At 42.2% G+C, this 102,581-nt stretch overlaps 1 pseudogene; it reads left to right on the forward strand.

The window, feature by feature from the left end:
* Positions 1-8,188: 8,188 nt before the first annotated feature.
* Positions 8,189-88,400, forward strand: LOC147435420 (CBL-interacting serine/threonine-protein kinase 3-like; annotated as a pseudogene).
* The last annotated feature ends 14,181 nt before the right edge of the window (positions 88,401-102,581 follow it).

The following is a 102,581-nucleotide window of genomic DNA, read 5'->3' on the forward strand; positions in this document are numbered from 1 at the left end:
ATGGTTTTCATGTCCCAATGTTGATATGTCTAAATATGTTCTTACCTTTTAGATTGTATTAATTTTTTTTTTCCGCATTCTTGTCATTTGTGTGGGTATGGTTGTGTCATTTGAAGATTCAACAAGGGACTTTGTCGAAAGAGAAGCCTTCACCTCACTTGCTGATCTGAAATGTCTCTCAGGGGCAGGAGGTCAGACAATATTCTCCTTGATGGTGATAAGGAACATTGTCGAAAGAGAAGCCTTCACCTCACTTGCTGATCTGAAATGTCTCTCAGGGGCAGGAGGTTAGACAATATTCATCTTGATGGTGATACACCATTCACATAAATCTTGTAGTATCATTTTCCCATACTTTTGAGAACCTTCTCATGTCTTGTATTCTTGCCACATCCTTTTCCATGCCTACAGTGGCATAGATGCCAGACATTAATATATAAGCAGTTGCACAACCGCCTCCCAACCGCCTTTATCGAGCACTCAATCGAAGCAACGTTCTCCTAATGCCACATTGTTATATGTATTACAAGAGGCATCTGATAATATCCAAAAAAATGGTATAATTTTCATTAGCTCCTCTGTCTACTTTAAAAGTCCTACTTTACTAAGGAAATCCACCATAGAATTATAGTGGCGTAAGATAGGTTCTACGTTATGGTCCTACCGTATGGACGTGAAATGTCATCATGCCTCCTCAACCTCGCCTACATGACTACATACATATAGATCAAAACACTATATTTGACATACATATAGATCAAAACACCATCAAGCATGGTATCTTGTTCCTATAGCCCCTGGCTAGCAATCTTATCGTGAATTAAGAAATCATACATGTAAAGGTCTTGCGTAAGGCCACAAGCCTTCGAGGTGGATAATAGGTGATTGCAATTAGAGAGAGGCGTTCCCTTCACATATGGTAAAATTAGCTCAGAGCTAGGCTTGCCACAACCATGCTGAGTAGATATTGTAATCAGTCTGGTCTAAAAAGCATAACCCATTGCCTTTAACCCCTCATCACACCCCGCTTGTCTATAGATGACTTGTGTTTTGAATATTGCTTATTCTCTAGATTTTACTAACTAAAAATCGCGAAAACAAATTGTGTTTGAAGATCTCGTATAAAGCCACAAGCTTTCAAGGTGGAAGCGTACGTGATTGAAATTAGAGACAAGCCTTTTCTTCACATCTAGTAAAAACAACCCAAAGATTTCTTGCCACAAGCATATATCTTGGAATCAATCCTGTTAGAAAAGAAAAAACCATTTCTTTTAACTTTTCATCATGCTCTGCTTGTCTATGCTTGACTTGTGTTCCAAATTTTGCTTGTTGCCTAGATTTTGTTAGTCAAAAACTAAGAAAATGAATTGTGTTTGAAGATCTCATATAAGGCCACAAGCCTTCGAGGTGTTAATTTTTTTTTGAGAAAAGAGAGAGAGAGAGAGAGAGAGAGAGAGAGAGAGAGATTTTTCATTAAAGCATGTTAGATTTTTTTACCTGAAAGCGTGTTTGGGATACCGATCGTCGTGGTTCAGAGGTGCACCTCATAAAAATCGGATATTGATCGTAGTGTTTCAGAGGGGTACCTCGTAGAACACCACAAGGAGGGTTAGAGTTTTGTCAAGCTCAATGTTTACAATCATATAAGATGTCAATGTTATTAATTGTTTGTTGTTCCATTTTTATGTTTCAAAGAAAAGAAAACATGCAAGTCTCCTTGCATGGGGGAGTTTGCACAGTCCTCCCCAATTTTTATAATACGAAAGAACGTGCCATTCCCACGACAGCGTGCAATTTTTAGTGCGTTCCATTAACTGCGTTCTCAGTGTCAAGAGTAAAAAATTGATACTGCTTACTCACCGCACGATTGAATGTCTATCATCGATGCACTTCCTTACATCAACAATGTTGGACATCTTTTGCACTTAACCTGCTACAAGAGATGACATCTCCATGGAGGATATCCTTCAAGAAGTTTTTGTGTTATTGTGAGGACACCAGATTTGGTATACATATTGATCAAACCACCGCCAAGCATGACATAGTACTCCCAACAACCCTTGACTAGCAATCACATCGTGAATTCTAATACCCATGTGAAAGTCTTCCATAAGGCCACAAGCCTTCAAGGTGCAAGCATAGGTGAATGTATTTGGGGAAGGAGGTTCCGTAAAAACAATCAAGAGATTTCTTGCGACATGCATATTAGCACCCAATACGTTGTAGGTGATGACATTCCAGAGAGAATGCCAATCAAGAACTTTTCATCTTTTTATGCTTTCGTGACAGTACCACACATATCAACCAAGCATGGCCAAGCATGACATCCTTCACGAACGGTGCCGTACCAGGTATCTTCTCATTGATTTTGTCGTAACTTCTCATTGATTTTGTCACCCATGTCAATGGCTTGCATAAGGACATTGGCCTTCAAGATGCAAGCATAGATAATGCATTTCGAGAAAAGCCTTCCGTTTGCATCTGCTTCCTGAGCTACCCTAGCACAATAAAGTTGGGCATATCCAGCAGTCAATGCGTTTGAGGTGATGACATTCCGCAGGGAAAGCCCATTTTTTCTTTCATGAGAGAACCACATTTGACATACAAGTAGACCAAAGCACAGCAAAGTACAATATTTTTTCACCACCAATCTGCTATCAACAATCTCAATGTGAGAAACCCTCTCTTTGCATTTGTTTAAAGCAACCTAGGGCCATAAGAGCACTCCAAGAGACTTTGTATGGCGAGTATCCCCCACTTCGCCTCTCGTAAAAGAAGTCAACCAAAGCGCCACCAAGCATGTCATTTTGCATATGGAAATATGCCTTCCCTTTGCATCCAATGTGCATCTTTTCCACAATCGTGTTGGGCATATCACACAAGAGCACCACATTTGGAATACATATCAACGAAGGCGTTGCCAGGCACAACGGTTTTTTGCAGCAACCCATGACCAACAACATCAGAGTGAAATTTTAAGCCCATATCGGCATCTTGCGTACACACACATGGCTTCAAGATGCACGCATATGTGATTGCTTCTGGAGAGAGGCCCTCGCTTCGGATCCATTGAAAACAACCAAGAAATTTCTGGCCCAGCTTCTGATGCGCTTCTCCCGCAATCAATGCATTGGGGCATTAAGCTCCTCAAGCTCGTTTTGTGCTTTCTGAAGTGCACCACATTCACGTATCGACCAAGGCATTCCCAAGCACGACAAGTTTTGTAAACAACGCTTGCTGAAGTGTCCCGCATTTGTCATACATATTGACCAAGGCAATGCCAAGCACGCCATCTCTTTTTGAGAGCAATTTGCATAGAGTGACATGCCTGCAAGATGCACACATAGGTGACAGCGTTTGGACAAAGGCCTTTGCTTTGCACATGCTGAAAACAGTCCAGAGCTTGCTGGCCCGGCCGTTGTTGGGCATATCCTACAATCAGTGCGTTCCAAAAGACGATATCCCGCGTAGGAGCACCACATCTGGCATACATATCGACTAAGGCATTGCCAAGCATGGCAGTTTTTTGCAACGGCCTCTTACTAACAATATCAAAGTGAACTTTTAAGCCCAAACCACCGTCTTGTGTGCTTTCAAGATGCACGCTTATGTGGTTGCATCTGGAGGGAGGCCTTCTCTTTGCACCTGCTGAAAACAGTCCAGAGCTTGCTGGCTTGGCCGTTGTTGGGCATATCCCTCAATCAATGCATTCCAAGAGACGACATTCCGGACAGGTACCTTCTCAAGTAGTTTTTGTGCTTTCTCAAGCCGTATCTGAAGTGCCCCATAGTTGGCATATATTCCCGCAATCAATGCACTGCAGGAGACGGCATTCGGGAGAAGAAGCTCTGCAAGCACGTTATGTGCTTTCTGAAGTGCACTACATTCAGTATACGTATGAACCAACACATTGCCAAGCACTACAACTTTTTGAAAAAGCCCTAGCTGAAGTGTCCCACATTTTACGTACGTATCAACGAAGGCGGTGCCAAGCACGCCATCTCTTTCACAGAGCGTCTTGGATCGAGCCACATGCCTGCAAGATGCATACGTAGGTGATAGCATATGGAGAAAGGCCCTCACTTCGCACCTGTTCAAAACAATGCATAGCTTCCTGGCCCGGCTATTGTCGGGCATATCCTACGATTAGTGCATTCCAAAAGACGACATCCTACACAGGAGCACCACATTTGGCGTACATATCAACCAAGGCATTGGCAGGCCCAGCAGGTTTCTGCCACTAACAATATCAAAGCGAAATTTTAAGCCCATATCGGCATCTTGCGTACACACACATGGCTTCAAGATGCATGCATATGTGATCGATTCTAGAGAGAGGCCCTCGCTTCGGATCCATTCAAAACAGCCAAGAGATTTTTGGCCGAGCTCCAGATGCGCTTATCCCGCAATCAATGCACTGGGGCGATAAGCTCCTCAAGTTCATTTTGTGCTTTCTGAAGTGCACCACACTCACGTATCGACCAAGGAATTCCCAAGGACGACAAGTTTTATAAACAACCCTTGATGAAGTGTCCCACATTTGTCATACATATTGACCAAGGTAGTGCCAAGCACGACATCTGTTTTCGAGAGCAATTTGCATAGAGTGACATGCCTGCAAGATGCACGTAGGTGACAACGTATGGACAAAGGCCTTCGCTTTGTACATGCTGAAAATAGTCCAGAGCTTGCTGGCCCGGCCGTTGTTGGGCATATCCTACAATCAGTGCGCTCGAAAAGACGATATCCCGCACAGGAGCACGACATCTAGCATACATATCGACCAAGGCATTGCCAAGCATGGCAGTTTTTTGCAACGACCTCTTACTAACAATATCAGAGTGAACTTTTAAGCCCAAACCACCGTCTTGTGTGCTTTCAAGATGCACGCTTATGTGGTTGCATATGGAGGGAGGCCTTCTCTTTGCACCTGCTGAAAACAGTGCAGAGCTTGCTGGCTCGGCCGTTGTTGGGCATATCCCTCAATCAATGCATTCCAAGAGACGACATTCCGGACATCTGTAGTTTTCGTGCTTTCTCAAGCCATATCTGAAGTGCCCCATAGTTGGCGTATATTCCCACACTACAAGTTTTTGAAAAAGCCCTAGCTGAAGTGTCCCACATTTTGCGTACGTATCAACGAAGGCGGTGCCAAGCACGCCATCTCTTTTACAAACCATCTTGGATCGAGCCACATGCCTGCAAGATGCATACGTAGGTGATAGCATCTGGAGAAAGGCCCTCGCTTCGCACGTGTTCAAAACAATGCATACCTTCCTGGCCCGACTGTTGTCGGGCATATCCTGCGACTACTGCATTCCAAAAGACGACATCCCGCAGAGGAGCACCACATTTGGCGTACATATCAACCAAGGCATTGGCAGGCCCAGCAGGTTTCTGCCACTAACACTATCAAAGAGAAATTTTAAGCCCATATCGGCATCTTGCGTACACACACATGGCTTCAAGATGCATGCATATGTGATTGCTTCTAGAGAGAGGCCCTTGCTTCGGATCCATTGAAAATAGTAAAGAGATTCTTGGCCCAGCTCCAGATGCGCTTAACCCGCAATCAATGCACTGGCGGGATAAGCTCCTCAAGTTCATTTTGTGCTTTCTGAAGTGCACCACACTCACGTATCGACCAAGGCATTCCCAAGCACGACAAGTTTTATAAACAACCCTTGATGAAGTGTCCCACATTTATCATACATATTGACCAAGGCAGTGCCAAGCACGTCATCTCTTTTCGAGAGCAATTTGCATAGAGTGACATGCATGCAAGATGCACACGTAGGTGATAGCCTGTGTCCCGGACGAAGGCCTTCGCTTTGCACATGCTGAAAACAGTCCAGAGCTTGCTGTCCTCGGCCATTGTTGGGCAGTGAATGCGTTCCAAAAGATGATATCCTGCACAGGAGCACCACATCTGGCATACATATCGACCAAGGCATTGCGAAGCATGGCAATTTTTTGCAACGGCCTCTTACTGACAATATTAGAGTGAACTGCTTGCCCATCAGTTGCTACTACTGCATCGCTCTTTGTGTGGAAAAAAGAATTAGCTACCTCTTCTGCTCTTTGAGAAACCTGAGACAAAGCTCCGAGCTGCTTCTGGAACCTGAGAGCTGCTTGTGGAGAAGATTGAATTGCTGCTGAGAGCAACGCGGAATGCTTTTCTTATTTTATTCACTTGGTAGCTTTTGACAGCGTAGTTAAAAAAAAAAAAAAGAAGAAGTCACGTGGGTTAACAAGAGGCCAGGGATAAGAAAATGCCTCCTACGCTAACGAAATAAAGATGACAAAAAAGTTGTGAGCTACATCTGGAAAAGAGACCTGTAGTCATCGCAATATTGTAAATAGATATGGAGGGAGAGAGAGAGAGAGAGAGAGAGAGAGAGAGAGAGAGAGAGAGAGAGAGAAAAGAAGAAGAAGAAGAAGAAGAAGAGAGTTTTAACGTCGTAGGAAACTATCCCAAGAGACCTTAAAGATATAGCCGACGAGGAGAGTTGAACTCAAGACCTATTATTCAAGAGGGAAATGGCATAACCAATCTACCTTATACCATTTTCCCACTTTTATTAGCACACACACACTCGAGAAGAAGAAGGAAGAGAGAGAGAGAGAGAGAGAGAGAGAGAGAGAGATTTGTACCAAGGAAACACGATACATGCTGATATTCGTGATAGTGGGTTACTTGAAAATAACTCATACTTGTCATGCCCAATAGGGGCAAGGCTAGGAAGCTCTGGACTGTTTTTAGCAGATGCAAAGAGAGGGCATCTCTTTGAGGAGCTTCTTGTCTAGAATGTTGTCTCTTGGATATGCCCAAGAGATGCAGGGACAGAAAGCGTGGGCTATTTGAGAGAGAGATTTGTAGGATACATGTTGATATTCGCGATAGTGGGTTAATTGAAAATAACAGTATGTATGTCAAATGTGGCGTACTTGTGTGAGCGCAACAAGTCCTTGACAAGATTCATGCCCAAAATGTTCTCTTGGAGTGCATCAATTTTGGGATATGCTCCATAGCAGGAAGCTCTAGGTTGTTTGAGAGAGAGATTTGTACCAAGGTAGCAGGATACATGCTGATATTCGTGATAGTCGATTAATTGAAAATAACAGTATGTATGGTGTACTTGTTCGAGCGCAACAAGTCCTTGACGAGCTTCGTGTCCGAAGTGTTGTTTCTTGGAGTGCATTGATTTTGGGATATGCCCAGTAGGGGTAGTGGTAGGGCTAGGAATCTCTGTGCTGTTTACAACAGATGCAAAGAGAGGGAATCTCTCCGAATGCGATCACTTACACATGCATCTTGAAGGCATCTGGCATCATGCAAGAGGGAAAAGAGTTCTCGATGATATTGTTTTCTTTTTTTTCTAGAGAGTACAAGAACTTTGAAACACATGCACACACCCTATGTACAACAACTGCACAGGTAGGGAGAGAGGCATCCCATCACACACATACACACACCCGCAAATGGGAATAGTCCCTAAGGACTTAGAACATGTCTTCAGGTTACCAAGGGGTTATTGAACCCAAGACCTTAGGCACATAGGCTATGACTCTACCAACTGAGCTAGCACCGGTTGACTCTCGATTATATTGTTAGCCACGAACTATTGACAAAAAAACGTCCTATTTGGCACTACCTTGGTCGACATGTATGCCAAATGTGATGTACTTCATAAAGCACAAAAAGTGCTTGAGGAGATTTTTATCCGGAATGTCGTCTCTTGGAATGCAGTGATCATAGGATATGCCCAACAGAGGCAAGGCCAAGCAGCTCTCGGCTGTTTTCAGCAGATGCGCATGCCCCAACCTCTCTCTCTCTCTCTCTCTCTCTCTCTCTCTCTCTCTCTCTCTCTCTCCAATACACACGCACATACATGCATATACTCAAGCTTCCAAGAGACCCCATATATACTTGGCATCGATTAAAGATACCATGAATTGAATGATCTTCCCATGGGTGTTTACTACAGAATGTTTGGGAACAGAGTGACAATAGACATGGTGACCTAACTGCACTCTATGCGCCAGGATTTCAGCAAAGTTGTGCTTCGACTAATCAATCCCTAAAACGTAACTTTAGTTAGTTTGAGGCAGGCAGGGCAGGGACAAAGGGACGGGAAGGGTAGACATCGACGATTGGTGTGGCCGTGATGCATATGCTCCTATGAGCATGTTGAACAGAGTTGGGAACTACATGCTAGGACGTACCTTGGGTGAAGGCACTTTTGCTAAAGTGAAGTATGCTAAACATCATCTAGAGATTGGAGAAGCCCTTGCCATTAAGATGAGCTTCATTAGCTAATGAGCATCATCGACAAGGAGAGAATCCGGAAGTGCAAAATGGTACTGCTCTTTGCATACTCTAGAGATAGAATTTCCTTCTCCTTTTATTCCTCAATCTCATCAGTCCTACTCTCTTCTGCACCAGATTAAGAGGAAAATTTCCACCATGAAGCTCATCAAGCATCCCAACGTGGTGCATCTCAAGGAGGTAATCTCCCTATGGCCTCCTTATTTGGTTAAGAGGCTTTGCCGAGGTAGAGGTAGGTTGTAGGCAAGAAAGCCTTCTAACTCATGATTTGCAAACTAAGTCATAAACTCATCCTTCTACGTCCTAGTTAGCAAGAAGAAGGTCTATACTGTGCTAGAATTTGTGGATGGGTGTGAACTCTTTGACAAGATTGTAGGTGTTATTACTATCTCATATTTCAGTTGGCATTAAGTAAGGGCTTCTCTTTTAGAAGCTTCTAGTATACATGCAGGTTGAGATTGGCAGAATGGTTAAGCTTTTAGGCAATGTAAGCCTTCAAAATTCAAATCTAGAGGGAAATTAATTGGTTTTAGAGAAAATATGTGTCCACAATTTTGGGAAAAAAAGCCAATATGAGAATCTATTGACATGCATCATCTCTCTCTCTCTCTCTCTCTCTCTCTCTCTCTCTCTCTCGTGGAAGTTCTCTTGTGTCGGTAAAGCCAGCCAGGAACTATGTCAAGGCTATTGAGGGGAGGGAGCAGCTAACTACAAAGGAGAAGATGATAATATTTTTGTTTATTGATTTTTTATACATTGACCAACAGTATGTGTGTATGCTTCAGTAGCTTCATTTAAAATGAGAAATGCGTAGGAGTGGAGGTAGAGGGAGAGGGTGAAAGTGAGTGCAAGTAAAACATTAGAGATAGAAGCGCAAGAGAGGAAGAGAAATAGTTTGACACATTCCAATCATACAATATGAACTTTTCAATCTCTCTCTCTCTCTCTCTCTCTCTCTCTCACTCACACACACACACACACACACACACACACACACACACACACACACACACATACACACACATTACACTTGGATCACACATGTCAAGAAAGATGAAGTGCTCGCCAAGATATGGTACTTGATCTCCTGAGGGGGGGTCACTATATGTCAAACCTATATATCATATGCATTCAAGGATCCGTATAAAGCCCCGTAGCTATAAATTTTTCATCACCATTAAAAGGGACCTTTTTTCTATTCAAGCACTAAAGAAAATTTTCAAGAGTATTTTTTCAACTTCTATACGTGCTACTATTGAATCCATGTGATATGTATTTTTTAATTGTGTGACCCCCCCAAGTACTTGATAGTACGCTTCACCAAAATCCTAAAAGCAAAGAGAAATAGCATTAATTGATTCAAGCAGGCATATGTCGTCTTCTGCATTCGAGGCTTGTTAAGGCGGTTACGCCACTAGCGGAAGCTAAATAGCGAGAACTCAACCAACAACAGAATTTGTCAGACGAGGACGGAGCTTGACCCGCAGGCGCATGGAAACAACTAGGTGGGTGTCAAATCACCTACTCGACCTTCTAATGACAATCACTACTAAGGAAATCAAATCTAAGTTCTAAAATACGCAAGTGACTGAAATCCGTACTACGAACGAATGCTATACGAAACAGGATTTAGAATCATTGAATCGATCTCAAACTCAAGGGGAAGTCTAGACACTAGGTAAGAACAACACCCTAAAGACTTGAACTGCAAAGTCAACCTATAACCACTCCGTGCGGCAAACGCGTATGAAGACAGGCCAAAAAATACAGGTGACCGAAACTTGACCCCGATGGTACTAATGTGTAGCTCTACTCGTTGTGGTTCTATAGATATGCTGCACGCTCTATTCCGACACACGAGTTGAAAGAAAACTCACACCGAAGCTCGTAGGAACTTACTACACGTAGAAGCCGATAGCGCGCACTCTTGGTATCTGTGCGTAGCTCTCACCGTTGCTAACACAATGGCGGTGACGCTTCTCCAATGGCGGCCCCATAGCTCGCGTAGCAAGAAGATAAGACTCTCTCTCTCTCTCAGACACAGTCACGGTGCTCAAAAACTCCCTTTGATTAATTATTGAATCTCTTTTAGGTTACAAAACTTTGGCTTATATACCTCAGCCTTGGAGGTGAGAACATCTCTAATTATTTACATCAACAGGTGAAATTACTTCGGGATTACCAGCTGGAAACTCAATTGAGTCCCGTTACTTAATGAATGGCTCAAATCAAAATTAATGTCGGAAAGACATTTATTACAATCAATGGTTACAAAATGATGGGTGTGAGCAAAAATGCGGGTGTGATCCTCTGCTGGCTCAACAAGGCTTGAAGGCCATCCAAAGGGATAATCTACAGCTCTTTGTTATTTGCTTCATCATCAATGTGGTGGGCGTTTTTATCTTCGTCATCTTTGTGACTTGGTTGGAGGAGTCCTTCACCAGGGTCTTCATGCCTAATTTTCTCATGAGCTATAGGGATTTTTTGTCTGCATCGTCATCAACATCAGTTGAACTATGCAGGAGATAGCCCTCTTCTTCTCCATTTAATGAGCACAAGAGGTAACCCACATCAACTCCCCATTTGTTTGTAGACGATAGGAATTGGCTTGTGTTTGACGGATACGCCGCGACGGACGTCAGCACAGTGAGAACTCACTAACAAGATTTGTCAGCTAAGGACGAAGCTCGACCCACAGGCGCGTGGAAGCAAGCATATGGTGTCAACCTACACTTGACCGACTCCTAACTAATTCCTACAGAGGTCTCTGCCCAATGTCTAAGTCACAGCCTTCAAGAGTGCATAAGAGAAAACTTCCTACAACGCTTTCTAGAGCCGAACACCCATCAAACAATCTCGGAACACCACAGAACTTGAAGGAGACCCTACCAACACCAATAGGTCGCTCTTCCTAAGGTCTATGAAGCAAAATCCCAACTTAAAACACCCGGTGCAAAATCACGTAGGATGTCTGGCCGAAATTTGCAGGTCTTCGTTTTCAAAATCTAAAGTGCCTAATGTGTAGCTCTACTCAATGCGAACGCGTGGATATGCTGCAATGAAAAATCAGACAACGTATGCTCATCGAATCACCAGATGAAGCTCGTAGATGGAGCTCACAAAACCAGACCGTACTCGCACAATGTAGGTATTGGCGCGTAGCTCTCGTCGAGGGCAACATGCCGCACTTCTCCGCACTCGATTCCGACCACCGGTACGCGCGTAGCCTCAAGATGAAGCTCTCACTCTCTCTCGTACATAGTACGCTCACTCACAGACTTCAAACTTTTTAAAATGACAAATTTTTTTTTCATTAAGGTCAAAAAGTGGTATAAATACCTTACAATTCTCAAACCCTAATGTTCCATCTTAACCATCTACTCAATCTAAATGTCAAAACTGGGATACAATCCGGAAACTTCTGTAAGCCCCAATATTTATAAGGTGAAATGTCGGGTTTTCTCAATAAATGAATAATTACAAAAAATGATAATCTGCCGAGCAGTCAATTTCCGTAGGGTGTGTCCAGCTTCTCACACTCCCCCCCTCCTTGCTCATGTCGTCCCCGACATGGCTGTTGATCTGCTTCTTCATCTTATGGTTTCTCGCATTTTGAGCAGCGACTCGTATCTTGCATGTTGAGCCAGTAGTGTTGGGCCGAATATGTCGGTGTTGATGGTGAAGAAGCCGGTGTAGAAAGCTTCTTCAAAGGCCCGGAGGTGATAGGATGGCAAAAACATGATCCTTTGATACAATGCATGTATCACCTCCTTGGAAGGATGACCAGACAGATCATATGCCCATCTGTAAGTATCTTGAAAGAAGAAGATACTGTCTGTCACATGGCCCGGTTTGAACGTCTCGAAGACTGCCAAAAGGGTTTTGCAAATCTTCCTCATCATAATGCAAGATAGGTCAGGCGAGCCAGTGAACAATTTGATGGCGTCCGTTAGGGTTTTCACCATGTATTGAACACTTATTCTCTCGCGTGCCTTCAAGCCTGGCAGCTTCGGATAGTTTAGCCAAGTAGCTTGGCTTCTTTGTAGTAGCTCCTGGGCCTTCCACGTCCGCATCCTTGGTAGAGGGAAAAAACTTATGTTATCTCTGATGACTTTGGGTGCCTCTACCAAATGGATTAGGTATTGTGGATACTTTGTCAGCCATGCCTTTCTCCACCTGGCTTTACTCCTTCAGGCTTGGAGATATCTGCTGTGTAGAGTGGCACTGTTGGCTCTTCTATGATTCTCTTGTTGATGGTGGTGGCTTCGTACTTTAGTAAAGGATATGGGAGAGAGGGTTGTAGCCATTCACGCCGAAGGTTGCTGGCATCTATCTTCTGAATGATCATGGATTTAAAAACCCTCTGCTCCCATTCCAAAGCTTCTTTGGCCGTTTCTCTGATTTTTGCTTCTATGGCCTTGCGCAGCTTCTCTTCCTCTTCTTGTGTCAGAGCTTGTGGCTCTTGAGAGGGTCCTACAAGGATTTCCTCTTGCATGGGTGTGTCCACAGGATCTGGCACATTCTCTAGGTCTATGCCTTCCATGGCTGCTGGCCCTGTGCTTGCCTGCTCTTCTGCCTGCTGGCCTCTCAGCTCTTCTATCTGCTTTTGGAATGTCTGTTTCTTTGCTTCAGCTTGTTCTCCCATATTCACGAGGAGGTCGTTCAAATCGGCGTTTATCTTCTCCGCCTCCTCGAGCTTTCTCTTGATATTTTCTAGCTCATCTTGCATTGCCTTCTGCTCTTCTTCCAAGCGGGTCTGCATGACTACTAATCCTTCTGCCATTATCAGTCTTTGCTTCTTCTCTAAATTCAACTCTTTCTAGAGCTCTTTCATTTGTTCTTCATAGATCTGGCTCTCTGAAGTGGTGTGAGTTGAGCTAGTAGCTCTGACTCTGGCAGGAGATGCCCGTAGCCGCTGGATGGTTTGATCTTTAACTTTAAGTTGGTCCTTGAGCTCAAGGACCTCATCTGGCTAGCCTCCTGCTCTATTTCTGCCTTCTCTTTGGCATTACGCATGGCCTCCACTTCCTTGGACTCCTCAGCAAGTTGTAGGGTTAGGTTATCCCTTTCCCTTTCTGCATCTGTCAATGTCTTGCTGAGTTGTCTATATTCCTCTTCGGCTCCTTGCAGTCTTTGAGCTGCTTCCTGATTTTCTCTTTCCATCTCCTGGGATCTTTGCAATGCCTTTGCGAGACTGGCTTGCAGCTCTACTTCTCTCTCTATCTGCCTTTGGCTTTGTTTTTGTAAAGTGTTGACTTCAAGCTTTATCTGCACTTCAGTGGATTTGAGAGTTGCCATTTCACTTTCTGAGGCCATTGATTGTGCCCTTAGCCCGGTCAGCTTGGTCATCACCACATCCCAATCATTGGTGGGTGGGTGCAAGTCCACTGTATCAGTGGCCATCTCCTTTAGCTCCACTAACCGTCGCAGGCTCTGCATTTGCTCTTTGGGCCCCATGCTTGCCAAGTCTAATGCGACTGTGGCAGCCTCTTCTTTTGAATATCTGGTAGCCAGTAGGTCTAGAAATGTGTTATACCTTGCTTCATTTGGCTCTGGCTGCTCACTTTTAGGCTTAGCTTCTTCTTTTGGTTCTTGCTCTTGGCTCTGTTCTTGCTTTGACTCTTCTTGATCTTCAGGTTTGTCTTGCTCCTCTTTTTGTTGAGTCTGTGGAGGGCTATGAGGAGGTGGTGAGGGCGGTGGGCTGGACTCAGGGCTGGACGGTGGAGTTGTCAGTTTTTTCTTGAAATCCCTGTCCGCCTTTGTTTTCCTCTCTCTCTCTTGGCCTTCCTGCTCCTCTAGTAGTTGCCGTCAGACTTGCTCTACTTCTGCTTTTGTAAATGGTACATGTTGGATATTTTCGACTGTGGCATCCAGAATCTCAAAATTCTTAATATAGTCGTCGAATCTGTCTCTGTGCACCCTTTGGGATGATCGCGACATTGCTTCTAGAGACGGCTTCATAACTCATTCAAATCTCCTTTGAGGGCTCTTTCTGCTCTAAAACTTTCCATCAGCTGCTCTAGCCATGTCGCCTTCTATGATTTCTTCTCTTTTACAGGCACTTGGACAGATTCCTTCTTTCCCTTCTTCAGCTCTGGCTGCTCTTCTTGCATAGTCTCTAGCCGGCGTTTCAAACGTGTTGCCACCCTTGGTGCTTTGTGTTGTTCCTCTTCCTTATCTTCCTTGAGCCTTAGCCAGTAGTTCTGTGATGGAGGGTCGGGCCATCTTCCCTTGGCGTGCAATGCCCCATAAATCACTTTCGTGATTAGCTCACACGTCACAATGTATGTGGGGTTCTTGTTGCCCATCTTCACCAGGTTGTCATGTATATAAGCTGCATAATTGATTACCTTCTGCTTGCTTTTCTGCATTCCCCAAGTGAAGGTTGTGGCAATTGCTCTAGGCGGCATTCTGTACTTTTGTGGCCACTTTGTACACATATGGAAGTACTGGTTGTACAACTGACTCATGATTGCCACTTTGGGGTTGGCAATGTCTTCAAAAGTGTAGTTGCCTTTCTTCTCTGTGTACACCTTTACTTCGTCTCTTCTTTTGGTTACACTATCCCCTTTGTTGGAGAGGTCTAGTGCAGCTGCCACTACTCTCTCTGTGATTACAATCTCCGTGTTTGGCTTGCCCTGTAGATCCGTAACTCGTGCCACTCCATCTTCCTTGATTGTCGGCACAAATTCCCATACTCTTCTTATGTCGATTCCTGCCGGCACAGCTTCAAAATAATATTGGAGATCAATCTTCTCCAGGTACTCTGCCATCTTGCTTCTGACAAACTCATTGAGCTCCCTTGGTAGCATGGGTAGCTCTATCCCATTTCCTTCGGTGTCTTTGAACACACCTTGGTAGATCTTTAGATCATTTGACTCTAGAAGGTCCTCTTGGATCCACGTGCTGGTTGGCTTTAGAGTTCCTTTTGGGATGACGAAGGGCTCTACTTCTTCCAAATAATCCTTTATGGTCATCCTCTTCTTCTTTGCCGGTGACTTTGCGGTTGTCATAGATCCTATTGCACTCAGTAGTCCGAAGTTAGCGTTTTTTCCATATCAGCTGAGAAACTGAGTTTTAACTATCCAAATGACTTGAAAATTGAAAATAAAACTTAAAAGGAACTTGGGCAACTGTGCATGTGCTCACAGTACAATTTTGGCAAAAATTTATCATCTAAACATCCTACGCGTAGGATGTCTTTTTCATCAGACTTTGGTGATACTTGACATGCTGGTGGTCCTTGGCCTGTACAACATGGCTATGTGCTTGGAATTGGATTTGGGCATCAAAAAGTGGATTTTTGGACAGATTCAAGCTTTAGGCTCACAAATTGGGTAGAAAGTCCACAATAGGTAGCAAATGATCTCCAAATGGGTTGAAAATTGATATATGGGATCCTTGCACCATGGTAATGGCTCCCATGATGTCATTCTTTGCACAAAAGGTCAAAAACATGCTGAAGACATCCTATGCGTAGGATGTCTATCTCATCAAAATGGATTGAGATTTGTTATGTGGGTAGTCCTTGGCATGTGGAACATGGCCATGCTCTTGGATTTTGATTTGGACAAGATTTGATGTTAGTAAGACCTTGTGTAGTGTTTTTGGGCTCAAAAAGTGTATCTTGGAGGTGTTGGGGGTAAAAAATGATTAGAATGGCTTCAAACTTGATATATGAGCTCTTGAAGATGATAAGAAAAGATCTGGAATGTAAAAATACCCTCTGTAGGCCAAAAATGTCAAATAGACATCCTATGCGTAGGATGTCTACTTCATCATTTTTTGCAAGTGACCACACAGATTGGTTGGCTATGTGCTCATGAACGTGTTGTGCAAGTTTCATGTGTTTTGGACTAGTTTTGGTAGGTCTATGGCCCATTATTGCCTCTATGCTATAACTTTGCGTTTTTTAATGCATATGAGGTCAATTTTGGTCCAAATGTGATGAAACTTGGTGGCTAACATGTAAAGGCTATTCAGAAAATGTGTGTGATGAGAGTTTTTGGGTTCTGTGCCCATAAATGGCCTTGAGACATCCTACGCGTAGGATGTCTCCTGATGATTTTTTAATGGAAACTGCTACTGGTGCCTGCCCTTAGTCCCCTTGAGCCCTTTTACGCCTAATTTCAACAAAAAAGTCAAATGGATAGAAAATAACTCCCTGTGTGGATTTCACAGCCTCCGAGTCGTTTTTTGACTTGTGGTGTGCTTTTGGGCGAAATTTCTTGATGTTGGTCTCCATAGCTTCCCGATCCCTTGGGGATCCTTGCCGTATGGTTTTTGTCGACTTTGGCTTCACCGGAGCTCCATTTGGCAATTTGTCGCTCTAAAAGCACCTGCGGTTGCGTTTACATGTCTTCGATGACTTGTGGTGGTCTACCACCATACGACTTGGTTGTTGATGGTCTAGGAAAGCCGCTCGTGAAGTTTGGTGGCAAATGGACATGCGGTTTGGTCGCGAGAGCTATTTGATACTTTGTGTGTGTGATGCCGTTTCTGAAATTTAGTGCCGCTTCGGGTCACCTTTTGGTCATGTGGGCTACATAGACTTGTCGAGCATGTTGAGATGCTCCTACCCATGAATTTTGGTAGCATTTGGGCGCCTTTCCGCCGATTTCCCATTTGGTGGCCTCTTGCAGGGTTCTAGGAATTAGGGTTTTTCCCGATGGTTTTCTAGTGCCTTTGGACATCCAAGACTGGTCTCCTATGCTAGGGTAAGCTGCCGATGAAGTCTCGTTGCTTTTGGGTTAGCCGTTAGGTGGCCACTTCTACTTGTAGGTTTCTACTGCTTGCTTTCTGTGTGAACCCTACGCTAGTTTTCGCGACAAAACGACAAACATGCGCGAAAAGCTCAAGGTGGTGAGCCTACCTCTCATGTCTGAAGCCCATCGGGTAGTCGTGCGCATCGTAGAAGCTGCTGGAAGTTCCGTTCGCTCTAGGTGGCAAGAGCTCTCTCTCAAAGGTCAATAGTGGAAATGAGCTAAAAATGAAGTGAAAAATTCTTATAATGGGGGTCCCCGAACCACTTTTCATGAAATTTGACATGTGCTCCCAACTTCTTGCGAGATGCAGTTTAGGCTCAAAAATTTCTTAATTTGGACTTCATTTGCCCTGTTTACCAAAAATTTGGCATTTTGATCAAAATCTGGCCAAAACACGCTTTTCGTTCCAGTCTCATAATTGCACCCCCATTGTACCATAGGTTGTCCTATAGTCATTGATCATCCCCATATTTTTCGTTTTTCATTTCGACCGTTTTCACCTGCTTTTTGTATTTTTGAAGTTTTTTTGCTGAAAATTAGCAAAATTAAAAGGAAAATAGCAAATCAAACCCAGAAAATTTCCATAAATCATAATAAATCAAAAACATCACCGCAAAACATTATATACACTCACATGCAATTTTTATGGCCGGATTTCTCCGTTTTACCAATATTTTGCTCGAAAAATGACTATTTTTACTTATATACACACACCTAGGGGCTTGATTTGGCGTTTGGTGTAGATTCATGCTGTATAGCCCTTTTGTGCTCTTTGTGCCATTGGGTCCGCATTTGAGAATGCCTCCCCCCCTCCTAGCCGGAGTCCTCCTGGACGACAAGGTATCGTCTCGGAGTATGTGCCGTACACGTGTTGAAAAATTTGTGCTAATGCTTGGCCGTGTAATGTGGCGCTATAGTATGCATACTCGGTCAATGCATGGAAAAATTAATGCTGTGCAAGAGAAGGGTATAAGCAAGATGCTTATTGGCTTTCGCCGTCGAGGTTACCTGTTTTCTTTGCAAGTAAAAGCTGTAACTCTATTGCTCTTTGTTTGATTGTCTTTCTTGCAAAAGTCGCTTGCTTTGCCGCTACTGTTGATATGGCCGTAGTTGTCTTTGTGGAGAGAATTGGCTTGGCCGGAATGGCCGTAGACCGTATCTCTTTTGCTTTCCATTGGTAGCTTGTTTTTGGCGGTTTTTGTAGGTTAGTTACTCCTGTGGTTGCCATTGTTTTGTTGCTGATTGGCATCCACATAAGTCGGTTTGCCGGTTGCATATGCAGTTGCTTGCCTTCCGATGTTGCTTGTACTGAAGGAAGTTCCTTTTGCTTCGGTTTTGGAATCCAAATGCGAGTCGTATTTGAGTTATTGCTGAGCATTTTCTTTGGGATCCATATCTGTTTTATTCCCTTGGTTTTTGGTTGAACTATCTGCTTCAGTTGAGTTCTTCTGTTGTATTGTTTGTTGTTTGCCATGTCATTTCTATCCTTCGGCACCAATATTTGTTTTTCTCTTGTTGGTAACTCTGATATTTTCACTGCGACCGGTGACTTTTCATACCTGTACTGAATATGGCTGGCAGTTCCCTGTTTGTTAGCCTTGGGTATCATTTTGTTCTTTAGTGGAACCCTTGCCTTTGGCTCTTTTTCCAGTGATTGCATTGCTATTAGCGGATTATTCCGGGGTTGCTGAGCAAAGGATATTACTCGTTGTTCTTGTGCATGCTGAATTTTGACTGCATTTGCATTCAAATCTATTTGCACATTGTACTCTTTTTTCCAAGGTTGTCCCAACAACATGGGGTGTTGTGTGCTTTCATCCTTGACTACATAAAATTTGTGTGGGTAAATATATTGATGTACTTGTACGTGCAATATAGTCTAGCCCAATGTTTTCAGTGAATGTGATGTACTACTCTCCAACACTTGTGGAGTAGGATGAAGTTGACCTGTGGACTTGAGCTATTTGTATAATCCGTAAGAGATTAAATTTGCTTGAGCTCTAGAATCAAGCAATGCCATCGATTCAACTTAATTACTACCCACTTTGATTGCAATTATTGGCTCCACTGTGTCTTTCTCAAAATTGGTTAGTTGAATGGCATTGAGTCACAATGGTGATCCACACTGTTGTTGTTGTCGTAGAAGTCTTCTTTTTGCAATGCGTTCTTTTGCTTCTGCTTGAGCTTCTTCTCGTACCCTCTGTTTCTCCTTCATTCGTTGTTTTCCTTGATGGATTTGTTGAAGCATATCGTGTGTTAGTCATAAATGATATTTCTTCAATCGACATCCACTAATCCAATTTAATATTTCTTCACCTGCTAATGTAGCACGCTTGACAGCTCCGCTTTGTGATAGGTCACTAATCACAAAGGGTCCCATTCCTCGCTTTTTAAGTTTCTTGGCATGTTGCTTTAAGGTATAAACAAGTACATAATCACCTGTTTTGAACTCTTTCGTGCACACATGCTTGTGAAAAAACTCCTTTGGCCTTCTCTTTTTAGCATAGATCGAAGCTACAGCTCTCAAGCGGAGTTCATCTAGCTTTTCAAGATCATCTATTCTTGAAGAGAGCTCATGTCCTGTCCATTCTAAGCGTTTCACTACTCGTAGAGTTGGAATTAAAAACTCTATGGGTAATATAGCATTTACGCCAAACACCATGTTGTATGGTGTCGTTCCTATCGATGTTTTGTAAGCTACCCTGTATGCCCATAGTGTTGAGTGTAGCTGCTGATCCCAATCTGTTCTTGACTCTGATACAATTTTAGTGAGAACCGTGCATAGTGTTTTATTTGTGGCCTCAGCTTTTCCATTTGCTTGTGGATGATATGGAGCATATTTTCTGTGTATGACCATGAACTCCTCTAGCAAATATTCAATGACTTCATTAAGAAAATGCGTTCCTCGATCACTGACTATTTCTATTGGTAACCCGTATCGTACAAAAACATTTTCATACAAAAATTGTGCAATGGTTCGTGCATCTGTTTTTTGTGTTGCCTTGGCTTTCGCCCATTTTGTGAGATAGTCCGTAGCCACAATGATATATTGGGTATGGGTGCGATATGCAGGGGGTGAAATAGGCTCCACAAAATCAGTGTCCCATTTTGAAAATGCCCTTGCCCCCATCATTGGCCGTAGTGGCATCTCATCTCTCTTTATCGGCACCTTGGTGCGCTGACATGCGTCACAACGCTTTACAAACTCTTCAGCATCTATATGCAATGTAGGCCACCATATTCCTGCGGTTAAGACAATTTTTGTCGTCTTATCACCTGAAAAATGGTCTCCACTTATACCTCCATGTGCGTGTTCTAGAATGAGCAGGTATTCACTTTCACTTGCACAGATTCTAAGTTGATTGTCTTTTCCTCGCTTATAGAGTTGGTTTCCAATTAACTGAAAGTCACGAGCCTCCAGCTCTATAGCCCTTTTCCGTGCTCTTGTTATGTGTTCAAAAAACGTCCTTGTGGTTAAGAAATCAATGATATATTGACTCCATGTAGGTGTAATGTTTACCTAAAACAATGTCGCATGGTTCACTAGTCGTTTGGCACTACATATAGTACAATTGGTAACATAAGCATGTGTATCGGTATACATAGTTGGCCAATAAACCCCTAACTGTTTCAGTCTCTGGTGTGTTTTCACTGTTGAACAATAAAATGCACAATCTTGGATATGCGTTTCTTCAAGATAACACTCAAATTCCTCCGGATTTATACATGATCGTAGAATCTGGTCCGGTCCTAGATGATACAGCTGTCCTGCAATCAATTGGAAGTTTTTTGTTTGTCGAATTGTTTGTTGTTTGGATCTGTCTTCCATGTTATCAAACCTACCTCCAAAGGAAAGAATGCTAACAATTTCGTGAGACCATTTGGGTATCATTTCAATGTTGAAAAGATAAGCATCTCGTATGTCATCATCTACTCCTTTAGGAGCTTCCCCGTTATGTAGCCTTGAAAGATGATCCGCCCGTAGATGAGTTTTACTCTTTTTTACCACCACTGTGCAACCAAAATCTAGCAATATAATAAACCAGCGTATAATTCTCCCTGTATTGCATGGTTTATTCACCAGATACAAAAGAGCTTGATGATCTGTGAAGAACACAAATTTGTTTGCGAGCAAATAATGCCGAAATTTCTTTACAGCATAAATCATTCCTAACCCCTCTCTTTCGGTGGTTGTGTAGTTCTTTTATGCACTATTTAACTGCTAGCTTGCATAAAAAACTGAAAAATCCATTGTTCCGTCTCTAGGTTGAGCGAGAATACTCCCGATTGCAAATGCAGAAGCATCAATGTGAACATGGAATATTTTTTCCCAATCCTGTGCGTTAAGTACAGGTGTTGATACAAGGTTTTCCTTCAATTTTTGGAATGAAGTTTCACACTCCTCAGTCCAATCGAAATTGACTAGCAAACGATACAGAGGTTGTGCAATGACTGCATACATATATATGAACATTCGATAATACCCGCAGTGTCTCCCATGAAGGATTGCACTTGTTTCGCATTAGTAGGCCTGGGTAGGTCTACTATGACTTTGATTTTGTGTAGGTCTGTGGTTATGCCATTTCTTGAGACAATGTGTCCTAAGATGCGGCCTTGCCTAACCATAAAAATGCACTTTTCCGGGTTAAGACAGATTCGATATGTTCTGTATTTTTCAAATACCTTTTGCAAATGGTCAATATGTTCCTCTCGTAGAAGAGAGTATACACAAAGATCATCCATGTATATTTCTAAGAATATTCTTAGGTATTCTTTGAACGCGTGCGTCATTAACCTTTGAAAGGTAGCTGGGGCATTAGTTAAGCCAAAAGGCATAATTCAATACGCATAAATTCCCCATTCTGTGGCAAACGCTGTTTTGTGTTGATCCTCTATTGCAATTGTCAATTGGTTGTATCCTGAAAACCCATCTAGAAAGGAATAAGCCCATTTCCCGGCCGCCCTCTCTAGTACATGTTCCGTGATTGGCAAGGGATAATTATCCCTTATGGTGTCTGCATTTACCTTTTTGAGGTTTACACACACTCGCAGTTTTCCGTTCTTCTTGGGGACTACCACAATGGGTGACACCCAATCTGTATGTTTGATTTCATAGATGAATTCAACATCCATCAGCTTGTCAATCTTCTCTTTGATTCGTTTAGCAAATGTGTCATTATATGTATAAGGACGCTGTTTGCTAGGTTTGGCATCTGATTTCAAAGGAATTGTATGTTGGCATATCGATGGATCAACTCCCTTGAGGTCTTTGTAGGACCATGCAAACACATCTTTATATTTCTTGAGGAGTTGTGTTAGCTGTTCTTCTTCTTCAGGCTCTAAATCGGTTGCTATATAGACCGGCTGAGGTTTCTCACCTGGTTCAGCGAGGTCTATCCTTTTTGTATTTTTTGGCCCATCATAAGATTCCTGGTTGGTTCTTTCTCTGACTGGTGGTGTCATTATAATTTTTCTGTCCTGGATGGTAAATTTCCGATAGTGTGATGGTACATTCATGTTTTCTTTTTCGGACTCCCCCTTAACATCACTATCTTCCTCAGTAGTCCATACCTCTCGTAAAGACCGTTTCAGTTCTTGGTATTTCTGCTTACGCTCCAGTTTGGTCCACTCTTGGTCTTTCGTTGTTTCTTTTTTTGATTTTTGAGATTTTTGTGATTTTGTTTCTGTTTTAGCTTTTCGTACTTGTCTTATTTCCTCTTGTGTTCCTTCCCCTCGAACTTTTGAGAATCTTCCTGATATTTGATCTTTTACACAATCCCCTGCTTTTACAAGCATAAGATAGTGAGTTTTACCTTTTATTCAGAGCATCAGGTCCTCTCTCGCTTTGTTTTCTGCTCGTTTTCTCCTATAACGTTCCTGGCGTCTTGGGTGCTGATTAGCAAAATCATAAAACTTGATATTCTTTGTTTTCTCCCCATGCTCACTTGAGTTGTCTGAACACTCATTATCTGCATTGTTATTTACTTCTAGATGCTCAAAGGAGTTATAAAACTCTTCTTGTTCTGGTGGTTCTACCATCTCATCTCCTCCTGGTATAAGGCTTACCATGTAATAGGGTAGCACATCATAGCCATCCTTATTGCAAAATTTTGTTGTTGGACTATCTGTAATGGTACAGACATCCAATGTTGCTAGTATGTGTTCCCATTCCAGAGGTTCTAAGGTATCTTCAGGAAAAGGTGCCGAAATATACTCCTTGTCCTCAATCGCTCTTTCTAAGACACAGTCCTCTCTTTTTAAGCTTCCACAATGTGAAGCTCCGCATATCCATAGCTCTTTTTGTTGCCCTAACCATGCCGGGAGTTCCGACCCTGCTAATGTAACTGAATCAAACTCTTCCACTGGTATCTGGTTCACATCCTTATAACTATGGTCTTTCAGGTGTATTTTGGTTGTTGTCTCACCATGTCTGAGGTATATGTGGTCGTAACCCCAATCCTGGACCATCTTTAATTGTCTCATAAATGGTCTTCCCAAGATGATCTCGCAATTGTTCTTTTTGTCGAAATCGACTATTGCAAATGTATGCTTATACTCGATTCCGCATGAGGTGATACTCACTTTTTCTAAGAGTCCTAGAGGCTTCTCCATGAACCCATCTGCCAATTGCAAATTCATTTTGGTGGCTCTCAAAGCTGGTTTTCCCCATTTTTTCCAGATTTCCTTGGTGGCGATAGCAACTCGTGCTCCACTGTCAAGAATAGCTTTGGAAACTACTCCTTGGAATTCTACTGGTAGCATGGTGTTTCCATCTTCTCCCTCGCAATACTCTCCAACCTTGTTTAATGGTACTGGCCTAGTGTTTAGTTGAGGCCTGTCCAATTCTCTGATCCCTTCCTGAAGCTTAGAGGTGGGGTCTTTTACTCCAAACTTTTCTAGGCATTTGCCTACTGTGGTCCATATGTTTGGTCGTAACCTTAGGAGTTCGGCTAATGTGATTGTGCATGCCACCGGGGTGGACAATAACTCAATCAACCCTTGTGAATCCATCACTTTGTTAGAAGAAAGTCTTTGAGATGGGATTGCTCTCACCTCAGACTTGGCTTCATACTCTCCTAGGTAAAAGGGTAGAGTTTTCAGCGAGTCTGGTTGGCTGTGCCCCGAACTAATTGATCCCTGGTCTCCCCCTTGTGAATGTATATCAAAGTTCATTTGTGACCTTGCCTCAAATTCTTCAATAGGAGGTAAGATCTCATTTTTCTCTTTTCTCGTGTTTTTCACGTGGTAACTCTCCCTGTTAGCTTCGTTGGCCTCACGGATTTTTTTCCACAGCTCATCTAGACCGTTATAATCCTTACCCATTTCTGCCAGTGTTTTAGGCTGGAACCCGTCACTTGCTCCATCTGTAGTATTTGGCACTATGATAGGCTCTCCCCTAAACTCATAGGCATTCGTGAGTCTTTCCTTCGTTTCTACTTGTTCCTCTAAAGTTGGGTTGATAGGGGTGGGAGCTGGTACTTCATGCCCATTTGCAGGTTTACCAAGCGGGTTTTCTATCAAAGATTGAGTTGTTTCAATCATCTTTCTACATTTCCATCCTCTGTTTTTCTATTTCAGCATATGGATAAGTCATCCATCTTTGCTCTTGGGTTTGGTTCTTTTTGAGTCTGGCTTCATAAGCTTTTAGAAGTGCATCTAACTGCTCATTTACCTTGTCTGCCAGTATTGATCCTCCTGATCCTGCACTTTTGGGTTTTGCTGTTTCCTTGGGTGCTATGGTTGCCACCGTGTGTGAGCTTAGGCTAGCTAGATCCTCTAACCGCTCTAATCTATCCTTTGTGTGTTTTAACTCTTCGGATAGAGCCGTTTGTTCTCGTTCTTTCTGGCTTTCATACGCGCTTTTCTAGCTTTCCAAGTGCTTCTTTGATTTTCCGTTTCTGAACTTGGGGCATCGGTTTTTGGCTCTTCAATTATGGGTTCGTTCGTCATTCTTTGAGCTTGGGCTCGTGTCACTGCCTGAATAGGTATGATTGTCTCGTTTTCTGACCCCCCACTGGAAGGCACTGCTTTCAGCATGTTCAAGGTAGTTTTTGCTCCTTTGCTCGGGTTCTTAGGGCAATCAAGAATCAAACGAGTAACTCCACACTCAGTGCAATATGCGTTGACTCTCATGAGGACAGTCTCTTAGCCAATGGTCTCCGCTACACTTGTAGCAAGGTCCCTTGGGTTGTTGAGGTACTCCTTGAGCTCCTCTTTGTTGGTATGCATGTCTCTGTCCGTCCATGCCTCCGTTGGCTATGAACAACAATATTCGTTCATCCAAGCTATATCTTCCTTCTCCTGCTGCATGTGCAGCGGTTGGTGGTCTTGCACCTCCCATCATGCTCCATGGTTCTGGTGTTGAGGGTTCTTCTCTTCTGATTCGGTTACGGTTGGTGTGTACCTTATGCCAACTGGTTGTAATCCCGGTAGGGGTGGTTGTTGCCCTAACACTGGTTGTGGTCTTTCTACACCTACAGGTCCTGGTAGGTTGCCTGCTTGATACCTAGGCATCGGTGGAACTTGAGGAGATGCTACCTGAGCTTGGGGAGCGTAAGGTCTCTCTCTCACATATCCCTTGTTATAATAACATTCCTCTGTCCCATGGTTTGTCCATTTTTGTTCAATAGCACACGACTTGGACTGTTTAGCCTGGGATTTGGCGTACAAGTTAATCTTTTTTAGCACTTTCTCTACAAGCTCGTCCTAGTTTACAGCTACTTCTCCTTTCGGTGCTGTCTTAGAAGACTTGCTTCCACTTTGTTGTGAGGATGAATCGTCGTCAAGATCCTTGAACTCACCCTCTTTGTAGACCGCACAATTGTCTACAAGGTAAAGAGCCTCTTTAGTTAACTCATTCAACGTCATGCTCCTCTTCATATGTAAGTCCTTATGGAGATCTCCATTCCTTAGTCCTTGGATAAATATAAGCATAAGTCTGGACTGAGTTGGCAATTCTTCCACAGGACATAACTTAACATATCTTTTTAGTCGTAGGGCTGCCTTTCGCACAGATTCTCCATCTTTCTATTTGAATTTATGGATTTGTGAAACGGTATTATGAGCTATTCCCCTTTGTGAGAATTCCTCGATAAACTCGTCAAACACTTCCTCCATAGACTCAAAGTCTCTACGCTCCACAGAGTCAAACCAAGTAGCAGCATCATCCTCTAAGGTTAGTCCAAACCCTGCAAATTGGGTAGGGAAGTCTAACACCTCTTCCGCTCTAATTACACGCACAAAGGCTGCTACATGATCTCTTGGATCTCTATTTCCTGTGCATTTCTTGTTTACCCATTTTTGCACTTGAGAAGGTCTAATTCTATGATGGTCTACAAACCTCAATATTGGATCTCCTCGTCCCAATCTATATACCTCCTCTGGCCTTCTGTAGTAGGCTGGTTTCTCTCCCAATGGTGCTCCTAAGCCATAATTTCTAACAGTTCTTGCAAGAGATGGTTCATCTCTTCGAACTCGTTCTATGGGTGGTCTTCCAGGCTCTGTTGACCCTTGAATTTTTGGCTTACTCTCTCCTTGATACCTTGAATAGAGTGGTGGTTCTTGTAAATCACTTAGCCCTCATGCGGCTGGATAACCATCTTGATTTCGGTCTTGCTCTAATGTTGCACTCTGTCGAAGCCATGCTTGCAATGATGACTGAGTTGCTGGTTGGTTTTGGTTGTTGAGTATTTGCGGTCGGGTGGAATGTGAGGTTGCGTCATACTCATCTGAGAAGGGATTCGTCGACTTGCTAGGGGTGTAGGTGGCTCTTGGCACTTCATCAAGGGCATATGTTGATGCTCGTGGAACTGTTGCTTTTTCTACCTCTTCTGGTAGAATACGTTGGTATTCTCGCCTATACCTATCAACAAAAACTATATCCTTCCCCATAGGAGTTTCATAAGAGAATAAGTAAAGAACCTTATCTTTGCTTAACTCGTTTGGGTATGGTTCTTTGCAGCGAAAGTAAGAGACTATTCCCTCACTCTCATGCTTGTAAATTCCCACATTCTCATTATAAGTTGAAACCCTGGTTGTTTTCTTATCATACATAAAAATTGCTCCAGTTAGATCAATGTTTGGTGGCGGTTCTTGAGTTTATGAAACCATTTCCCCCTTTGCCACGTTATCTCCATATCTGTTGTAATCTTCAGGGTTACTGACTATCAGATACTGGTTCCCCTTTTCGTCTGGGAATCTATCTCCATCATCATAGACTCGAATTATCTCCAGTCTCTGAGTCGGCCTTTCTTCAATACAAATACACTTGCGTCCTCGATAGTTAGAATAAACTAGGGCTCCCCTCGAGTTTGTTCCTTCTAAGAAGATCACAGTGAACTTGGAATCATTCAAAGGATTTAGGGAGGTGCTACCTCCTGGCATTGGTCCGTCATAGGTAAAACCTCTTGGCTGTTGACTACCCATCATGAAGAAGGATTTGTCTGATGAAGTGTCAGTATCACTACCCTTCTCAATAATTGGTGCTAGTGGATCTAGCCTTGCCTGAATTACACTCTCCTCGGTGGATACTAAGCTACCTTGGTCACCTGCCACCTTTGGGTCTCTAAAAATGTATCTTCTTGACCTTAAATTCATCAAACTTATCAATGCAATTTATCACAAATCCAACCACTCACCTGGCAAAGGATCAGTCTCCGCACAACTTCTTGCTTTGCTGCTGAATATACCTGTACACAAGCGTTTAATTTCGACAATCGAATCAAAGCATTTAACCGCTAGAGGTGATTTTAATAATGATTGGTATAACTGGAGAGTTAACATCAACCACTACTGTATTTTATACATTGCTGATGTTCTGGATTAGGTATGCTAATCTGGAATTGTACTTCCCTCGGATGTTGGTCAATTTACGTGAAAAGTCTGAATTCAGTCTTTGCTCCGTCAAATGGCCAAACAAGGTCCAAATTCACTTCTGAAAGAAGTTCTGGAACCCTTAAGCCAAATGGAACCTCACTGTATAAGCTCAATCAAATTTTCCTTTCACTAAGCCCCATTAGACATCCTACACGTAGGATGTCTCTTGCTCTGTTTTTCCTGGATTCTTGCACTATGGATTCCCCTTGATGTGCTGAGTCCACAACTGTTTTTACTTTTTGATTTGGACACCTATAAGATGGTCAATGGATTAGAAATCTGTTTCGACAGCCTGTTGGTGGTCTTGATCAGTCAAATCAACTCCAATTTGGACCAAAATTGAATAGGAGGCTTGCCTTAGGCTATATAACACCCTGATAGGCCCACATTCAGTATCTGGCTTCAATTTCTTGCTTTAGACATCCTACGCGTAGGATGTCTTTTTGCTCAGAATAGATTCAAGTGCAAAGCACAAGCTCTTCTTAAGGTGCTGATCACTTTGGTATGCCTAAATCTAGATATGGAGTGCAAAATCATACAGATGACATCCTACGCATAGGATGTCTTTTTGGTTTGTTTGACCCCAGACTTGACCCACAGCTTCCCCTTGATGTCAGCAACCCAGTGGTATGCTTAGATTTTGGTTTGGATTTCAAAAGTCCCCCAGTTTTAGCTGTTCTAGCCTTTTTCAGTCAAAAGTGCTAAAGTCTGCTTAGAACCCAATTTTCTCACCCAAATGAGATAAAACCTCTCTCAGTCACTCAATATATCATGCAGATCATGCTCATGCAGCCATCCTATGGTTTTGGTCTTAAAATAATGCCTTGGCACAATTTGGGTAGGATGTCTGGCAGTTTCAGTCTATCTGGCCTTATCGTGTCAAGATATGGTCAAATTTCCACTTTCCAGGTGAAACTAGGGTAAACCCTACCTTCTGAACACACTGGTCAACTCAAAATTCCAAAATTCCCACCAGATTAGGCTGTAGACATCCTACGCGTAGGATGTCTCCTGGCTTAAAATTATTTTTTTTCCTGACAGAAATGCTCCCGATGCTATGCAGCTCTATCAGAAACACTCACAATAACTTTTGGACTTCACTTCAGCTTTCAACCACACTTTTGCGTGTTTTTGCGTCTTTTACAACCTTGTGATGAATCCAACAAGCAAGTATACATGCATGAAGTGCTCTAGATCCTGAATCATGATCTCCTACTTACTCTACTTCTACTCATCATGTGAAATGGTGATAATGGTGTTTTGATTGCTTCCTGGCCTCTCTGGACTCTCAAGCTCTCCTCTCACCGCTTCTACCACTCCAACTCCTACTCAATAACTCAATTAATACCTAGAACTATCTCAGTCTACCTAAATCTACCTAAGTCGAAGGATCTAGGCCGGACACACGCTCTCTAGATTCCCTCTAAGACCTAGAGAGTCCTCCACCCTCTAATCCTATCTAAAAGTAAAACGAGACTCTTTGCAAGCCAAAGAATCCCTATTCTCAAGGACTAGTCTCGGTCACCTACCTAAGGTTTTCGTCCCCGGCAGTGGCACCAATGTTGGACGGATATGCCACAATGGATGTCAGCACATCGAGAACTCACCTAACAAGATTTGTCAGCTAAGGACGAAGCTCGACCCACAGGCGCGTGGAAGCAAGCATAGGGTGTCAACCTACACTCGACCGACTCCTAACTAATTCCTACAGAGGTCTCTACCCAATGTCTAAGTCATAGCCTTCAAGAGTGCATAAGAGAAAACTTTCTACAACGCTTTCTAGAGCCGAACACCCATCAAACAATCTCGAAACACCACAGAACTTGAAGGAGACCCTACTAACACCAATAGGTCGCTCTCTCTAAGGTCTATGAACCAAAATCCCAACCCAAACACCCGGTGCAAAATCATGTAGGATGTCTGGCCGAAATTTGCAGGTCTTCGTTTCCGAAATCTAAAGTGCCTAATGTGTAGATCTACTCAATGCGAACGCGTGGATATGCTGCAATGCAAAATCAGACAAAGTATTCTCACCGAATCAGCAGATGAAGCTCGTAGATGGAGCTCGCAAAACCGGACCGTACGCATGCAATGCAGGTATTGGCGCGTAGCTCTCATCGGGGGCAACACGCTGCACTTCTCCGCACTCGATTCCGACCACCGGTACGCGCACAACGTCAAGATGAAGCTCTCACTCTCTCTCGTACACAGTACGCTCACTCATAGACTTCAAACTTTTTAAAATGACAAAAGGCTTTTTCATTAAGGCCAAAAGTGGTATAAATACCTTATAATTCTCAAACCCTAATGTTCCATCTTAACCATCTACTCAATCTAAATGTCAAAACTTAGATACAATCTAAAAACTTTTGTAAGCCCCAATATTTACAAGGTGAAATGTCGAGTTTTCTCAATAAATGAATAATTACAAAAAGTGATAATCTACCGAGCAGTCAATTTCCGTAGGGTGTGTCCGGCTTCTAACAGCTTGACTCAGAGGATAGTATAGACATCCATGTATCTTGGTCGCTAGCAAAAAAGGCTTCTGCTGCATTGACTTCTTGGTGTTCACACTCAGAGGATGAGGTTTCTGTCCCATCTTGGCTCTTAGGCAATGCCTTTTCTTATGATGTAGGAAATACAAGCGTATGTAGGATTGCTCAAGGGAGCCAACAATTTCAGGTCCATCATGGTGGGAACATGCAAGGGATCGTCAGACCCATGGATACCATGTTGAAAATTGTATATTTCTAAATCCAGAGTAACAGGGAACGGGCAGAACGGGGCCCTCCCGTGCCCAAAACGTGTTCCCACCCCCCTCTGGCATCCAAAACGGGAATAGGACCGGAAGTTCCGCTGCAGGTCAAAACCAAAATGCGGGGCAGAACGGAGCCAGAGTGGGGCATGAAACGAGCGGAACGGGGCTGGTTGGATAATGCATTAAAAAAAACAACCGTTTTCATATTTTAAAAAAAACTCACCGTTTGGGCCTTGGATGCCTTGTTTGAACGTTGGGGAGAGGGGGAAGGCTCTAGCCTCTCCTATTTAAAGCCTCATGGCAAAGCTCAATCTCACCCCTCCCTCAAGGCTTAAGCTCATCTGTCAAGCCTCATTGTCATCCCTCCGATTCTCAAGCTCTTTTCTTCTCTCTTGGGCCTCAAGGCTGTGAGCTTCAAGGATCAAGCTTGAAAGTTGAAGCTCCATCTCTCCCTCAAGTCTAACTCTTGAACTTTGAAGCTCCATCCCTCCCTCTTCCCTCAAGTCTCAAGGCTCTCTCCCTCTACCTCGGGCCTCAAGGCTCAAGCTCCATTTCTCCCTTTCTCTCCCTCTTCCCCTCTTTCGCTCAAGGCTCCATCGACGGTTTGGCCACCTTTTCATCTCTCTCTCTCTCTCTCTCTCTCTCTCTCACACACACACACACACACACACACACACACACACACACACACACACACACACACACACACACACACACACACACACACACACACACACACAAGCTCCCTCCCTCTCTCGAGTCTCGACTCTCATCACTTATGGCCCAAGCTTCTGCATCAAGTGAACGTCTGCCCTTGGGTGCGAAGAAGAAGAAGGATGAAGCTTCATGGTGGGACGAAGTGCATTCCCGAGTCTTGGAAAAGTCCGATGATGCACGTGCATGGAAGTGCAAACTATGTGGCTTTGAATGGCAATCACGCACAACCAAAGTCCGTGCTCACCTCCTTAAGCTAGAGGGACAATAAGTAGCAATATGCAAGGCGGTAAACGAGCAATTGTTGAATGTATTTGAAGCCAAGGATGCCACCATCAAAACCAACAAAGAAGAGAAAGAAGCGGCAAGGCCTAAGCGTCCCGCAATCAACCTCAATGACTTGGTTTTACCCTCTTCTACACCTTCTTCATCGATTGGTGGTGATAGTAATGCGGAAACGATGGAGACGGCAATGACATCATTTCAATCGGCATTTTCAATTCCTAATACTACTCCAATCTCCACTGCCAAATCTTACCAATACACCCTACATACTACTTGGGATCCAAAAAGGAAGGAGGATGTGGATGCAAGTGTTGCCCTCTTTTTCTATCATGATCACATCCCCTTCATAAAGGCTCGGTTAGACTTACAAACATTTTCTTACAATCGATCGTCTCGATTCTCATTCTTATCTAAATAGTAAATCCTAATACCTCGTGTGCAATTTGTAGGTCACAATACTTCAAGACCATGTGCACAAGGATTGGAGAGTGTTGGGCACGCTATGTGCCACCCTCTTTCGAGGCCCTCTGCACTACTCTACTTGACAGAGAGAAGGCCGTTGTGGAGATGGCAACCCTCAACATGAAGAGGCAATGTACAAAATATGGCGTGACCCTCATTGCGGATGGATGGAGCGACACTAGGAGGAGGTCCGTTCATGGCATTGTTGCCTATTCTAAAGGGGAGATGTATTTTTCCCACTCCCATGATGCCACAGAAATAGGAAAATCAACAGATGTCCTTGCGAGAGATGGGGCGTCCGCCATAGAGACCATTGGGGTAGATCTTATGATAGATCTAGTTACCGACGGGGAGGCATCAAACAGGGTAGTCAAAGCTATTTTGAAAGGCACTTATCCTCACATCATGGGGTCCTTTTGCATGGCATATTGCCTTAAAAACCTCTTGAAGGATTTTGGCAAACTACCTTGGATAGATCCTCTCATTGCATCCACGTCCAAGGTGGTTGCTGTCATCAACAACCACAACATACTTCGAGCCGAGTTCTTGAAGCGGTCGGGGGGCAAAGTGCTTCTAAAGTATTATGAGACCCGCTTTGCCTACAACTATCTTATGGTAAGCCGCTTTGTAGAGTCTCAAAGTGCAGTGCAGCAACTCTTCATCAGTACAGAGTTTGCTGAGACTTCCCATGCAAGTACTCGCAGGGACCAGAGTTTGGTGAGACCTCCCATGCAAGTACTCGCAAGGATGAGAGTTTTGCGAGTCTCTAAAGGCTATTGACAAAATGAACTAGTGATCCACTTTCTTAGAGTGATGGATAATATGCAGTCTTGTATTGGCAAGGTCTATGAAGCAATGGATTGCATGGTCAAGGCGCATGAAGATCTTGAGAAGGACCCAGATAGGCTTGAAGAAATCAAAGACCCTTGTAGTAGTAGCAGGCTGAATGCCTATAGTTCATCTCTTCATGGTGTAGCTTTTGTGTTGGACCCAGAGTTTCAAGGTGCAAGATAGGAGCATGCTTCAGAGGTGAACACACATTGGAACAACATTTTGAAGAAGCTTCACCCTGATTGTGACATGCAACACAGAATCAAGGATCAGCTTGCATATTACAGGGATATGCAAGGATCATTTGGGACAGCCGATGCCCAAATTGATTGCACAAAGATTTCCTTCGTCTTGTGGTGGCAATAAAATGGTTTAGATGGTTCCAATCTTCAACGACTTGCCATCCACATTCTAAGCCAAGTGGTTAGCTCCTCTTGCTTGGAGCAATTGTGGAGTGTATATGGCCACATTGCATCTAGAAAGAGAAACCGACTTGGAATGGAGAAAGAAAATGACCTTGTTTTTGTTAGTGCAAACTTAAGAATGCTTTGCAAGTCAGCATCCAAAGTGAAAGATCCTTTTCTATAGTAAGAGATGGAGGCAGAGGCAGAGGTCCTTGGAGAGGCAGAAGGATCTACGCATGAGAATGAGCCTACGTAGGAGGATTGAGATGATATTCATAACGTCGAGGATACCACTACAAATTGGGAGGTGGGATGCTCTCCTGCTCCTGCACAGAGGTGAACATCATGCATAAGTTATGACTCATTGCTCATTGGTTTTGATATTTGTTTCCTTTGTGGACGTCGGCTTTGCCCCTTTTTGTATTGCACTACCACATGAGTGATTGAGTCTTGACATGTCACTGAGTGACTCTTACATTTGTTATTTAGCACTCTAGCCTCTACATGTCTTTTTGTAGTGCCTTGGCTAGCCTAGTAAGCCATCTTTACAACTCTATCATTCTTATGCTCCAAGATTTTGTGTGGATTCTCGTCTCTATTCAAGTTTGAGTTAATGTTATTTCTATGAAGAATCAAGATGCTTTTGTAAAGGATGTGTGTAGTGCGCAATTGCGTGTAAGCCTTAAGACTAAATAATCATTGCAAAGCATCCTTAAGTAGGATTCTACTTGGACTAATGGGTGTGTATGGATCTCTTCTAGAATATAGGTTAAACCCAACCTAATTTAAGAATATTTTAAGCTTACCATTTTGGCCGCCGTTCCCTTTCCGCTTTTTGGGGGGGCCCGTTCCGAAAACATTCGGGAGGCCCTCGTTCTCGTTTTGGGTAACTTTGCTAGAATCACATCTCTCTGTCTCTCTCTCTCTCTCTCTCTCTCTCTCTCTCTCTCTCTCAAAGTGAAAAACCCACAGATCAAGCATGCACAGAGACATAATTGTTTGGCTCTCACTTATTGATGGAGTTTACATTGTTTGCATAAAATTTTCCCGCATCGTATCACTTATGTGCAGACACTTTCCTTATCATTTCTACACTTTATGGACCCTCCTTTACCGCTACAAGAGCAGCAAAGCCATTTACAACAAGCAGAACATGCCAGCAACCTATCTTTTGGTAGCCACAGAATGCCACTGGCCAAGAATTAGATCACAAAGTAGCCACAGGTAGTAACGTGCTATTGACATTCCCGCCGCCAGATATTTTGTGCCCCAATATGTTAATATGATGTGTAATATTCCCCACAAACATGCCCAGCATAGAAACTTGTCTCCACAACTGATGCATCACGTGGCTGAACGACACCATGCCAAACTAATATACGATACGAAAGCCGAGTCATTGTCATAGCCAATAGCCTACATCCAACCAGTGCATAATCCAATTACCAACATCCATTTTTCAGTAATGGATACCAAAACTGATATGACAATCCAACTATAACCATACATGGAATGCACAATCACGCAAGCCTTTACCATAGTTTCACTCACCCACGCTGCACCAACATTGCAACAATACCAACAAGAGCGGCAAAGACAATTGAACCACCAAGGAGTCCCCCATAAGAGACATAGCTTGAGCAAGAAACAAGGAACATTTTGACCATGGCCAAAACCAAAAAGAACGAAAGATGAAAACAGATCAAAGGGATCACAAAATCCATGATGTGCAACTCATCGACAAAGGATCAGAAGCAAGTGTGATATCAGAAGTGCTAGCCACATAGTTTGGCACATGGGAATTCAAACTGGCCCCATTTGCATGAAAATGGCAGATCAACGACGAGTCCAACCACTCTAGGGCTAGAAAGTAGCTAAGATCCAAATAACGAATACCAAAGTGCATTAGTAGTTCTTTGAATCAAGGCCATCAGTGGAGCATATCCATTACATGCTATGATGAGGGCACTACACAATAGCAAGGCTATGTTGCTACACATGAGCTATCGGCCCCAAACCCTCTTGCATTGACAATATATTATGTCACATAGGTAGTTGGCAAGAGGACAACGTTGGTGGCACTCTTGTAGTATGTCTATAATTTAGACCGGATATTGTTGTGTTTGGCAATCAATGACTATGCACTCCATCAGCAAAAGGTGGGTCTTTAGTTTGCTCTTTGGTTGTACCTGCAAAGAAATCCTTTGATTGCAAGAAGTAAAGAGTGAATATTTTGCTTTTCTTAACTTCTTCCACAAGGAAAAGATGTATAAAATTATCAAGAATGGGCATGGATTAAAATTTTCTGTTGTTGTTTAGGTTTGTTTCATGTGCTACTGAGGTTAGTCGCAATGGTAGCCTCTTCTTGAATAGTTTCAATAGAAACGGTTATTTGATGTAAAATTTGGAGCTGAAGACAATTTGTCAACACAAAGACATAGATTTGTTTATTTGTTAAATTTTAATCCATTTCAAAGGGTAAAATTCTTATCCTCTCCACGTACATCTTACCATGTCAGACCCATATGTTCCATTTCTTCAAGAGACCATGGTAGAAAAAACAATATTGTTCTCTGCCATGAATTTTTTGGATTTTTGGATACATTGTAAGGGACATGCCAAATTATTTTCCCATATTTGCTTTATTGTGTTGGTTCTTATGATCCATGGCACTAGTGACAAGGAGCAAGGTTCTACTACCAATCCACTTAGCATGTCCTACAAATGTGGGGGGACAAGCAACAATGGCCATCCAAGCTACTCAATCCATGCAAGGGAGTAATCAAGCCATTCAAGCTACTATTTATGCTACCCAAGGGGCGGCCACTCCCTCTACATTGTAAGGGACATGCCAAATTATTTTCCCATATTTGCTTTATTGTGTTGGTTCTTATGATCCATGGCACTAGTGACAAGGAGCAAGGTTCTACTACCAATCCACTTAGCATGTCCTACAAATGTGGGGGGACAAGAAACAATGGCCATCCAAGCTACTCAATCCATGCAAGGGAGTAATCAAGCCATTCAAGCTACTATTTATGCTACCCAAGGGGCGGCCACTCCCTCTACATGGCGCCTTGGGTAGTATAAGTAGTAGCTTGAGTGGCTTGATTACTCCCTTGCATGGCTTGAGTAGCTTGGATGGTCATTTTTGCTTGTCCCCCCACATTTGTGGACATGCTAAGTGGATCAGTAATAGCACCTTGTCATAAACTCTAATATCTAACCAACCCACATGATTTCCTCATATTAAACTGATCATTTAATGTGGGAGAATAAATGGGAACAAGGGTTAGAGTATAGACATGTGATTATGGATCTATCTCAACACGGGGCCAAGGTTAAAGGGGTCCAAATGAGAGAGGGTCTTTCAAAGAGCAAGGCCCAAGCTTGAGGTGCTTGTCGTGCTTGCTGACTAGGGTGCTTGAGGTGATGGTTGTGGTTTCTGACTAAGGTGCTTGAGGTGCTATTCATGCTTGCTGACTAAGGTGCTTGAGGTGCCTGTCGTGCTTAAGGTGCTAGGGCTGAGCTTGAGGTGAGAACCTTCCCCAAGCTTGAGGGGCTCAAGGTGTTCAAAAAAACTCAACAATATCCCTACTAGAGGGGGGGCGAGCCCTCATTGTAGATCTAGAGAGAGAACACACACACACACACACACACTCACACAAGTCAAGACTTGACTAATGAAGCAACATGGACACTTGTCAAGTTCCTCTTCATGTTGCCCTCAAGGTGTGCCTAAAGCCTATTGGTTGGCCTCTCAAGGGTTCCAATGATAATTTAGCTAATTTAATTAATTGTGTACGCATTTATCAAGTCCTCTCTCTCAAAGGGGAAAGGGGGACACTTGTTCCAAGGCTAACATGCTTGCTTGATATGCACTCTGCATGTGATTGGCTAAGCTTGAAGGGGTCCAATGAACTTCCACCATGAGCTAGAAGAGGGGGTTGACCAAAGCAAGGAGGGGGCTAGCTTGAGGGGTATACTCTCCCACACACACACACACACACACACACACACACACACACACACACACACACACACACACACACACACACACACACACACACACACACACACACACACACACACACACTCATCGTGTGAGGTGCAAAGTGCAAGAGCTCCATCTCCTTCTCCAAGCTTGTTGAGAAGTGGAGAGCCTACACCAACACTCTTGGCTATGGAATGCAAATCCAACCAAGAGCCATGCTTCAATGCTTAAGCTTTTCATCTTCTCCATATTCATTACTATGCTATTATGTATGCTAAGCAAGAAGAGTGATGATAAGTGAGAAACTATTTCTTTCTCCTATGAAAGCTTCTTCTTCCTCTTCCCTACCCTCGTGCCCCGCTAGATCTCTCCACCTTCGAAGGTGTTTGAGGCCTTGGGGTTGAGGCTGGGATAGTTGATGCTTTTACCAAGGATTATGTTATGCTTGTGATGCATGAATCTTTCCATCTTCATTGCATCACCTAGATCACAAGGAACACAAAGATTCAAGTCTCTCTTGATGGGAGAATCTATAATACAAAAGCCTTGGAGGGGGGACCGTCTGGCACCACATAAATTCGGTCCTCAAATGTTGTCATGTTCTTTAATTCTCTCTCTTGAAAAAGTATTGTTCATGCCAACTTAATTAAGCCTAATGGTTATGTTGCTACTGCTAATTAAGTTCACCCTCTATGTTCTCAAAGTAGTCTCATAAAAATGCTCACTCTAATTCTCTTACTTCCGCTATTCTCAAAGTTCATAGGACATTTCCATTACACACATTGTTCCTTGTCACTTGTTCCATGGATCATAAGAACCAACGCAAAAAAGAAAATATGGGAAAATAATATAGCATGTCCCTTACAACGTATCTAGCAATCCAAATATTCATTATGGAGAACAATATTTTCTTTTTCTACCATAATATCTTGAAGAAATGGAACATATTTTAAATGGTCTGACATGGTAAGATGTATGTGAAGAGGATAAGAATCTTACCCTTTGAAATGAGTTAAAACTTAACAAAGAAGGAATTCTATGTCTTTGTGTTGACAAACTGTCTTCACTTCAAATTTCACATCAAAAAACCGTTTCTATTGAAACTATTCAAGAAGAGGCCAACAATGAGACTAACCCAACACACGAAATATACCCTAAACAACAATAGACGCTCTTAATCATGATCGTTCTTGATAATTCTATACATATTTTCCTTGTAGCAGAAGTAAAAAAAAGCAAAACATTCACTCTTTACTTCTTGCAGTCCAAGGATTTCTTTGCATTCAAACAAAGAGCAAATTGAAGACCCACCTTTTGTTGATGATGTACATAGTCATTGATTTCCAAATGTAGCAATATCTAGGTCTAAATCATAGATATATTGAAAGAGTTTCACCAATGTTGTCCGTCTCTCACCAACTTCCTGTGTGATATAATATGCTGCCAATGCAGGAGGGTATGTGTAAAGGAAATGGCCTATGAACATTGAGAATAACAGAATTAAGAGAACTAGAGTGAGAAGTTTTATGAGACTACTTTGAGAGAGAGGCATAGCATAGCATAATAGCATAATAATCATGATGAAGAAGATGGCAACCTCAAGCATTGAAGCATGGCTCTTGGTTGGATTTGCATTCCATAGCCAAGAGTGTTGGTACAGGCTCTCAACTTCTCAACAAGCTTGGAGAAGGAGATGAAGCTCTTGTACTTTTCCAAGCAAGAATGAGCATGTGAGTGTGTGTGTGTGTGTGAGAGTATACCCCCCAAGAACACCCCCAGCTTGCTTTTGTCGACCCCCCTTGTAGCTCTTGCTAAAAGTTGATTGGACCCCTACAAGCTTAGCCAATCACATGCATAGTGTATATCAAGCAACCATGCTAGCCTTAGGACAAGTGTCTACCTTTTACCTTTGAGAGAGAGGACTTGATAAATGCATAAAAAATAAATTTAATTAGCTAAATTATCATTGGACCCCTTGAGAGGCCAACCAATAGGCTTTAGGCACCTTATGAGGGCAACATGGAGAGGAACTTGATATGTGTCCTTGTTGCTTCTTTAGACTATGCTTACCTTGTGTGAGGGTGTATGTGTTCTCTCTCTTGCCCCTACAATTAGGGCTTGCCACCACATGAGTAGGGATTGTGGTTGACTTTGGGAACACCTTAAACCCCTCAAGCACCTTAGTCATGGAGCACCTTAAGCACCTTATTCATAAAGCACCTCAAGCACCTTAGTCACTAGTAAGCACGACAAGCACGCCAAGAACCTTAGCCAGCAAGAATGACAAGCACTTGAAGCGCCTTAGTTAGCAAGCACGTCAAGCACGTTAGTTAGCAAGCACAACCCTAGCTTGCCTAAAGTCTAAGGGATTTTAACAATAACATTTGGAGGTCTTTAATGAAGCTAACCCTAAGGTCTTTAAGCTCCATTAGCTAGCCTTGCTCTTTGACATGCCATCTCTCATTTGGACCCCTTTAACCTTGGCCCCTTGTTGAGATAGATCCATAAGCACATGTCTATGTTCTAACCCTTGTTCCTGTTTATTCTCCCACATTAAATGATCAATTTAATATGAGAAAATCATTTGGGTTGGTTAGATATTAGATTTTATGACATTACCTCTCTCTTGAAATCATAGTCGTCCTCGACTACTATGAGGTAGAAGAGATAAAGCCTTAGTCATTAGTCGATGTTTCTTAGCGGGTAGAGGATCCCATTTTACCCTACAACATCATTCCAAGGTGGATGACTAATCCATTTTGGTGCTTGGGAGACTTAACTTCTGCAAGCATGTCTGATGTTGAGTCCATTTCATTCTCCCAAAGTAGAGTGACAAATTCTATTTGGTGTTTGAGAGACGTACGTCGTCCTCACAAACATGACTCTAAGCATGTATACTACTTAAATTTGTGCACAATAAAAAGAGAATTAGTCTTATAAGACGAAAAAATTGATCATTTAAAAGAAACACATACATTTGCTTACTCTAATGTAGCATTGTAAGAATTGACAAGGTCCCATACTATCCTTAAGCTGTATTCCTTGCATCCATCTAGTATCTTCAAAAGGATAACTGTTGAACTTAAGAAGATACCGTCGGATAATCTTACCATGTCATAGTACCTTGTCCTCATGCTGAAGGATATCTTTGGGTTGTAGCACCTCTTCTTGGTCTTTGATCTCTGGTGGGTCTTCAATAATTGGTTCTCTTGGTGGATGTCCTTTGTAGGGCTTAAGTAGGCTCACATGAAAAGAATTGTGTATGAGCCAATGGTTGGGAAACTTGAGTTGATAAGCCATGTCATTGGTTGGCTTCAAGATTTGAAAAGGACCATAGTATCTTTTTGCTAATTTAGCATAATACTTTTGGTGGCCCGTAGGCCATGCTTTTATTACCTCCAACTTTTATGGGTCCATACAGACACCACCTTGAGAGATAATAGGACCTAAGTGTTGAATCTCTTGAAGGAAAAATTCACTCTTCTTTTGATTGATAAAAACCTTGTTCTCCCTTAAAGCTTGAAAAATTACCTGGAGATGTTGCTTGTATTCCTCCAAGGACATGCAGTAAATAATGATACCATCAAAGAATACTCTAGTGAATTTGCAATAGGGTCCGAAGATTTTCTCCATTAAACAATTGAACGTGGCTGGAGCATCTGTCAAACCAAAAGGAATGACAAGATATTCATAAAGACTAAACGTTGTACGAAACGCGATCTTTATGATATCTTTATTCACTATCCTTATTTGATGATAGCCACTTTTAAGGTCAATCCTTCTGAAGTAGGTCGAACCTTGTAGCTTATCAAACAAACCTTCGACCCATGGTACGGGAAATCTGTTTTTGATAATGATATGGTTTAGCGCTCGATAGTCCACACACATGCGGTATGTACCATCTTTCTTTTGCACTAAAAGGACTAGAGAACAAAAGGGAGAGAAGCTAGGACTCACCATCCCTTTGTCTACCAATTCTTGTCCTTGCCTCATGATCTCCTCTTGTTGAGCTTGGGAAACTGGATAAGGAGGCTTGTTAGGTGGTGAGCTTCTTGGTAGGAGCTCAATTTGATGGTCATCATCCCTTGATTTTGGAGGTAAGTCCATAGGGATATCATCGATAAAAACATCTTGAAATTCATTTAGAAAATTAGATAAGTCTAACTCTTCTTGATTACTACCATTTTCATTTGATAAAAAATTAGTGTCATTTAGAGACTCTTTGACAAAATCCATGTACATAGAAACCGAGCTTTTCATTGATTTGTCAAAAGCAAGAGAATTTTCAAAGGGCATGGTACGACCAGGTTCATTAGCATCTATGTACATGTTCTTTTCCCTATATTTGAAGTACAAACTTCTTTCTAGGAGCTTTACATTAACAACCATACAGCCAAACCATGGTGCCCCTAGGATGACATCTTCATGCTTGAGAGGAGAGATGAAGAAACCTTCTTTGTCAACATAGCCTTGGACATGAAGCCTTAATTTCCCAATCTGCTTTTGTCGAAAGAGGAGGAAGGTGAAGAAGAAGGAGAAGAGTGTGACCTCTTTCTTGCCTTTTTCTTCCTTTGTTTCCTCTCTTCCCTTCGGTAGTGACGAGCAGAAGGACTATGGATTGACCATTTCCTCTTGGGAGGAGTTGGAGATCGTCTAGACCATCGTCTTTGTGGAGCCACATCTTCAGAGGAACTTAGTGATTTACTTCTTTCTCGTTCTTTGGATTCCTCCTCTCTTATGGGAGAGAGTCTTCTTCTTGGAGTCTCATCAAGAGGCCTCCTAAACTCTCTCTCCTCCTTGAGAGGAAGGGAAATCCCATAAGCACAAAGTGGAGTAACTTCGGCTTGCAAAGCAGGGTTGCCCATAACTTGTTGAAACCTAGTAATAAGATAATTAGAAAATATGGGGGCATCATCGTTAGCACCTTCATGTGCAAAATCAAAGTTATCAATATTCATTCTACTCTCTTGCTTATTTTCATCCATGCTAATTAAACTTATGTATAAAATAATTTGTGCTTTGGTACCCTCAAAAACCTTAGTTTCTACTCTTCCTTACCTTTAACAATTAGTTCTCAAGTAGCGACACCCGTGTTTTAGACATTGTTGATTGCAAAGACTAGTAAAGAGGGTCTAACATTGCTCGATTGATTATTGTTCCTATTGAGCTTGTTAGTAGCTCAATAATGGTTAAGCCAAAAACAAGCCCCAAGAAACTTTATTATTAAGACTATAGTAATTAATGGTGTACCTCAAACCTAATCCTTTTCAACCAAGCCTAATAGATCCATGTCCCACTTACCCTACTGCAATGAACAGGTCCAACTCTCACAGAAAACTTCAGGACCTCTCTTCTTAAGTAAGAAAAGAGAAACCGAAATCTCTGATAGCAATGTAATGGAAATGGCCTATGAACTTTGAGAATAGCAAAATCAAGAGAACTAGAGTGAGCATTTTTATGAGACTACTTTGAGAACATAGAGGGTGAAATTAATTGGCGGTAGGAACATAACCATTATACTTAAACTTGGCATGAACAATACTTTTGCAAGAGAGAGAATTAGAGAACATGACAACAATTGAGGACCGGATTTATGTGGAGTCAGTCCCCCCTCCAATAGACTTTTGTATTATAGGTTCTCCCATAAAGAGAGACTTGGTACAATACAATCTTTGTGTTCCTTATGACCTAGGTGATGCAATGAGGATGAAAAGCTTCATGCATCACGAGCATAACATAAACTTTGTAGAAGCATTAACCATCCCTGGCCTCATTCCCAAGGCCTCAAACACCTTTGAAGGTGGAGAGAGCTAGCGGGGAATGAGGGTAGGGAAGAGGAAGAAGAAGTAACATACGAGAAGGTGATAGTTCCTCACTTATCATCACTCTTCTTGCATAGCATATCATAATAGAATAATAATGATGAAGAAGAAGATGGAAAGATTAAGCATTGAAGAATGGATCTTGGTTGGATTTGCATTCCATAGCAAAGAGTGTTGGTGTAGGCTCTCAGCTTCTCAACAAGATTGGAGAAGGAGATGGAGCCCTTGCACTTTTCCAAACAAGAATGAGCATGTGAGTGTGTGTGAGAGAGAGTATACCCCCCAAGCACACCCCTAACTTAATTTGGTCCCCCCCCCCCTCTGTAGCTCTTGCTGGAAGTTGATTGGACCCCTACAAGCCTAGCCAATCATATGCATAGTGTATATCAAGCAGCCATGCTAGCCTTAGGACAAGTGTCCCCCTTTTCCCTTTGAGAGAGAGGACTTGATAAATTCATAAACAATTAGTTTAATTAGCTAAATTATCATTGGAACCAGGAGAGGCCAACCAATAGGCTGTAGGCACCTTATGAGGGCAACATGGAGAGGACTAGGCTTGCCTTGTGTGAGGGTGTGTGTGTTCTCTCTCTTACCCCTACAATTAGGGCTCTCCCCCCATGAGTTGGGATTGTGGTTGACTTTGGGAACACCTTCATCCCCTCAAGCACCTTAGTCATGGAGCACCTTAAGCACCATAGTCATAAAGCACCTCAAGCACCTTAATTAGCAAGCACAACAAGCACCTCAAGCTTGGGCCAGGTTCCCACCTCAAGCACATCCCTAGCTTGCCTAAGGTATAAGGGCTTTTAACACTAACCTTTGGAGGTTTTTAATGAAGCTAACCCTAAGGTTTTAAAGCTCCATAGCTAGCCTTGCTCTTTGATAGACCATCTCTCATTTGGACCTTTAACCTTGGCCCCGTGCTGAGATAGATCCATAAGCACATGTCTATATTCTAACCCTTATTCTCGTTTATTCTCCCACATTAAATGACGGTTTAATATGAGAAAATCATTTAGGTTGGTTAGAGATTATATTTTATGATAGTATGAGGCCGGCAGCTTGTACATAGCAACATTTCCTTGCTATTTCGTACTGCCCTCACCATAGCATGTAGTGGTTATGCTCCGCTAATGGCCTTGATTCAGAGAACTACTAATGTGCTTTTGTATCGGTTGTCTAGATCTTAGCTACTTTCTAGCCCTAGAGTGGTGACTCAACATTGATCTGTCATTTTCACGGGGACACATCAAAGCAAATGTTGTTAGCATCGTATGGAACACATGATTCCTATGCACATTATGTAGACTGAGAAGGGCAACTGTACAAAAAGAGCCAACCAATGTTTGAGAGGCCTATGTACCATCTCGTAGAATTATGCCCAGTAATAGATCAAGAAGGATGGTCTATTTTAGAGGAAATATTCTATTATAGGCCATCCTCTCTAGAGTTGAATTCGAGTGAACCCAAAATTTTTAGTAAGCCAAACTCTCACCCATTGGAATTCAAGCTTCAACGTTGTGATCAGACGAGCATATACTTTCACCAAAATGGACGTAGATATAGATGAGAGTCTAAAATCTATTATGCCTTAAGTCCTTAATCCACATAATCTGATGTCATAGGACACCCACGAGATAGACAATATCAAGGTGAAGATAATGCAATTTATAGCTTGACTTGGGGGAACATATATCATGTTTCATGGAGGTACATAGGACACTATGCAGAAGGTTTGCAGATTCCAAACACTGAGAGTGCTATACACCGTGTGCCTTCATAGTCCCAAAAGGTGAGATTAAACCAAAGCCAAACACACTTGAGTCCAGTTCATGGAGAAAGAATTAGTGATCACCCTAGGAGGGGGGAACTACAAACCCAACAAACTCAGCTCTTCTACCAAGAAACAAAATGCTAGTCCAAATCCCAAGAGCTTCTAGCCAGAACTAATCAAAGCTGAAGTCGTTAAAAAGGATCATATGGCTATTGGAAGTTACCAATTGAAGCAGATTCCCTCAGAATCTCCTGACAATTACTTCTATGAAGATCATCAACAAGGACAAAAGTTTCAATTGACTTCCACAAGTCAAAGTCAAAAGCCAACAAACCCAATAGTGTTCAAGAAATTGCATGTGACCAAGCTCACATATGCATATAGGATGTAGACGGCAATGATTCACCTACGGATGGTAAACTTAAAATCAAGGATCTTTGCAAGTTGAGAGATATTTCAAAATCAATGAAAGCTAAAGCTCAGAAGGCTACACAAAGGTCACCACCAAAACCTCCTCCAAGGAGACAAATTCTACCAGAAAGTGCAGTGGATCTTCTAAGATCAAATGTTAGCCAAATGCACACAGATAATGCACAACAACTGCAAGCAAAAGGTGTAGTATCACATCCAAACAAGCCAACATTGATTGAATCACGTGGTCAAAGCAAAGAAGATGCAGAAAAAGTTCAACCCAAGGACACCACCATAGCAAGATAAATTAGTACAGAAACAAATCCTAAGAAGATCAAGTGCAACATTACTGGTGAACATGAAGAAAGCTGTCAAGTGAAGTAAAGCTAGATTTGTATATAGACAAGAACCTCATGTCTTTTTGCACTTGGAAAAAAATGTGGCCAACCATAGCTAGAAGATCCTCTTGAGTTCATTAGCATATCTAGAAACATAAAGAAAAATGCTCGGGAATCATTTCCACCGCCATTCAAGTAGGTTCACAGACCCTCATAGCTCAATTTCATGTGATAACAGTACAAGGTGTACTAGAAAACATTACATTGGGAATTCCACTGGCCCAAAAGCTTCTAGAAGTACGGAGTTCAAAGAAGATGTAGTCTTCAAAGACAACCAAGAATGAAGATCATAATTGATCACCCGTGAGAGACAACAAAAAGTCCTCGAGTACAATATAAATGGAGACTGATGCTAAAGAAAATTTTATTGAAGATAATTTATCTCAACCCAATAGAAACCCTGAAGAGCTAGAAGCATATCAAGCAAAAGCAAGTGTTGTTCAAATAGAGAAAATAGCAACCACAAAAGCTATTGAGTTGAAAATGCCATCAAAGCCAGAAGTAAAAAAGATTGAGGTTGCAAACAACCAGGAAGCAAGAGGAAGTCCAAAGGCCAGTCACTCATTGCCAATTGAATCAACACATGGGAGTTAGAGTGGAACCTAGAGTCTCAAGTCACCTTCCATAGAGACCCAGCTAGATTAGGATGAGACTATGGTAAAAGTAGGACAAGGATCTTCAAGAGAACCATCAATGAAAATAGCTATAGTCTTCAATAGTGCAAAAAGAGAAAGTGTCAGATGCAATTATCTACTGGATAAAGAAAAAAAGTGCAATATGGTTTTAGATAGCATTCAGAGAATCCTCAAGATTGCTCCATGCAAACAAGATAGTAAAGCAATCCTATGTATGGATACAAGTCAAGGAGAAATGGTTGCTACCCTTAGCATCCAAAAGCATGAAGAGCGGGTAAAGTTTCAAGTAAAGCCTTCAAAAGACATGCTTGCAAACTGAGCAGAAAATGAGTCTATAGATCAGCCCACACAAAGTGTAAATGCACTGTCCAGAAGAACAAAACCGCTCAACACAATGCAAAAGCAAACTAGTTGATCAAAGATGGAAAAAACTGCATAAAGCGTATAACCCTCTGCCAAAACCAAGGACCAATCATGTATAAATAATGACCATACACAATGAGAGCGCAAGAAAAATGACCATCTACGTAGGCTCAAGCCAAAATTTGGCTAAAACAGCTCTCTAGTACCTGCCAAACGCATAAAACCTGATGAAAATTTGGCAGAGTCTCCTCTGTAACTTGAGCAAAATCTCACCAAAAAACAAGGAAGTAGACAATGCCAAAACACTAGGGCACAATGCCAAATACAATGGCAAACAATCTGGGAATCCCTCGATTGGAATCGATGAGCGTAAAGCTCCCACAATGTCAATACATGAGTTGTACCTGCTCTACAAGACAGTGCAAACATGTGAGCTAGTCACCAAGCTCATCCAATGTGGTATCAAGGTATACATGCACTAATCTTCCACTTGTAGAGAATAGCACACAAGCCCTGAGTGAAACCTACAATCACTACCTGGATTGCATGAAATCATGCCCATAAAACTGCTGCAAAAAATGTGCCAGAGTTCTGATAGTACAATGGCTATCAAACCCAAATAACCAACAGCTACCAAGTTGAAACATGATCAATAAATGTGCATTAAACCGCACTCAGCATACTTGCATAAACACCTCTACAAATTTGTGTACCACTCTCTCCAAAATCAGCTCAATCGCACAAGCTAACACGCATAAGCTGTGATGAATCCGCTCTCAAATCTTGAGAGTCCACAATAGTGCATACATCCACTAAATGTTCTCAACTTATGCACATGAATTTGCTGAAATGTTCAGCCCACACTCTCTTCACGGAGAGCAAGACATAAATGCTCAAAACAAGAGAACAACAAAGCTCAATTCGAGCTCTCCGGATGTGGCAAATCACCACAGTATGCATCCATGGTCTGCACACTAGCTTGTGACTTCTCGAACACCTATAGCCGATCATCCCATATCTCTTAAACCATTCAAAATTTGCAAAAATTCATTCTCCAAAGTTATAGATCTCAAAAAAATGGTTGAAAATTGCAAAAATGGGTATGACATAAGCTATTTTTATAGGTCAAAACAGACTTGTAAAAATCTGCAGCTGTGTACCCTAGACCTGCAGGCAGTCTGCCAAATTTACAGCAAAATTCATGCTGAATTTGGAAAAAATTTCAGTTGGAAAGTTGTAGACCACGAAGTTTCCAGTGAGGGGAAAGGGAATCAAGTTGAAAATCGATCATTTTCTTAACCAAAATTTTGCTGCAAAACAGTGCTGAAAATTTTGTAGCTTAATAGAAATCTCCACCACAATGTCATCGTGATCTCCGCGATCGCCATGCACTCTGATACCAGTTGTGAGTGCCTAAAGCCAGTGTGTGTACAGAGAGCAAGAAGGAGAAGGAGAAGGAGAGAGAGAGAGAGAGAGAGAGAGAGAGAGAGAGAGAGAGAGAGAGAGAGAGAGAGAGAGAGAGAACACACGATGTGGGTGGTGCAACTTAGCACAATATATGTGAGAGAGCCCCTTATTCTTATGACTAGTAAAGAATAAGGTGTGTACAAGTAATGGGCGATTGGACGTCTCTCACATGTTTGAACGGGGTAAGAGGCACACTGCCTTTACCCCCAACACCAAGTGGTAGAAGATTCTTTGCCGCTCAAGTGAAGGCCAAATCTAGTAGACCCCTAGAGAAAAAGTTTCATCTAGAGACAACCAAATTTATTGACGAGATTACACAATGAGTGGAAAAATCTACCCACACTAATTGCAACCCCCCCCCCCCCCCCCCCAAAATAGAACTATAGAATCCATTCGTCTAGTGGAAGTTGAGGAGCCCAAAAATTGTTGAGCCACACTTGTTTGTCTATATCATGCAATTAACATATAATATTTGATTCAATTGCCTTGTGTTTATGTTACTCAAATTCAAAAGTAAAATTTATTTGTTTTTTGACCTATTGCCTTGTAACTCTAATTGCATGTAGCTGATGTTGCAGCAAACTCCAAGATGTAGTGGATTGATTTCCTTGTTTGTACCATCTACAAAAAAAGTAACCTTATAACTATCTATAAATCAAACTTACTAATTTGTCTATGAAGTTAAATATTATGCTAAAAAAAGATTATGCATTTACCTAACCCAAACATCTCCTCAATGTTATCATTTGAGAGTGAACTACAAACATGATGATCATCCTGCTTGGAGTGGTTGTGACCACTATACTCTAGTTGCAAGCAACGTGTTTGCAATCTCTCCTCGGCACTCACATGTGATGTCGTATGGAGAGTTTCATCCACACCCTGAGACTCTGCTCTCCCATCATCATCAGTGTATGTATGTGAGCGTGTGCTATGGTGGATACTATCTTTGTTGCTTTCTCCACGGCTCACCACTAAATCCTCATCAATGTCCCCATCTTGTTTGCCCCTTTGCATTCTTTTGTATTTTCTACTAGATGGTTTAGCTTCATGGTTATCCTCACTCCGACTGTAATCCAAAGATTTATCTATGTATTGTGAGAAAATTAACTTAAGAAAATAATGACAAAGCCTATCTCTAAGTGTGTTTACTAATCATTATACTTGATTTGCTCTTTTGCTAGAAACTCTCCATTAGGGTAATCTAACCACTATGCACAACTCTTCCACACAAAGTTTTGTTTTGAAGCTTTTGGATCCAATCCTCTGGGTGGAGTCCAATCTCCTCTCTCTTCAACTCAACCCATGCATCAAATTGATGTTCTAGGTGGAGCAGCCAATTTTTTGTGCACTTTCTCCACCATCTACATGATTTAAAATTCAACTTAACAAATAGGTAGAGAAAGTATAGCTTAAAGAAACATTATTTGCAAGTTATCTATAAATAAGGTGGCATGATGTGCATGGCATGTGCAATTGCTCATGTGGCTCATTGTTGGCACAAATTTGACTATTCCACTCATGGAAGGCCTTCTCAAAATGGCATGTGCGATAGGATCTCAAGGTGCATGCCAAAGTAGCCCTTGATTTCTCTGTAGCCCATCTATGTGATTTTCCCACCTCGAGAGAGGAGCTCCCGAGCTTCGCCAACGAGTTCGAGAGTAAACTCTTGCAGTTGTCACCAATATGTATGGCATCGGAGCCATGTAAAGAGATTCTTGTTTGCTAGGGACATATTAGTTTCCTTAAGTGTTTCCTCACCTTCAAATAGAATATCTAGCAATCGATACTTCATTTGCATTTCAATAATTTAGCAATTAGACAAACGAATGAATGTTACAATTGCCACCAATATGTATGCATCGAATAGGGAGATTTTAGCTTCCTTAAGTGCTTCCTCACCTTCGGATAAAATATCTAGCAATCAACACTTCTTGCATTTTAATATTTCAATGATTAGACAAATGAATGTTACATGATGCACACAATGTAATGAATTGCAAAACTTACTCCTTGTTGGAAATGCGTGGAAGCTTTGGTAGGGTGAATTTGCAAGATTTGGTAGGGTGAACCCGTTCGCCTTCTCATTCCAACCCGTGTAAGAAATTGCTTCGCAAAATAATTCCTTACCATTGTTAGGGTTGATGATCTATGCAAGCTCATAGCTCCACTTTACAAAGAGGGCTTTGGTATCCTTGAGTGCATAGTCATAATTTTTGAATTATTCATGTGGGAGGACCGATAGGTAGTTAAATGAATCTTTCTTTGGCAATAAAATAACCTTTGCATTATGTAAGGCATAAAACTTTGACTACCAATGCACGAACAAAAATATTTTAGTGCCTGGATCATAAAATCATTTTCAAACATAAAAAATGGCATATCTTCGTTGACTAGAGGTATGGAGAGAGCTTTTTAAGGAAGCTTTTTAGGGAGCTTTTTTTCTGATTTTTACTTGCATCAGCAAAATTTTTTTAAAAGCATCCTAGAAAGCTCCCTCGTGGAGAGAGCTTTAGGAGGGAGTTTTCTCCTGTGTGTGTGTGTGTGTGTGTGTGTGTGTGTGTGTGTGTGTGTGTCCCTCTTTCCCCTCCCATCTCTCTATCTATATCTTTCTCTCTCTTTGTACCCCCCCTCCCCCTCCTCTCTCTCTCTCTCTCTCTCTCTCTCTCTCTCTCATATATGAACCCTTAAATGGGGTTGTAGCCGAACAAGACACAGAGCACATTCCACAAGGAGTGAGTTTTATCGAGCCTCGAGCAAGTTTTTCTGAGCAGAGAAAAAGTCGAGAAGATCCCATGAAAAGAAATAATGAAAACCAAATAAATTACATGAAACATTTTAAATAAATAGCTCTCAGAATCTATTTTGAATATAGGACAGCCTTTATGAAATTGCAAACTACTTAAGCATAATTTAACTCAAATAAACATTTCACCCACTTGAAGCAATTTTTTGCAGCTTACTTTCACTTATATATGAATCTTCTAAAGTCTCTATATGAGAAAACGTTCGCGGATTTAATCAACCATCATTAGTTACATTGCATCCTATGGTGTAGCTTCAAAGTCGACAGGGCTTGTGAGCACAATGGAAGGTGCTACACGAAGGTAAACCAACATTTGCATATAAACAACACCCACAATTACGATGTTACAATATTTGAACTCTTTTAAAAATACACATATATATGTAATGCAAGTCGCTTAGACTATGTCGGCTAGTAGGCTAGTTTTAGCCCGATGCAAAAAGGTGTTGTGTACTCTATCTTACTGGTGCATTATATGTGAGTAAATATTTAAAATTGTTTAACTCTAGGATATATCATTACATTCTCCAAATGCAAAATATGAAACCAAAAATCTGACCACGAAAGGCGGCTAACGATGTTAAAGAGGGGGAGGAGAATGATGTTGAAAATACCTTGATTTAGATCAATGCCAAGATAGGTGTAAAGATAAATGCATGTATATTGAAACCTATGGAGAGGCAACGATGCCTCTCTAAGAGATGCAACATGAGCATTCTCACAAGGGCTTCTCTTGATGATCATTCCTCGCTCACCACTCAATGCTATAGGTTGATGCTCAAGCTGGGTTTAGACAACTCGACGACAAAGAAGCACAAAGGGGCATGCATCCCTTGTGGCGAATGCTCATTGAACTAAGATGATTTTGCAAATTTCCGAACCCTCCAAACTTTGGGCGAGACCCCCCACCTCTCGAAGAAAACTCTTCCATGCAATTTATCAATGTAGTTTGCAAGAATCAGAGTTTGAACCCCAGCTCACAGGACGAGGATGAAGTGTCAAACAGCGGGCATTATCCCAATTGGATGTTGAAGAGACCCAACTTTTTTATTGAAGACTGCGTTCCGTCTGAACATAGTAGCTGGCAGCAAAAGCAAAAAGTGAAACTTCTCTCATGTGAATCCACCCTCATTGAAAATACTTAAATAGACTACATCAAGGTGCCACGTTTTGGAATGCCCAAATAATGATCATCTCTCTCCCTCTCTCTCTCTCTCTCTCTCTCTCTCTCTCTTCTTCTTCTTCTTCTTCTTCTTCTTCTCGTGCTCCGCCTGACATGGTCAGCGTGTGTGAGGCCCCGCGACCCCACCACCCTCCATCTCTCTTGTACAACAGATGAGCTGCTGAGTTGGAGCTCTCAGTGCACGCCAGTCGCTCTCTCTCTCTCTCTCTCATTGACAGAGTTTGGGGGGAGGGGGGATCTAGAGGCAATGATGCTGCTCTAATTTTCTCACATGCACAACACGTGACTCCTCCCACCCTATCCTTCCTCAATGTCAAGCAAGTATCGCCTTGTGGCTGAGCTAGTTTAGGGAAAGCCACGCCAGTGCCATTCTCTTAAGAGTTTATATCTAAAATATCTAATGCTACTCATCCAATCATCGTCTAGCAATTTAAAAAAAAAGAAAATTCCAAAATACCCCTCGAATTTTCCCAATATTTGTCATAAATTCCCAAAATTCTCTTTAAATTTACTAAAATTCCCAAAATACCCCTCGTCATGAGATTAAATTTCTCCAAAGGTAAAAAATATATAGCTTTTGGTAAGAAGAGTGATTGTCTATCAATACAAGATGCTAAAACTAGAATTTAATTTGGTTATGTAGGCTTTGGAGATGAGTCTAGTCGCTTCATTATTTTTAGACATAGTCGACTTTTTTTAGGAGGTAAATTGTGACAAATTACATGCTCAACACTCAAAAACGGATCTCAATTGTCAAAAACGAATAAAGATCAGAAAATCTTGGACGATCAGACCAAAATTTTACAAATTGCCATATTACAAATTTTAGGGTAGAGGGGCAAATACGTGAACGCCCCTTGAACTACGATGGATTACCCCCTAATAAAAAAGATGGTCGTGAGATAGAAGCAACACATCCCTCACAAGAAGTGGTTAGCACAGCTTTGAAGTGTTTGTTGAAGATTGTTCAGATTATAGGTTCAATCCCTGCTCGCTCACGGGACACATTAAACCACATGGGTGCATTGGCGGCTCACTGGCCCATCTTTTGTTACATTACAAATATCTGCAATGCTCGCGTGTCCTTTGCGCTCCGTCGCCAACGCCGCTGCTTTTGTTGTGAGATCCTGCACCCGTAACGTGTTACATCATCCACCCTAGACAAAACTATATGTTTTGACACCTTGTTGCCGAGTCCGAATCCATTTGCTCTAGATCTGAAACCCCTCGAAATCAAGGTGCGGTGTCGTGGACTAAATTGGGTCCTTCAGAAGTTCAAAATTTCAAACCTCATGCATGAGTCGACACCCATTTGCTCTAATTTTGAAACCCCTCGAAAGCAAGGCACGGCGCCGCAGACTGATTTGGGGTCCTTCAAAAGTTCAGACCTGATGCATGAGAGATGCATGAGAGAGAGAGAGAGAGAGAGAGAGAGAGAGAGAGAGAGAGAGAGACAGACCAAAGCGTAACGTGTTTGCAAGGTCAAGCAAAGATCTAAGAATCCGAGAAAGCTGAGCTGATATTATAGCTAAGGCCCGATGGAGATGCACAAGAAAGCTCAAATGATATTACAATAGGCTCTGATATATTGAGAGGTGAGAGGAGAAAGAGCCATAGAAGCGATCGAAAGGTGCGGCTCACCCACGTCCTTTGTAGAAGGTCATGATCTGCAACCATGTCATCATGCTCCTCAACCGGTAGTGCAATCATAAGTCGTAGCCACATGTGGGAATGATAATCCACATCAACATCCTAATAGACACAACGGCCCACTCCCATGAAGTTTGAATCCTCAGTGCTCACATGAATCTTGTAACCCGTGCCCTGTAACTGCCATAGGTCTTGACTCCTGTATATGAGTGCATCGTCCCTAATCATTAATTATCGCATTCTGGCGTGTTGCCTACTCACCTAGGCCTCTGCATGTTTTCTCTCTCTCTCTCTCTCTCTCTCTCTCTCTCTCTCTCTCTCTCTCTCTCAGTGAGCTCTCCTCCTTCTCACATGGTATCATCGCAGCTAGGCTTTGATCTTGCTCCCACTGCTCATGCTCAACCTTGCGTGCTTCCTCTTGCACTGCAGGCCTGCCGGAGCCCAACACTTGCTGAACCTCTGCATCGCTTTTGCGGTTAAATTTCGAGCGCTAGTGCCCTACGTGGCACTAGCAGCGCCGTTGATCTTAAAAATGCAGAGCTTTTTAATGGCAATGGCTGCTGCCACATAGGCAGCAACGCTCAAAATTTATCATCGCACATCGCTTTTACACACCTCCAGCCGACATCCTGCAAGGTCCAGCGCCGCGCCCTCCTCTATGCAAGGGCACCATGTTGCAGGCATCTTGGCGCTAGCCCTTGCCTCATCGTGGGATGCCGCCCTCTTAATCCCTGGCCTTGGGCCTCCTGCCGTCCTGCCCAACCCACGCTGCGCGCACCGCTCTGCCCCTATGCCTTCCTTCAAGAAGATCCTACTCCTCTGCCGACAACTGACGAAGCAGCTGATCTGAAACTCCTCGAAATCAAGGCATGGCGTCGCGGACTGATTTGGGGTCCTTCAGAAGTTCAGACCTCATGCATGAGAGAGATAAAGAGAGAGAGAGAGAGAGTACAAAGCGTCAAGAGCTTTGAGAGAGAGAGAGAGAGAGAGAGAGAGACAGAGAGAGGGGACGTAACGTGTTTTCAAGGTCAAGAAAAAATCTAAGAATCCGGCAAAATTGAGCTGATATTATAGTCGATGGAGATGCACAAGAAAGCTCAGATGATATTAAAGCAGATTGTGATATATCGAGAGGAGGAAGAGCCATGCACAAGAAGATTTAGAAATTTTCTCATGTAGGAAAAGGGAGCCTTTTTCAATGTTTTTCATACAATGCATAACATCATAAGCATCTGCTCGGGAGGCACCGCATACCTAGCTAAGTATGATTGGGAGCAGGGGACCGCTGCCCCCCCCACCAAGCCGGCGGTCCCATGCCCCCAATCATACCTAGCTAGGTATGTCGTGCCTCCCTCACAGAAGCTCATGATGTTGAGGTAAGTCATAACATGGGAATTATTGTGAGAATCTGTCCAAAACTTCTTGTGATGGAAGCGATCGAAGGTGCAGCTCACCCATGTCCTTGCTTTATTGAGGGCATGTTGTAGAAGGTGATCATGATCTGCAACCATGTCATCGTGCTCCTCAGTCGGTAGTGCTACCAAAGGATTCCATAAGTCATAGCCACATCTAGTCCCACTTTACCTCCTCACCCGAGCCCACCACCACCTCCTCGACCTCGTCCTCCACCTCATCCTCATCGCCCATCAATTAAACTCGATCTCTTTGACTTCCTGTCCTTAGATGCCTTGCCTATCCGTTCACCCTCAACCACCTTCCCTTTTCACTTCTGCAAGCTTCCCTATCAAGAGCTTGCAACATTACAATCATGGCTACTAACAACGAGTTCCTTAGACTTGCTCCTACTTGATCACGATCACTTGGGGCCTGAGCAAATAATAGTTTTGCATTTGCGGCTCGTATATGCTTTGCACTTGTTTATAAGAGAGAGTCATTGGCTCTCTTGAACGAGCACTACATTTTATATCGAGAAGAAGTCGGAAAAGAAAACTAGTTTTTTTTTTTTTGGGGGGGGGGGGGGGGGGGGGGGCGGCGCGCTCATTTCAAGATGGGTTGGGAAGGAAGTGTTGTGCTATTTGAAAAATTAGCTTCTTCTAAATTCAAGTCATGCCTTTGCTCTATGTCACTACCTCGCTTAAACCCAATCTAAATAGAATTGCCCCATTAACACCTTATGCATGTGATGATGGATGTATTTGACAACTTTACTTGCAAGCATAAAATCATGCTTCTCCTTTTACATGATAGACTAGTCTTTTTTTTTTTTTTGTGCTACATCATCAATTCACTACTCAATCAAGATCCATCACCATTTAGCTTAAAGTAGGGTATGTGGTCCTAAAGCAACACTTTAGATAATATAAAAATCTTTCTATCAAGGTCATGTGCATCCATTACTATGACCAACCACCATCATCAACCTTTTTTAGAGTTTGGTAATGTCTACGATCATAGCAAATAAGGATACACTTTTATTCGTTGGTTTCCTTAAGTATGCCAATTCAAACTATCATCTAAGGACAAATGATCAAAGTGACATTGTATGTGTTGTGTTTTGTGTGTGTGTCTCTCTCTCTATGTATACTAAAGAGAGAGAGAGAGAGAGAGAGAGAGAGAATCATCTATTGTGCAAAGGTACAAGAAAAAACAAATTTTTTCGAATAAATGGAGATGTCTCTAGAATTATATAAACATTTAGATGAAAAATTTAAAAATATTTGCTACATTTAGAATTGTCATATGACATTAAGTGTCACCAAGATGTGTACAAAGTTGCCAATGGTATGTAATTTGTTTTCTTTGAAAGGTTGGTTTTGCTCGTTTTATGGTTTGCTCGAAAAATTTTGCTCGGTTTTTGGGATTCCTCCAAGGAGTTACAGTGCCTCTATGCGTGGTTTGACTACAACCCCCTTTAAGGGTTTTCTATATAATATATATATATAAATAAATAAAAATATATATGTATAAAAAATATCTACTTTGTCTCTCTATCTATCTCCTCTTGCTTTCTCTCACTATCTCCCTCTACTCCCCTCTCTCTCTCTCTCTCTCTCTCTCTCTCTCTCTCATACTCAAGCTCATCCTCAAGTGAGCACTAGCGTTCACTCGAGCATGAGCATGAGCTTGAGCTTGAGCATGAGAGAGAGAGAGAGAGAGAGAGAGAGAGAGAGAGGGAAAGAGACACACACACACACACACAGAGCAAGAGGGGATAGAGAGAGAGAGAGAGAGAGAGAGAGAGAGAGAGAGAGAGAGAGAATATGTGTATGTGTGTGTGTGTGTGTAACCCTTAAAGAGGGTTGTAGCTGAACGGCGCGTAGAGGGAATTATACAAGAATTATTAGTGCCTCCGTGCGTCGTTCAACTACAGCTCCCTTTAAGGGTTAGATAAATAAATATATTTATTTATTTATGTATATACACCAAAATATATCTAGCTTCTCTCTCTCTACGTCTCTCTCTCAAGCGCTCACCTTGCATTAGGAGATTTCGGAGGTCTTTTGGAGGGCATTTTGGAAGAGAGAGGAAAATAAGCTCCTCCAATGAGAGAAGAGCCTACGTTACGTAGAAAAATAGATTGATATTAACAAAAATATAAAAGGTGTCCCTCTTCTCATTTAATAATCTAGTGGTCCTTGAAGACGATCACTCTCTTTCATTTAATGCGAGCACCTTTCTCAGAAGGTAGATGCGGTGCATTTGATACGGCTTACGTTATCACTAGAACTCAAAAAGTTACAAAACTATCAAGTGGTGGAAGATTTTGAAACTTTTGATATTGTCAATGCGTCCGGAACGCCCAAATATCCTAGAAATGAATGTCCAATTGCCTGGCTCCGACATCCAAAGAGACAAAGAATGTCAAAAACCCCTAAAAGAACATTTTACTAACGGCGCGCGAGGGGGCATTCCAAAATTTTGGAATGCCTCATTCCGCGCCGTTAGTAAAAAGCCCCTTTTTTCCTCTTTTAGGGAGCTTTTTGAAAGGAAAATGTCAAAAAATCTCTAAAAAGGCCTCCATCTCTCACATAGGTTTTTTCTTCATCATCTTAGCCTTAGAGATCATAATTTAGGGTCTATAAGAGTGAGCACGCACACCCATTGTTACAATTCTACAAAGTGCATTTTGATCACACACACACACAGACAGACAAATATAACATACACACAAACACACAGAGACACAAATATAACATACACACACACACAGACACACACTCACAAACACACAGACACACAAATATAACATACACACACACACACACACACAGAGACACACACACACACTCACAAACACACAGATACACAAATATAACATACACACACACACACATATCCCCCCCCTCTCTCTCTCTCTCTCTCTCTCTCTCTCCTCTCTTTCTCTCTCTCTCTCTCTCTACTAAAGGCGCGCGTAGAGAGGCACAACCGGTGTGCATGTCTCTATGCGCGCCTTTAGTACTGTGCATCCACCAGTGTATGTGTTTATGTGTGTATGTGTGAGTGTTATAGAGAGAGGAAGTATGGCGGGGGAAAGAGAGAGAGAGAGTCTTTCTGTTACCTTATACTAACGGTGCGAGGAGGTGTTTTTTGAGGTCAAAACATGCTCCACGCGCGCCGTTAGTAATGGGAGTCTCTCTCTCTCTCTCTCTCTCTCTCTAAATATGCTAAGCTATAGAAAAGAGTCTCTCTCTCTCTCTCTCTCTCTCTAAATATGCTAAGCTATAGAAAAGAGTCTCTCTCTCTCTCTCTCTCTCTCTCTCTCTCTCTCTCTAAATATGCTAAGCTATAGAAAAGAGAGAGAGAGAGAGAGAGAGAGAGAGAGAGAGAGCATGGTGCAAAAGTGCAATAGAGAAACATGGGTAGGCTTTCTTGAAAGATAATTGTCCAAAAATCACTAAAAGGAGCTTTGTACTAACGGCGTGCAGAGGGGCATTCTAGCGTTTTAGAATGCCTCCTCGCGCGCCTTAAGTAAAAAGCCCATTTTTTGGGGTTTTTTGACATTTTTTGCCTCTCCGGATGTCGGAATGAGATAAGTAGACATTGGTTTTTAGGGTATTTTGGCGTTCCGGACGCATTGGTGGTATCAAAAACCTCAAAATCTATCACTATTTGATAGTTTGTGACTTTTCAACTTTCAGTGATGACGTAAGCTGCCTTGAATGCGCCGCACTTGCCTCCTGAAAAAGACGCTCGCATTAAATAAAAAAGTGACAGTTTTCAAGGACGATTGGGAATATAAATCTACTTTTTAAAGTGTCTGGTTGTCCTTTTGGACGTACTCACAAGGTGCAAGTGCATTTTAAAAAAAGTTTCTAGAGAGAGAAATACAATTTCTTACAAGGCCCTCCAAATGACCTCCGAAATTTTCTAATGAGCATGAGCTTGGGTATGAGAGAGAGAGAGAGAGAGAGAGAGAGAGAGAGAGAGAGAGAGAGAGAGAGAGAGAGAGAGCAAGAGGGGGTAGAGAGAGAGAGAGAGAGAGCAAGAATATATATATATATATATATATATATATATATAAAATATGCATGTGTGTGTGTAAGTAACCCTTAAAGAGGGCTGTAGTTGAACGCCATGCAAAGGGATTTTGGAATTATACAAGAAGTATTAGTGCCTCCACGCATGGTTCGACTAAAACCCCCTTTAAGGGTTATATATATATATATCTATATATATATCTACCTTCTCTCTCTCTCTATCTCTCTCTCATGCTCAAGCACATGCTCAAGGTGAGCGCTCACCTTGAGCATGAGAGAGAGAGAGAGAGAGAGAGAGTGTAGACGGCTGGATAATCACCATGTGGGAACGTGTTCTTAGAAGATGGGCAACGAATTACTTAGTAATTACTACAGTAAACCCAAAGTGTATAAATAGGGCCCATTACATTATTATCGGGTTGGCAATAGTTATCACTTGTATTAGCGCTTTGGGCTATAATTGTACTTGAGCATATATATATATATATATATATAAGATGCATGTGTGTGTGTGTAAGCAACCCTTAAAGAGGGCTGTAGTTGAACGCCATGCAAAGGGATTTTGGAATTATACAAGAAGTATTAGTGCCTCCACGCACGGTTCGACTAAAACCCCCTTTAAGGGTTATATATATATATATATATATATATATATATATATATATATATATATATATATATATATATACATACATACCAAAATATATCTACCTTCTCTCTCTCTCTCTCTCTCTCTCTCTCTCTCTATCTCTCTCTCATGCTCAAGCACATGCTCAAGGTGAGCGCTCACCTTGAGCATGAGAGAGAGACAGAGAGTGTAGACGGCTGGATAATCACCATGTGGGAACGTGTTCTTAGAAGATGGGAAACGAATTACTTAGTAATTACTAGAGTAATTACTACAGTAAACCCGAAGTGTATAAATAGGGCCCATTACATTATTATCGGGTTGGCAATTGTTATCACTTGTATTAGCGCTTTGGGCTATATTGTACTTGAGCATCAATGGCAGTATTGTCGGCTGTACTTTCTCTCTGTAATCATATTCGCTGTAATCTTGATCTGTAATCTCAATCATGACATATATTTCAGTGATACTTACTTCTCGTCCAGTCTTCTGAATCTGAATCTGAATCTGAACCCTATTCCAGTCTATAAGTCTGATTCTTATTTCAATATCCACATTTCAATCTAGTCTCTGATTTCTGTCCAGTCTGCTGTCTGAAATCTTCCCACACTAGTAGCTGAAATCCTTCAACACTGGAATTAGTTGTCTCAAGAGATCAGCTCCAATTCCATTTTGGCGATCACGGTGGCTCGAGCTGAAGCTCGTTGACTGAAAGACTCTTCTCCCAGTTGAAGTTTTCAGCAATGGCACCAAAATCCAATCGTGGCCGGAAATCTACCATTCGTGTGGACCCCATTACTGAGGAGTCAGGAAGAGAGTCTGACCCCAAGCAAGAGAAAATGACTGACACTGAGGCTTAGGAGGAGCATAGTCAGGCTGATGAGGCGCAGGACTCACAGCACTCCAGTCATTCTCGACGCCGACGGGCAGAACGGGAAGAACGAAAGGCAAAGAGTTCCAAGAGTTCTCAGTCTTGCCAGAGAGATGAGCATATCAAGGGCAGAAAGGGAAGTCACCGTACTTCTAGCAGACAAAACAGAGAAGATACTGATACTGAGATAGAGACAGAGATTGATTGAGATGCTGACACTGACAATTGCAAGAAGGCTCCCAAGCGTCATTCTAAAGCCAAGAAGAGAAGTGGTGGGATCAGCAGTAATCGAAATGATTACACAGCTTCCTTGAAGATTTCCTTTCCCATATTCAAAGGAGGGAAAAAGGATGATCCAAATGTTCACATACAAGCTTTCGAGCAGTATGCTGAACTAAAAAACATTGATGAAGATGATTGGGGGGAATATTTTCCACAAACCTTGAAGGAGGCTATGGGCATTTTGCAGCCCAATGTCCAGATGCACCGGTAACGACTGCTACTGAGGCTAAGGCACGAGAGCCAGTCCTATTCAGGGTGGTTACCAGGAGCAAGGGAGTAATCATTGAAGAAATTCCAGACATTTCAAAAGTACCAGTCAATCCTAGCAGCAGCAAGTGGGCTCAACAAAGGGAAGTTTGAAAGGCCAAAGGTAAAGAAAAGGTGGTAGATGAGTGGCAAGAGCAGCGGGAACTAGCAGCTAAAATCACAGAGGATTTAGCTAAGAAACTACCAGAGCAGTCAGAAAGTTTCGAAGCTAGAGTCATTCAGAAGATACCAGCCCAATCGACTGATAAAGATCAGTCAGTACCGACCATGACAGAGACCATGCTGGCTATAGTACATGGACTAGCTGATGAAATGGGAGTGGAGGGAAAGAGTAGAAGTACTGCTAAAAAAGAATGGCAGTGTGAAGACACCAGTTCTTCAAGATCTGACAATCAGTCTGACCAAGAGCGAGAGGAAATTCATGTGAAAATTTGTGATAGAATCTAGAAGCTGACTGTAGAGCTGGAGGATATAAGAAAGACCTTGCATGAGGTGGCCAACTTTATCAGACAACGTAGGAAGACTGAGGCAGAGGCCAGAATAGTGGACCTGACAGCTGTCCGGGATGATGAAGTTCCACTTATTCAGGTAGACTACAAGGTCAGGAAGCAGTGGGAACCTCTCTCAAGCGTCATACTGGATGGAGGAGCAGGAGTCAACATAATGGGATCCCATCTTCAGCAAAGAATGGGTATCACTAACATGAAACCAACACCATTTCAAAGTAAGAATGGCAGATCATCGAGTCGTACAAGCGATGGGTATGATTGAAAACATGAAGATAAGAGTTGGGAGGGAGAAATTCAAAACCAGTTTCCTAGTCTTGGATGTGCAGGGAGCATATGGAATGCTACTAGGCCGCCCATGGTTAAGAACAACACATACTGTTCATGACTATGCAAACCAAACTTTGACCATAGAAGGGGCCAGTGGGGGTAGAATCAAAATCCAGACCAACAACACCAGAAGCTGGAAAAAGGAACTGAGGCCGAAGGAGTTGTGTCAGAAATACAGAGCCAAGAAAATTGAGCGAATGCTAGCAGCTATGAATATATTTCCTTTGGCAGAAATCGATTTGAATGCACTCCTGCTAAACAAAGAGCAAGCTAACAAGCAGAAGAGACAATTCCCTGATCAGTTTACTGAAGTCAATGTAGGGGAAAGAACAATTCATCTAACTGGAAGAATGGAGGAACCAGCTGATACTGGTATAATGGAAGAACCAGTATGTTCTGAAGAATACCCACTGGATCAGAATAATGATTCAGAAATGAATGGACCTTCTTGGGACTACGCTGAAGAATCGACCAAACGAAAAGGAGGCGGACCAAACTGGTTGCTTCCAGATGATCAAGAAGTAGAGGAATGGAACCTGGGATCAGAGGAAAATCCCAAAATGATCAAAGTCAACAAGCACCTCAAACCGGCAATGAAGGAAAATGCACCGAAAATGTTCCAGAACTATAAATATGTGTTTGCCTGGGAACATATAGATTTGAAGGGAGTAGATCCTGAAGTCTGTCAGCACCGAATACCTCTGAAACTGGATGCTAGGCCAGTAAGATTGCAAAGATACCGGATGAACCCCAACTATGCAAAGAAGGTCAAGGAGGAGATTGATAATCTTCTCAAGGCTGGGTTCATTATGGAAGTAGCAAGCAGTGATTGGTTATTTCCCATAGTCGTCGTTCCTAAGAAGAATGGGAAATTAAGAGTTTGTGTTGACTATAGGAAACTAAATGCCCAGACTATTAAGGATCCATTTTTACTGATATGTTGCTTGATGAGATCACAGGTTATGAGATGTATAGCTTCATGGATGGTTATAGCGGCTATAACTAGTTACAGATCGCTCCTGAAGATAGGGCAAAGACCACTTTCATCATTGAGTGGGGAGCATTCATGTATCTGGAGATGTCTTTTGGCCTGTGCAATGCACCAGCTACTTTTCAGCGGTGTATGATGGAGATGTTTAATGAATTTCTTCATCGGTTCCTCCCCATTTTCATGGATGACTTCACTGTCTATTCAGATGAGGAACGACACTTTCTATTCCTAGAGATGGTTTTTAAACGTTGTCAGGAGAAGAGGATTTGTTTGAATCCATTCAAATCTGTATTTCTGGTCTGGAAGGGACAGCTACTGGGACATGTGGTTTCCCCCAATGGAGTAGAGATGGCCAATGACAAAATACAGTGTGTCCAGCAAGCTAAAGCACCCAGAACTGCTTCAGAGTTGAGTTCTTTCTTGGGTTATGTGAATTTCTACAGAAGATTTGTACACAAGTTTGCTTCTCAAGCAGTACCACTATATAAGCTTACAAAGAAGACCAGTAAGTTCATCTGGACTGCTGAGTGTGAGGAGAGTTTTCAGAATTTGAAAAAAGCCATTACCAGTAAACCAGTCCTTAGGCAGCCAAATTGGGATATTATTTTTCATGTACATGTAGATGCTTCAGGATTGGTAATGGGGGCAATATTAGCTCAGCCAGATGACAGAACAGACTATCCGGTCTATTTTGCTAGTCGCAGATTCAGTCAGGCTGAACAAGGCTATACGACTACTGAAAGAGAAGCTCTCGGAATGGTTTTTAGCGCTACGAAGTTCAGGCATTACCTATTGGGGAAGTTATTCCATTTTTATGTGGATCATCAAGCTCTTCTGTTTCTGATTAACAAAGTTATTATTCAAGGTAGGCTGATAAGATGGATGATGTTCCTTATGGAATTTGAATTCAGAATTTTCCATAAGCCTAGCCGAAACCACTGTGGAGGTGACTTTCTTTCCAGAAGTATAGAGGGATATTCAGAATCACCTCTGAGAGATGAGCCAGTGGATGCTGATTTATTTCAGTTAGAAGCAGAAGAATCAGTGGATCCTGAAGGGTATGATATTTATCAATTCCTTTCCCAAGGTGCCTTTCCGGAGGATTGGAAACAGAATCAGAAGAAAGCTCTGATCATAAAAAGCCTGAAATTTACCATCATCGGAGGAGTACTTTATCGACTAGGTGTGGATGGTATACTTCGACGATGTGTCCCTATGGAAGGAAGAATGCAAGTGATTTCAGAAGCGCATAATGGTGAGTCTGGTGGACACTTTTCCAACGAAGTGACCTACAAGAAGATTCTGCAAGCAGGTCTATGGTGGCAAACACTGATTGCTGATGTCAAAAGGTTTTATAAAACTTGTGACATATGCCAAAGAATGGGCCGACCAACATCTGCAGACATGACTCCCTTAATGCCAATACAACCATTGGGAGTATTCATGAAATGGGGATTGGATTTTATGGGACCTTTTAAGAAGGTGACTGGGTTTTATGGGGACCTTTTAAGAAGGTGACTCCCAGGAAGAACAAGTACATCGTGATGGCTACTTGTTATGTTACCAAGTGGGTTGAAGCTAAGGCTCTTCCTGACAACACATCCAAGTCAACTGTAAGGTTTGAGAATATTGTCTGCCGATATGGATGTCCAATAGAAATTGTGACCGATCAAGGAACACATTTTATCAATGATACTATGGAAATCCTATTGGATATGCTTTCAGTCAAGCATCGAAAATCTACTCCTTACTATCCTAGATGCAATGGACAGGCTGAAAGTAGCAACAAGACAATAAAGACTATTCTCACTAAGGTGGTGCAAAAGAAACCAGACCAGTGGGATTTGAAGCTTCAGACTGCTCTATGGGCTTATAGGACAGCTTATAAGGTAACTACTGGAATGACACCATTCAGAATGGTGTATGGTACTGAAGCTGTGGTTCCTATGGAGTTTGTAATCCCCAGTCTGAGAATGGCTGTGAAGTATGGATTAGACTTCAACCATAATCTTAAGAAAAGACTGGATGAACTGATGCAGTTAGATGAACTCAGGCAAAGGGCTATATTGGAACAAGAAATTGTTTAACAACGAAGGAAGCACTGGCATGATCACCGAGTTAAAGTTCGAGAATTCCAGAAAGGAGACTTAGTGCTTCTATATCAGTCTAGATTGGGTCCAAAGAAGCCGAATTTGAAGATTGCCTGGGCAGGACCTTTTGAGGTCGATTGGGTCTTCTCCAATGGCACAGTCAGATTGAAAGATTTATCTGGACTAATGTTGTCAGGAGTGTATAATGGCGCAAATATCAAGCTCTATTATTCAGAGACCAGAGAAACTAGGTTAGAACAAGGAACTAAAGAACTAGAGGTTGCTGATCAAGAGATACCGGAATCATATATTTTTGGACTTTTTCATGTGCAGCCGGTTCCAGTTTCAGAACCAGTACCAGAAGGACCAGATCAGTCTGATCTTAAAATCATTACTAGTACGGTCGCACCAGACTGAGAATCAGTTCAGTACCAGTATGGATACACTTTCCAAATTTTAAGCACCCAACGGTCAAATGGCATGCCAGTGGTAATTAATACAAGGATGGGTCGTAGTCTTGTCCAATGCATGTCTGCCACGACAGCAACGACGCACACAAGTCTAGGAGCGGCGAGTGGTGGAGCTTTTATGGAGCGAACACGTATAACAGTCAGGAGAGTTAGCATTTTTCCCCATAAATCTCCTGTGCAACGCTTTCCTCCTGTTAACCATTCGCCATCGCCGAGCTCCGAGGTTTCTTCACTACAGCCACAAACTTCGACCTCTGACGAGACAACTGACTGTCAAACAGTCTTACCAGCGACACCAGAAAACGACTTCGACACAAGTAAGTCATCTTCTCCTTCGCGTGTTTCATCGTCTCATCGACCTCACAGTGTCTGGGTAGAAGGAAACGCTCAGAGAAGATGCAGGAAACTCTTGAGGAAACCCAGGCTATAGTTGCTGAGGCAAAGGCAAGCCTTCCCGTTCTTCCATACAGTAAAATCCAACGATATGTATTTACTGATCACACAATGACTTTGCTACAACTCTGGGATCTGCGAGTTGTGTTGCAAGCTACAAGGATTGCTTTTGATTCATATATCATCAAGGAAGTTCTTGACTCCTTTGATGCTGAAACTAGCAGTGCTATGGTAAATAGTAGGAAGGCTTCAGTAACACCAGAAGCCATTGCATTTGCATTTCGGATGCCTAAGGAGCCCAAACTGTCTGTGGCAACTGCGCATCAAATAAGTATCGCTTTGAAGGAGGATGAAACGGCTAGAAAGAAGCGTAAGGCAAGTGCTCAAGGAGTTCCAGTAGAGAAGGACTGGAAGCCTCCGCTGCTTACAGGTTTGTAGCTGAAGCAGTCAGCCTTAAGAACAACCCAACGTATGTGTCAGAAAAATTGTTTGCTATGCTGTTGGCCAAGATACTGGATCCACAAGTCCATATCAACCTTTGTCAAATACTCTCGTATAATGTACTCCAACAGACTGCCAAGCTGAAATCTCAAACTGTTTTCAAGGCATGGTATGTCTGGCAAATCCTGTATTGGGCTACTGTTGCAGATGTTAATGAGCAGGAAAAGAAGGCTTGGAGTGAGCATCCCATTTCTGAACCAAAGAAAATTGAACTGTCCTCAGACGACGAGGAAACAAACAGTCAAATGATTTCCACTGACCTGAAAAGGAAAGCCACTACAGAAGAAGCTGGCAGTTTAAAGAAGCCAAGAATTACATTGACAAAAAGCAGTGAGTTTTTGAAGCAAATAGAAAGCCAGGTTAAGGAATTAAGCACTGAGAAAGCTGAGATGAGTAAAACTGAGCAGTAATCTGCTCAGAAGACTCTGCCTGATCAGCCAGTTGTCAAAAATACAATTGCTACTGGATCTGGGAAAGATCATGTCAAGCCAGTCACTGTTGAGAAGATACCAAACCAGTCAGGGGACAAAGGCAAGAGTCAACTAGACAAAGGGAAAGGTCCAGCGTTCTTAACTTTGTCTTGTGGAGTTCCTGCCATTAGTGGAAATCCTCTGCAACTGGTAAAACAGGATAAGTTGTAGCAAATGAAAACTCAGAAATTGAGAGGGCATCTTTTGCTCAGCAAAGTTGATTATGCAACTTTACCCTACGTGGCTCCAGTGGTAATATATGAACCTGTTGATTCTGATCCAACCACGGTCAAAGACAGATGTTTAGTATTGATACAGTCTTCTTGGAATACCATTGTCAGTTGTATGGGACAATTGGTGGAGGTTGCTGGATCAGAAGATGAAGTCAAGAAGCTTAAAGCTGATTTGGCAGAAGCACAACATCAGATTGAAACACTTCAGAAAGCCCAGGAAGTGCAGAACATACAACACAGGGTACTGGAAGCTCAATCAGAAAGGACTCAGGAATTGTTGAACAAAAAGTTAGCTAAGGCTGAGTCTGAAATTATGATTATCAAAAGTCAAAGGAATGAAGCACTGAGAGCTGCCGAGTGAGCTGAAACGATGCTCAGGATGAATCGGGCGGAATTCAGAAAGCTGCTATTGCACCATACAACTCTGAAGCGTTCACTGATTGATAGATACATCTACAATAGCTTGTCTGAAACTTTAAACCCTTCAGGCAATGCTGTTTTCGACTTAGAAAATTTAAAGTCCTTGATGGAAAGTATGCAGAGCGATTTGCAGGACAAGGTGGGTGAGTTCAATAATGCTCTGATGAACCAAGCTATAATGGATTATATTGAGCAACAGACTTCCCCGGATGAGGATGAAGAAGATGAAGAAGATGTAGCTGATCATGAGGAGGATGATCAAGAAACTGGGCATACAAAGGACGATGATGATGCCCTACCACCATCTCCACCTCCAGGACCTGGTACTGGTGGGACAAGGCCAGATGAAGGAGGCCAGTCACAGCCAGACCAGAATGAGGGTCAGTAGGAAGGACAGGATAAAGAGCACCAGTTGGGTAATCAACAGACTGAAGAGCAGCAGCCCAATAACACTGGGAATCAACCAACTGATCAGTCCCATCACAACAGAGAGGCTAAAGGGAAAATGAAAGTTCAGGATGAGGGACTAGTGGCTGATCATCAGCATTCACTGCAACTCATTACTTTGAATAAGCAACTGAGACATCAACAGGCCTCCATCACCAGATAGTATCTGGAGGATGATGCTCTCTGGACTGACTTGGAAAGATTTCAAAGACTATATGTGGGAGCCAGGGAAATGGTAGAACATTGGAAATCAGCTGCTTTCCATGATAAAGAAGCTTGTAGACTCCCTGCGCATCCCAGTACAGTCCAGCTGTTGGAACGAGTTCCGGAATGGATACTCAATGCTGATGAGAAAGTGGCAAACCCACAATGGCAAAGGCAGTCTACTGCAGATTGTCGGTCCTTAGCTCTAGAACTGGAACTTCTACTAGGTAACAAACCAACTTACCGCTGCATGAAGGATGTTAGGGTACAACTCAAGGAAGTTCTGGTACAAATGCAAGCTGCCAGAGGTGTTTTGGATCAGAGAGTCAAAGCCATTCTTGAGGACCAGACAGCTACTAGCAAAGGACCTCAAACGCGAATGTCAGTAGGTGCACAGGCAACTGCTCTCCGAACCCTGTTCCAGCTAGTGAGAATCACTAGAAAGATGATGCAACAGGAGAACCAGGCTATTCTCAATTTCCTGGAATTTGTGCCTGATTCTCCAGTTCTCTTGTATGTTGTTCCGGCAAGAGAAACTGAGCTGCCAAGATTCTTTCCAGCTCTGTATCCTCAACATCAAGAACCAGTTGATCGACTCACATATTTCAAAATAACTGATGAGCTTCAGGATTGGTATGAGCGATCAACTGTGGAATGGAAGACTTGGCAGACATTGCTCAATGATGCTCTCCAAATCAATGACATTCAGGCAATGAAAGAGGAGCTGCATAGGATTCAGCTGTGTATGGGCCAGTGGAAGATTCAAGTCAGAGGATTGACCAGGATTACTAATCAGTTGCTACAACTCACGGTCGAATCTTCCAAATTACCTGAAAAAGACATTGCAGCAAAGTCGGGTCTGGCACCGCAGTACACGGAGATGGTTGAGATTCTTTTCGAAGCTCGCGTCAAAACAAATCAGCCTCTTCCAGAAGGATGGATCCATACTGCTTCGCATTGTCATAAGCTGGCCAGAACCAGACTGAGCAAGGGCAGGCGTACACTCTATGATCCTGACACCAAAACCTATCATTCTCTCACGCCTTATGAGGTAGAGATGACCACAGACTTGCAGGATCATCTTGAGCAGGAGGACTGATTCAGAAGGAGAATGCTGGTGCTGGGACTTCTCAGGCACCATCCCCGTCAAAGAGCAAAGACAAAAGGAAGACGGTCCAATGGAAGGATACTGGGTAGTTCCATCTCAGAATTCAGTGGCAACTTTTCTTCTCAGCAGGTAGGGAGAGATGACAGCTCTACCTTGGCCTGATGACAGCTCCACCTTGGCCTTTTCCGCTGCCTTCCGCAATCCTTGGTCCTTCTTAAACTCCTACTCGTAATCTTTGAATGGCCAGTCTCTATGAGGTCAAGCTGGCATCCCAACATCAGAACCAGACGATGGATTTTTCAGTCTCACATCAGAATCAGACAGAGGGCAATTTTCAGAAATTTTGGAATCTTGCCAAAATTCAAGAAAGAAGGGAAGGATGTAGACGGTTAGATAATCACCATGTGGGAACATGTTCTTAGAAGATGGGCAGCGAATTACTTAGTAATTACTACAGTAAACCCGAAGTGTATAAATAGGGCCCATTACATTATTATCGGGTTGGCAATTGTTATCACTTGTATTAGCGCTTTGGGCTATAATTGTACTTGAGCATCAGTGGAAATATTGTCGGCGGCTGTACTTCCTCTCTGTAATCATATTCGCTGTAATCTTGATCTGTAATCTCAATCATGACATATATTTCAGTGATACTTATTTCTTGTCCAGTCTTCTGAATCTGAATATGAATCTGAATCTGAACCTTATTCCAGTCTATAAGTCTGATTCTTATTTCAGTATCCACATTTCAGTCTAGTCTCTAATTTCTGTCCAGTCTATTGTCTGAAATCTTCCCACACTAGTAGCTGAAATCCTTCAACACTAGAATTAGTTGTCTCAAGAGATCAGCTCCAATTCCACAGAGAGAGAGAGAGCGAGAGAGAGAGAGAGAGAGAGAGAGAGAGAGAGAGAGAGAGAGAGAGAGAGAGAGAGCAAGAATGTGTGTGTGCGCGTGTGTGTGTGTATACATATATATATGTATCTATATGTTCTTCATATTATTAAAAACCTCTTAAAGGGGGTTGTAGCAGAACGACGCATAGAGGAAATTATACAAGAAGTATCTTCGCGTGCCACTCAGCTACTCAGCTACAACCCCCTTTATGGGTTATATATATATATATATATATATATATATATATATATATATAGATAGATAGATAGATAGATAGATAGATAGAGAGAGAGAGAGAGAGAGAGAGAGAGAGAGAGAGAGAGAGAGAGAGAGAGAGAGAGAGAAGGGAGAAAAAGCTTCCTCTTGAAGCTCTTTCCGCGAGGGAGATTTTCAAGGGAGTTTTCTAAGAAGTTTTTTTTTTTTTGTTGCAAGTAAATATCATGAAAAAACTCCCTAAAAAGCTTCCTCAAAAAGATCTCTCAATTCCCATCCCCATCTTCATCTACCTTGTAAGGTCATCCCCGTACTTTGAAAACCAATTGCAACAATAGAGCCATTGTAAGCTTGAGCCACTGATTTCTTTGTGGCCTCGTGCTTCCGTGCCTTCTCAACCCATTCACAATCAACACCATTGAATCTTGAAATAAGTGATTGTGGATCGGCTAAGCCCACATTCTGCATCATGAACATATCATGCCCAGAGGTATTCGATATGTGCACAAAGGTCACTCTATTCATAGAAAAAATCTCCTAATCACCACAATACTTACAAAGATACCTTTTATTGGGATCAATTCAATCAGTAAAAACACTCACTTGTTGATAGTGTGCATTACCATTAGAAACTAGGCTTTTGTGTTCTTTTCAAATTTGATGCATGTGTACTCAACTTTAGGCATGAGTTCCTTAGCCACTTTTTTCTACTTGGTCACTCATTCCAAGTATGGAGGTGGTGGTTGCCATCCCAAATTACAAACATCTTCTGGGCCATGAGGCTCAATTTGGGCATGGCCTCTAGCTGCACATTCAACTAATAGGAGAGTCCCAACCATTTGCGTCTTGAAGATCAAAAGGTATGAGCTCTTGTTCAGGAAGGCTATCTGTAATGATCAATTGTGCCATAGTTGGTTGAAACAACTTTTAATGGATAGATGAAACCAACTCGCAATGTGGTCGGTATCTGTGCGGATTGCAGGATTTTGCAAGAGACGACACAAGAGGGGATACGGGGAAGGAGGCACTAGAATGTGGCAATGTGATCATCCAACCACGTGGATGAAATATGCTTACATATTATGCAACCGAAAGTATCACTTACATTATTTGCATTGGTGTGTAAAGGCTTGTTAGAACTTCCTTTTCCAGTGCCGGTGGAAGGCACGTGCTCACTAGTATTTGTTGGGGCCTCAATACTGGAGGTATCGTGGACTTTGCTCTCACATATTGCTAGAGACATTACTAGCTCTTGGGTTATCTCTTTGGTGCGATCAATCCCTTCGACTATCATTCTCGCACGAATCCGACGTGCCATAGTCGATGGTGTAACGCGTGCACGCACACACACACACACACACACACAGTTTGTAAATGTGTGTGTGCATGTGGAGAGATGGGGATTCTAGTTGTGTATGTGTGTGTGTGTGTGTGTGTGCGTGCGCGAGCGTGTGTGTGAGGGAGAGAGGGATAGTGATAGTAAGAGAGAGAGATAGTCATAGAGAGAAAGATAGAGGGGAGTTTATGTGTCTGCTTATGAGATAGAGAAGGAGTTTGTGTGTGTGTGTGTGTGTGTGTGTGTGCGTGCGCGTGTGTGAAAGATAGGAATTGGGGAAGAGAGAGAGAGAGAGAGAGAGAGAGAGAGAGAGAGAGAGAGGCGCGGTGAGGGCCTATGTGGGGGTTTTGGGGGGGGGGGGGGGGGGGGGGCGTTAAGCGATAAGGGGGTGGGGAGTGGAAAGGCGGTGGTGAGGGGGGTGGGAACAAGGGTAAGGGGAAATTTGGGGGGGGGGGGGGAATGGGGGTAGGGCAGGGGGTGGGAACGGGTGTACGAGGCTAAGGGGAAAGGGGGGGGGGGGGGGGGGGGGGGTGGTGGGAATGGGAGTAAGGGGAAAGGGGGTAAGGCAGAGGCAAGGGGTGGGGATGGGGGTGAGAGGGGTGGGATGGGGGGCTAGGGGAATTATTCACATTAAGAGAAGTGATTGTAGTTGGGAGTTGGCCTGATGTTTCATCCACAAAAATAGTTCAATGCTTTCTCAGCAACCCCTTGCAAAAGCATTTCAGAGCTTTCTCAACAAGCCCTTGCTGGGCATGACAGTTATGCCTTTGTGTAGCCAGAAACCCTAACTTTACATCTTGTTAAAATAGCCTTGAGCATCCTTGTCACATGCACGTTAGGCATAAGCACAACCAAGCAAGGAATCTTTCTCCAAGAGCCCCCTGACTAGGAATCTCTCACCCATGCCAGCATCTTGCGTAAGGCCACAAGCCTTCAAGGTCCACGCATGGGTGATTGTGTGTGGATAGAGACCTTCCCTTTGCAACTAGTGAAAACAATATAGTGCTTCCTTGACATAGCCATCTTGCAATCAACGTGTTCCAAGCAAGTGACGACATTCTACACAAGAAGCAAATCTTGTGCTTTCGTGAAGGTACAAGGAACGAACCTTAGCAAAACGCACACACAAATAATAGCAAAAATTGGGGATGACGGAGGGGACCTCGCCTCAGAGACAGTATGGATTAGTTAATCCAAGGCGGAGGCAAGAACCTCGCCATGCAGTTGGAGTACAGCTCTAACCATGTCCCTGCCGGTGGCTCTCCACTATCGTTCTCGCTTATAGCCGGTGGCTCCTACCTACGGCCCTTGCTGTTCTACCTCATGCTATCCTACTTCCCTACCCTCCCTCCTCCCACCTTCCAACTCGGACCCCCTGTCTATCCGAGGTGTGTTTGAGAGGGGTAGATATGTGCACATGTGCGTGTGTATGTGTGTACGTGCGTTCGTGCGCGCCCGTGATTCATAAAAAAAAGTGTGAGTGTGTGTGCGCACACACACACACACGTATGCGCGTGAGGTTTCTTTACTTCGTTAACATAGCAGCCTCTTGTGAATTCTCGAGCTCTCAAGCCTCCACGTGGCAGCGATTTACTAACAGCTCCTCTCGCTTTTTTAGTCGCCAATTCAACGAAGTAAAAAAGAGAGCGTTGCTTGCGATCTGCCTCTATAGCTCATCGCAAACACTTTGCCCCTTCACACATATTGCACATGAGGCATGAAAGCCTTCCCCTGGGTGAGAGAAAGCACAAAGGAGCTCCTCTCTAGAACATGGCCAACCCTTGCTGGGCACACCATAGTTGGCATATATATCGGCCAAGACAGGTATGTTAGCATCTCAATGATAACTATGTTGGCATCAACGTTGGCGACATCATTTCCTCAACACAAAGTCATTGAATGTATCAAGGATGGTGCTCAATTCTGGCAGAGATATTGCAACAGGGGTTGAATATACTACCCTTTTACAAGACATTGACATGGATAAAAGTATGTATTCTCCATATGTATGTCGAATGTGGTTTTGATTGCAGGGTATGCTCAGCATGGCTGTGGCAAGGAAGCTTTGGGTTCCTTTCACAAGATTCAAAGCAAAGACCTGCAAACACTTGAAAGCCTTCTCCAGATGCAATCACCTACGTATGCATCTTGAAGGCATCTTGCTCTACGCAAGATGTTGATATGGGCACAAAAATTCACAATTATATTGTTAGTCAGAGGCAACTGAAAAGAAAAAATATGCCGTACTTGGCAGTGCTGTGGTCGATATATATGCCAAATGTGATGCGCTTGAGAAAGCACAAAAAGCGCTTGAGAAGCTTTTCGTCCGGAATCTCGCCTCTTGGAATGCATTGATTGCGGGATGTACCAAACATCAGAGGAACAAGCAAGCTCTAGAATATTTTGAGGTGATGCAAAGCGAGCGCAACTCTCTACATGAAATGAGCACATCTCTCTAGATGCAATTACCTAGGCTTGCATCTTGAAGGCATGTCGCAATTCAGAAGATGCAAATATGGACAAAATTCATGGGCTGTTTTGAACAGATTCAAAGCGAGGCCATCTCTCCACTCGGTGAGCACTACCTTGGTCAATATATATGCCAGATGCAACACGCTTGAGAAAGCACAAGAAGTGCTTATGGAGCTTCATGTCTGGAATGTTGTCCCTTGGAATTCATCAATTATGGGATGTGCGCAATAAGAGCAAGTCCACAAAGCTATAGGCTATTTTTAGCAAATTCAAAGCAATCTCTCTCTATATCCTCATGTAAGGATCACTTAAAATGGCATCTCTTGGAATGCACTACTCGCAGTATACGCAAAACAAGAGCAGGGCTAGAAAGCTCTAGGCCTTTTTCAATTTCCTATCTCAGAGCGTGGCCTCTTGAAATGCATTGATTGCAGGGTTTGTCCCATAGTAGATGTGAAGCGAGGTCCTCTCTCCAGATGCTATCACCTACGCACGCATCTTGAAGGCATGTGCCTCTAAGAAAGATGTTGATATGGGCACAAAAATTCACAATTATATTGTCAGTCAAAGTTTATTGAAAAAAGATGTGCTTGGCACATGGGTATCAAAATTCATGATGTGATTGCTAGGCAAGGGCTGTTGATTGCAAGATATGTGGAACATGGATATGGCAAAAAAAATATGGTCTTCTTTGGCGAAGTTAGGGATGTTCGCCATACAAAGTCTCTTGGAGTGCTCTTATGGCCCTAGGTTGCTTTAAACAAATGCAAAGAGATGTTTTCTCACATTGAGATTGTTGATAGCGGATTGGTGGTGAAAACATATTGTACTTGGTTGTGCTTTGGTCTACTTGTATGTCAAATGTGGTTCCCACATGAAAGAAAAAAAAAACCTTGATGGGCTTTCCCTGCAGAATGTCATCACCTGAAACGCATTGATTGCTGGATATGCCCAACTTCATTGTGCTAAGGTAGCTCAGGAAGCAGATGCAAACGGAAGGCTTTTCTCCAAATGCATTATCTGTGCTTGCATCTTGAAGGCCAATGGCCTTATGCAAGCCATTGACATGGGTGACAAAATCAATGAGAAGATACCTAGTACGGCGCTGTTGGTGAAGGATGTCATGCTTGGCCATGCTTGGTTGATATGTGTGGTACTGTCACGAAAGCATAAAAATATGAAAAGTTCTTGATTGGGATTCTCTCTGGAATGTCATCACCTGCAACATATTGGGTGCTAATATGCCTGTCGCAAGAAATCTCTTGATTGTTTTTACAGAACCTCTTTCTCCAAATACATTCACCTATGCTTACACCTTGAAGGCTTGTGGCCTTATGGAAGACTTTCACATGGGTATTAGAATTCACGCTGTGATTGCTAGTCAGGGGTTGCTGGGAGTACTATGTCATGCTTGGCGGTGGTTTGATCAATATGTATACCAAATTTGGTGTCCTCAGAATAGCACAAAAACTTCTTGAAGGACATCCTCCCTGGGATGTCATCTCTTTTAGCAGGTTAAGTGTAAAAGATGTCCAACATTGTTGATGTAAGGAAGTGCATCGATGATAGACATTCAATTGTGTGGTGAGTAAGTAGTATTATTTTTTTATTCTTGACACTAATAATGCAGTCAATGAAGGCACTAAAAATTGCATGCAGTCGTGGGAATGGCACGTTCCCTCGTATTATAAAAATTGGGAGGACTGTGCAAACTCCCCCATGCAAGGAGACTTGCATGTTTTCTTTTCTTTGAAACATAAAAATGGAACAACAAACAATTAATAACATTGATATCTTGTATGATCACAAACATTGAGCTTAACAAGACTCTAACCCTCCTTGTGGTTGTCTATGAGGTACCCCTCTGAAGCACTACGATACGTATCCGATTTTTATGAGGTGCACCTCTGAACCACGACGATCGGTATCCCAAACACGCTTTCAAGTAAAAAGATCTAACATGCTTTGATGAAAAATCTCTCTCTCTCTCTCTCTCTCTCTATTTTCTCTAAAAAATTATAACACTCTTTGATGAAAATTTTCTCTCTTTAATTGCACTCACCTACGCTTCCACCTCAAAGGCTTGTGGCCTTATATGAGATCTTCAAACAAAATTCATTTTCTCAGTTTTTGACTAACAAAATCTAGGCAACAAGCAATATTTGGAACACAAGTCAAGCATAGACAAGCAAGGCATGATCAGGAGTTAAAAGGAATGGGTTTTTCTTTTCTAACTAGATTGATTCCAAGATATATCCAACCTGCTGGTGGCAAGAAAGCTTTGGGTTTCTTTTACTACATGTGAAGGAAAGGCTTGTCTCTAATTTCAATCACGTACGCTTCCACCTTGAAAGCTTGCGGCCTTATACAAGATCTTCAAACACAATTTGTTTTCTCGATTTTTAGTTAGTAAGATCTAGAGAACAAGCAATATTCAAAACACAACTCAGCCATAGACAAGCGGGGTGTGATGAGGGTTAAAGGCAATGGGTTATTATTTTTAGACCAGACTGATTACAATATATACTCAACATGGTTGTGGCAAGCCTAGCTTTGAGATGATTTTACCAGATGTGAAGGGAACACCCCTCTCTAATCGCAATCACCTTGTGGCCTTACGCAAGACCTTTACATGTATGATTTCTTAATTCACGATAAGAGTGCTAGCCAGGGGCTATCGGAGCAAGATACCATGCTTGATGGTGTTTTGATCTATATGTATGTCAAATATGGTGCCGTCACGATAGCACGAGAAGTTTTGGATGGGGATCCTCTCTAGACTGTCATCTCTACGAGTAATTGTAGGATATGGTCAACCTGGTCTATTTTTGCTAGATGTGAAGGAAAGGCTTGTCTCTAATTGCAATCACCTATGCTTCTACCTCGAAGTGCGGGAGTCTAGAGGATGCTCACATGCTATTGCAGCGGTTGCTAGTAAGAAATGTTGTTACCTAGAGTGCGACAATTGCTGGCTATGCTCTACATAGCAACTTTTCTTGGCTTCCAATTATTTTTAGAGCATGCTAGATTTAGTGCTCAAGCCAAATGATGCGACTTTTACCAGTTTGTTCTCAGCTTGTAGTCATGTAGGTGAGGTTGAGGAGGCATGATGACATTTCAAGTCCATACAGTAGGACCATAACTTAGAACCTATCTTAGGCCACTATAATTCTATGTTGGATCTCCTTACTAAAGTAGGACTTTTAAAGTAGACAGAGGAGCTAATGAAAAGTATACCATTTTTTTGGATATTATCAGATGCCTTTTGTAATACACATAACAATGTGACATTAGGAGAACGTTGCTTCGATTGAGTGCTCGATAAAGGCGGTTGGGAGGCAGTTGTGCAATTGCTTATATATTAATGTCTGGCATCTATGCCAGTGTAGGCATGGAAAAGGATGTGGCAAGAATACAAGACATGAGAAGTTTCTCAAATGTATGGAAAAACGATACTACGAGATTTATGTGAATGGTGTATCACCATCAAGATGACCTCCTGCCCATGAGAGGCATTTCAAATCAACAAGTGAGGTGAAGGCTTCTCTTTCGACAAAGTCTCTTGTTGAATCTTCAAATGACACAACCATACCCACACAAAAGACAAGAAAATGCAGACAATAGAGTGAGATTGAATGAAAGAATTAATACAATCTAAAAGGTAAGAACATATTTAGACATATCAACATTAGGACATGAAAATCGTGGAGTTGTCAAAATAGGATTAGGTCAACTCAAGGTAATATGATTTGTGGAAAACAAAGCACAAGCTCTCTCTCTCTCTCTCTCTCTCTAATTTTTTCTTCTAGGTTCTTGTTTTCTCTTACCCTCGGACTCACTTCAATTCAATACAAATGCGGCTAACGAAGCACTCTAGTTTACCTTGATTGTCTAATATCGGTTTTGAGAATCCTCCAAGGAGACCTACTCCACTTGGCAGCACCTCAGTGGAGGGAGATAATTAATTATAGAGATGGCAAAAGATGACAAAAAGTTGTGAGCTACATATAGAAAAGCGATTTGTAGTCAGTGCAATATCGTAAATAGAGAGAGAGAGAGAGAGAGAGAGAGAGAGAGAGAGAGAGAAGGAGAATAATAGAGTTTTAACATTGTAGAACACTATCCCAAGAGACCTTAACACTAGGTTGGTAATGGGACACTTTTATGTCCTGTTAAGTGACCATTTTCCTTGAATTATGTCAAGAGTTTCAAAATGGATTTTGAGGTGCTATCTGTCTAGAAATTTGTCTCATGAGCTGAAAAAAACTCGACATTTTTTTGGAATATCAATTCCATCTTTAACCTTGTCCTTGCACAACATTTCACAACCTAAACTGTGTGAAAAAACGGGTCCTGTTTTTGGCTTTTTTCAACTTTTTGCAACTATACCACTCTAGAATTCATGTTTGTGAGGTCCATAATGCTAGAGAACTATCTTTAGTAGTCCTCAACATGTCATGATGCTTCTAGGGAGAAATAAATGTTAAAGTTGTAAGTTATGACCAAATTACAAAAATGGTCAAATCCTGTTTTTTAGCCAATTTTAGCTCTTCTATGATTTTTTTGGTGGCTTTCATGATATCCAAATGCAGTTTTGATTTTCTATGTCGCATATTGTAACATAAAGCTAATATTTCTTAAGTTTTGGGGTACCTAATACCCTATTTTGCATAGTAGACAACGATGGTTGATTCTTTCAATTATAGAAGAAAACGAAACACTCTAGTATATCAAGTATAGCTTTTTCAATATTGTTAGTTTCTTGTGACAACTACATGCATTTTGTAGGTAGTAACCATATCCAGTCATAAGGATGAAATTTGGCTAGATATTGAATAGTTTCTATGGGATTCTACAACTCATAATGTTGAACCCAGTTTTTTCATGTTTGTTGTACTTAGCACTTCATTTTTGTCCCCAAGATTCCCCTTGGTAAGAGATGTATTATTCTTTTGACATGCTCCATGGCTCCTTATGAACCTAAAGGACAATAGGGAACTAAGAAAACATGCATATATTATTTGTATTGAGCGTGGCTATAGAAACTTTGACGATAGGTTTGCAGAATGGTAAAAATTGAACTTTTTTGTACCTATTTCTTTTGGCAAAACAAAAAATAGTGAGTGAGAAGGAATCATATGTTCTGATCACCAACCCATTGAAGTTAACTAGGGAATTTATCTCAAGTCCTACAAAAATCCCTAATCTTATTTTTATGCAACAAAATGTAAGAAATGATTGTTTTGATGAAAATGTACTGGTCCATCAACTTTGGAGGCTTGGTGTGACCAAAAGATGAGAAATTTTACAAGTTTCTTATTTTTTCCATGTGTAGTAGGCCTTGAACTATAACCTCATGAAAGGATTTTACAAAATGAGTGGATCTACTATGGTGTTGGAGGTTTTTTTCAAAACCCTGAAAGGACACTTTTATGTCCTGTTAGGTTACCAACCTAGTGTTAAAGATCTAGCCGACGAGGAGTTGAACTCAAGACCTGTTATTCAAGAGGAAAATGGCATAACTAATCTACCAAACTTGGGTGATAGAAAGGCTATACCATTTTCCTCTTTTTATTAGCACGCACACACACACACCCAAGAAGAAGAGATTTTTAACGTCGTGAGAAACTATCCCAAGAGACCTTAAAGATCTAGCTGACGAGGAGTTGAACTCAAGACTTATTCAAGAGGTAAATGGCATAACCAATCTACCACACTTGGGTGATAGAAAGAGAGAGAGAGAGAGAGAGGGATTTGTAACAAGGCAGCATGATACATGCTGATATTTGCGATGGTGGGTTACTTGAAAATAACACACACTGATCATGCCCAATAGGGGCAAGGCCAGGAAGCTCTGGGCTATTTCAGTAGATGAAAAGAGAGGGCATCTCTTTGAAGAGCTTCCTGTCTGGAATGTCGTCTCTTGGATATGCCCAATAGATGCAGGACCAGGACGCTATGGTCTATTTGAGAGAGAGATTTTTAGGATACATGTTGATATTCGTGATAGTGGGTTAATTGAAAATAACAGTATGTATGTCAAGTGTGGTGTACTTGTTTGAGCGCAACAAGTCCTTGACAAGCTTCATTTTTAGAATGTTCTCTTGGAGTGCATCGATTTTGGGATATGCTCCAGCAGGGGCAAGGCAGGAAAATCTGGGTTGTTTTCAACAGGCGCAAATGTTGGGGTATAAAGCCCAATGTGGTCGCCCAGGTAAGTGGGCGGGCCGCCAGGTATGTACACATATTCTTTTGTAAAAACCTAATAAGAACTCACTATGCTCTACACATCACAGTAGAGCGAGTTCACCATATCGTCGTGCTCTTCTTCTCGCACTCTCTCTCGCGTCGCACTTCCGCTCGTACTCCTTCAACTGGTATCAGAGCTCAGATCGAGGCTCGGGGCAGCACTGCAGGAGGCTAGAGTCACCAACTCAGATTGGAGTGAAATTCGACAGGCGAAGACACGGCCCCAAATCTCGTGGGTAAGCCCGAAGGGCTTAGTGTTGTCAAAATTTCATTCTGAGGTCATCTCGGCCACTGTTCGGCTTCGACAAAGGTCTGCGCAGGCCATTTTCGACTACGTGGTCTCGACGGGTGCAGATCTGACTCTGCAAATTTGGGGTTTTCGGCCTACGACTGCAGGTGCTGAGGATATCGACACTCCCAGAGTGTTGATTTGTGGTTGTCTACACATCGAAGGACGGCTCACAGTTCTTGGAGACGTGTCACATACGACACGGGCGCATCTACACACAGACTGTAGGCGACATCCACTAGTTCATCAGGTAGCTTGTGTTTGCTGCTTGATATTCCAGATTTCATCCTGACATTGCAGGTACTTCCACATGGGATGTATTGTCAGAGATGATGTATGCTTGTTGAGGGTTTGCTGGCTGTGAGTCACGCAGCAAACAACCGCCGCAGCGGTTACAACATATAGTGGGAAATTTGTGGATGTATGACTTTGTGGGAAGTCTATGTACTGTCAGATTTACTGCTGCCTTTGTTGAGGGTCGAGTGAGGTTTTATTGAGCTAGGGGATTCTCGAATGTTGAGATCCTTTCGGTGATACAGGTCTTGGAGCGATCCCTCGAGCACCCTTAGATAGGCAGCTAGGATGTATTGACTGTGAGTTAGACAGTTGGGATTGCATCTTTGCTTTACTGCCGTTGAGGCATTGTCACAGTCTATGCTTACAGGACAGTGACAAGACAGTGAGAGACAGTACAGGTGCAGGACAGGTTTACCCACAGCTTCCAGTGTCAGAGAGACAGTGTTTTTTGAGCTGTTTTTTGGTCTGTTTTTTGAGTACACCAGAGCCATTTTAAAAAGGAGACTCTGCCAAAATTTATGCAGAATCTGAAGCTTTCTTGGTTCATTTGACAGGTTGATATTGGTTCAGCGGTCAGTTTACAGGGGAAACTCTGCAGAATTTTTCCCAGGAAAGTAAACTATTGTGAAGCATAGCTATGGCTAGATCACAGGACACTGCTCTTTACAATATCAAGAAGCTGCATGGAACCAATTTCCCATTGTGGAAGCAGCAGATTTGGCACGTGTTGGTACAAAAGAAGCAGATAAAACCTATAAAGCTCAAGGGGATAAAACCAGAAGATATGGACGAAGATGAATGGAGCGAAATGGATGAATTGGCACTTTCTACCATTATGCTGACTTTGACAGAAAGCGTTTACTTCAATGTAGCAGACGAGATGTCGGCTTATCAAGCATGGTTAAAGCTGAGTGATCTTTATGAGAAGCAGAGTGCAGCTTCACAGGTATACTGGCTTAAGAAGCTTGTTGACTTGAAGATGAAAGAAGGGACACCTATGTCCAATCATCTGAATGAATTCAACACAATCTATAGTCAGTTGTCAGCTCAAGGTGTCAAGTTTGATGAACCTGTTAGAGCTATGTTCCTGTTGATCACATTGCCGAAAAGTGGGGACACTTTTCGCACAGCTTTGAGTAATTCTGCACCTCCAGATGGTTTGAACATAGCAGGTGTAGAAGGAAGTCTGCTTACTGAAGAAACCAATAGAAAGACAATGGACAAAGGCAAAGGACCATCCTTAGTTGTCAGGGGAAGGACCAAAGAAAAGTACAAAGGTGGAAAGAGGAATCAGTCTCGTAGCAAGTCCCGCAGTGCTAAAGGCAAGAGTGACATAGAATGCTACCATTGTGGCAAGAAGGGTCACATGAAAAGAGACTGCAGAGAATGGAAAGCAGAAAAAGGCAAAGAGAAAGCTGAAGACCATGGTGAGAAGGGTCACATGAAAAGAGACTGCAGAGAATGGAAAGCAGAAAAAGGCAAAGAGAAAGCTGAAGACCATGGTGAGAAGAACAAGTCCCCAGTGAAGATTCAAGAAATAAATGTGACAAACACTGTTGCAGAGGATGACAGTCTAGTGTCAGGAGACATCTACTTCTTGAAGAATACAATGGACTCAGCTCTTCTTACAGCATCTGATGGAAATGCACTGACTGACTGGATTATAGACTCAGGGGCATCACTTCATGTGTCTCCAAACAAGGAGTGGTTTACCTCTTATGTGACCACTAAAGATCATGTTCGGCTAGGCAATGGGCAGACATGTGAGATCTTAGGTGTTGGAGATGTTCAATTGAAGTTTCAGAATGGCTCTTCTTTCACGCTGAAGAATGTGAGACATGTTCCCGCAATTACAAAGAGCTTGATCAGCACAGGTTTACTTGATGATGCTGGCTACGTCACCACTTTTGGACAGAACATGTGGAAGATATCCAAGGGTTCTATGACAGTAGCACATGGAGTAAAGTCTGGAGGACTTTACATGATTTATGTATCAAATGTCTCTAAAAATGTAATCAATGTAACCGAGCAGCCGAACGTTTCTTTGTGGCATTGCCGGTTAGGACAGATGTCCAAGAAGGGAATGGAGATCTTGTCTCGTTCTGGTTATTTGCCTGGCTTTTCATTTAATGATTTTGAATTCTCTGAACATTGTCTGTATGGTAAGCAAACACAGCAGCCACATAAACATAGAAGCAGTAGAAGAGATACACAATTGGCACTTGTTCATAGTGATTTGTGTGGACCTATGCCTAACCTATCTCTAGGGGGAGCTTCTTACTTTATGACATTTATAGATGATTACTCGAGGAAAGTATGGGTTTACTTTCTCAACACAAGGATGAAGCGTTTAGTGTTTTCAAAACGTTTGTGACACTTGTGGAGAATCAGAGTGGCAAGAAGCTTAAATGCTTACGCACTGACAATGGTGGAGAGTATGTTTCAAAGGCCTTTTAGGACTTTTGTGAGTCAAAAGGTATAAAACGTGAACTTACTGCTCCTTACAATCCTCCTCAAAATGGTGTTGCTGAGAGAATGAATAGGACCATACAAGAGAAGGTCAGAAGTATGTTGTCTAATGCACAACTACCAAATGGGTTTTGGGCTGAAGCTGTATCAACAGCTGTTCATCTTGTAAATAGATCTCCTAGCAAGGTTTTGCAGAAGGATTCAGTGCCAGAGATGGTATGGTCAGGCAAAATGCCCTCATACAAGCATCTCAGAGTCTTTGGCTGTGAGTCATATACTCACGTTCCAAAGGAATTTAGGAACAAACTTGAGCCAAAGAGTAGAAAGTGCATCTTCCTAGGCTATGGTAATTCTGGTGAGATGGGGTACAGACTTTGGGATCCCGAATCCAGAAAGGTTGTCCGCAGCAATGATGTTCACTTTAATGAATCCAAATATCATTCTAAACCAGAGAGGGTTGAGGAGATTAGAAGAGTTGTCTTCCAAGAAGATGGACCTGCACGTGCAAGAAAAAATGTCAGGGCTCAAGAGGAGCAAGGACAGGATAGATTGGAACCACAGGTTGTGGCTGAGCCTGAGCCACCTATTGTGCGTAGATCTGGACGTGCCACGCGACCTCCTGATAGGTTTGTTCCATCTATGAACTATGTCATGTTGACTGATTGCAATGAGCCTTCATGTTACAAGGAAGCAGTGCAAATGAAGGACTCCGGGAATTGGCAATTGGCCATGCAGTCAGAGATGACAGCTCTGCATAAAAACAAGACATGGAAGCTAGTTAAATTACCACAGGGCAAAAAGGCTCTACCTTGTAAATGGGTTTACAGGTATAAGATCACCGCTCATGATAGTCAGCCAAAGTACAAAGCAAGGCTTGTTGCCAAGGGCTTTAAGCAAGAACAAGGCATTGACTTTGATGAAGTCTTCTCTCCGGTGGTCAAGATGACTACATTGAGATGCTTTCTTGCATTGGTTGCCATATTAGATTTGGTGTTGCACCAAATGGATGTCAAGACAGCGTTCTTGCATGGTGATTTAGATGTGTAAATTTACATGCAGCAGCCAGAAGGGTTTGTTGAGAAAGGCAAGGAAGATTGGGTATGCCAGTTGTTAAAGAGCCTTTATGGCTTAAAACAATCACCGAGGGCATGGTACCATAAATTCCACAAGTTTATGATTTCTCAAGGCTACAAACGTAGTGAGTTCGATCACTGTCTATATACAAAGAAGGCTAAGGATGGCAGTTGGCTGATCCTTATTTTGTATGTGGATGACATGTTGATTGCTGGCAAGCACTTGGAAGAAATTTCAGCTTTGAAGTCAAAGATGGAAAAATCGTTTGACATGAAAGACATGGGTGAGGCAAGTCATATACTTGGTATGCGCATTGAGAGAGACAGATCAAAGAAGTTGATTTGGTTATCTCAAACAGAGTATATTGACAAGGTTTTGCAACGTTTCAATATGGAGAAGGGAAAGGCACTGAGTGTTCCACTGCCACCATATGTGAAACTTAGCAAACAAGATTGTCCTGTGTCTGAGGAAGAACAGGCTGAAATGGATAAGATTCCATATGCGTCTGCAGTGGGTAGTTTGATGTATGCAATGATTGCTACTCGCCCAGACATTGCATTTGCAGTGGGAGTAGTAAGTTGATACATGTCAAACCCACGCAAGAAACATTGGGAGGCAGTGAAAGGAATATTGAGATACCTGAAAGCTACAAAGAGTATGCGTATATGCTATGGGAGTCAGGAGCTAAGTGTAAAGGGTTTTACAGACTCAGATTATGCAGGCGACTTAGACAACCGAAGGTCTACGTCAAGGTATGTCTTTACATTGGCTGGTGGAGCAGTATCATGGCGTTCTAGATTACAAGATTGTGTTACTCAGTCTACTACAGAGGCTGAATATGTTGCAGCATTAGAGGCATGCAAAGAATCAATTTGGCTTAATCGACTAGTAACAGATTTGGGAATCAAAGAAGAGATGCCTGTGTTATATTGTGATAGTCAAAGTGCTACACAATTGGCTCGCAATCCAGTTTATCACTCAAAGACAAAGCATGTGGATGTGAAGTATCATTTCATCAGGGAAATGCTCGAGGATAAGCAACTTCAGCTTGTCAAAGTTCACACCACAGAAAATCCTGCTGATCTACTTACAAAAGGACTTCCCTGAGAGAGCTTTGCGCATTTTTGCAAGCAGTTAGGTGTAGGGTAGTACATCACTTCTCTACATCTCTTGTATATTAGCTTGTATAGTAGCTTATCTCACATTTAAAGTACCACATTGGACTTTAAGTGGGAGGTTGTTGGGGTATAAAGCCCAATGTGGTTGCCCAGGTAAGTGGGCGGGCCGCCAGGTATGTACACATATTCTTTTGTAAAAACCTAATAAGAACTCACTATGCTCTACACATTACAGTAGAGCGAGTTCACCATATCGTCGTGCTCTTCTTCTCGCACTCTCTCTCACGTCGCACTTCTGCTTGTACTCCTTCAGCAAAGAGAGGGCATCATAATCACCTACACGTGCATCTTGAAGGCATCTGGATCATGCAAGATGTTGTTATGGGAAAAAGAGTTCATGATGATATTGTTAGCCATGGACTATTGATAGAAAGCGTGCTTGGGACTACCTTGGTCACAGGTATCCCAATTGTGGTGTACTTCATTAAGCATAAAATGTGCTTGAGGAGCTTCCTGTCACAAATGCCATCTCTTAAAATGTATTGATCACGGGATATGCCCAGTAGAGGCAGGGCCAAGAAGGTCTGGGTTTTTTTCAGTAGATGCAAAGAGAGGTCATCTCTCCAAATATATTCACCTACATGTGCATCTTGAAGGCATGTGGCATGTTGATATGGGAAAAAGAACTGATGATGATATTGTTAGTCAAGGGTTGTTTACAGAAAACCTCGTGCTTGGCACTACCTTGGTCGACATGTATGACAAATGTGGTTTTATAAAGCACAAAAAGCGCTCGAGGAGATTCCTGTGGAATGTCATCTCTTGGAATGCAGTGATTGTAGGATATGCCCAACAGAGGCAGGGCCAAGAAGCTCTGGGCTGTTTGAGAGAGAGATTTGTACCAAAGCAGTAGGATACATGCTTATATTCGCGATAGTTGATTAATTGAAAATATCAGTATGTATGTCAAGTGTGGTGTACTTGTCCAAGCGCAACAAGTCTTTGACGAGCCTTGTGTCCGAAGTGTTGTTTCTTGGAGTGCATTGATTTTGGGATATGCCCAGTAGGGGCATGCAATCACCTACACGTGCATCTGGAGGCATCTGGAATCATGCAAGAGGGAAAAAGAGTTCTCGATGATATTGTTAGCCATGAACTATTGACAAAAAACGTCATGTTTGGCACTACCTTGGTCAACATGTATGCCAAATGTGGTGTACTTCATAAAGCACAAAAAGTGCTTGAGGAGATTTTTGTCTGGAATTTTGTCTCTTGAATCACAGGATTTGCCCAAGAGAGGCAAGGCCAGGAAGCTCTCGGCCATTTTCAATAGATGTGCACATCTCTCTCTCTCTCTCTCTCTCTCTCTCTCTCTCTCTCTCTCTCTCTCTCTCTCTCTCTCTCTCTCTCTCTCTCTCTCTCTCTCTCTCTCTCTCTCTCTCTCTCTCCCCCTCCCAATATACACGCATACACTCAAGCTTCCAAGAGACCCCATGTATACTTGGCAGCGATTGAAGGCCGGCAGTAACAAATTGTTAAAGATACCATGAATTGAATGATCTTCCCATCGGTGTTTACTACACAATGTTTGGGAATAGTGTGACAATAGACATGGTGACCTAACTGCACTCTATGCGCCAGGATTTCAGCAAAGTTGTGCTTCGACTAATCAATCCCTAAAACGTAACTTTAGTGAGGTTGAGGCAGGCAGCTTTGACAAGATTATAGGCATTATTCATGTTTCATATTTCAGTTTGCATTAAGTAAGGGATTCTCTTTTAGAAGCTTCTAGTATACGTGCATATTGAGATTGGTAGAATGGTTGAGCATGAAGCTAGAAAGTACTTCTAGAAACTTATACATGTTGTTGATCACTATCACAGTCGTGGTGTATGTCATCAAGATTTGAAGGTCAGCTCAATGACCTCAACTACAGCATGAATTATGTTATTATTTGTTTACAAAATATTATTCACATTTGTTCCTCTACTGCCAGCCAAATAATCTCCTACTTGACTCAAAAGGTGAACTTAAAATTTTTGACTTCAGTCTTAGTGCTTTTGCATAGCAATGCTGGGTATGTTTCATGATTACAACGAGTAAGAGATTTGTGTCACGTCAAATTTTAAACTACTGGATTGCATTGCATGTATAGGAGGATAGCTTACTCCATAAAACTTGTGAAACTCCTAATTATGTTGCACCAAATTAAAGGTCAGCCCTCTTTGCTTGGCATTCACTAACTTTCTCTCATTTAATTAGAACACTGCCAGATCCATTGGTGTGTCAGGTTTGATGGGTATTTTATGGACAAATAATCAATGAAAAGGGCTATGATGGTGTTGCGATAGATAACTGGTCTTGTGGGGTTATACTTTATGTTCTTTTGAGTGGGTTTCTCCCCTTCGATTAGTTCAACACCATTGAGTTTTACAAGAAGTTGTTGTCAACTAAATTGCTTTACACTATTTTAGATACCTTGACAATCTCTCATTCTAGTGGTTTCTTGAATTTACAGATCTTTCCCATCTTGGTTTTTAGAAGGGGCCTAGAACCATGTGACCAGAATTCTTGATGCCAACCCAAAAACAGTGAGTGGGGGATTTGGTATCGAATTTGGAAATAGTGTGTATTTTGGTGTTGAGAACCTCAATTGTATTTTAGCATCTCTCTCTTCTTTTGGTGTCTTCCACTACATGACAGTGTCTAAAGTGCTCAAGGATGTGTGGTTCAAAGTTCATGACATTGCTAGAAAGTGTGGCTATGATGATGTTGAGGTTGATGGCATTTATGGGGTTTCTAGCTGTGGAGAGGTATGTTTGTGTGCACTTTGTGAAACCTTCATGTAAGAGTGGTGTGGCTTGCATACTAGTTCATGAAATGGGATGTGTTTACTATCAAATTTGGAGTTTCTTGTGTAGGCGCTTGGATTGTAGTCGAAGTTGTAGGTATTCAATAATACAAAGACTTGGCTAACATCCACATAGTCTTTAGTCATCAATGAAAAGTGAAACAAGATTTACATCAAAGCATCCAACCAGTGAGATTCTTGGGAAGATGGCCCCTTTTGCTAGTGCCTTGGGTTTTAAAGACAAATTGAAGAACTATAAGATGTGTGGGACCTCCTACTTTGTGCATGTCTTGCTTATAAGCTAGTAATGCAAAGCTGGTCCTTAGCTTTAAATAGTCATAAGGTGTTTTTTATGTCATCATTATCGCACTTGATCTCACTTTTTGTATGCCTAACCTTGCAAAGACAATTGTAGAAACTTATGGTAGATAAGTTCTAGAATAAGCTCATAATTAGCTAATTTGGTATGTGTGAGAAGAGTGTTGTAATAAGCATGCAAGTGAGTAGCTCTGATTCATCTTCAGTAGCTCCAATTTATCTTTGGCCTCATCTGACTTTACACAAGCTCCTGCTCTCATTGCTGTTGAAGCACCATAGTTGCTTGATGCCACTCTTACATGCGTTAAGCTTTTAATTATTATATGCACGTGCAAGTGAACCAAGCGGCAAAGAACTTTCTTGTAGCCTGATAGACGGCTTCTCAAAGAACAATGAAGTGAGAAAGGCTCTTAAGATATACTCCCAAATGAGAAAGAGGGGATTAGTCTCAAATGTGGTCGCATAAAGTGCTTGATGCATGTCCTGTTGAAGCTAAATGAGGTCAGTAATGCTGTTGAGATATACTCTCACATGGAGAATGGGGATGCATTTTAAACGTGGTGACATATAGCAGCTTGACTACATCACCAATGTATTAACCTTGTTTGGGGAAACAACAAATTGAATACATCAATACATCAAGGTCACATTCCAGGCTAGGCCAATTGTAGCAAAATTACAACATGCATACAACAACGTGAATCAAAAGAACAATAGAAGGCAAGGAAGAATATCCTACAAGTGCCACTGGTTTCATTCCATAAATCAATTGCAAATCACTCAAAAAATGTTGGTTGTCAATATGCCTTTTGTCATGCCAACTCAAACGGAGAAGAGTAGAAGCACCCCAAACAAGGTCAACTACATCATCCTGATAGACGGCCTGTTGAAGGCGAAGAAAGCGCACAAGGCTCTTGCCGAATGCATCTCAAATACTATTATCTACAAAGCTTAATAGAAAGCCTATTAAAAGCCAAGGAAGTATACTCAAGGGTTTTACAATATTAGCTCAGATGAAGGAGAGGGAAAGCATCCTATTTACAACAACCTATTTAAATGTCATGTTGAAGGCCAAGGATGTCAATATGGCTATTCCCACTTACGACAAAGCAAAGGTGAAGAAGATCCAGTGTTCTCTTCTTGTGAATTTTATCACCATGTGTATGTTGGTTGCAAAATGCATCAAGACTTAAACAAGTATATATGTAATATAATGATAGGAGTGCGGGTCGGAAGCATGTTGTATGCAAAGAGTTGAAACATTTTGTTTGCTACTAAGAAAACTTGGTATGGTGGCATCATATATCAAATGAACATGTGGTTGTCCAAAATGAAAAATGGTGCGTACGATGAAGGAAATGGAAGCATCTACAATATGGCATCCAAAACAACAAGAAGCTCATTAAATAACATAACCTCAAAGGTAATGACTTACTCTACATGTATCTATAATGTTTTAAAAGAAAAAAAGTCCCTCTAACACTAGAGGCAAAGCATAAGTCCGGACCCCTCCAACATTGTCAGGGATAAAATGGGGGTCGAAGGGCACATTCCCTTAACAAGGTGGAGGACGGTGTCAACTCCACACCAACAATGTATGGTTTTTCCTTCTTTTTTTCAAATGAGCACAAGCATCCCAGTGCACAAAATGCTCCTCTTTGCATCTCATCATGTGCAACTTCTCCTCCTCAACACATCATCTAACTTCAAATTCTAACTATGTGGCAAGGTAGGAGAGCTTTCAAAAAAAAGCTTTGAGGAGAGATGCTACAAAGCCTCAAGAACAAGCTATGCTATGAGGTGAAAGGTACAACACTACTAAGTACATGGTCAGGGTTAGGCACATAGGCCTTTAGCAAGCTTAGATGAAATACATCGTGGATTTTGAGATGAGGGTGAAGGTTAAGCTTCTATGATTGATCATTGATGTTCTTAATGATAGGGTATGGCCCACATTATCTTGGAATAAGCACTTCCCTAGGGATAGAAAACTCCTCTTTGGCCGAACTCGAAGGAAAACAAGGTCTCTTTGCTTGAAGTTTTGCTTTGAGCATCACATGTCTACATATAGTGTTTGCCAATCTTGGGCAACCTTGATCTCCTTCTGAGTTGCTTTCATCTCTTACTTTATCTCCTCTAGCGTTTGTTTAGATAATTCTACCCTCTGCATGGGATTAGACCATGTCAACATAGTAATTCCATCTTGGCCATATAAAGCCTTGAATGGGGACATGCCAACACTTCTCTATAAGGATGAATTATAAGCAAACTCAACTAAGGGCAAGCAGCTCTTGCATCGCTTTGGCTCTCTGCTATAGTAAGCTCTGAGGATGTCTTTTATGACCTTATATTACTCCCTTGGTTTGATCGTTTGTCTCTAGATGGTAAATAGTATTGAAATTCAACTGTCCTGATGCCTTCAAAGAGACTTGTCCAAGAGTTGGAAGTGAATTTAGTGTCTTTATCACTTTACAATCCTCTTAGGAAGTCCGTGAACTCAAAAAAAATCTTTGATGAAGATCCTAGCAATATCGGCTACGAGAAAAAGGTCTTCTTGACAGGGATCAAATGTGCCACTTTGGTTAGTCAATCCACCACCATGATGGAATCATAACCACCTTGAATAGTAGGTAGACTTGTTACAAAATCTATGCTAACACATTTACATTCCATTTGTGGGATGTATAGTGATTGTAACTTACGAGGTAGCTTGACCCTTTCGGGCATTTGGGTCAATTCCTTCTAAAATAGATCTTGGTATTCTTGTAATAACCAAGTTGTGTCATGGTCCTTGGGTTACTCTTCTAGCTCGTTAAGCTTTGCTACACATATTTCTTTTTTTGTTTTTAGGACCATTAAGAAGCTTGTTAGCTTTATTTAAGAAGCTGTACCTTGGATTTCCTTGTGATACTTATTACTGTGATTGTCTATTTCGGCCTAGGGGAGAAAGTGTTCATTGGATGATGGCTTTATTAATCTTAAGACAATCCGTGCCTAAGATACCATTATGGATACAAAAAGGTAGGGCTCAAAAATTTCATTTAGCTGGGTTACCATTACTGAAACACTTCTCATCCCTAATTCTTAATTACATTATTATTAGCCTACTCAAGCCAATATCCCCTATTTAATCTGTCATTACAGTCATGCTCTATAATCTTTGTTTCCTTTGCGGTCAAGGGCAACAAAGTTTGTCAAATCCTCTCCTTTCCCACCAAGGAGCTTACACAAAAGTGTATTTTACTAAAAAGTGTTTTCAAAGAATTGTTTACCAAACCTTATAGGCAAGGTAAATCTATAATACTTCTTTCTACTATACCTCTTATATACTTAAGAAGAGGGGTCATAATTATAACATACTAGTTGTAAATAAGGGGTTTTCTTAGACTTTCCACTCAAAGGTGGCGTGTCCTTTTCTATAAAGAGTGAATCCCCTAGGATTTAGAAGGCCTCCCAATGGAAATTGGGACCTTGAATGGAAAGCCCCTTTCAAGGGTCCATGGGGGAGGGCTCTAAGATCAACACACTTTCCTCTCCCAGCCACAATGTAGACTCTCCATTGCAACTATCATCACCATAATCTTGGAGCATCGAGAATCACTTGTCAACCCCATACATAGCACATTGCATGTATCTTTGGTCCCATAGGTCATATTTGACATGCACCAATAATAATAAAATCAATCTCTCTCTCTCTCTCTCTCTCTCTCTCTTCGATGCCAGACAGAGCGTTGTGGTAATGGAGAAGAGTCAAATCGATTGTGCACATTATGCTCATCAGTGCAAGTTCAAGAGCCTCAATACCACACACTAATAGAGTGCTCAGCTTTTGGTTACATCCAAACTTGTTGCCCTCACATTTTTAGCCATGACTTAGACTTACACACTTTCCATCATATTTGACCTTCGAGGACGATAATACACTCTCTCTCTCTCTCTCTCTCTCTCATTGTAATCCTCATTTATTGCTTATTGGGCTACAATATTACTCCTTAAGGCCACACTAAGCTCTAGCCTTATCAATCTTTCGAATGAAAGGAGGAAGGAAATTTATTATGGCTCATGAGTCGTCCTTTATATAATCCAATCTTCCATATAAGCAACGCCTTTAAGCCTAAAATTTGACTTCTTCTATTAAATTTTGGGTGCAAATTTATCTTCTCCTTTTGTTTTAGTACTCACAATTTGTGAGTGTAGCTTATATCAACCACAAAAAAATTACACAACAGGCCATGGCATCCAAAAGACCACACACCCATCATCAGTCCATCCATAGTCGGGCTCTTTATAAGGAAGTTGGAGAAACCCATTACAAAAAACAACAGCTTAACAACTAGTCAAAGGCCAAATTTTTACAGGAAAACCGGATAAACCCATTACACACGGATTAACAGTTCAAGCCAACCCCATTGGGTGCCACCATCCTCGACCCTCTCACACCAAGCCAAGCATGCCCAACACAATCGGCAAGACAGAAAGCATAAAGCCGAAGAAGAAGAAACATACCGCACATGGATAGAGAGCCTGACCACCAGGGTAGGACCAAGGTTCCACCCGCAACACGACAAAGCCCAACCAGAGTCAGATCCATCAAGTCTCGAACAGAGCATTGACAGGCTATCCTGGCAAGCCATGCATCATCATGAAAACACCATCCTCTGTGTCACCGACTGTCACCTAACCATCCCTTGCCGACCAACATAGAAGGATCTTATCAATGCAATTGGTAGGACTTGCCTCTATTGAACTTTGCTATATTGATTTGCATCCGTTTCAATATGTGGATACATGATGTGTATACAGATGTATTCATGTATATACATATGGCGGCCCCAGAGAGAGAGAGAGAGAGAGAGAGAGAGAGAGAGAGAGAGAGAGAGAGAGATTGATTTAAAGTACATACCCAAATACCCAACTCATTTACTACGCAAGGTTCGTGATTTTGTCACTTGTTTACAGTCTAATAGTAAATTAAAATGTATTCTTAATGGCTTCAAAAAAATTAAAAGATATTCCCAATTCAAAAATTCCCTCAATAACGGCAAAAATGATGCGCTAGTCTATAGCACGCAATGGGCAACGACAAAGCACATAGATTTGCAACAGTATCACTTAGACGTGAGAAAGATGAATACAACTTTGCGCGAGAGAGAGAGAGAGAGAGAGAGAGAGAGAGAGGACACTTTTTTTTAAAAAAATGCTAAAGAAAAAATAAAAGAGAAGAGAAACACAAATATACAATTTGAAGTAGAACACTTCTTTATATGGACACAAAAGTTCTTTTGACTTTCCATCTCGACTTGTCTTTTCATTTCTTAAATTCACCTCACTTACACACTTAAAATGTTTTGAAAGACTTTTTATTTTTTTGAGATTGGAAAGACCTAATCATTTGTTTGGGAATAAAATAAAGCTTTATTTTAGTGAAACAAACGATTTTGAAATGCTCTTTTGATTAGAACCTTGTGAGATCCTTGATTCAACATGTTTTTTTGTCCATGAGCCTTATATTTGTCTTATAAAATTGGAAGAGTGGCTTCTGATAGCCCGTCACTCTCGCCTGAAATCATTATCAAGATGGCACAGGTTGATTTTGATTATGCCTATTTTCAACAAGCCGTCTGCATGCATGAGCATAATTGCACCATGTCTGTCCCTCCCTACCTCCTTCCTTCTCCTTCTCCTTCTCCTTCTCTTTCCTGCAAGCTTTTTAAGGGGATGCTAGAATGTGCCTCTGTGTGTGTGTGTGTGTGTGTGTGTGTGTGTGTGTGTGTGTGTGTTGTTTGAGCTCAGGCAAGGATCATGCCTTGCACAAGAAGATTTAGAAATTTTCTCATGTAGGAAAATGGAGTCTTTTCAAGTGTTATTCATACAATGAAAAACATCATGAGCTTGTGCTCGAGAGGCACCGCATACCTAACTAGGTACGATTGGGGGCAGGGGACCACCGGCCCCTCCACCGGGCCGGCGGTCCCCTGCCCCTAATCGTACCTAGCTAGGTATGCGGTGCCTCCCTCACAGAAGCTCATGATGTTGAGGTAAGTCACAATGTGGGAATTATTGTGAGAATTTGTCCAAAACTTCTTGTGTTGGGTGCGTCACCAGCAAAGAAATTCTCTCTATAGGGAAAGAGGAAAGAAGGGGAGAAATCTGTGTGTGTGAGGGGAGGAGGGGCGGACCCAAGGCCACCAACAACAACCTATTGCATCTGAGAGGACTAAAAAAAATCCCTTGCAGGGAGACAGGGGAGGAGGGGCATGTCGTGAATTTAATTTTTTGATATGTTGTCGTTCTATACAGGCACTCGACAAGTAGCAAGCTTCAACAGGCATAGGAGGCAAGTGATAAAGGAGTTGGTAGCCAGGCTTAGCGTAGTTCAACATCCAACTAGCTCTCTCTCTCTCTCTCTATATATATATATATATATATTTTTTATTTTTTTTTTAAATTTTTTGTCCTGCTCTCCATATGTTTCTCTCTCTCTCTCTCTCTCTCTCGTCGAGCACCCCATCTCTACCATCTCTCATTGCCCAAAGCCCAACCGCCAAGGGTATACCAAGCTGAGTTATGTAGCTTATGTGGCTTTTTGAAGCGCTTTTAGGCAATGTAAGCCTTCGAAATTCAAATCTAGAGGTAACTTGATTGGTTTTAGAGTGAGAAGTATGCTGTCCTACTAAAAAAAGAATAGAAAATCTTAGAAACTTGTAGTAGGTCACCCTAGATTTTCCAACGGATACAAAATAATAGTATTAGAGTGTAAAGATTTTTGAGAAAGGCGTTTTCCAACTAGAGGCTTTTTGAAGCACTTTTTTGCAAGTTTTCTTGCACGAGGAAGTTTGCACAATCCTCCCCAAATTTTGTAATACAAGGGAACTTGCCATTGCAACAACATCTTACAAATTTTAGTGTGTTCGTTTCATTGCATTGTTCATATTGAGTGAAGAATTGAAAGACTTCCACATACCTTTTTATTTTGCCGCTCGATCGTTGATTGTTGTAATTGTTGTGAACCAATGCAATGTTGTAAGTTGGACCTTTCTCATTGAGCTTGATGACATGCTTTCCAACCTCCTCCCATTAATATATCCGTGTGACAATGCATTCCAAAAGATTTCTCTTTCAAAGTACGTATATCAATCAAAACATGGCTAACATAACATCTTTTCTCATGGAGTCCTTGACTAACAATATCATGCTAACCATACAAGACCAACCATGAAAATAGTCACATGCTGAAATATTTTTTACTTATACTATAAGAAAGTCTTTGACCCTCATCTAGCAGGCCCGATCGACTATATGCATTGTTCACACTAAGAGGAGTGATTGTAGTTGGGAGTTGGCCTCCCTTGCTGGGCATAACACTTCTACCTTTGTCTAGCAAGAAACCCTAACTTTGCATGTTGTTAAAATAGCCTTGAGCATCCTTGTCACATCCACGTTAGACATAAGCACAACCAAACAAGGCATCTTTCTCCAAGAGCCCCCTGACTAGGAATCTCTCACCCATGCCAGCATCTTGTGTAAGGCCACAAGCCTTCAAGGTCCAAGCATGGGTGATTGTGTGTGGATAGAGACCGAAAACTTCCTTGCCATAGCCATCTTGCAATCAACATGTTCCAAGTGATGACATTCTGGACAAGAAGCAAATCTTGTGCTTTCGTGAAGGTACAAGGAACGAAGCTTAGCAAAATGCAGACACAAATAATAGCAGAAAATGGGGATGACGGAGGGGACCTCACCTCAGAGACATTGGGGAGTAGAGAATCCAAGGCCCAGGCAAGAACCTTGCCATGCAGATGGACAGCTCCTACCCTATCCCTGCCGGTGGCTCTCCGTTACCATTCCCGCTTACAGCCGGTGGCTCTTGCCTACGGCCCTCGCTGTTCTATCCCGCGCTATCTTGCTTCCCTACCCTCCCTCCCTCCCTCCCTCCTTCCTCCCACCTTTCAGCTCGGACCCGCTGCCTATCCGTGAGGTGTGTTTGAGAGGGGTAGGTATGTGCGCACGTGTGTGTGTGCACTGTGTGTGTGCGCGCGCAGCGTTCGTGCGCGCCTGCAACTCACGGAAAAAAAGAGTGTGTGTACGCGCACGTGCGCGTGTGATACGGGTTTTGAGACTCCTCCAAGGAGACCTATGCCACTTGGCAACACCTCATTGGAGGGAGATAATTATTAAATGTAGAGATGGTGAAAGATGACAAAAAAGTTGTGAGCTACATTTGGAAAAGCGAGCTGTAGTCAGCGCAATATTGTAAATAGTTGGAGAGAGAGAGAGAGAGAGAGAGAGAGAGAGAGAGAGAGAGAGAGAGAGGGAGAGAGAGAGAGAGAAGAAGAGTTTTAACGTCGTAGGAAACTATCCCAAGAAGAAGAGAGAGAAGAAGAGAGAGAGAGAGAGAGAGAGAGAGAGAGAGAGAGAGAGAAGAAGAGTGTTTTAACGTCGTAGGAAACTATCCCAAGAGACCTTAAAGAGAGCGGGGTATGAAACGGGCGGGGATGGTTGAAACATGCGTTAAAAAAAACCGATCGTTTTCAGATTGTTGAAAAAACTCACTGTTTCGGCCTTGGGCGCCTTGTGAAATTTGAACGTTTGGGGAGAGGGGGAAGGCTCTAGCCTCTCCTATTTAAAGCCTCATGAGCAAAGCTCAGTCTCACCCCTCCCTCAAGGCTTAAGCTCATCTCTCAAGCCTCATTGTCATCCCTCCAAATCTCAAGCTCTTTTCTTCTCTCTTGGGCCTCTAGGCTTTAAGCCTCAAGGATCAAGCTTGAAAGTTGAAGCTCCATCCCTCACTCTCCATCTCTCCCTCAAGGCTAACTCTTGAACTTTGAAGCTCCATCTCTCCCTCTTCCCTCAAGTATCAGGGCTCTCTCCCTCTACCTTGGGCCTCAAGGCTTTAAGCCTCAAGGCTCAAGCTCCATTTCTCCCTTTCTCTCCCTCTTCCCCTCTTTTTCTCAAGGCTCCATTGACAGTTTGGCCACCTCTTCCTCTCTCTCTCTCTCTCTCTCTCTCTCTCTCTCTCTCTCTCTCTCTCGTCTTCTCTCATCACTTATGGCCCAAGCTTCTGCATCAAGTGAACGTGTGCCCTTGGGTGCGAAGAAGAAGAAGGATGAAGCTTCATGGTGGGACGAAGTGCATTCCCGAGTCTTGGAAAAGTCCGATGGTGCACGCGCATGGAAGTGCAAACTATGTGGCTTTGAACGGCAATCAGACACATCCAAAGTCCATGCTCACTTGATTAAGCTAGAGGGACAATACGCAACATTATGCAAGGAGGTCAACGAGCAATTTTTGAAGGTATTTGAAGCCAAGGATGCCACCATCAAAGCCAACAAAGAAGAGAAAGAAGCGGCAAGGCATAAGCGTCCCGCAATCAACCCCAACGACTTTATTTTTCCCTCTTCTACACCTTCTTCATCGATTGGCAGTGATAGTAATGCGGCAACGATGGAGACAGCAACGCCATCATTTCAATCGGCATTTTCAATTCCTATACTACTCCGGTCTCCACTGCCAAATCTCACCAATACACCCTACATACTACTTGGGATCCAAAAAGGAAGGAGGATGTGGATGCAAGTGTTGCCCGTTTTTTCTATCATGATCACATCCCCTTCATAAAGGATCGGTAAGACTTACAAACATTTTCTTACAATCAATCATCTCAATTCTCGTTCTCATCTAAATAGTAAATCCTAATACCTCGTGTGAAATTTGTAGGTCGCAGTACTTCAAGACCATGTGCACGAGGATTTGAGAGTATCAGGCACGCTATGTGCCACACTCTTCCGAGGCTCTACTTGACAGAGAGAAGGCCGTTGTGGAGATGGAAACCCTCAACATGAAGAGGCAATCGACAAAATATGGCATGACCCTCATTACGGATGGATGGAGCGACGCTAGGAGGAGATCCATTCATGGCATTGTTGCCTATTCCAAAGGGGAGATGTATTTTGCCCACTCCCATGATGCCACAAAAATAGGAAAATGAGAAAATGTCATTGCGAGAGAGGGGGCCTCTGCCATAGAGACCATTAGGGCAGATCTTGTGATAGATCTAGTCACCGACGGGGAGGCATCAAACAGGGCAGTTAGAGCTATTTTGTAAGGTGCTTATCCTCGCATCACGGTGTCCTTTTCCATGGCACATTGCCTTAAGAAACTCTTGAAGGATTTTGGCAAACTACCTTGGATAGAGCCTCTCATTGCATCCACGTCCAAGGTGGTTGCTGTCATCAACAACCACAACATACTTCGAGCCGAGTTCTTGAAGCAATCGGGGGGTAAAGTGCTTCTAAAGTATTATGAGACCGGCTTTGCTTACAACTATCTTATGGTAAGCCACTTTGTAGAGTGTCAAAGTGCAGTGCAGTAGCTCTTCATCAGTACAGAGTTTGCTGAGACTTCTCATGCAAGTACAATTGCAGGGATCAGAGTTCTGGGAGTCTCTAAAGGCTATTGACAAAATGGTGAAACCAGTGATCCACTTGCTTAGAGTGATGGATGGTATGCAGCTTTGCATTGGCAAGGTCTATGAAGCAATGGATTGCATGGTCGAGGCGCTTGAAGATCTTGAGAAGGACCTAGATAGGCTCGAAGAAATCAAAGACCTTTGTAGTAGCAGGTGGAATGCCTATAGTTCACTTCTTCATGGTGCATCTTTTGTGTTGGACCCAGAGTTCCAAGGTGCAGGACAGGAGCATGATTCGGAGGTGAACACACATTGGAACACCATTTTGAAGAAGCTTCACCCTGACCGTGACATGCAACAAAAAATCAAGGATCGTCTTGCATTTTATAGGGATATGCGAGGATCATTTGGGACAGCCAATGCCCAAATTGATTGCACCAAATTTCCTTCGTCTTGTTGTGGCAAGAAAATGGTTCAAATGGTTCCAATCTTCAACGACTTTCCATCCACATTCTTAGCCAAGCAGTTAGCTCCTTTGCTTGGAGCAATTGTGGAGTGTATATAGCCACATTGCATCTAGAAAGAGAAACGGACTTGAAATGGAGAAAGTAAATGACCTTGTTTTTGTCAGTGAAAACTTAAGAATGCTTTGCAAGTCAGCATCCAAAGTGACAGATTCTTTTCTACAGTGGGAGATGGAGGCAGAGGTCCTTGGAGAGGCAGGAGGACTACGCATGAGGATGAGCCTATGCGGGAGGATTGAGATGATATTCATGACATCAAGGACACCACTACAGATTGGGAGGTGGGATGCTCTCCTGCCCCTACCTAGAGGTGAACATCATGCATAAGTTATGACTCATTGCTCATTGGTTTTGATATTTGTTTCCTTTGTGGCCGGCGGCTTTGCCCCTTTTTTTTATTGCACTACCACATGAGTGATTGAGTCTTGACATATCACCCAGTGACTCTTATAGTTGTTATTTAGCACTCTAGCCTCTACATGTCCTTTTGTAGTGCCTTGGGTGGCCTTGTAAGCCATCTTTATAATCTTTCATCTTTCTGCTCCAAGCTTTTGTGTGGATTCTGGTCTCTATTCATGTTTGAGTTAATGTTCTTTCTATGAAGAATCAAGATGCTTTTGTAAAGGATGTGTGTAGTGCGCAATTGTGTGTAAGCCTTAAGACTAAAGAATCATTGCAAAGCATGCCTAAATAGGATTCTACTTGGACTAATGGGTGTGTACGGATCTCTACTAACATATAGGTTAAACCCAACCTAATTTAAGCATATTTTAAGCTTACCATTCCGACCGCCGTTCCCTTTACGCTTTCCCGGGGGGGGGGGGGGGGGGGGGGGGGGGGAGCTCGTTCCAGAAACGTTTTGGAGGCCCTCGTTCTTGTTTTGGGTAACTTTGCTAGAATCACATCTCTCTCTCTCTCTCTCTCTCTCTCTCTCTCTCTCTCTCTCTCTCTCTCTCTCTCTCTCTCTCTCTCAGAGTGCAAAACCCATAGATCAAGCATGCACAGAGACATAATTGTTTGGCTCTCACTTATTGACGGAGTTTACATTGTTTGCATAAAATTTTCCCGCATTGTATCACTTCTATGCATACACTTTTCTTATCATTTCTACACTTTATGGACCCTCCTTACCGCTACAAGAGTATCAAAGCCATTTACAACAAGCAAAATATGCCAACAATTTATCTTTTGGTAGCCACAGAATGCCACCAACCAAGAATAAGATCTCAAAGTAGCCACAGGTAGGAACGTGCTATTGACATTCTCGCCGCCAAATGTTTTGTGCCCCAGTATGTTAGTATGATGTGCAATATGCACCACAAGCATGCACACCATAGAAAATTGTCTCCACAATTGGTGCATCAGGTGGCCGAATGACACAAAAAGCCAAGTCAATGTCATAGTCAATAGCCTACATCCAACCAATGCATAATCCAATTACCAGCAGCCATTTTCCAGTAATGGATACCAACTGATATGACAATCCAACTACAACCATACATAGAATGCACAATCACAGAGGCATTTCCATAGTTGCATTCAACCATGCTGCACCAACATTGCAACAATACCAACAAGAGCGGCAAAGACAATAGAACCACCAAAGAGTCCCCCACAAAGAGACATAGCCTGGGTAAGAAACAACTAACACTTTGACCATGGCCAAAACCAAAAAGAAGGAAAGATGAAAACAAATCATAAGGGATCACGAAATCCATGATGTGCGACTCATCGACAAAGGATCAGAAGCAAATGTGATATCAGAAGTGCAAGCCACATATCTTGGCACATGGGAATTCAAACTGGGGCATGGGAATTCAAACTAGCCCCATTCGCATGAAAATGGCAGATTAATGGCGAGTCCAACCACTCTAGGGCTAGAAAGTAGATAAGATCCAAATAACCAATACCGAAGTGCATTAGTAGTTCTTGAATCAAGGCCATCAATGGAGCATACCCACTACATGCTATGATGAGGGCACTGCACAATAGCAAGGCTTTGTTGCTACACATGAGCTATTGGCCCCAAACCCTCTTACATTGGCAACATATTATGTCACATAGGTAGTTGGCAAGAGGACAACATTGGCGGCTCTCTTGCAGTATGTCTAATTTAGACCCAGATATTGTTGTGTTTGGCAATCAATGACTATGTGCGCCATCAGCAAAAGGTGGGTCTTTAGTTTGCTCTTTGTTGTACGTGCAAATACATCCTTGGACTGCAAGAAGTAAAGAGTGAATGTTTTTCTTTTCTTAACTTCTCCCACAATGGATTAAAACTTTCTGTTGTTGTTTAGGGTTTGTTTCATGTGCTACTGAGGTTAGTCTCAATGTTAGCCTCTTCTTGAATAGTTTCAATAGAAACAATTATTTGATGTGAAACTTGAAGCTGAAGACAATTTGTCAGCACAAAGACATAGGTTTCTTTATTTGTTAAATTTTAATCCATTTCAAAGGGTAAGATTCTTATCCTCTCCACGCACATCTTACCAT

The sequence above is a fragment of the Adiantum capillus-veneris genome, chromosome 18, assembly GCF_014529385.1.
Source record: "Adiantum capillus-veneris isolate H3 chromosome 18, ASM1452938v2, whole genome shotgun sequence".
Taxonomy (NCBI): domain Eukaryota; kingdom Viridiplantae; phylum Streptophyta; class Polypodiopsida; order Polypodiales; family Pteridaceae; genus Adiantum; species Adiantum capillus-veneris.